Raw genomic sequence first — 139,528 nt, 5'->3', positions numbered from 1 at the left:
ATTTGTTTACTATTTGTAAAATTTGATTTGTTGTTAAGTGAAATACTAGTGGGATTATGTATGTTTTAGTTGTATTATTATCTTTTATTTTGAAAATATTTTATTCAAATTGTCAATTTGTACTTTTAGTTTAATAATATGAAAATTTGTAGCTGCAAATTTATATCATGATCACAAGTTCGATCCTCTAATTTGTAAAACATCCTCTATTTGAGAATTTTTTTTAAAAATATATATATATGAGAACCAACAACCATTATTTTTTTAATACGTTTTTGGTAAATTTTTAATCAAATCTAATAGTTTATAAATTAAGCTCGGAAAAATTAGTTACACTAGATGAATTATATGTGACTGACAAGATTCGAAGACTTCGGAAGTTTATGCATTTATTTTTTTTATTTTTTATAACGTGAGAATATACAATTGTTACTTGCCGAGTGCGTTGATCTGGGTAAATCTCCAGCCAAATTTAATACCTTGCAAACTAGATTTGATAAAATGAATCACACTAGGTGAATTATGCGTAGGAGATGGACCTTGAGGCTTCAGCTTATCGTTCAATACCTAATAATAATTTTAGAGTTAATTACATGATAAAATTACATTTTTATCTTCGTGTTTGAAAATCATGACAATTTTAATAAAATTTTCCTAAAGAACAAATCCTAAATTACATAAAATGACATGTTTATAATGCATGCCCAATGATGCTGTTTATTTATGTCTTGTCGCCCTAAGTATGAAATATGATATTTAATTTTTTTATTTAAAAAATGAAAGAAGACACTATAAACAAATTATTACGTAAAAAAAACACACACAAAAACATAAATTTCAAATTGCCGTAGTTCTATTTCTATTCTCAATTATTTTGAAGCCATAAAACGAAACAAACAGAAATTCGCAAAAATTTTAAATGCCCACGAAAAGAATTTAAAAAAAAAAACACGCGCACATAATTTTCCCAATAAATATATATACTATATATATAATACTAATATTTTTTATTATTATTTTTTTCCTTTCAAAAGAAAAAATATAATATAATATGTATATATAAAAAGTAGTTAATTAAATCTAAGAGAACCGTTGACAGATCCCACCGCCGGCAACACGGCGGCGGCCAAATTACCGGCGGCGGCGGCGCGTTCCAACGACTGAATTTGCCTCTTCAGAAACTTCAAGTAATGCACGGCCTCATCGAGCATCGACGCCGTGTCCAATTTCGTACCGCCGGGGACCATTCTCTGCAGGATCCTAATCCGGTGGCTTATCCGCTCCCGCCGGTGCCGCGCCGCCACGCTCTGCGGATCCTTCGAGATCCTCACATTCTTCCTCGCCGGCGGCTTCACCGTCTCCGGATCGATCTGGATCGGCTGCATCATCGCCATCCGGAAAATCGTCTCTCTCATCGCCTCCATCGAATCTCGCCGCTGCGGCGACAGAATCGCTCCGGCCGCCGGAAAATCGCCGAAATTAGTTTCTGCATTCTGCGCGAATAGATAGAACTTCGATTCCACCGGATAAGGCGCCGCCGGCGGAGCGGTTAGATTTCCGCACCGGAGCTCGAATTCCGACGATTCCGAACTTTCCGGATAGAATTCGTCGGAAAATTGATGGAACTTTTCGACGATCGTCTTCTCCGGTGCGAATTTGTGGCGGATGGAAGAATCGAGGAGATTGAAATCCATGATTTTGGGGAGATGATGGAGAAGAAGTGCGAAGAACGGCGCCGGAGAACGTAGAGGGAAAGGTGAAGAAGGAACTGGAGAGAACTGGAGGAATTAATAATCGTGTTTTGGGGATGTAGCGATTTTGATTTATTATTATTATTAAAAATTTTTAATATAAAGATATTATTTAATAATATAGATTCATGAATGTACAGTATGCTCCAATGCACATGAAACTTGTCAGAAGTAAAAATCAAAGACTGAGACTTCAAGTAATGCCCGGAAGAGCATTCCCTTTTTTCCAATTTGGTGCAATGTATTGTGTGCAATAAATATTAATTTAAATACACTGTTCATCCTATTTTGGTGCAATAGTCCTCATTTATTAATTTTACTTTCAAGACAATAATTCTATTATAATAAATAGCCACACTGGGTGTGTTTGTTTGAGAAATTGAATTTTAAATATATTATTTATCTTATTTTTATTTTATTTTTTTAAAAATATCAAATCAAATATTTATTTTTTATTTTTTTATATACTAAAAATCAATACATTCAAAATGTTACATCAACATTTATTTATATCACATCATACAACTATTCAAATTCAAAATGTTACATCAAGAGTATCATTTCCTATTTGCACGTATATTTTTAAATGGTAGTATTATATTAATTTGTAGTAAAAAAAAATGAAAATGTCTCTATTACTATGGAGTGTTATAAAAGTGATGATATTTGTGTAATATATTATAAGTTGTAAGAGTATTTATTATGTTAGGTAGGCAGTACAGTTACTAAATTAGTTAATGATACCCTTGTTTTGGGACGAACAAAAAAAAATGGTATCTTTCTTATTAGTCGGACGGAGTAGTAACTTAAATACTTCCTCAATCCAAATGGTCATTCGGTATTTTGTAATAAATTAAGAAATAATAATATTTTATTAATTAGTAGAAATGTGTAAGAAGTTTTGATATTTTTATCCTTTAATTTTATGTAAACAATAATTGTATGTGTAAGAATTACTTTTACTAAAAAAAAAAAAATACTTAAGAGTGAGACAGAACTAAAATTGTAAAAATAATATTTTAAATTGAAACGAAAATAGTATAATATTTTATGAAATAAATACTTCCTCCGTCCCATAACGAAGTATCCATTTTTCCATTTTAGTCATTGTACTATCTACCTAACATTACAAATACCTCTACAATTTACAATATATTACACAAATGTCATTACCTTTGTATTTTATATACTAGTAAGATTATTTTAGTCATTTTTATTTTATTCCTAAAATTACGTGAAAAAACAAATGAATATTTAATTATGGGACATAAATAGTATAAAATTTTAATTGGTACGATGCTAATAATACTTTAAACATTGACATATAATGGGTAAAACATAAATAAATAATATAAAATTTATATTAATATAATATAAATGTACAATTTTTTTTATTTTTCTTTTTATGAATAATTTGAAAAAAAGAAAAAAAAGAAAAGCCATTACAATGAGTCGACGACATCTAATAAGTAGTAATCTATGTATAATAGTAATATATTATTTCTAAAAAATTATTAATATATATTAAAAGTGTAGTAATAAAAAGGTGCTTGGTTGGAGGGGAGGAGGCATGTCCGAAAAAGAGTAGCAGTGCAGTGCGAGTGCGGCAATAATAATATAATTGGGAGACCCCAAAATAGTAATAATGAAAATGGGCAACCACTCCAAATCAAATCTAGGGGGGATTATTTATCAGATAATTAATTAATTAATACTTATGGGTTGTGTTATTCAATGCAATAAATAAACAAGATAATATATAAAAACAAACTGAGTCTACTTTATTTAATTAAACAATTACTAGCATTAAATAAATAAATAAGATAACAAACGGAGTGTACCTATCAAACTTTACTATTTAGACTCTGCATTTCCTAAAAAGATATATTCTTTTTTTTTCATAAGATATCTCATTAAATATTATTTTCATACCAAATTCAAATTAATTTTTTTCTAAATTCATCAAAAGAAACACACAATTTATATTTACTATATAATTTCATATATATAATATATATTTTTGAAAAAAAAAACACACCTCTTCAAATTAAAATACAAACAAACAAATCCTAGCTATCCTAAAATTGAGCTATATATATATATGTATATTTGTCATGTCAGACTAGTAATCAGTCGCTTTCACGTGTTCGCTGCATGCAATGCAATCAACACTTCTGCTTCCATTCCTCCCTCCTTTCATTACACTTTGGTGTGTTATTTTATTAAATTTTACAAAAATTTTACCACAAATTTGTATTTTGACGGACACGAGAATTAATAAAAATGAGTAATAATTATTACTTTTTTTATAATAAAAAAATTAAAAAAAAATTAATAATTTTTTTACCTAAAAAAGGAAACAATAATAGTTTTTTATGACAACAAAAAAAAAATATATAGATTTGAACAACGGAGGAAATACTATTTATTATTGTTATTATTATTATTTTGTAAATATTAAATTAAATATTTATTTTTCATATTTTGTAATATACTAAAAATTAATTTTTCATCTTGTAATATACTAAAAATTAATTTTATATTTAAAATTTTATATAAATATTTATTTACAATTATTTAAATTTAAATTTTTTATTATTCAACTTCAAATCCAAATCCAAAATCCTGCCCCAAACAAACACACTCTTTGTGTACTCGCTACAGAGGGAATGAACACATTTTGATAATGGAGGAAATTTTTTGAATAATTTAAATACTCTTTATATCAAAAAAATGTCATTTTTTATTTCTATATGCATCGAAATAAGTATGATGTTTTCTATTTAATAAATGCACTACTACTTAATATAATAAATATTTTTACAATTTATAATTTATTATATAAATATCATTTCTTTTATATTACTTCTTTCGTCCTAAAACTATAGTCTGGATTGTGTTTTGTATGAGATTTAAAGAATTGATATTATATTGGTAGTGGGTAAAAAGTACATGTAAAAGATTTTTTTGCACTTGTGAGTGTATTAATGTAATAAGGAGTGACAATTGTGTAATAATAATAAAAAAGTAATTGTAATTTTATAGTAATATGGTTATTTATGAAAATAAGACTATTGTTTTGAGACGGACAAAAATGGTAAACAAGACTATTATATTAGGATGGACGAAGTATAAAATACTAATATAAATATATCTATATATTTTTTTTATTGATTTGTACTATATATCAATATAATATTGATATTAAGATATCTACATTAAAAAAATAAAGTCATTCTTCAGACTATTAAAATTAACACATTTTGCTCGAGCATGAAGATTTAAAAAATATATATATTCTTATGAAAAAAGTGATAAAACTAAAAATAGATTTTGATGTATTATTTAAAATTTAATTAGTAATTCACATAAAATAAAATAAAATAAAATAAAATAAGAGAGAGAAAAAAAATGTAATAAAAGTAATAACATTGATGGTAAATATATGTTAAATTGATGATAATAGTTAAATGTTACTTTTTTATCATTATTTTTAAAAATTAACAATAAAATAAATTTAGCTGAAGTAAAAAAAATAAAATCAAATTTGACCAAATGAATACATTTTTACGGCAAATTGGACTCAAATAGCATTATTAATATATGTATATATATATTTAATGTATACATAAAAAAAATTATTCAAAACATTACATTAAATAAATATTTATAGTAAATTAAATATCATTTCAATTCAATTTTTTAACAATTCTTACACCTAAAATCCATGCTGCAATATCAAGAAAATGCGTTCTTCATATATATTTGTATTTTTATTCTTTTTTATATATTTTTAAAAGTATAATACTCCCTCCGTCCCAAAATTATAGTTTGTGTTGTATTTGACATGAGAATTAAGAAATATTAATATTATATTGGTAGTGGCTAAAAAATACGGGTAAAAAACTTTTTTATCACAACTGTATAATAATAATGAAAAAGTAAATATAATTTTATAGTGATATGATTATTTATAAAAATAAGACTATTATTTTTGGAACAGATAAAAATGATAAACAAGATTATATTAGGACGGAGGGAGTATTACTTTTAATTTTTTATTTTTTATCTAAATGAATATCTTTAATAAAAAATATTATCTTTTAAATATCAAATAATAATAGAAGAAGTAAACCGAGCATCTATTTTTAATATGAAGTAAATATATTACCTTGTATATAAAATTTTAATAATTTAATCACATCCATAATAAACACATTTAAGGATCCGTCTGTATTCTCAGTCCATCTTATATTTATATTAGCGTATGCATTTCAAAAAAAAATTATATTACTTGTGGGATTTTTAATTTAGGATATCTTAAACTTTTATGTAATTTTTATTATTATTTTAAAAATAATTTATAAAAGTACATCAAATAAATAGTACTAGTAAAAAATGTCAAAAATTTATCATAACCATATAATTATGTCTTCCAATAAAATGTAAAATTAAAATATTTTTAATTGGGTGCATTAATTAATTTCACTGCAACACTCTTTCAATTTTGTTCACAGTCCTTTAGTCAGGGTGTATTTACTATGGAGTAATAAAGTGAAAAATTAATAATTGAAGTACTTGATCCGCTCAATCCTGTCCGTTGATTTGTCCACCTGTCCGAAACAGGGCTTTTGTTAGATTGGCCCATGCATTAAACTGAGTTTCTCATATAGCCCAAATAAGTGCAACGCAGAGCCCAATAAGGGCCCATAATCTAATTCACTGTATTGCCGACGTTAAATCCCAGCCGTTGGATCGTATTATTGATCGGCACGGCGGTGGTAGAATATGGGCCCACAAAAAGTATTCAATACAATGATACAGACAGCTGTCATCCAATCACACACTGACACTGCATAATTTATTTTTTTATTTTTTATTTTGTAATTTCTCAAATTTAATGACCTTTTTTGCAAAAATGAAAAATAAAAAATTGTAAAATTAATCAGCTAAAGTTCATTTTGCATTTGCTCTCTTCTCCGACTCCATGGACTCTCCCAAAGTGGTCCTTCTCTTGTTGCTTTCTCTCCTCCATCTCGCCGTCGCTGTGGCCTCCGCCTCCGCCGCCGAAGCCGACGGATCTGCTGTTTCGATTGGTAAAGGTTTGTTTGATGAATGGGAAACAGGAGCGGCGTTCTATGAGGAGGAGGATGAGGAGCTAGGAGAAGGTTTCGGAGATGAAGAAATAATTGCTGATTTTACCGATTCTCCGCCGAATCGGCGATCGCTCTTCTGGAAGAGAGTTTTCCGCTATTACATTTCGTACGGCGCGCTTGCGGCGAACAGAATCCCCTGTCCGCCGCGCTCCGGCAGGTCGTACTACACGCACAACTGCTACCGAGCTAGAGGTCCTGTCCGCCCCTACTATCGAGGCTGCTCCGCCATCACTCGCTGCCGCCGATGAATGTACGGTTTTATTTTATTGAATTCGCCTTTTAAATTATTTTTCGGTGCTCGTTTTGCGTGTTCTTCGTTATTTGTGAATTTTGTGGCGGGAAAACGTCAGATCTGTCTGGCGATGGGGACGTTAGTGCTTTCATTTGACAATATTTCATTCCATTTTTCATGCGGTGTTGTTTGTCGGTGCTGAATCATTGTTGGTTAATTGAATAATCTGTTTTCCATTCTGTGATGAGTTTTTGAAGGCATGTGGCTAAATTGGGGATAAATTGGGGTTTAGAACATCAGTGTGTATGTAATGCAATGCACGTGAACATGATTAACTTATATCGGATCCATTGTTTATTACTGGATTTGCTTTTTGTGGTGAGATTATAATCTATCATAAGCAAGCTTGATTAAATTATTGATCATAGCCTTTTCTGCTTTAAATATTACCAGTAAGGATTCTTAATTTGTCATTATCATGAGTGAAGAAGAATTTGATCAATCATCAATTCCTCTTCCGATCATTCACTTCACAGCTGTTTTATATTAAAGCAACCACCTATCCTCCACCCACCACATGTATAATAATTATTATTTTATTTTATTTTATTTTCAAATTAGTTAAATTTGGGGTGTGTTCTTTTATGTTTTACTCTTTCATTTTGTAATTTTGCTTTCAATATTCTTTTAAACGAAATAATAATAATAATAATTTAATTTGATATTCTTTTTGTGCCAATTGAAAATATTATTTTTATTATTTTTTATATTGTTTTCTTATATTATAATAAAAATAATTATACATTAATACTAAAATATTATTAATTTGAAAAAATTACAAGTATACTTTTATAATTATATAAAGTACACAGGATAATACTTATATAAGTATATAAAAATTAACTAAGTATCATATTTAATAATTTTATACTCCACTTAACAACTAAAAAATCTAAAATATAAATATTAAACAAATACACATTCTATTAAGTATTTTTCTCTTATTTTAAAAATATTCGATTAAATAATTCATTAAAATTTTAATATTCATGAAGTATATATTTATAAGAAAAAACGTGAATATTTGGAAGCTAAAAGATATTTTTTATTTATAAGTTTAAATTTTAAAACATAAGTAAATGGTATAAATGAATGATATTGTGATTTGTGTGGGCTTAATATCATTAACAGTTTGGGCTTAATTAAAAATGCTAGAAATTGGGCCTAGTCACATTAGGCCCAACTAGCTTTATTACTCAAACAAAGGCAAAGATAGTTACATGTACCATTTTTTTTTATTATTATTATTTTGAATATTGTACTTTCAAAATTATCAAGTTAATCTTAAATTATCTACTAATACTCGGACTATTTTACAAATAGTAAATGATTTTTTATTTAACAAGTGTATATCTCACAATATTAATAAAATATCCAGTTATTTGTATAAAAATATTACTCCAAATACTCATTTTAATACACATTATTTATTAAATGTGGAATATTACTCCCTCCGTCATATATAATATGGGTGAATTACTGTAGACACGTGAATTTAGATAAAGTATAATTAATAAGTAATTAAAAAATGTATTAGTAAAAATAATTATTATTTAGTAAAAATAATTATAGATTAAGATTAAGATAAGTAAATAGTTTAATTAAAATTAAGAAAATTATAAAATTAAAAATTTAAAATGCGATTAAAGTGCATAATTATATTTCCAAAAATAGAAATGACAAGTTACGTGGGACTGGCGAAAATAGAAAATATGAACAAATTAGGTGGGACGGAGGGAATAAAACCTAAGGCTATTTGAGTCTTTACATACTTATATTTATATCTATCAAATATAAAATATTACTCTCTCCGTCCAACATAATTTGTCCATATTTTCTATTTTATATTTTCGTCCGTCCCACATAACTTGCATCTTAAATTTTAAATTTTATAATTTTCTTAATTTTAATTAAACTATTTACTTATCTTCATTTTAATCTATAATTATTTTTACTAAATAATAATTATTATTACTAATAAACTATTTAATTACTTACTAAATATACTTTATCTAAATTCTCGTGTTTACAAGAATATATACCCATATTACATGGGACGGAAGGAGTAGTATTATTTTTAAATGAACAAATACAGTAAATGTACTCATTCGTTGAAAATGTGTAATTTTTGAATATCACTAATTCAAATCTCCCAATTTTTTATTTTTTTTGGTAATGGAACTACTTTGCATTTTCGTCTAATAATATTTTGTTTGCTCCAATCCTTGCCCCAAATAATTCCATTATTGCAATTTAAACCAGACCCACCAAATTCATAGTTACAGACCGAAAAAGAAACAAACAAATAAATGGGCCGACAAAAAACAACAAACCAACCAATTTCTTACTTAAATAATAATAATAATAATAAATATATAAATAGAAAAAAAAGAAAAAGTTTATCCTCCAGTCCACTTTTAATCCATCAGCTATCTTTGCCCTAAATAAGCATGAATTTCCCTTTTTACCCTTGTCCCTCTTCCTCTATGTTTGGGTTAATTTTGGCACACTCCCATAATTATTTGCAGATAGCAATTTTTTATTTTTTATTTTTTAAAAAAAATTTGACAAGATTTCCTTGTATTTTAGAAATTGAAATTAAAATTTAAAAATTATATATATATATATTGTGTGTGTCTGTGTCTAGATTCAATCAATTAAATTGCATGACATGTTGGTTTATTGTAGATTTGATGTGAATTGTGTTCCCTTTGTAATTGGATTTGGGCCCTCATGTCATGTAACTTGTAACCTCATCCATATCCTTAACATATATATATATACACACTTGTGGATATACATACATATGTGTTTTATTTATTTATTTTAGTAATGTAATAATCGTGATTTTCTAATATAATAATTTATTTTTTTTCTTATAAATTATCACATTCAAGCAATTCTTCAAAATAAAAAATAAAATTTTGTTTGACGGTATTTTGGGATGTTTTTTTTTTTTGTGTTTTTTAAGACATTTAATATAATATTATTTGATGACAATTGCATAATATACAAAATAAAGACTTGGTGTGACTTTTTAGGGGAAAAAAAAAACTTAGACAAACAAGTAAAAATGAAAGAATAAAAATCAATCAATGTTTTTTTAAAAAAATTATTCAAATCATTGCTTTTAAGATTTATTTATATCATATTAAAATATATATTTATTTTAACTCAAATATTTATTATATATTATCACAACCCTCATACCTAAATCCAAACATAAAATATCAAACACTCCATAATTAAAATTCTTGGTCACAAATATTCACATATATATTTATATATATGCAAATTAATTAAACTTTTTAAATAAATTTACCAATGATTTCAATATTTTCCAAATCTTTTAGAGAGAGAGAGAGATTGGAACGCGGTCCTCGCGACAATAATAATAATAATTATTATTATTATTATAAGATATATACGGAACGTGCATGCATGTGAATGTCTCCAGTCCACAAACACAACACAACCCTAAATATATATATATATATATGTATAGAATATATATAAATGTATTTTTATCTATTCTAGCTATTATTTTTATTTTTATTTTTATAGAATAAATGTATTTTAATTTAGTCTCATATGTTCATATTTTATTATTTTGTTCATTTATATAAAGTTACTACACAAATAATAATTTTATATTTAATATATAGTCGCTGAAAAGATTCTATAGTAAACATCATGTGAATTAATTAGATATAAGATTATTTCTGTAGCAATTTCGGTTGGAGAATCAAAATAATAAATGGTGTTATGTTATGATTAAAAAAATAATAATTTATCCCTAATTTTATTTTTGTATTACTATATAATATATTATATATACCAATAAAATATTTTCAGCATGAAAAGCAAGTGTTGAAGAGATACATGTACGTATATATGTGCCAGAAACAACTATTTTTTTTTTATTTTTTATTTTAGAAAAAAGAATTTTATCACATATTATTCGACTCTTTGCCAAATATTATTATTTTTCATTTCATTTGTAATTATTTTTAATATTTCAACTTTATTTTTATTTTTTTGCATTGATCGAAATTAAGTAATTATTCATTGACTAAAAATTATACTCCTATATATATATATATATACACTATGTGAACTTATTTAATTAAATTTATTTATTTAATACGAACTTGCAAATCATTGCTTACCGATGAATATATCTAATCGAACCAATGAATAAATGTGTTTAATTCAATATTTAATAAATGTTTGTGTATATACACATACTTTTGAATACTATTCATTAATTGTAACTTTTTTTTTAAAAAAAAAAATAATAATAATAATCATATTCTTATTTATTTTTACTAAACATCACAAATACTTAATTTTTAAATTTTACTATTTTCAATTTCATTTTTTTAAACTTTAAAAATCACCTTCAATTGCATGGACTAGGTTATAGTTAAAATATAAAATTCTTTAATAGGAAATTATGTAACATTTTTTTTTTATTGCCCAATTAAAACTATTTTCAAATATTCATTTTTTAAACTTTATTATTATCATTATTATTATTCAGAATGGATTTATTATTGTTTATTTTTCATCACTTTCTACAATAAATTTACTCAAGTACTATTATTCATTATGGTAATTAAAAATTATTGCTATTATTATATACTACCATATAGTTATATTCCAAGAAACATATCATATGATTTGATTGCCACAGACATATATATATATATATTTATTTATTTATTTTTAACTATTGCCATAACCCTTCACTTGATTAATTTAAAATTTGTTCCAAGTTGTCAATTTGTTGGGTATCATAGAAAGACACCCTTTAAATTAATTAATTAATTAAACAATCTACCACCAACTTGCACTGCACAACCCCCCCCCCCCCCCCACCCCCCCCCCCCTCAAAATTTATTTACTGGATTTATATTATATTCATGATTCAGTAGGTATTTCCCATTTAATACATCAATAATAATCGATTCAATAGATTTAAGTGTTTATAGTTTTATTTTTATTTAAATTAAAGTTGCATTTAATTAATTTTAATTACTTGGTAGACACTTTTTTTTTTTTGTTTAATATTTTAATTTGGTATAATTGTATTGATGTAAGTAAATAGCTCTTAATTTTAAGTATAAGAATTTGTGAAAGTATTCTACATAATAATGTTTTTTTGTTAATTTTGTTGACGTTTATTATTATTATTATTATTATTATTATTATTATTATTATTATTATATTTTTGGGTAATAATTTTAGAAAATTATGTGCCATTAATACACTATTTTTGTAATTGAACAATCGAAAAATGATAAACATATATAATTAATAGTAGTATTAGTGTTTTTATTTAACTTGAATTACTAGTGTCTTAAGTAACTATAAATGGTAGGTTGGCCCTTCTTGCATACAAAAACTCATTACATCTACATCACCATGTCCATATGTTCCCTTCAAAATATTACATTATCAATTAAATAAAATAAACTAATAACTTGGTCATACCCTTTTTCTAAAAAAAATAAATAAATAACTTATTATTATTATTATTATTATTATTATTTTAAATAGCATATGCTAAATTTAGCATGTGAATTGTTTATTATTATTATTATTGCAAGTTGTTGCAAGATTTTTCATGGGACTGCTCTTATCGTAATGAAGATCATATCTTAATTATATATAAAAATATATTATTCTCTCCGTCTATTTTTTAATGTCTTATTTGATATTTACACGTATTTTTAGGCAATTAAAATTTTTGTTATAAAATGACAAATTTGCCTTTAATCTTGTGTATAGAAAATGAAAGAGTATATAAAGTAAAAGTAAAAAAAGTAAATTTTGTATATAAAAAATTAAAAAAAAATAATAATTATTGGACATTCCAAATAGAAAAATAGAAGAGAGTATTATTTAATTAATTAGTAGTATATAATTAGTAATGTACTAAGTTTGAGAAAAGTAACGAGTCCCCAAGTGAAGCTCTATCCCATGTGTGTGGGGCCCATTAAATAAATAAAATATTTAATTTAATTTAATTAATTAAGTTTGCTAAGCAATGTCTTCGATTTGGTTGTAATCTGTGTCACATTTTATTTATTTTTTAAAATAAATAAATTACATACTTTAATTATATTTTAATTATTTATATTAATTAAATTAATTAACTACATTATTTTGTCATACTATAACTATTTTTTACTAATATATTATAAGTTTGTTTAGTTGTAATTTAAAATCAATTAAATAAAATATTAATTTAAATTTGTGTTTAAACAGTAATTAAATATAATATTTTATAAGATAAAATAATATATTTTGAAGTAAAGTGTTGAATTAAAATGGTTAATTAATCATTTGATTCAACCTAGTTGTATTTTAGGCAATAAAATAAACAATTTTATTTTTACAATACTTTTCGGCATTATATTCAAATTTAGAGCCATAATAATAATACTACTTCCTCCATCATGCAAATGTGTTTTCATTTGACCGAATATGAATTTTAATAAAAGTGAATAATAATGGTTACTTTTTTCTTTTATAGTAAAAAAAAAATAAAAAAAATAATAATAATTTTTTACTTAAAAAAAACGAGAATATTTTTGAATGACAACCAAAAAAAGAAAAATGAATATAAATTTGAATGACAGAGTGGAGTAATAATAATAATAATAATAATAATAATAATAATAATAATTGCACTGCATGTTGTTGTTTTAATTTGTTGTGGTCCGATCCTCCACGATTTATGGGCTTTTGTCCCATTTAATCAATTGTTCTATGCAATCTTTGTTATAATTAATTCAATTTTAAATTTAAATATTAATTGACGTCACGAATCCTATTTAAAGGAATGAATCTATTCTATATTTGTATTAATAATGTCCCTAATCAATTAAAATCAAACAATGATTTGTATTTTATTTTATAATTTAAGGTATGGTCATTAAAAACTCAACAATTATATACCAGAGAGATTTAAGGGATTTTTTTACTTTGAGTGATTAGATTGAATCCTATTATTTTATTTACTATTGAGAAAATAGACTCAAGTTTCCATTTTAGAAAAAATATATATATATATATATTTATACAATGTTATGCATTAAAATTTCGTGTTTCTTTTGAATGAATTTGATTAAAAAAAATAAAATAAAATTAGAATTTGATATTAAAATAATTTATAATAAGATTTTTTTGTTAACTTAATTCTCATTAGCCACAATCTAAAGATGATTGATCATTATTACAACCATCTCGATAATATTTTATTTGTCTCACTTGAATGTTTTTTTATTTTTTTGGGTTTAGCAGTAAATTAAAAAGTAATACTCTCTCAGTCCTAAAAGTAAGTATCTATTTGTTTTTTACACGTAGTTTTAGAAATATTAATATTATATTGAGATATAGTATAAATAAAGTAAAAATGACTAAAATAACCTTATTAGTATGTGTGATATAAAGGTAATGACATTTGTGTAATATACTGTAAGTTGTAAATGTATTTATAATGTTAGGTAGATATTACAGTTACTAAAAAAAAGGAAATAGATACTTTGTTATGAGACGGACTAAAATGAAAAAATTAATATTTTGTTATTGGACGAAGGGAGTAATATTTTATTAGTTAGTGAAAATACGTAAGATGTTTTGACAGTTTGCCTTTTAACTTTATGTATAAAAATATTATTATATATATAATAATATGTTCCTAATGTAAATAAAAATTAAAAATATTATCGTATTAATGTATATTTATTTTTAGTAAAATAAAAAAATATATATTTTCAAGTGAGATAAACAAAAATAGCAAAAAATAATAATTTTGCATTTGGCCTTACCAGAAATTTGGCATTTAGACTCCAATTAACTTCGGAATCAATTCCAATGCTATACAATATACATATAATAAACATTAAATTAATTAATATTTTTTGCTTCGAAAATTCTAAGATTATTTAAAATAGTTTCGAATCTTTTCAAACTATATTAAATATATATTTTATAATATTGAACAGTTTTGAACCTATTTTACATAGTCTTGAAAATTCCGAATTTATTGTAATTAATTTCGGAAATTTCGAGATTTTTATTAGTCTCGGAAATACTGAAGCCTTTAGTTAGACTATAAAATTTCGAACATTGTTCCTAAAATTCCCAACATATTTTAATTAATTTAAAAAATTCCGAAACCTTTATTAGTTTTGAAAAATTTTAAACTTATTTTACATAGTCTTGAAAATTTATAATCCTTATTAATCTCAAATTTCGAAACTATTTTAATTTGTTTTGAAACTTTGGAAGGTATCAAATAATTAGTCAATATAAAATGACAGAATAAATTTGTAGACAATATATATAATCGTTTAATATTATTAAAAGATGAATTCGGAAAAACGCAGGCGTGAAGGTTGACCTCAAGTTGCAGTCGTCCCAAAGATGCCCACCCCATCAACTGCACCAAAACGTAACGGTCAACGTCTTCAACATGCACCAATAAATAAATAAAATTAATTAATTAAATAAGTGCACCCATTCACTATACCTCACACTTACTAGACTAGACCTCTCGTAACTGGTCCAATCAAAACTTGCCACGTCAACGTCCTTTCACACCCCAGTTGGGCTCCTTGGAATACAAACACATACAATGCACCAAAAATGACTCAAAGATTATCCAAATTTAATCATCTTTTTCAATACCCAACTAATTTAAATAATTATTTTTTTTTAAATATATATATATATATATATAAATTATTCATTGGTGTGAATCCAATCCAATCCGATTCACTTTCCACTATTTATTATATATTCATAATTTCACTAATTAATCATCCACTCTTACTACAGACGTTGACAAAACGTTATTTCTCTTGCTTTGACTTTCATTTTGGGGGTCAAAGTCTTAGTTTACTACAAGTTAATTGACACATGCTGTAATTAAGATAAAAATCTTTCTCGATCATTATTAATTAATTAAATCAAAATCCAATTAAGGTCAATCTTATTCCAAAGGCCAAAACCCTTGATTAATATCAACTTTTCATTTTCTACATAAATTATTTAATTAAAGGGACTTTAGAGTTATACAAATTGTAATTTACTATTGACTTTCAAAATTAAAAATATCTAAATGAAGCCTTAAATATATTTGATTAACTTAAATATACCATATTGATCAACAATAATACATCTTTAATAAATCTAAATTAATATTGTTTCTTTAAAATTTATATGTAGCTAGTGTGGACGTTCTAGATGATTTCTTAAAAATAATATGGAAACTTAGCATACTCTAGGGATTAATTAAGGAAATATTTCTTTATTTATTTTGACAATTAGGGCTGTCGAATTGAAACCCTAATTACAATTGTAATTTGTAACCATATAGCATTTGAATTCAATTAAAATAATAAAATAAAAAAAATAAAAAATTATTGCCATAATTATTACCCACGTTGCTTTAACTACGCCATACGCTATATTTCAGATTCCCGCGAAATATCCTTCCTTCCCACGTGCTATTTTATTTTTGGGAATTTAATCCCATCCGCACGTTTCACTCGATTTGCAATCAACGGCCAGGATTTCGCCCCCAAATCTTCCCTATATATAGCCACGCAGCCCAATCCCCAAAATCTCTCGTCAGTTGCACCAGACTTCTGCTCTCTGTTTTTCCTTTTTTTCTCTCTTCTTTCTCCGATTTGAGTTCTTCGACGAGATCGCTGTAATTTGGGGGTTTAATTTTACGGCGAATTGGATTTACAATGGATATGTGTTGGATTCGCGGTGAGAAATTAGGGCATGGAAGTTTTGCGACGGTGAATTTAGCGATTCGGACTGGCCGGAGTTGCTCTCCCCTTCCGCCATTAATGGCGGTGAAGTCGTGCGCAGCGTCGCAGTCGTGTTCGCTGATGAATGAGAAGGTAATTTTGGAGGATCTGAATGGTTGTCCTGAGATTATTAGGTGTTTTGGTGATAGCTTTTCGTTTGAGGGCGGGGAGAAGCTTTATAACGTGTTGTTGGAGCACGCTTCCGGCGGATCTATGGCGGATAGGCTTAAGAACTCCGGCGATCGGAGCTTGCCGGAATCGGAAGTCCGGCGATACACCAAGGCGTTGCTGAAAGGGCTTGATTACATCCACAAATTCGGATTCGTTCACTGCGATTTGAAGCTCCAGAACATTCTATTGGGGTCCAATGGCGGCGTGAAGATAGCCGATTTCGGCTTGGCTAAGCGCGCTGGGAGATGCGCCGCCGGCTCGGGGGGCGAGCTGAGGGGAACGCCGCTGTACATGTCGCCGGAGGTGGTTTGCGGCGGCGAGATTGGTTCTCCGGCGGATATATGGGCTTTGGGATGCGTGGTGGCGGAGTTAGTTAGTGGATCTCCGGCGTGGAGTTGCTCCGACGTGGCGGCGCTGCTGCTAAGAATCGGCGCCGGCGAGGAGATTCCGGCGATCCCCGCAGTCCTATCATCGGACGGCCGAGATTTTCTCGAAAAATGCTTTGTGAAGGATCCGCGGACGAGATGGACGGCTGAGATGCTTCTACGTCACCCATTCGTCTGCGGCGAGGGATCTGACGGCCGAGATATTGACACGTCGGATTGTTGCGCGGAATCAGAAACGTCCGCGTCTTCCCCACGGGGTCCTTTCGACTTCCCCGAGTGGTCATGTTCAATTGCATCTTTACCCTTACCGGAAATTTCCGTACCGTTCTCCGACGAGTCCGTCGTTGTAGAGGCGGCGGAGCGTCTGCAGCGATTGATCACAATCGAGGATCCTGATTGGTCCGTCACCGAAGGATGGGTCACCGTCAGGTGAAGCTAACAAGCGATGCAGTGACAGTCAATTTTGATCAGGAAGGCAGGCAGGCAGGCAGGCACAGATTAACATTTTTTTTTTATTTATTTAAAAAATATATATTTTTTTTCTACTTTATTAATTTTTGTAGCTTTATTAAGGCAGCAGTGAAGATAGGGTTTTCTTTTCTTATCTTTTTTACTGTCGAAAATTAAAGATTTGAGAGATGAGATTAGATTCATACATAAATACACAGAGCCGCAACGCCACTGTACAGAGATAATATTCTATTCTTTAAAGAAGCAATTTTTATTACTACAAGACTTGTCTGATTTCTTTAATTCAGTTTGTCAGACCCTTTTTTTTGTTACTTGAATTATGGTTGGAAGTGTTAGGCAACAGAGCAGATATTTTTGCCAGTTGGGTTTTCTTTAATTTTAATTTTTTGGGGTTTGAGATTGAATTGCAAGTTGGTTGTATAGCAGACAGGAATAAATGTAGTTGAAATTCATACATACATACATTAAATCAAGAAAATGTATATGAGGGTGTTATTTGTTGTTCAAATTTATGTGGTCAGAAATGAATAAAGGTGTTTTGCTGAGGCAGAGGCAGAGGCAGTGGTGTGCTGCTTTGCTTAGATCAGATTCCATCAAGAAATGGACTTTAATTTTCAGCACTCACTCAACACTGGATAAGTATTGAATTGAATTTGGATGTATTCTTGCAAACTAAGGATTTGTAAACCTTAATGGGTAAGATTTTGTAGCAAAAAAAGCATATGTTATTGTTTTGGTGAGAATAGATCATGGAGATGGAGGGAATGTTTGATTTGATTGTTCTTGTTCAAGATGTTCATCAACCCATTTGATTTCAATTCACTTTATAATAGCCCACTTAACACATGATACTATTGCACACTTTGATTGTCTTTTAACACATAGTTTGAATCCTCATAATATATATATATATGTTTATTGTTAACATATTTTTGTGATAAGATCAACTCTAATATGAGTTAATGTCACTAGACTATTATTGTGTACGTCTCACTTTTAATTTTAGTCCGTCTGTTTAAGTTTATTTCATTACTAATTTTGGCAAAGTCAACAAATCAACATTTAGTTATTACCCTTATTAAACACTTATTTACAATAAATACCACTAAAAGTTATTACATTTTCTTTCTTTATTTACTTACTTTCTAACTAGATTTCCAAAAATAACCACGACCATCTATTTTTTTAAAAAAATTTTCATTTCTCTTAATCCCCGTATCGGAGCCAAATGGACTAATTTTAATGAACAGAGGGAGTATGTCTTATATTTTATATCTTGTACGTGTTGTTTATTTTTGAATGTTTGTTAATATTTTTAATATCTTGACGACCCTTTCTTGTTCAATTTTATTGGTGTTGGTGAAAGAGGAAGAAGTGAGATAGGAGAGATTGGGAACACATACATCACCCTTTCTTATATTAAATTACATCTCATCAAGAGTAAATGAGAAATTTAGATTTGATTGGGCCTAAACTTATTTTTGGGCTTATTTTGGCTGGATTATATTAGAGGCAAGATTTAACTTTTGGGTTGTGGGCTGTGAGCCAAGTCCAATTGCTTAACAATCCAATTTTGACTTGGATAATTTTTATTTTTTATTTTTTCAATAAAAATCTCTCTTTTGAAAAGCTTCTAAAAAATTCTCTACTTCTTGAAAATGTCTATAATTTAATTGGGTTAGTGGAATCCGTTATTAATTCGTTCTATCATGGGAGACAATGGATGATGGGCCAAATTCGTTTTGAGAAAATTCGAATTTCAGTGTTATTTATAAAATCTCAGATTTTCCTCATTAGTTTCTAACAAATTTTATGTAAGATCGGCTTTATACTTTGTTTATAAAATAAACTTACAGGTTCATTATAATAGTAACAAATAATTAAGTGATTCTTCCAAAATAGGAAAGAGATTATATATCTTAAGCAACCAATTGTATAGGGCCAATTGTAATTGGATTGGAGTAATCAATGAATAAATCAATCTGAATCGCATTCTACTAATAATCTAACCCCAACAGAGAAAGAGAAAGGTATAGAGATCTGAGGCAAGAATCATCATCATCCTCTTTCTCTCTATACCTTTCTATCAAATCAAATAATTATTTTTAAATTTCTTCAGCAAAAATATCCAAAATGCAGGCATGCAATTTCACACCTTAATCTCAATCCTAAACATATACATACAAATATATATATATATATACATTCGATATCGTCGTGTTGTTTTATAGGGTTCCGATTGTCATCGTCGCCGTCCGCCGGCAAAGCTATCGATCTTGATCGTAGCCGCAGCTTTCTTCCTACCGCAAGCTACATCTCTAAAGGTACAATTTTTTTTCGAAAACCTCGAATTTTCTCGATGGACTATGACTCGTTGTCGTCGTTCGGGGAATTGAACAGATCGGGGAGACGTGCTCGGCGCAAAACCTGTGCGATAAAGGGCTGACGTGCGATGCCTGCCCGGCAAACAACAACACCCGGCCTCGTTGTGTTCGAACAAAACCCATAATCCCGACGACTAAGGTCACCGTTATAGGTTACAAATACTTTTTTTTTTGGATTTTTTTGTGCGCAATTAGGCGAAGAATTGATGCATGTGAACAGATCAAAGGGCTTCCCTTCAACAAATACTCGTGGCTTACGACGCACAACTCGTTCGCGATGCGACGGGAGACATCGGGCACCGGCTCCGTTCTTCTCACGTCGACGAATCAAGATGACTCGATTACAGATCAGCTAAACGTAAGCTCTCGAACGCCTTTGTGTGTGATTATTTATCGAGATTATTGCGAAATCTTACCCAGTAGTTATTGTTCGTATGCTCGCTCGCTCGATCAACGGTAGAATGGCGTTCGAGGGTTGATGCTAGACATGTACGACTTCTTCGACCACGACATTTGGCTGTGCCATTCGTTCCACGGAGCTTGTTTGAATGTCACTTCATTCGTAAGCTTCGTTTTGCTCGATTCAATTCGATTTGATTCACCCATTGCTCGTCGTAGATTTTGTTTGAACCATTCCGTTGTCGACTAGGAACCCGCCGTAACGGCATTGGGAGAAATCAAAGCGTTTCTCGACCGGAATCCGACGGAGATCGTGACGATCTTCATCGAGGACTACATCAAGTCCCCAAAAGGGTTGACGAGAGTGCTGAACGTGTCGGGGCTGAATCAATACCGACTCCCGTTGTCCGAAACGCCAAAAGACGGCGAAGACTGGCCTACCGTCGACGACATGGTTAAGAAGAATCACCGTCTCATCGTCTTCACGTCAGTTAAGTCGAAGGAGGCCTCGGAAAAGGTCGCGTACGAATGGAACTATGTGGTCGAGAATCAGTGTACGTCGTCAAACCACTCTACGATACTCCGAATTGGTCCATCGACGCTCTTGTCATACCGTTGTTCTTCCAATCTGCAGACGGGAACGACGGGATGAAGATCAATTCGTGTCCGCGACGATTGAAATCGAACAAAATGGACGACCGGTCGAGATCGCTCGTACTCATGAACTACTTTCGATCGAACGCGGACGCGTCGCAGGCTTGCGTCGATAACTCCGTGAACCTGATGAACATGACCGAGACGTGCTTCGCAGCGTCGGGAAATCGCTGGCCGAATTTCGTTGCCGTCGATTTCTACAAGGTAATGTACGTACCTTAATGATAAACGTTTTCCCTATGAGTCGATTGAAAACGTAAACGTTTGCAGAGGAGCGACGGGGGAGGAGCGGCGGCAGCCGTTGATAAAGCCAACGGACGAACGATCTGCGGCTGCGACAGCATCGACTATTGCAGAGTAAGCTTATAAAACGAAAGTATTAACCGATTGTCGCGAAAAAAATGCTTTCTAATAGAAATGTATTTCGCAAACCAGGCGGGTGCGGGATTCGGTGTTTGCGACGTGCCTGTGTTCGCGCCTCCACCGCCAGCTCAGCTTCCGGTGTTATCATCGCCGGCGCCGGCGCCTGTGGCTTCTCCGGTGGCTGTAGAATCGCTTCATGCCATGAACATCGGTTCTCCGATAAGCACGGCTCGTCGCTCTATCTTGCTTGCGTTGATTTTCTTACCTATGTTTCTCTTTTTATAATCGATGCGCCTCGTTGTATTGTATTCCTCCCGACACTGTTTTTTCCTTACATTCAACACGTCGACGACAAGTCAGCGATTCTTGAAACAAGGTGATTGAGAAATTAGCCTTGGCGTGCGATGTTTGCGTATGTAAATATAGACACAGACAGTAAAATTTTAATATACTATGGCAGAATTCGTCGTCACAGCGCACAAACAGATCGATGTTTTTTAAGAAATTACTCACATTCATCTGTGGTAAAAACATCGAGCTTTTCTGATGGAGGTAAATTAGTCTCTTTTGGGATTAATGGCCGGGTTCCGAATGGGGTGAAAGGTGTCGATTTACCTACAGGGACAAGAAAAAACACCTCAGTATAAATACACATTGAGTCGTATCCGAGACAGGTAAATCTGAGATCCTACCTGTCGACTGAGAGTGGCTATGGTCGGGTGGTTGGTGGGGAAGCAACTTCTCCTACAAGTATATATATCGATTTTCATCAAGAAACATTACATAACAGCTATGGAAATATTAAAACCACGACGAGCTTACCTCAGGGGGCACGCAGAATGGGAAGGGCCCGGGATGATCCTGCAGAGATGATTCTAAGTTCAATGTGGATTTAATTCCCATCATAGTTGAGAAATTAGGCACCGGCGTCTGCTTTACGCGGTCATCTTGCAAGCTGAGTATGGCATCTTCTGAAATTGTTCGATCCGTTGCAATGGCTTTGGTCATGTTCAAATTGAAAGCTTTTTCACCATCTGAAATGTCCATTGCCATCTGACAGATTTGGGTTGGCTGCATTATCCCCGGGAGGCAGATGGGATAAAGGCTCAATCCATTTCTCATAGTCAACATCTACAGAAAACCGGATCCAGATGAAGTTCGAAGAATCATTCAGATTCGAATATATATGCTATGTAACATATAAGAAATTCTGGAATTCAATCCCCTCGAGCAATTTGGAAAAGCGTATGAGAGTTTGCACGAAGAATTCAATTTCCGTGATTATTTCCAATATAAACTCATCATTGAAGTTGTGAATCAAAATCATAGCATTAAATGTTTGATATAATAATGAACACTAAACTGATGTTTCTAGTATGATCTTCATCGCTCTATTCATTGAACAAACAGAAATATATGGTGTATATTGTTGTGGATGGATTGTTAATGGTGGATTTGATTTCTCAGGAATTGGATGCTCATTTTTCGAATCGTTTTTTCTTCGAGTTCAGAATAATCTTCCATGAAATTATCAGTCGAATTACAGTTATACGAAAGCAAGATGTGAAGAATTTCAAAAGGTAAGCACTGATGAAAACTTACCTGCACTTGAAGTTGCAGCTGTTTGAGGTACTCAATGGCTTCGTCAAGCATCGAAGCCTTGTCAGTCTGCCAAGAACATAGAAAAGTTTCTTATGCCACCATAACAGAAGCAGACAGTAAGCAAGCACGGATTTAGGTTTCACCTTGTTTGAATTGGGGATTAGATTCTGCAGCGCCTTCATTTTCTCATTGATCCTGCTCCTCCTCCTCTGTAAATTAAATTAATTATTAACGATTTCGCGTTTACAGAGAAGAATTAAATCCTGAGGATAAACAGAGAACAACCTTCTCAGACAGATTATGCACTTCAGCTGCTCTACTCCTCTTAGATGAACTCCGCTGCATTGCTGGCTTAGGGATTGTCTCCTCCACAACCGCTTCAACAACTTCCTAAGCATAATCATCAACGAAAAAAATAATAAACAAAAAAAAAATTGATACACAGGTTGCAATTTGTAATCACTCTTCGTAGATGAATTCGAAATGCTCAACAAGTGCTTGCTGAAATGCCATAAGGACGATAAACAAGGTGAAGCAGTACTGTAGCAATACCTCACTTTCATAGTCATACTCATCCAGCTCATTCTCTAAATTCCTAAACGAAGACGACGAGACGACCGCAGCTTCTCTCGCAACGAGACTACAATCATACGAGGACGGTTTAAACCTGGACGACGGCTCCGGCGCGGAGATCCGGTCCGGAACCGGTACAGGAACCGTCACAGATTCTCGAATCTCCGGCGTAGAGGACTGCGTCTCCGGCGGGGTGAAAAATGTAGAAGACGACGAGGAAGAGCGGAGGAGTATTTGCTGGAGGAACAGAGAAATCTCGTCTGGCTCTCGTTGAGGCGAAGAAGACGACGAAGAACAGAATCGGTTGGCCGCGTTGTGCATATTCGCCATTGATGAAATGCAGCATCAGCAGATCGAATTCAGTTGAGTTCTGGCCTGAAATTCCTCTGCATTGCTTCCTCTTCGTCGCCGGACGGACGGACGGAACTGACTGACTGCAAATTTGGGACTGGCGGTGCTTTTTGAGCAGGCGGTGGAGCGTTTGTCGTTTGTAGCGAAGGGCATATAATAGGTAGGGGGTCCCTGGATCTGGACTCCCGGACAATCGGCGCCGTTGAATGTCAGGGCCCATGAAATGAATGGTCGGATATTTAAACCGTCGCTTATGGAGTAATTCATTTCTTTAGTATATCTATTTGTTATTTTGATATCAAAATAATATATATTTTTTTTAATTACAATTTTATTATTTATATTTTAATATATATATATTAATTAATTTATCGTTTTTTCTCGAATTATAGTATATCTATAAAATTATAATAACAATAATAAAAATTATCAAATTAAAAATTAGTCTAGCATAAAGTATTAGAAATGCTGTACGTATTATGGTCCAGGTTAGAGTGAGTCCAGTGAGGCGTGCAACACTTTTTACACTTTAAATTGTACACACAAATTCCAATTACATTAATTAATTCATACTGATATTTCATTATAATATTCACCACCAAGCCTAGGCGTGTTTTTTCATTTTTTTTTTCTAAAAAGATATTTGTTGATACTCCCTCTTCTGTCTATTTTTTTTAACGTCCTATTTAATATTTATACGTATTTTTAGGTAATTAAAATTTTTGTTATAAGATGATAAATATGTCTTTAATTTTGTGTTTAGAAAATAAAAGAGTAAATAAAGTAAAGGTAAAAGAGTAAATTTTATGTATAAAAATAAAAATATAACAATAATTGTTAAACATTCCAAATAAAAAAATAGAAAATTAGTTTGTGGACAGAGAGAGTAATATATATATATATATATTTGCATAAAAGATGAATTATAATTAGTGAAATATTTTGAGAGAAAAAAGTTACAAAAATAAATAAGTCACCCTATGGGTACGTCTTTTACTCAAATTTTTCAAATTTTACTATTTGAACTATTTATTTTTCGAAAAAAATATTTTTTTTCATAAAATATCTAATCAAATATTATTTTAATATCAAATTCAAACCAAAATTTTACTAAACTTATCAAAAGGAACAAACTCTATAATTTCAAATCATTATACTCCCTTCGTCCCACATATCATGTCCACGTTGCCGTTTCTGTTCGTCCCATATATCATGTCACTTTCCTTTTTTGGAAAATGATTACACACTTTAATCTCATTTAAAACTTTTTAATTTTATTTTTTTAAAAATTTTAATTAAACTAATTAGTTATCTTAATCTTAATTTATAATTATTTATATTATCGAATAATTATTTTCACTAATATATTCTTAATTATCTATCAATTATACCCATCCTAAAATACCGTGTCTACAGTGTAGCAGACACGGTACGTGAGACGGAGGGAGTAGTTCACTGTAATACACACGCCGCATTGAAGTCTGGGTTGGAAAACAGATTTATGAACCACTCTACGAATATCTTCTCCTTCTGCATAATTTAATTTTGATATTTTTTTTATTTGATTTTATGTATAAAATAATTTTATATGTAATGATAAGTTTGTAATTTAAATAAAAATTAAAATAGTATAATATTAGTGTATGATAATTTTTACTAAGAAAAGAAAAAAAAAACTTACCTTCAAGTGAAACACATAAAAATGATAAAATAATACTTTGAATTAGAATTTAGAAAGTATAATTTGATATTTCACAATATACTACTCACTTCGTTCTATACAATAGTCTTGTTTACTATTTTTGTTCGTCCCAAAATAATAGGCTTATTTCAATAAATAACTATATCACTATAAAACTACAATTACTTTTTCATTATTATTACACGATTGTCATTATCTTTTACACTAATACACTCACAAGGACAAAAATGTTTTTTACTTATACTTTTTACTCACTTTCAATATAATATCAATATTTTTAAATCTTAATTTCGGGACGGAGAGAGTAATATTTTATACTATATCAATATATATTTATCATATCAAATTTTCTGTATATCGATTTTAAAAAATACTCCATCCGTCCTATATAATATGAGTGTTACTGTAGACACGAAAATTCAGGTAAAATATAATTAGTAAGTAATTAAAAAATGTATTAGTAAAAATAATTATTATTTAGTAAAAATAATTATAGATTAAGATTAAGATAATTAAATAATTTAATTAAGATTTAAAAAATTTAAATTTTAAATTTTGAAATATGATTAAAGTGTATAATTTATTTTTTTTTAAAATAAATTATGTAGGACGGACGAAAATAGTAAAAATGGATAAATTATGTGAGAGGGTGGAAGTAAATAAATAAATGGCGAAATGGCGTGGCGTGATCGGCTTGCGAGACCCACAAGTAGGGCCTGGACCAGGATATGATCTAGTGCTGCGCGGGTGGGTGGGTAGAGGTCCCTACTCTACTCTACTAGCCTACTCTCCAGTACACGTCATCAGCCAGTCAGTCAGTCAGTCCAGTCAGGCAGGTGCCTTTAATTCCGAAACACGGCAGAGCAGTAGTAGAGTGTACGGTTGGGACCGTGGACCTCTGCACACACTAGCACGGCCCTTCCCTTCCTTTCCATCGAAATGCGTGCTCTGCTCTTCCTTCAGATGAGCCAGGACCAGGACCAGGACCACGGTATCTCTCCATCGGACGGCCACCCGCCCATCTGCTTTTCTATTTAACTTCATCTCCTTCGTCCATTCCCGCAACTCGTGGGGAATCAGCAAAATTTTCATTTCCAACGATGGATATGTATGGCACCCTCTGCTGAATTGTGAACCCTACCCCTACCCCTGCCCCTACCCCTAAGCCTACACTAATATGTACTCTTTTCGTCTCAAAAGTTTATACTCCATCCGTTTTCAATATTAGTTATTTATATGCTTTTTTTACTTTCATTGTTATTTCGTGATAGAGAAAAATATATATTTATTTATGATGTAATAAGATAAAAATATGGAGTAAAAATTAAATATATTTAATTATTTTTTATTTTAAGAATATTGCTGATTTTTTAGATTTATCAAAAAGAAAATATTGTATTGAGACAAAATACTACCTATGTTCCAAAAGTATTAATCTTGTTGTATTGGACACAAGATTTAAGAAGGAATAAGAAATATTGATAGTTAATAAAAAGTAAGGATAAATTACTTTTTTGACTTTGTAAGTATATTAATGTAAAAAGTAATAGCAGGATAATTTTACGGTGATATAATTATTTATGAAAATGAGACTATTGTTTTGAGACGGACAAAAATGGTAAACAAAACTATTATATTTGGACGGAGGGAGATTCCCATTGAAAGGTTGTCATTTTTCATTTTTGTCTGTCCCAAAACAGGGTTACCATTTTCTAATTTAATAGTTGTACTACATACCAAACATAATAAATATCTTTCCAACTTACACTATATTACACAATACTAATAGGAATATTTTCGTTTTTTTCATTAAAATTCATTATAAAACTAATATTCAAAAATTTATGTGCAAAAAATAAACAATAACCTGGTAACCTTGCACCCGAATAGAAGGAGTATTTATTTTTAACAAATAAATTTAAATATATTTAATATTTTATAGATATAATATTAGTAATAATTAAATTGCTCTTACTATTTTATAAAAATATAGTACTATAATAAAGTAAAAATAAAATAATAAATAAATATAAAAAGTATTACTAATATTTACTGATAGAATCTACGGTGGCTAAAAAAAAAAAAAAAAAAAACAGCTTGAATAAGGTGCTAAATTCTTAGGTTCAGCACCTAATCCTTAAGTTTAAATAACTCATTATAATTAATTAAATTTAAGTAATTCGTTATTATTAATTAATAACTAACTAAATATCATTACCTAGTGTCACATGTCAATTATGTTTTGACAAAATATTAATAAAGTAATAATAATAATAATTTCAATTATTTATTAAAATAAAAATAATAAAATTATGAATAAACAAAATATTTTACTAAACTATAACGCATGACAACAGTCTATATGCTAATTAGACTAATCAGTTGCTGATTAATCCCAATTAACATTGTAAACCCCTCCCCTTATTATAAATCGAAACCCAATCAGGCAACCCTAATATTTAACAATCTATCAAAAATTGAAATAATCTCTTTAGTCCCAAATGTAGTAATACTGTCTCACTTATCATTTAAAATTATTATACTAAATAGCTTTTTTGCATTTATAATCTATGTAATTCATATTCAATTACAAAATTATCTCCACTCCTACCTCTAATTACCAAAATATCACCACAGCAAAATTTCAAAGCTTTTGAACATGCGTGTGCGAACAAAAACAACCTTTTTTTTTTATTTGGCAGATTAACTCCCTAAGCAATATTCATATCCAAAATTACCTTCTCAAAAATGCTCAAATGAAACAAATTCCTCCTAAAAAGGGTTTAGATCAGATCAGTACCTTGGATCGCCAAGAGAATGCATCTGATACCTCGACTAGTTTCCGCGACTTTTCGATGTAATGATCCAAGGCGAAGACATGCTCATCGATGTTGTCCGTGGGGATTGCATCCTCAGCTAACTTCACCGAGGAAATTTGCGACAGTTGAAACTTCTCAGCTATACGCTGCAGCTTCCTCGCTGCTTCTTCCTCCCCGAGCATAACGAGAGAAATTAACAAGGACTTGAGCTCGCACTTTGAGCCTTCAGCAAGAGACATCCCTTTCAAATGCTCGACTAGAGCCATCTCCTCGTCAGGGCTGCACAACGCGCAAGAATATATTTAAAAGCTTTATATAAGATAGAATAATACAACAATGCGGGAAATCTGGTACCTCCCGGCCCTGATTTTTCCCCTGTTCCGTTGTCGACCTCTTCCCTTTGTGGATGTGCTGATGGTTGTAGAAGCACTCGACCCTTTCCTTGTTCTGCATATGAAAATGGAAGAAAATCTAAACAGTTCATATTGAACAGACAAAGAAATGTAGCAAGAATCGACATAGTAATAATACCCGGTGGTGTATGCACTCATTCCGCTAAAATTACTGCTAGCTTGTGAAGAAGCATCATCGTCTAAGTGCCCGATTGACCGTTCATCAGATTTAATTTTTGCAGCAAGTAATAATCTTCTCTGGCGGACAGCTAAGTATCGGGTCAAGTACTTGCCGACTTTCTCTATTCCATCGCTGTATTCGCCAATAAGTGTGCTTGCGCACTCCACAGCGGCATTCTTCACTACGACAATGAGATCATCCCTTCTGTGCAAGAGAGCAACGCGTAGAGCTTCTTCCCAAGTTCTTGCTTCGATCAACAAGTTAATTCCATTATCAATATCATTGCAATACTCTATAAGCACTTTTGCCGCATCCCCTGGTTTACCAAGTGCCTGAAGTTCATCGGAGAGCTCGCGTGCCAGCTGTAAAAGATCATCCCTTCCAAGCTTGAGTAGACCGGCAAGTGTTAGAACACCCATCCAGTTACCACAAGCACGATAAGCCTTTAATCCCTTTTCCAAATTGGAGCAACACAAATAAGTGGCAGCAGCATCCTCGAAGCATTTTGTAGCATGGAGGTGATCGCCCCATGCTTCAAGAACTTGCTTCCTCTTATGAGGGTCGCCAATCAACTGCAGGCCCAATGGATAAAGCAGTGGGACTTTCTCCATTAGATTCAGGCAATCTTCATAATAAGGATCCCCGGCAGAAACGATGTGCCTCAATGCACTCTCATACCTTTTTAATTTAAGGTCGACGTTGTACTGCATTAAAAGTTTCGGCATGGAGTCCAATTCTTGAAGAAGCGGCACAAACTCTTTCGGATCCCTCTGTGAATTTAATGCAACAATTGCAGCGAGATTCAAATCATAAAGACCTAAAGCAGCTTCAAAAACTGCCTCAGAATCCGAAAGCCATAACAAATGCTTCAAAGATTCTTCAGAAGAAGGATACAAAGCTTGCTCTGGATCAGGAACTCCAGAGAGCTCCTTCTCCCGGATAACCTTTACTCTCTTCAAAGCCTCCTCCAAAGCTGGGGGATTACTTTTAGCCAATGTTGTCAAAATGCAGAGCTCCCTAGCAGGTGTCGCCTCAATTTGCCCTTCAAGAGACTTTCGTATAGCCGTAAGGACAGCATTCACCTTGTTTTCAGCATTAGTCCTGTTTGAAGCTCCACATGTCGAACCTTCGGTGCCACTAATGCGAGTCAGGTAAGCATAGTTTTTGTACAGTGTCTCCATAATATTTTCTTGTTTAACCGCACAAACAAGTTCTGTTATATAGCTCAAATTGTTAACCTGTCTAACAAAGTCTGCAGCTGACTCGATAAAGGTTTGCCAACCATGATGATCAATAATGATGTTAAAATCAATTCTATGTCTGCGTACCATAAGTAAGGCGTCTTTAAAGCGCCTCTGACCCAAGGCATTAATAATTGAAGTAAGGACTAACTTCCTGGGATACACACACTCCAAATTTCCTCGGGTTGTCAGCAGTATGACGGCAGATTCATCCCCATGGACAACACCAACAATCTGGGCTCCCTTTTCCCATATATTTATAAATACATTCTCCTTTTCTTCCCTTCTTTTCATTGTTGGGACAGGATGGAAATTTTCGTACTGTTCCAGTTGTCCCTTCAGAATATCATCAATATCAACAATAAATAGATGATCCTGTTTGGTAGAAAGAACCAAATGTGTTATCATCCCATCGCCAGAATTTGAGTAATATGAAAAACTACTGCAATTGTTACAGATAACTTTTCCCTCTAGACAGAGTCTTCCATTGTCATCAAGGCCAAAAAGCAATGGTCTCTCTCGTGTATAGTCTCCAACAGGGGCGATGTTAATCCATGGGCAGGATGACAGGAAAGCCATGTCATCACATCTCTCAAGACCAAACCCTCTGTTCAAACCAAACTTTGACACATATTCAAACACTTTCCCGCCATCAAACTGAACAAATGCGGAGTACCTCTTAAGAGGATTTGATGCCATACTGATTACAACCCCATCAACATAAATCTGATGTAAGGATTCAGCATGCCATCCAGAGCATGTTACGGATCCAGGAATACGATCCTCAGAACATCTTATCTTAATTTCCTGAAGGTAATAACCTGGACGAGTATCTCCCTCACAGGAGGCCTGCTTGCTTGTGTTACCATGACCAGAACCAAGATGGCACACACCAAGTAGAATGTGTGAATCCAACCAAGAAAGGTGCTGCAATGATGTGTAGTCTTTACCAAGATGTAAAGCATCTATTTTGAATGTCTGGCCTTCCAGATCATCCCATTGATCAAGCACTGGAAGTTCCACAACACACAAACTTCCATCTGACAGAGAAGCTGCCAGATGATTTTGGGAAGTTCTGGAACAGAAAGCAAGATCCCGAACCACACTAGGAAATGCTAAGCCAAGAAAGTACATAGGAGGTGGAATCAAGCACAAACTAAATGGGGTTACTAGTACTTTTGATCCATCAATGACAAATGCTATTGAGTTGTCCATTACAGCTGAAAGCCAAACAAATTTGTAAGTTATAACTCGCCCATCAAGAGTCCAACAAGTCAACCTTAATGGTTTCATCAGATCCCACATAAACTTTATTCCATCTTCCTTTGGATATCTGATTTCGTGCTTTAAGTACCAGCGGTTATTGCTTAAGTGCCATATTTTGAGGGTGTCAAATGCTTCATCCCTGACAACAGCAGCAAGAAGATCTGAGGTACAATTGTACTTGAGAAATTCTAAGGTCACACCTATTCCCTCATTAATAGAGAATGAGCTTCTCTCCAAGCCATTTTTCTCAAATAAAACTATAGACGGACATTTAATTTCTTCCTTTTGATCGTAAGCAACAGCAATTTTAGCTCCACTTGGGGCCCAGTCCAAAACTGAACCCATGAATGACTTTGGTTCAGAGACAGACTGAAGGGCACCTGAGTCACGTTCCCAAACTTTAAGCTTTTTACAAGGAGAAAAGGTATCATTCACCTTGCTCAGTGATGCAAAAAATTTTCCATCACCTCTCCATGAAATAGAAGCCTCAAATGAACCATCAGCAGAAGACAATGAATCATCTGAAAAAAACAGTCAAATGAATCAATAAGTTATAATTAATTATCAAAATTTGTCAGGAGAAATGGGCATTGAAATGGAAGAAACTAACAAATCACAGACCACAGAGAAACCAAACATGAATTTGATACCGGTAATCATATATTCAGATTTATGGGACATGCCTATGGTAGCGTGCCAAGACAAAAAGCTCAAAGTCTATTTCTATTGAAACCAGGGTGAACCCCCAGAAGAATCTTCTTCTTATTGAGAATGAAGTTGAATTTGCCATATACAACATTTTATAGGCAACTAATACTTTCCAGACTTCATATACTAAAAAAGAAAAAGGTGAATGCTGATACAAGGATGCCAAACTTTGTTCAATCCCCAGTTCTTATTTATTGGAGCAACAGCATCCAAATTTGAAATTGCATGCACCACAATTTAATGCCAAACAATGAATATATAATTTTGGAATGCATGTGAAAAAAGATAAATAAATAAGTGTTCCTGTACTTGCGTTTACTTTCATTGTCATACTACTGCAAACTACTATAACATATTTTTTGCCCCTAAAAACCTCTCATCAAAAACACTATCCATTAAAACCCCAAACCTACTTTTTATTAAAAAAAATATCATACTCAATAACTACTTCTATCTCGAAACCAATAAAAGCAAAAACAGCAAAACACACACACACACATAATGATTCCATCTAGAAAATGCTAATAGGGAAAGTGTGGAGAAGATGCCCAAATAAAACATGAAAGACTGAAATATTCTAGGTTCAAATTATTTTTTAAAGTAAAGAATATGGCAGCAAGTCCTTACTTACGTCAAGGGCTTCATGTGAATCCTCAAGTGGCATCTCGTATAACACATCCCAGTCAAGATTCATCATAAGGATCTGTCCAAAACCAGTTACCACAGCAAGTAAATCTCCATCAGGACTAGGTGAAATGCACCCAACACCACCCTCCACCTGACCAACAACTTCAGTTGTATTATCATTGACAGAATGAAGCAAGAGAAACCCTTTCAAAGTTGCAATGAGCAAGGCTTCCTTTTCCATAAGATACTCCAAACAAGTTATAGCATCTCCACTTTCTAAATCAATCAGCTGAACAGAGGCAGGCGCCATGATGTTGTCCCTGGATCCTTCAACCTGCCTCAGAACAAAAATTATTGATCAAACCACGGAACGAAACGAAGTAGAATCCAGTGATAAAACATCAAACGAATCACTTCGCGCTGGCTCAATATGTACTAATTACTAAACCTACTAAATCACATTTCAAAGTTCACTAAAAATAAAAATCCATCCAAGAATAATCCGCATTAGACTACGGAAAACACAAGCAAACAGGAACTGAGAATCGGACAAGGAGAGGCATTCGTTTCTACCTGTGGTGAAGGAAGTTCCGTAGAGTAAATGAAATTGGCGGAGGAAGACAAGAAGAGGCGGTTGCGCTCCATGTCCACTGTGGACAGTCTGATGAACTCATCTCCCTTCTGACCTTGCAACCGCACCCCCGACCAAACCTCCCATGACAACTTCAGATTATTCATTGCTCGCAATCCAGACTATCGCAGAACCTTCTTGCACTCTGACTTACCCAAACACACAGTATAAAAAACGACGGCGAAACAACGGCGGAGTAACGACGCCGGAAGTGAGAGTTCTGCGTGCAGTTAGGGTTTGTATGCAACAATTAATTATACCTTAATTTTAAAAAAAAAGAAAAAAACTGAACCGTATCGACCCGTACCCGATCCTTTAATTAGGATCGGATTACTTGAACAAAAAATTACTCAACAATACCCGGCCAATTTTTAATGGGCTTGGGCCGTGAAAGCAACGCTACCAAGTGGGTTTGACTAGTTACTTGGGCAACTTGCATTAGCGAGTCCCGGAGTAGCTGCACCAGAAAATAAATTAAGCCCATGAGGAGTTGGGAGCCCGGGAGCTCCCAAAGAATCATTTGTTCATAGAAAAGTCGGCACATTAAACGAAACTACGACGTAAATAAATTCTTGTGACAATTTTGAAACGTCTGGAAATGGGAATCCCTGGGGGACCGACCTAAAATTCCATCCATGAAGATTGGAGAAGATTCTGTGTAGGATTTCAATAATTGTGCCAGAAGCACTTCACAGGATTCTGGTCGACGATCACAATTCACAACTGATACTGAATCTCCAGCTGCGAGATACTATTTTTTATCCATTTGAAGCTGCCCCCAGCTTCCTGCATCTTCGCTTCCAATTTCCCCAATTTTCGAAACCTAATTGATTCCGTGTTTCGAATGGGGCAAATAGAAGAAGAAGAAGCAGAAATTGATCGCTTGCCTATTGATCTCCTGGCGCACATATTCTCCCTCTTCGCTTCCTTCAAAGACATGGCTCAGTCAGTTCACAATTTTATTTTATTTTTTGTGAATTTAGGGTTTCGAGTTCGATAAGTTTGAGAAATGGTGGAATACTTACTTGCAGGTCGAGCAGTGTGTGCCGGAAATGGAGGCAGGGGGTGAAGGAGTCGTTGGCTCGGCGGGAGACTCTGAGCTTTTCCGGCTGGAAGATGGACGACGAGACCACCACGCGTCTCGTTGGTTTAGCTTATGGCCTGAAAGAGCTCGACATGTAGTTTATCTAATTCTGTAGCCCTGTGAATTTACATTCACAGTATTAGGTTACTCTGTATTTATAATGAAGTGAAATGAAATTGCAGATCAAGAAGCCGTTGGGGCTGCCAGATTACCGATCAAGGGCTGAAGCAGCTGTCGACGGCGAAATGCATCGGCAATCTGTCGACTGTCTCCATGTGGGGATCGACAGCGATTACTGACATTGGAGTTGTTCATCTGGTATGCCGGAATTGTTTACCTTCTTCTACATTGGAGCTTTTGTGTTCTTGACACCTCTGTTTTGATCCGGCAGATTTCGCAGGCTGGTTCGCTGCAACATTTGAACATTGGCGGCACGTTCATCACGGATGTTTCGCTGTTTGCCATTGCAGATAGCTGCCCTTATCTGAAGGTCAAAATTGAATCAAATATACATATATATAAGTGTGTTGTGTAGATTGCTCTGTGATCTGTGATGATTTGATTGTCATTCAGTCTGTGATCCTGTGGGGTTGTCGCCACGTCACTGCCGAAGGCCTTCGCGTTCTTGTAAGCAAATGCCTCGAGCTCAAGTCCATCAATGTGTGGGGAATGAGGATTCCGCGGGATTGCTTTGTTAGTCTGCGCACGGTCAGTCCGTCTCTTCAAATACACCCCAAAGGAATACTGTAAACTATCAAAGGTCCATTCACAGCGCTCTCCGAGCAAACTGTAAGCAGGTTGATCGCTTGTTCATCCTTCACTTTGTCGATAAACGCATTGTACATAAATTCAAGTAACCTCATTGATGTAATAATAAAGGGAGAGCTTATTTACCAACAGTACTATTGAGCAGTAACACAACAGATCCGGAGAAGCTTCCGGAAGGCAGGCAGGCGCATGGAATCCTTACCATAGCTCTGTCTCTGCAGCTGCAGCTATAGCCATGGTGAAGAGTAGAAACAATCACAAGAATCGACAGACAAGTCTTGGGACTCAAATTGAATGAATGCATTTCTTAGAAATTGTTCGAAGTCAAAGAGAGAAAAACGGTAGTTCAAGTCACTCGACTAAAGGAGTATAAGTTTGCTCTGGGGCGATGTTTCTTTCTGTCAGGAAAGGAAGACATAATCGAACTTCAGTTGTCCGGTTAAATGTGTTTCTTAGCACGACCTCTTGAAGGGGCGCTGGTGTCTTTCTTGGAGCTGCCGGATGCTTCCAGTTTTCTAGCCCAGTCTGGACATCTGTCCGGTTCATAGCGATAATCGTAAAACAGTTCTTCCCCTGCAGCAATTCGGTCCTTGGCGAATATCGCGACCCTGTGGTCTCCAGCCACCATGAACACCTGCCAAGAAATCCTGTCAGTAAAAGCCAAGACGGCAAATGGGGAAGCGCAACTGCTGGTATCATTTCATCGTTGATTAGTTTACCCTAGCATAGCAGTTTGGCTCTAGAGAATGGTTGGCGAACTTCAGTTTGTCGCCCCTTCGATGAGCATCGAGCACAAACTGATCACGGAGAAAAGAACAATTATTTATGAGAAATGGAGTTGCTGAAAATCGCTTTGGAGCTTAAACATGGAGGATAGATCATACCTGATTGTTGAGGTTGAAAAGATACGAACAATTTATGCGATCATAGATCTTTCCACGTTTGTCAGCTTCATGGTGTGAAACTACCTCTCCGGTGTACTCTCCAAGGAATTCGTGCTTGCTGACGCTATTCTGTAGTTTATACATGAATGAGTTCAATTCGAGCAAATACCGAAGTAGAAAAGACATGGTGTGATATTACCTTCAGAAAAGCCCCCCAACCCGAAATATCAGATCTTCCCAGCAAAATCTATAAAGGGGCTCGCAATTGTTATCACGGGAGTTCAATGTTCATTCATGACAAATCATCAGACAAACAAGAAGATTTTAATGAAAAGAAATATGCAAAATTGGGATTCATTGAAACACAACATTTTACAGAACATTGAAAGAAATGAAAATATGCAGATGTAATTACCCTTTGTTGTTGTTTTAGCAGAAGCTTCATATTCCGGCATTCATAGTTATCCCCTCTTTGAGAAGGCACCCCAAGGCTGCCATCGCCACAGCTGCCAAGCGAAATCAAACAGTATGACTAATTACAAAGATGAAAAACTACAGCCATCCAGAGAAACTACCGTTCGAAATTTTACAGAAATATAATACACGATGAATGGCATGCAATCAAGCCAGTGAAAAGTACTTTACTACTCCTATTAATGTATTTCTCGAGTTTCTACAATGATAAAGAAAACTAATACCGATGAATCTTCTTAAACGCTAAATAGCTTAGTGCACGTAATGTGATTTTTTCACATCAGCACCGTAACCGTGCCTCTTATTTTTAGTATATTTTCTTGCTATATAAATGGTGTCTTCTTACCTATGTCATGTTAAGATTGATCAAATCGAAGACCTTAGGATTTTCATATACACTACCTTAAGCCAAAAAGCAATTGGGTGTTGCTAAATGCATCTCAAGCTAGATGGCACTCATTCAAACCACATGCAAAATTAACCGAGTTCACTAGCAGTTTATCCATGCCCAAACATATGCTGTCCCTAGAAGGATAGTGAAAACCGAAAAGGAACACGTTTTCACTGAACCTTGATTTCTTTCAACAACGATGAGGGGATACTCTTTTACTAACTATCGTTATGGCTAATCTATTGAGAAGTTCATTGAGGTGAGTAAATGGATACCAAAGGAAGAGGCTTCCCTATAAGAAAAGCAAAGGCCGTTTGCACTTTTTATCATCATTTAAATAAATCTAGTCTGTCAAATTCAATGGCTCACCTTAACCAGCAATTGCGGCAGATATCTGGATCACACTCCCTATTAGCTGCAAAGCATGGGCATTGACGACTCCTACATTGACTCTTGGCACAATGGCAGCCTCTGAATCGATTCTTGCAATTTTTTGAACAACTGCCAGAGATAATATGATTATTCAGTGGGAAATTGTGCTTGTGAACTCCAAAACATTGCAAACAGGCATAAAAAAGAAAATGAGAGAAAAACCCAAATGAGTAACAGGGCTCACCCACAGTATTTTTCGCAGCAGGTACGATTAACATGACATGGGCATGTTTTACCACAAGCCGATTGGCATCTACACGGAGTGTAGTGCGGATAAGGCTGGTCCCTCTTTTCAGAAATTCGCTTCCTATACGACTGGTATCCTGCAGATTTCCATGTGTACTTCAGGCGGCGAGCTCTTCCCTTTCGCCGCCGTAGAAATTTGGATCTTCTTCTTGGACCACCAGCCTATTTTTTGTAAAAGACGAACACATAAAAATCTAATCTTTGTGATATAAATAAACCTGAAAGTTGAAGAATGAGGGCTTACCACAATTTCATTACCATCAGCCTTGGAACAGTCATTAGAAAGTGTCATTCCATCACCATCTAGAGACATCTTCTCAGATTGATGCATGTATTTGAACACTTCAGAACAGCTTTTCAACCCACTCAGAAGATTCCTTGCAATCAAACAGCTGGATGACAAAGAGTTCATACTCAGAGCATTGCATTGACGTTAGTGGAAATTAAGAAAAGCCAGATTATAAACTCAGAGTGTCATGCATTTGCAGGCTTGGTAAAGCTTAAATTTCTATTCTCTTGTTTTTCCACTGTCTACTGGGGATTTAAACCTAAAAGCGAGCAGACTCAACAAAAGAATATGAAACTTTAACATACACACAGGTTCTTCATGGAACCCTTAGATTCTGCACACATTACATGCACACGCGGCACTCCTTATAGGAAATGTTGTCAAGGCGTCAGCATGTAAACTGTAAGCATATCATCCACATCGTGTATAGTGAGATTTTCCCTATTTTCCCTCATGATTGATAAACAGAAATCTTTCTTCTCTCTTTTGTGGCTACTAAACATAATGCAAATATGGAGGTAACAATGGTAAAAATCAAGCAAAACAAAAAATGACTTTACCTATTGCGACCAAAAATCTGAATGCCCTTCTCGTACAGTGCTTTTTCAAGTGGTTTCCAACTCGTGTTGTCAACCACTTCCTGTTTCACCAAAGTTTCATCGGCAACCTCGTCTTTCTTTAAGGTGTCATTGCTGCTGGCAAGTGGTTGGTTCATTGCAGTCTCATTTAGCGCCACACTGGCACTCTCCACCTGCAAAGATTTATCAGAATCCAGAAGAGGAGCCTCCTTCCCTTGGGATTTTGTAGAACCTTTAGAAGTAGCATTCTGAGAACTCATATCAACATTTTGCAGAAGTGAACTACCCTGAGTGTACATATCTTTAGAACTGAGACCGCTACCGGCAACAGAATCAGAATCCGACATTGTACTTTTTTTCTGCATCTTATTCTTTCCAGCCAAAACATTCTCAGCTACTCTCTTGCTACTCCTTTTCTCACCACCGCTTTTCCCAACAGATGTATTTTTCTCCGATGAAGTGACATCATCAATCAGTCTGATCTCTGAGGAAGAAGCAATTTCACTTGGATTATGCCTGAAAGATACACCTACTAGCTCCCGCCTTTGCATTTGACCAGGTGCAGCTTTTTCTTCTAGATTTGTCTGTTGGGAGGTCATGGTAGCATTGCCACCTGACTCAAGGACCTGAAGCTGTTCAGATGTATATATTACAAGAGAATACCGATACAAGCAACCAAGATAACACAATGAATTAAGCGAGCGGAATAATCTGCTCGAGCATTTGGTAATCACAGCATGTTCCTACTTAGGTCCAATGGGATATATTATCTGCGCAATTATTATAAATTTAACAAAGCATTAGTAAACACAATCTACCATTCGATGACAATTTGGGCCGCATGGCTCCTTCTCCGCATCTGGACTGGACCATTCCAACTGTTTTTCAGCCTTAAAGAGGAATAAGCGTGTCATAAGAACGCATTAACTGCAGATAACAAATTCCATCTTATGCTACCTTAAATCAACTTACAGGGAAGATAAGGTCCTGGGAACACCCATGTAGTCTACAGTCAAAAACCTGCCTCGTAAAGGTGTTAAATTAGAATTAGAAATAATTATAAGGGATAGAATGATAGAATCAAATGGTTGGTTTCTGATGGGAAAACAAATGATAGCTCATGCTTACTAGACAACGGCGACAGAAGAGATTGTCAAATGAGTCCAGAGCAGCATCAAGATCTTTATCAAGATAAGGATTCTCGGATCCTTCTGCATTTCCAGTGTCCATGTGACAAATAGCATTGTCTTTCTTGATCAGATCTTCATATCTTGCCTGTATAAGATGTTCTACGGTGGTTTATCTCTGTATAGACAACAGACAATGGGAAATACGTGGACTAAATTCACATGGTGATCAGTTCTTTTTTCCCACCTTTTTCTTTCATATAATAACAAAGCATGCCTAAAAACAAATTACCAACACAGTATGCAATCAGTAATAAGAAGTTCGATTACATACCCTGATTTCAGAAGGGGATCTAGAGAAGCACTTGCTCAACAAACCCAGTGTCAGATCATAGAGACCCATTGCTTTTATGGTTGTCCTAATGAGTTATACAGACGCACAAAAAGAACCATATTAGTTCCACAATCTCAACATGCCTGAAATAAATAAATCAGTGAAACAAGAACTTGCTTCAGTCTTAAAACTGCGTAGAATAGCAACATATTAAACTACTATATGCCCAAGAATTCTAATTACTTTCATGTCTGGATGTATAGAAACTCAGCAGAGAAAATTAAACAAGACATGTATTAATGCAACTAAACATACAAAGCTCACTTCCTGAAACAATTCACTTTCATGCTAAAATAGAAATAGTCAAAACGCCAAATGAGATTACAAACTGTCAAATATACAAACCGCAGAATATAATCTTCCGTTTCTGCAAATTCTTTCTTCTCTTCTTCTTCTTCACCTGTCTCGTCCTCACTATCGCTGGAAATTAGAGTTTCACCCCCATCCTGGTCATAATAAATTTGCCTTCTGCCAAGCACTGACTGATCCTCTGTCATTCTCTGGTTTCTGTGAACACAAAAATATAATATCAACCCACCAAAAAATTAATTGATAACAGTGAGAAGGTTTAAACAACAAGTGAGCATGAACTCCAAGATGCAAAAAGCCACAAACAAAGAAAAAAGGAATCATGGAAAAAGAATTGTTAATCTATGAAAATCTGCATTGAAGCTGAAGTAGAATAACAGAGTTATTTTGGAGCAATCCACCAATGCTTACTAATAAATCTAAATGAAGTAAAGAACAAACGAGGAATTCCAAAATGAAGGTGGTAGGCAAAATTCAGGGATATCAATTTATTGAGCAGAAGACAGTGTAGATAGAATGCTGCAAGACTGAACAATATATCCCCATGTCCAATTTGCTTAGCAAATCCAACTTTCTACGCATTCAATCAGCACATATCAGCTTTAGTTTATGTATGCTTCCTCAGTTACTGCGCAAGCCCTTCAATACAGATTTAGTCTTCTAGAATTCCCCAAAGAACAGAAGCTCTGTGTTTCAAACTAAAAAAATAAAATTTATCTAACTAAAACTAATATGTATATGAAAGATAAAATCATATTATGACTGGAATGAAAAGAAAAACACAATCACCAAAAAGAACATGTGGACTAAGAATTAACCAAATTAGATATCAAGAATGTCTTAGAAAAATATGCAGACTAAAATACACCAGACTGCGTTGAATCAGCTCCCTGCCAAAGTATCTCAATTTGATTCAAATAACCAGATGAGAAGAAGGGATTAACCGAATTAGATAACAAGGCTTGAAATTATTTTGGTGCTTTCTTGAAGCTATTATTAAAATCCAGAAACTCTATGGAACCCAGTCTGACATTTCTATGGCTATTACCACTTAGGATAATTGTTGTCATAAAACAGAATTCCAATATAGCAGTTTATGCAACATTAAAGTCTGAAACCATCAGAATTTTTATTGTAAGTGAATAATTCGACTTTAAAAGAGTGTTATCTGTGTGGACTGCAAAATATGAATAACATGCACTTTTTCTGTAATGTGTGTTTAATATATTACTCACCTATCCAAAAAGATCCATGTAGTGTATGGTGGCAACCTTTTAACCTCTGGCAGCATAATCGGACAGACAGCATTCTTGACCGTAAGAGTCAATCCCAAAAGTACTGCTGAAGCGGGGTGTCCATCTTCATCCGAGCTACTGCTTTCATCATCACCATTGCTTGTCTCAAGATCATCATGCAAATCAAATGCATCATTTTGTCTCTTTGCAAGTAAATCCATGGTTCCATCATCACAATTAATTTTAAGATTTTTTCTCTCCATTGATAGCTTATAAAAATTTCTTGTAACATCAAGTACTTTCTCAGAATTTTCTTTCATCCGTCTCTGAAAGGCCAAATAAGAATAATAAAACATTGGAAATATAACTAATGCAAAATACATCATTTACTAAAGATTATGTATAGACAGAAAATGTACACTTATATGGTTCATGCGATCAGATTTAACTTGCTTCTTCAAAGATTTAACCAGGGCGGAAGCTTCCTCCACCGAAGGACCATCCCCATGGTTCAAAGCAACCTGATTACATTAGCAAAAATTCAACAAGGAGTTATAATGAACAAGGAAGTAATTATGAGTTAATCTAGCTTAGTTGGATTAAAAACCTGGAAAAAGGAAAAAGTTATTCTAACATATGCAATCAAGATAAGATTCAGATTCAAGCTTTTGTTGCTTATAGCTGGATAAACAACAACTACATAATGTAAAATAAGATGAAAACAAGTATATTACAAATTCAAACCATCCTTCCTCATAACTTCAACATTTGATATATCATTCAAGTAGCAAATGCCATATCTTAATCAGATAAAATTTCCCTAATAGTGCATCATTATCACAAAATACATCCTCAAAGACAAAAGCGAAAATTTACAAAGCCTCAATAGTAAGTAGAAACTTTTTAGGGTGTGGATTTGGTGTAATTGTTTCAATAATTTCATAATTACTAAAAATTCAAAATAAATAAATTAAATTGTATATACTTGTGGAATTTTGAAGAAAATAAGGCAATTGCCAAATTTTGAATATTTGTAAAACCACTTGTATGAAAATCACCGAAAAGCCAAACAAAACACCATCCATAAGCGCACATAAACATACAACCATTAACTACCAAGAATCCAATTCAAATTAATTTAACGAATAAATAAGGCAAGCTCAATCTGCACAACAGATCTGCATAGTGATAAGTTGTACGATGTAAGAGCGCAGCGGATCTGCGCGATGATAAGTTTCACTAAAGTAAAAACGCTGCAGATCTGCACCAAGGAGTTTAATGTAGAAACACAACAGATATGCGCAGAGATTAGCGTATCAGATCTGCCACGAGATAAGCTGCTGTAGAGTAAAAATGAAATAGATCGGCACATATATAAGTTCAAGTGAAGTGAAAACACATCACAACAGATCTGCATCGGCGCAATTACCATCACTACAAAGTAGCATACAGGCTGATTCAACAAAATAAACTCCATAGAGATTAACAAAGAAATTTATACACAAGACATTTAACTTTCCAACAATCACAATGAAGAAGTACCGTAGAAAAGTGGGGTACAAGACTCAGAACAAAAGGAGAAGTTCCAGACCCAGAGTGCTTGCTTGTCGACATTACCGATGACCTGATAAGGCAATATATTGCTAGATCCACAAATGGTGCTACAATAACAGATCCAAATCATGTAAAAGAGACCCCTATATCTGTTTTGGCGATTCGGACCTCAAAACCCTGGAAATGGATCAACAAGGCGGAGAATACGAGGGGGTAAGATAGAGTGCCTCTTAGCGGCAACCCCTCAAGTACTCACCTTTAAGCCCTAAAAAACACCAGCAATCTGAGCGAAGGCTACTCGCCTTATATACTAGTATAATACGTTTTTTTCCTTTTCTCATATGTGACAAGTGTATGGGGCGAGCGAGCTACTCATTCCACGTATACACTCATGCAAAACATGGGACCCACATCACAGAAAACACATAGATGCGGTCTTTCTTGCTTGGCCAATCATCCACCCACAACGCTAGCTGACTTGTCTCCAAATACCATATGCACTCTCTGGTAGCGCGACTGCGCACTGCAAGTGTAGCACCACTATATTGTAGACTAATTCAATACGATTTTAGTGGCCGCATCACCATAGCATCACAGATTCAAGTGGAATGTGGAGCACTGTGGCACAAATATTTTATGGAGCCACAGCGCACATAGTTCGCATACAACACTTGCTATATTGAAGCATGGCACCTACTTATGATATTAAAATATATATGCATATGCATATTTACATGTATATTATAATACTCTTAACAATTGCTCCAATCATCCTGCCATTTAAATCCAAAGGATGAAGAAGAACGATAGAACAATCATACTAGCAAAGTAACACAAGTCCACAAACTAGCAGATTTACTGCAATACTATTTGTACATTTAGATGATGTCAAGATTAAAGAATGAGAACCAGGCAAAAATTCTTAGGAAAATATTTTAGAGATCCTTCAAATCAAAATGTATATTTAGAAATAAATACTAATACGAAAATGAAAATAGAAGAGGCACACAAGGAGTTACCTCTGTGCCTCTGTAAGTGGTGCTGAGGCTGCCCCAGCCTACCCCTCGAGCCATTCACAACTATGCCTTGTATACAGTTTAAGCCAACCTATCTCCTAAACAAACGGTGTGGAGTCTTCGAAAAGCCACGTGTCTATGTAAATGAGTAGAAACTAAGTTTAGATAAACATAATAATTCAACAACGATTGAATTTTAAAGATTTCAGATTATTTTGTATATATTCACTATACAGAGGTAGAAAAACACCAAAACCACAATCCAGACACCATCTAACTACCAGAATTAAAAATTCACCTTTATTCAAATCACAGACACGACGACAAACTCAATCTCGGCAATGCAGAAAGCACAATGTACATTCTGATACAATTCTCATCACAAATACAACACGCAAATATCAATCGAGTACAGAAAACTCCATCCGCACTCAAACGAAAACGCCTATCCAACAGTTGCACGAAAACATACGACGATTGGAGCAATTACCGTAGGGTTGGATCCGGAGGCGGAGGTGGACGCTTTTGGCGGCGACATTGCCGGTGGTGGAGCGTGGCAGCGCTGAATCGGGCAATGGAGCTACGATTACAGATCCGAGTCATGCAAAGGGTACAAGGAGTGATTGTTTTGTTTGGCGGTTGGAATTTGAAAACCCTAAGAATGGATTGAGGATGTGGCGCGCGGGTATGGAGGGACCGGCCAAGTCAGGGACGCTTTTCAGCACTTTGCAATCGCTCCCTTCCTCCCTCCGTTTTATATGTACTGACGAAGAGTCAGAAGAACTTGCAATCGATTCTCGGACGTTACTACAGATTACGACAACTTCTTCCAGCCTCAGAAGACTAAAAACTCATATCTTCAGCCTTTACCGCGTCGATTAATTTATGGGAAATTATTATTATTATTATTATTATTATTATTATATACTAGTGAATTGATTGTTTTCTATTATTTTTGTGTCAAATTATTCTGCACAAAAAACTAATACTTGTAAATTGATTCTTTTCTATTTATATGGAGTAACCCTTAAATATTTTTTTATATTGAAATTTTTCAGAATCTACTAGTAGTTAAAAAATTCCGATAAATTTTATTTTGTGATTTAAAAATTGTGTGACATTTCTTATGTTTTTTATAATATTGCATCAAATTCCATTGTCTATTTTGCAAGCATTGTATAGATGAAGTATGTTAACTTTAAAATTTACATTATTGATATGTCGTGTGTGCACACGTGTTTCACTTTTTCTTATATATACTATTTGATGCTTCTTCAGTTTTACAACTGCGTTGGACACGAGATTTAGGGAATATTGATATTATATTTATAGTGAGTAAAAATATAGATAAAAGACGTTTTTGCCTTGTGAATATATTAGTATAAAAGGTAGTAACAATTATGTAATAATAACGAAAGAGTATTGTATTGGACGGATGGAATATTATATTTATTTACAAATATTTTTACCTCTATTTTTTTTTGACATATTCAATTTATAAAAATATTTTCTCACAATATTAGCTCACTTATATATTTTTTAAAATATTTTTATTCTATATTTATATATCATAATTGACAAATATAATATTATATTCATTAAAATTCGAGTTTGTTCAGATGACCACACAATTCATGAACGAATGAAGTATTTATTAGAATATAAATAATAAATTGCAAAAAAAAATAAATTATAAATAGATGTAATAATAATTTTTGATAAATTCAATAATTATTTTTTTTATCAATATTAATTGTATTCAAATTAAATATAATTATAGTATCTAATATGGACTCAACACCATCACAATATTCAAGACAATATGATCATATTGAATTATTAAGAAAAGTGACTAAAAGCAAATACAATTACATATTTTAAACCATATTCATCTAACTTTATCTAATCCGTATGTGTTCCATGTACATAAATAAATAATCGTCTAATATGATATAGTATTATAGATCTCGTATTCGTATCCGAGTCTCACTATCCTCGTTTATTGTCGTTTCTATACAAATTTCGTATTATATAATATATTCTTTTGCATGTGAGGAAGTTTGTTGACGAGAAGTATGTTAGTTAGCTTCGTTTATAGACTAAATATATAAATGTTATGCATTCCTAATGACTCAACAGAGACAGTCATTTACGTTGTCGTAACATTTTCATTGATAAAAACATTACTTCAACGATATGATTAATAAAATTAATTACTGTCTCGATTTATCTCTAAGGTCACATTTGTCTTTTGCATCATTGTATTAATATTAAAAATATTTTTATATTTATATATTTTTTTCGATTAACAAACAAAAAATAAATGAGATAATAAAAACGTAGTATAATATAATATAAATAACTATAGATTAAGAAAGTGTGACATGAAGAACATAATTTATTATATGTTTTTTTCCTTATTTGTGTATATTTGAAAGGTTAGAGGCCCAACCCTAACACTAATTCGGGCCGCAGGATATCGGCCCACAATCCAATCTCCTCCTCCCAATTCGCATCTGTGCCTCAATCCACAACTCGGATTTCGCAACGGATATGAGGGCGGGCGGTGGAGTGTTGTTCGGAGTTCCACGCGCCGCCGCGATTCCGTCGGGTCTAGTTGGTCGTCGTCGTCCTTCTCGATGCTACTCTGTGTCTTCTTCTTCAGGTATGTATTCGGCGCTTCTCGATTATGTATGCTATGGTATGCTCGTTTAAGCTGAAATAAGTGCGGTCGTGTGCTACAGACCATTCGTCGTTTATAAAGGATGTGGCTGCGACACCGCCGCCGGCGCATTTGAATCATCTTCTGAGAATTCTGCAGTTGAGAGGTATGAATGTGACGCTGTTGCGTAGGCTAGCTACCTGCTTTAGTGAATGATTATATCGTTAATTGCAATGGTTGGAGATGAAATCACGCTTTACTAGCAATGCACTTTGGTTGATTGGATTGAATAATTCTGAGGTATGATCAGTTTCTGTTAGAACGTGAAGAGATTGGTGATCATGTCTCTTCCTCTGTTGGCATTGTAAAATGTGGTTTTCAGAGATGAATTTTTCATCCATGTGGCGAAGAACAAATTTCTTAGGGTATGTTCTGTATATAGCAATGGGGATAGGTAAATGAAAATATCCTCATTTTTCATGTTCGTTTAGATAAGATAATTCAAATATGCTCAATCTATGTTTTCATTTCTCTTCCAAATGCAAAGAAATGGATTCCATGGACCTTCCATTTCACTATAAACTCTCTTTTACTCGATGAATCGTCTCTTTGTTTTTCAATGCATTATCTTCTTTCTGCATTCGCAATAAATTGTTTTCTCCGTATCGCTGCTTAATTCTATGTTATACTAAATATACGAATCAATTCTCATTATTGATGATTTTTTTTCTCTTCAATTTTATTCTCTAGTATTAATTTTCTTTTTCTGCAATTCCTGTACCAAATGCACCATTAATTCTTGCCATTGTAGCAGGTGAAGAACTCATTTCGCCCGGGGCGAAGAAAGGCTTGATTCCACTTGTTGTTCCTTTGTCCAAAACCAGTACAGGTTTGTTTGTTTTGTAGACGAGCCTAAGAGTTTGCAGTTGTAAGATAAATGGTGGGAGTGACTTTCTGTAATTCCGGCTTCTGTTTTCCATTCAATAGGTTCAATAACTGCATTGTTACGATGGCCAACTGCTCCAGCCGGGTAATCGAGCTTCTTAACAAGGAAATTGGATTGAAATTTACTGTCTTCTTATTTCCTCCTTTCACCATTGTACACAGGATGGAGATGCCAGTGGTGGAGGTTCGGAAATACGGCGTTTGGCTTTTGGCAAAGAATGTGAGTAATCGATACATCAAATACATACAAAGTTATCGTTATGTAATGTTCATCTTGCTATTCTGCCCCAAAACAGGTCGAGCAATTCATCAACCGAATTCTGGTGGAAGAAGATGTCAAGGGCTTTGAAGAAAGATATGACGAGCTGTTCGATACTTCAGCAGTTGCACGAAACAAATTTTACAAGAAGGGCGATTTTGCTGCATCCCATATTTCGAGCTTTGAGGCCTATGTTTTAAAGAAGGTAGCGCAAAGCTACACAGCCCTCTGTCGATTTTACCTCAATTAACAACTTATCAGTTGCCTTTCAGATAGGTCTGTTTCCAGACATACTCGAACGCAAAGTTAAGCAGCATTTTGACAAAGGCGATCACGTACGACACTTTTTCATATCATCATTTTTATAAGCAGCTTCTATTATCTTCCGGTGACATCTATGTGTTGGTATAAAGGTATCAGCGTTGGTGACCGGGGAATTCTACACTAAAAAGGAGCACTTTCCGGGATTCGGGCGCCCCTTTGTCTTCAATGCAGAAATTCTGCTGAAGTCTGTATCTCTGTTCCTTTTATTACAACATATTACATTCTTTCCATCCTTCAATTCACCCGATTTATTCATTCACATAGAGTTGGACGAATCTTAGAAGCTAAAGATGCTGCACGGGGGGCTCTGAAATCTCCGTGGTGGACGCTCGGCTGCGAATATCAGGTATCCATTGTTTAGCCGGCTATTGAAATAATCATTACGTTGTACATGTGCAGCTTGAATCTCTTTGTCATTTTAGTCTCGTAATTGGAGTATGACGCAAATTAGTTCTGTAAGTGAAATTTTTTTTTCAATTTTAGTCGTCCGGCGCCGGAGATATCTACATGTCACCAATGTGGCTCGCCGGAGGACACGCGTCTGCTAAGTAGCGATACTTGGTTGACACGTGAATTTTTATTTTTTAAAAAAATTTAATTCAAAATTTTTACAAAAAAAGACAATAAATAAATTAAAAAATTAAAAATCCACGCGTCTGTCCAGTGTCGTTGGTGAACACGTGTACTCGAACGAGCCTCGCCGGTGCCATATAGACATCTCCGGCCCCAGAGGATTAAAAGTGCGAAAAATTTTCACTTAAGGGATTAATTTGCGACATACTGAAGCTACAAGACTAGAATAATAAAGGCGTTTAATTGCGGAAAAAAAAAAAGAAAAAGTTTACCCTTGTTTTTTCGGCATTCCCATTAGGAAGTTGCGAAAATAGCTCAATGGGAGGACGAGCAAATCGAATACATAAAAGAGAAAGTAACCGACGAGGGCAAGCAACAAGATTTGAAAAAGGGGAAAGATCCAGCTCAGGTTTCGAGCCCCATTGCTTATACTGAATCACTATTCCCTCTTTCCACGCAATCGATATAACATTTAGGTCAACGTATACGTGCGTATGCTCGCAGGTTGCATTGGATGAAGCTGCCTTTCTGCTCGACTTAGCTTCAATTGACGGGACATGGGATGAACACATTCATAGAATCGCAGAATGTTACCGGGAGGCTGGCCTGCACGACATTGCCGCATTTATACTTTATAGTGACTAATCCGGCATTACTTATCCTGAATATTCGAATTCTCTTATGAGGTGCGCGACATATTTAACATAGCTTACGATTTCCCATTTTGACTCTCGTCTATCCTGTGCAGGCCCGAGAGGCTACGGAGATATGCTGCTTCACATTTTGGTACGGTAAGCGCCAACATTGTTATCAATCTTTTTTCTACACGATTATGGGAGACTTATGCATGCTCGACGTATCTCATTATGTTCTTTGGTATTGGTGTAATCGAGATTTTGAAATGTTTTAATTTTCAGCAGGATGTTGGGGCTCGGAGGATTACTCTGCAGCGCGAGCCGTGTTTCCTCTGTAAGTCCTCGTCTGCCTTTCGTTGTTGTGATGCTCCGTACATTCTGCCTGCATATTATTTGCTTGTCTGCGGCGACCGGCTGTCGCCGAGATCGTCGGATTTCGTCGTGTTTATTCTTTCGTTATGTTCCTAGTTGATATGCATTGATGAAATATGTGGTACAATACATGTTAATCAGATAAAAATCGACTGAATGTAATGTGAATTAAATTTGAAATTTCTCGGAAGAAATGTTCCGTAGGAGGAAATACATTGTTTGGGCTCTATTTATCCATCTTCTCATTTTGATAATTGTACTTTTCCCTCTCTATCTCACACTGTCCCCAAATATAATTATTCATTTTATTTCGCGTTTTAAAATTTATAATTTATAATTTTTTTATTTAATTAGCTGAACTTAATACTTTGCAAACGACTAGGTGAACCATGTGTGGCAGGTGACTTGAGGCGTCGCGGGTGAGTTTGAACCCATGACTTTACGGTCACAAGTTCTACTCCTACATCACCACGCGTCGGGAGTTTTTTTCTTTTCATTACATATATATTTATAATTTAAATAAAAATTAAAAAATATTTTGGTATCATGGTTTTTGTATATGTATTTATAATTTAAATAAAAATTAAAAAATATTTTGGTATTATGGTTTTTTTAAAAATAGTAAAAAAATATAGTTTGAATTAAGACGCATGAATTGAATATTTATTAAAGAATATTGAAATGGGAGTGGGAGAATAATTTACATATTAGGTGAATATCTGGTTACAAATAAACAGTAAAATAAAACTGACAACTGGAAAATCAGAACCAAAAAAAGGGTTGATAGATGAGATTGGACGTGTTTGGGGTACAGAGTCGACACTCGACAAAGATAAGATTGATTTGATATTTCCCCTAATTTTAGCAAATATTATCGGACTGCTTCTTCCTAATAATATTCCCCCAATAACTCAATAAATATTTGGACTACAAATTAATAATAATAATTATTATAAAATAAATTTTTTTTAGCGGTATCATGCTGATTGGATCTAACCACCATTCTAAAGATTTTAGTCCATAGAAATAACGGATAGCATATAGTCATAGCTAATACATAAGATATTGTGTTAAATAAAATTATATGATCAACTCGTATTTTATATGGTGTGTAAAGAGCTAGCAAGAAATAGATACAATTTGAAAATTGGATCTGAACCTGACACGAATAAATCATGATTGGACTTTCAAAAATTAATCTAAAATTTTGTTAGTCTGTGTCCGATTCAGTCCGATTTATTAAAATTAATATATTTGAAATTTTATATTTTCATATGTATATTAATTAATGAAATAATAATAAAAAATAAGACAAAGTTGATGTTCTATCTATTCTTGGTTAGAGCTGGCAAAAACTGACTTGATACGACAATTCGATACGAAATAATTGGGTTTGAGTCAAATATAGAATCGAGACTGGCACAATGACCAAGCACCATAGCAGAGGGGAAGAGTCTATCTATTTATTAAATGAAGAGACCAGAAGTGACCTTTCTATCTCAAAGGAATGGTGCTCGATGAAAGATTTCAACCCGATTATGTATATGGATTGAAACAAACCCGACACGATAGTAAACGGGTCGGGTTAGGGTTGAGGCTCTCAACTCGAACCCGACAAGACAACCTGGTTATAATATATTAATATTGATTAATATATGTATTATATATGTAAAATAATCTTAATTTAATAATTTTCTCATAAATTAAACTTAGTTCAATTTGAAATAATTCAACTAAATTTACTCTAAAAAAAAAAAACAAACATAACACGACAACATAACAAAAAATTATTTAATTTGAATCAAGAAATTCGACTTAATTATATATACGGGTTAACACGAGTCAACTTGAACCCGACACGATAATAAACGGGTCAACACGAGTTAACTCGACACGATAATAAATGGGTCAACACAAATACGACACGATCATAAACGAGTCGGGTTAGGGTTGAGTAATTTAATCCGTTTAAAATATTCAACCCGACTCGAACTCGACACAAATCGACCCATTGCCAGTTCTACTCTTGATTATGAGTTCGATTTCCTTCCAAGCTGCCGGGCCGGCCCGTGTTAAAGTTCAATGTTGTATGTGATGTATGAACTATTATTATATATTCCGGGTTCATATGTGTATTACATTAATCTATAGTTTATATTGTCAATTTATGATTTATAAATGTTTGCCAATTACTTGTAACTATAACTATAGCAACAGAGTAGTTTTTTTTTTTTTTTTTAATGGGGCATGAACTTTTGTTATATTGACTTTATTGAAATATATTATTAGATTACATTGATTATTTCATCCAAATAATTGTAAATATCATCATTAATCGAGAAGAATAAATTGTGTGTGGTGTCTGAATTTAGGCCCAAATGCTGGTTTCTGTTTATGCCCAAAGTTGAAAAGACATTAAAAAGAAATTATAAGTATGGATTAATTTTTAATTTTTATGCAATCAACCTTTTTTTAAGATTAAATGTTCTTTTATTTTTTATGGTTATGATGATGATAAGAAGGAAGGGTGTATGGATGGATGACACGTGTCCCGAATTGGAAAGTCGTAGTCAACTGTAGCTCCACATTACTTTCCTATTCAAGAGGTCCTCTCATAATCTTTCTTTGGAGCTATTATTAGAGTAAAAATAATTTTTGTCTAATTATATATCACAATTATCAACTTTAATTTTATTATTATTATTATTATTATTATTATTATTTTTTATCAATTTTGATTTTATTCAAATTAATATTTATTAATTTTAATCTCATGGTAACTGATTGGATTGACACGGCGGTGTTCGATGATTCAGAAATGTGACTGTGTTTATTACCCTACACTGAAAATAACTGTGGTGTTTTTGCCGTGTTGTCAACACAGTTATGTTTCTGCTCATATTTACAACCCTATTCTCAATACATGTTTACCATTATGATTAAAATCAGGTTTACAATTCTATTTTGAATATAGTTATATTTTTAGATTATATTCGTTATCATTTTAATTTTTTTTATTCAAATTATTTGATATATATTTATATTTTAATAAAAATATTAAAATAATATTTGAAAAAAAAATATAAAAATAATAAATTAATATATTTATAAGAGGCTTTTATTTTTCACTCTTCAATGATAAAATAAATTAATAAAAATTAAAAATGTTTTCATTTATTTGGAAGGCCTCAGATTCTCCAAGGTTCTGACTCTCTCATCATTAATCCTTTATTGCAACCTAAACAATTAGAGAAATTATTTATTACTAATTCCTGTCGCTTAATAATTTATTTATTTTTTTATTTTGGTCTATCATATAATAAAATATTTATTTTTGTTAGTAATTATGCTATCTACGTAACATTATAAATACCCTTCTAATTTACAATATATTATACAAATATCATTACCTTTATATTATACCATATTAATAAGATTAATTTAGTCTTTTTTATCTTTATTTCTACTTTATTTTAATATAATACTAATATTTTTAAAACTTCTATGTAAAAAACAAATGATTATATAGATATGAGACGGAAGGGCAAGAGAGTATTTAATTATATATACATATTATATGCATTTCAATTCGATTGAATGAAATCTGTTGTTAGATATATTAATGGTTTTCTGTATTTATTTATTTATTTTATTGCAGTCCTGTAAGAAAACAATTATTCAATATAATTGTTTGTTTGGGGATTTGGATTTTGAGTTGGGATTTAAATAATAAAAATTTTGAATTTGAATAGTTGTATGATGTGATATAAATAGGTATTGACGTGATGTTTTAAATGTAAAATTGATTTTTAGTATAATATAAAAAATAAAAAATAAGTATTTGATTTGATGTTTTTGGGAGAAAAAAAATAGGATAAATAATAGAAATCTAATCCAATCCTCCAAACAAACACACCCTATAAAGTGTATGTATATTGGCTATTTTCAGGTTAGTGCATTGGCAGTTGAAGATGTCACAAATCAAATACAAATAGAAATAAAAGCTAATATGGGAATTTTAACAAATATATATTGAAAAAAAATAAAAATAAAAAATAAAATAAAATAAAAAGTGCCAGACCTGAAAAAATAAATAAATAAATAAATAAATAAAGGTGTCAGAACTGGAAAAGAGTGTGTTTTCATATAATTTAAGCCAGCTTTTTTAAAAAAATAAAAAATAAAAAATCTCTAGATAATTAAATGTGGTAAATAAAGGAATGAAGACGGTGATGTTTTTCTAACCCTATTTATTGATTTTTCAATCATATACTAAAATGTGATTATTTGTTTTTTTTTTTTAATGTGAATATTAGTATATTAGTATTTTATAAATAATAATATTCTGTGCGTCTCTAAGGATCACATTTACTTTTTAAATAATTATATTTAATATTAAAAATATTTTTATATTTGTATAATTTTATTTTTTTTTACAAATGTCCTTCTATTAATAACACCAATGAAAGTTTTTTTGTAATTTTTTCTTAATTTGTACTATATTTTGATATAATAATTAATATTCAAATATCAACACGCAAAAAGTAAATTAGACCCTCAAAGCCAGAGGAAAATAGTATAATAGAATGATAAAAAAAATAAATTGTACTTAAATTTATATATTATTTATCGACATTGTGCATAATATTATGTAAAATATAGTTGTTTTTTTATTAAATAGATGGTATAATTACTAAAAACGAAAACATATATATTGAAGTTGGAGAAACTTAAATGACAAAATAATTATATTAGCAGCGGATAAAATAAGTATATTATATATATTGAAATTAAAAATAATTCATAGAAGAATTTTTTATGTGATTGTTTTTTAGAATTTTAAATAGTAATTTTATATATATATATATAAAGATCACATAATATATATTTCTTCCGTCCGCCTCTAAGGGTCATATTTACATTTTGCGTCATTGTATTTAACATTAAAAATATCTTATATTTGTATTTTTTTTTTTGTACAAATGTCCTTCTATTAGTATTATAAAATATTACTAAAAGTATTTTCGCAATTTTTTCTTAATTTGTACTACGTTTTGATATAATAATTAATATTTAAATATTAATACGTAAAATATAGATGAGATCCTTAGAGTCGGACGGAGGTAATAAGTATATTTTTTCGTAAAATATCACGTCAAATATCTAATTTTTTTATTTTAAAACTTTAATATAAACAAAGGTATATATTTTCTTTCCTTTCAACTCAATGTACCTTTTTTTAATACATTAATAAATAATACTTCCTCCACCCCCGGATATTTTGTCAACGTTACTGTAGATACGAGAATTTAGAAGGAATATAATTAGTAAATACTTTAAAATGTATTAGTGAAAATAATTATTATATAATAAAATAATTATAGATTAAGATTAAAATAATTTATTAGTATAACTAAAATTAAAAAAATTATAAATTAAATTTTTAAAAATAAGATTAAAGTATATAATTATTTTTTAAAAAAAAATGACAAAATAAGTTGGACAGACGGAAAATTGAAAGGTGGACATGAGAAGTGGGAAGAAAAAGTAGTATTGTATTATTAAGGAAAGTTGAAATGTACCTTTTTTTTTTTAGTACATTAATAAATAATAGTATTATATTAATTAAGAAAAATATGTAAAATAAATTTGATATATTTTGCTGATGCAAGTACAAAAAGTAATTTTATTTTTTAAAAAAATTATTTTGATATTTATATATAAATCATTTTTATTATAATAAGAATAAATATTTTTTGAATGTAACATACAAATAAGTATAAAAAGATACAATAAATTGAGACAGAAAAAATATTACTTTTTTTGTTTCATATAAAAAGCAACAATTAAATTTCGACATTAAAATTTATGTGGATAGAATAAAATGAAAATTAGGCAATGATGTAACGGAAAAAATATATATTTATTTTTTTTATTTAAGTGCTGTAATATAATTAAATATTAATATATTTTGAAAATATTAAAGAGTATGTAAAATCTAAAGAAAAAAAATATTCCAAAATATATAAAACAACTAAGTACGGTCGGTAAAGAAGTAAAATTCCATATTGGGAAAGAGCCAAAGCAAACATCTTTTAAGTCCTTTTTCCAAAAATAATGTAGCAGCTCTGATTTGATTGATTTTCCTCACAACATTTTATTACTGCCTAATTATTTTTGACATAATATTTTGTTTGGAAATAATTATATATTTCTTCTGTTCTAAATAACTGTATTTATATTAATTTTTGTTTGTTTTATTTAAAATTATTTATTTTTATTATAATAACTAATTATATATAAACATCAAAATAGTTTTATTTTTTATAAAAATATTGTTTTTTAAAAAGCTTTTGAAGATAAAAATGTCAAAATTATTTTATACAGTATAGTTTTCACTAACTATCAAAATATTATTATTTCTTTAATCTCTACACAAAAAATTAAATATATAATTCACTGTGACAAAAATAATATGTTGTGTTTACTTGTAAGATTACAGGGTGTGTTTACTTTGTAATTTGGTTTTATGTTTCACTATTTTAATTTTCAAAAATATCACATTAAATACATATTTTTATTTATTATATTACACTAATATTAAATTTTATGTTTAAAATATCACATCATTTCAAAGTGTCTCTTTTCTATTTTAAAAAAAAAAAATCATACAATAATACTCCATCCGTCATTCAAATCTATGTTCACTTTTCTTTTTGAGTTGTCATTGAAAAATATTTTCATTACCTTTTTAAGTAAAAAATAATTACATTTTTGTATTTTTTTTACTATAAAAGGAAAAAGTAACCATTATTACTCACTTTTATTAAAACTCGTGTCCGATCAAATAAATACACATTTGCACGACGGAGGGAATACTACTAAAATATCCTAAACTTTTACTTACATTACAAATATATTATTACACATACAATTATTTTATACATAAAATTAGAAAAAATAAAATATCAAAATTTCTTATACACTTAATTTAATTAATAAAATAATACTTCCTCCGTTCCTATACAATAGTCTTGTTTACCATTTTTGTCCGTTACAAAACAATAGTCTTATTTCTATGAATAACCATATCACCATAAAACTATCCATATTTTTTTTATTATTATTACATAAATGTCACTACTTTTTACACTAATACACTCACGAAGACAAAAAGGTCTTTTATCTATATTTTTTACCAACTATCAATATAATATTAATATTTCTTAAATCTTGTGTCCAACCCAATTAATACTATAGTTTTGAGACAGAATATTATTTTTTAATCTATTAAAAAATTATAAATGGCAAGGGAGCATAGGGAGCATTCAAGTTCTATGATAGTTGTATTTCTCACGATTGACTTTGATGTTAAAATAATACTCCATCTCTCTCAATATAATAGTTTTGTTTACCATATTTGTCTGTTCTAAAGCAATAGTCTTATTTCCATAAATAATTATATCACCGTAAAACTATCCTTATTTTTTCATTCTTATTACACAATTATCACTACTTTTTACACTAATATACTCACAATGGCAAAAAAGTCATTTATTCTTACTTTCTATCAACTACTAATATAATATCAATATTCCTAAAATCTCGTATCCAACCCAACGAAATTATTATTTTGGGATGGATGAAGTATTTGATTAGATGCTGTGAGAAATATATATATTTAAAAAAATAGAATTCAAATAATAAAATTTAGAAAAATTTGGTTAAAAAAACACTTGGGGCGTATTTGGGAAACAATTTTTTGAAGAACTTTTAACTTATTGAACAGCTTTTAACTGTTTGACCAGTTAAAAAGCTAATTTATAAAAAGTTCATCTACCCAGCGTTTTGAAAGAGTTTTTTCATTTTAATTTTGGTTATTCCTTATTTACCCTTAAAATTTAATTATTTATTTTATACATATAAATATTTTTATAGCTGTATTTATTAATTATTTTTAATATATTTAATTTATTAAATTATATTTTTATTTTTATAAATTTAAAATAATTACTATTATTAATTATTACATATAAATTATTTTATTTGTAAAATATATAAATTTTTAAAACAAAATCAAATAAAAAAAATTATTAATTTATTTTTATATATTAAAAAAACAATTAACATAATAAAAATATATATACGAAATATTTATTATTTTATATTTGACATAATTTCAATAAAAAAATATTATTTTTTAGTAAAATTAATTTTCTCAAATCTAAATAATAAAAATAAAAATAAATAAAAATATTTTATAATATTTTTATAATTTTCAATAATTAATAACATAAATTTTAAATCAAAATAAACAAAATTAAATATTTTAAGAAATAACATATTAATGTCCTTAATAGTCATTTTATGTATAAATAACTAATTTCAAACAGTTGTTTTACCAAATACTTTGATACAAATCGCTAATTGAATCAACTAGTCAAACCAGCTAATTGAATCAACTAACAGTTAATAACTAATTGAATTAACTAACAATTAAATGTTATCAACTAATTGCCAAATGCATTACTTAAAATTTTAAATTTGATTTTAACGAAAAGTTCACCAAAGTCTGATGTTGGCCAGTTGATGAGTCGTCCCTGTCACCTGAGTGACATGGCTATAGCTATTTCAATTCCTTTCATCCTGCGAGATCCCGGGATTCCCACACTCCCCAAATCCACACCATACCCGTTACCGGGTAACTGTCACGGTACGGTCTAACTATGGGGACCTCGGCTCCTGGGACTCCTCAACGTTCACCTCTTTTTCTCCACCATATGCATGTTGTATTTCAATAGATATGCTTGCATTAGCTGTAAATATATATATATATTATAAATATAAATGTTGCATTTTCAGTTTGAACAAATACTATTCTTTCGGTTTCATAATAAAGTATTTATTTTTTTTATTTTTGACTGTCTTATAACAAATTATTCATTTTATTTTTTTTAGTAACTGTACTATTTATCTAACATTACAAATACCCTTACAACTTATAATATATTACACAAATGTCATTACATTTATATCACACAATACTAATAAAATTATTTTAGTAATTTTTACTTTATTCTTACTATATCCCAATATACGGTGTAATACTAATATTTATAAAATTTCGTATAAAAAATAAACTGATACATAGATATGAGACGGTGTAATACTAATATTTATAAAATTTCGTATAAAAAATAAACTGATACATAGATATGAGACGGAGAGAGTATTAATTATTGTGTGTTAATTTCGTACCAGGAGGGTGGGGTTAATCTACTACACTATCATAGAAATATGTGGAATTTGTGGATTTGATTTTTCTAATACTAGAAATTTGAATTTGATAATTTGATTACATATATGTATATTTAATATTTTGAATATAAAATAAAAAAATATTATAAAAAAATTATTATTTAATTTAATATTTTTTTAAAAAAAACTTAATCGTAAAAATATTAAGAAAAATCCACGAATGAACAATAAATTTATCTAATTAAATTACCCTCTCCTCCCCTCGGTAATCGGTATGTATTCATTTAGTTATATGTTACACATAAATTTTAAAATATTAATATTATGCATATATATATATATATACTCTCATTCATTCCCATAACAAAGTATCAATTTTTTCATTTTAGTTTGTCCTATAACAAAATATTCATTTCATTTTTTTTTAGTAACTGTACTATCTACCTAACATTACAAATACCTTTACAACTTACAATATATTACACAAATGTCAGTACTTTATATCACACATACTAATAAAGTTATTTTTAGTCATTTCTACTTTATTCATACTATATTCCAATATAATACTAATATTTTTAAAATCACGTGCAAAAAGCAAATAGATATATAATTTCGGGACAGAGAAAATATATGTTTAGTATCATAGATGGATGAATGAATATTTATAATATATATATAATTTTTATAACGTGGAAACTCGCGATTCCTTAATACCTTGCAAATTAATCATTATTAAAAAAATTAAATAAATAGATTTATTCTGGACATATCAAAATGATAAATTAAATATATTGATTCCAGAAAGAAAATATCTTTAAAAAATTTAATTGTAGATTAAGAAAAAAAAAATTCTAAAATACTATTGAGTTTAGTCAAATCAAAAGTGAAATATGAGATGCTATTTGAATAAATAAATATAAAAATGAGAGGAAATTAATAATTAGCCGGAAACTATATAAACAATAAATAACAGTGTGTTTTTTTAAAGAAAAAAATAAAATAAAATAAAGGAATAATATAAAATTACACATATTTTTTCAAAAAATAATATAATACACATATTTATTATTTTTATATTATTTATACAATTCTAAATACTTTATGTAAAAAATATTTTTTCAAGTCTTTTCACAAAACAAACTTATTTGAAATAATCTTAAATGGTAAACCTGACTATTCAAGTTGGAGAAAGGGAGTAATTTTTAAGCCCACCCACTCCATTTACCTTTAACATTAAATAATTAACATTGTATTTAAATAATATTGTGTGAAAATAATGATAGTGATAATAAAGTATGAGTATTTGTGAAAAAAAATAGGTATTTTGAAATGATTAATTTGTAATTAGACAACTCAAATAAAAATATATATACCTCATGAGTGGACAAATGTAGTATTATTTATTTGTCTATCCAGTAAAATTATGTAAGTTTGGTTGGATACAAAAACAGTAAAGTAATACTCCTTCCCCGTTCTAATTCAATGGAGCCTATTGGGATTTGTAGTAGTTTAAGAAATGTATAAAAAATTTTGACATTTTTTTTTTTTATCTTCAGACTTCATATATAAAATAATTGTAAATGTAATAATATATTTATAATTTAAGTAAAAGTTAGGGGTATTTTAGTATTAGTGTATGATTAATTTTGTTAAAATAAAAAAGAAATACTTTGAATTGAGACAGACGAAAATAATAATAATAAAAACTTTAAATTGAGATAATTATTAAAATGAGATATTTAAAAAGTAAAATATGAAAATTATAAAAAAAAAATTATTAAAAAAATAATAAAGTAGAAAAAAACAATAACAAATTAATATTTATTTACATTAATTTCATCACATATAAGCTACTGATCAAAAAAAACAAAAAAAAATAAAATAAATTCACAAACTAATTAATCACATCATTGACTGTGTAAAAATAGTAAAATGAAATCATAAAAGAATAATAAGAGTGGGGTTTGTTTGAATGTGTGCGTCGGGATGACTTATTCCTGTTACTTCTCTTTATAAATATAAAGACATATATATCAGATTAAAATTTAATTAAAAGATGGCATTAAATACTTTTTAGGATCGTATCGAAATTTATTTTAATTTAAATTACTACAGAGTATTATCTGAAAAATAAAATAAAAAAGGCACGTAAAAGCTGATGGGGCTTGTGTCTATGTCAAACAAGAGCTACATATTTTTTATACAAATAATGACAATAATACATAAGTACTCTACGAAACAAACATTAAAAATGATACGAGATCACGAAGCCAACTTATAATAATAATAATATTATTACTATATAAAAGGAAAGGACTGGAAACAGCCACTGTACACATATTTTTAAATATATATATATTATTATACTATAATCGATGGTGATGTCACAGATGATGCAATTGTCAAATATTCCCATAATAATATTAATTAATAAGAATAATAATAATATTATTACTATGCACCCACCCCCAACTTGTGAAAATATCTCCGTTTCTATTAATACTTTAATCACATAGTTGGGGCATGGTAGCAACTTTCGACGAATTTAATAATGTAATTAAATAAAAAATAAAAATAATAATGAGGGAAGAATATCAACTTAAAGAAACGAAGAGCGAGCGAAGAAACTTGCTTGTGATGCTGGATATCCACAAACACGCCACATATTGACAGGGAGTCCCGGGAGTCGGAGTCCGGGGTGCAATAAACGGTGGGGATTGAAGAGGAGCGGAGGTCCCAGGAGCTGAGGAGGAGGAAAACAGGACATGCAAAAGAAGAAGTACAGGGACAAAAGAAGTGGGGTGGGATTCACTTTTTGGGGGGTGTGTGTTATTTATTTTATATTTTTGGTTCAGAGTACTGTGTTGAAGCTTTAGTAAGAGTTAGGTTAAGTCCTTCTCATAATAATAGCCATACGTCTGTCTGCTTGCTTTTTTGGTCATGAGAGAACTGATTCAAAGGACATTGACGATGGTGACAATTCATCTATGATCTATCTATCTATCTATTTCAATCTTTCCTCCCTCCCTCACACAAACAAGAAAAAAATAAATAAATTATACTACTAAAATAAAATTTTCAAATTGAGGGTTTTCGAGCAATTTTTTCTTGAGTAAATTAAAGCAGGAACTAATGAGGATATTTAAAACTTATTCTTATGTATATTAATTAAAATGGGGACTTACAGGCGGATCGGAGGATGGAGATCAATGGCAGAAAAGAGATGGACGGCTGGAATGAAGCGTGGATCATGAGGGTCTGATGGGTGGGTGGTGGATGTCGTTCTTGTGCATCCAGCTGAGTAATTGTGCTTGCGGGAATCCCGATGATGCTGCAGCTGCTGCTGTCGTCATTAATGGCGTTTGATGCTGCTGGGGATGAGGAGGAAGATGAAGAATCTGCCATGGATTTTGCTGATTGAAATTGATTGCAGCAAGAAATTGATGGATTAGAAGAAATTTGGTACCTGATGATGATGATGATGATAGCCTGGAGAGATTATCATCTGGGGTGGTTGGGTTTGGTTTAAGAGCTGTAAGGTTTCCTTTTCATGTCCATTTCTTGGAAGATGATTATTGTGATCAGAAGCAGCCATGTCCATTTGCTGGAAGTTCATCACCTGAATATAATTATATACATTGTTTTGTAATAATTCTTTGTTTAGAGCATCAAATAAGGTTGTAAGACTAACAACAAATACACAGACCTCAGGAGGCCTCATTGATCGTCTCCAATCGAATTCGAATTGCGCCGACGAAGAATGGGGGCCTCGAAGATCAGTGGTTTTGGATGCAGAGATGGAACCTAAGCTCAAATCCAGATTGTGATCTGATGATGAATTGTTGGAACTCTCTGCTACAGATCATATCCATAAACCAAAGTTGCAATAAAATCAATTACCCAAAATGCACACATTTTATGGACGTAATGAAGTTTTAATTAATTTCATTTCACCTGCTGCTTTGAGTTCTTCGTCATAAATGGTGGGATCGAAATTGGTAACAGCTTCCTTTCCATTGCATTTGATGGCGGCTTTGTCATAAGCCCTACAACATTATATTGTACAAAGGAAACGAATTTAATGAACAACCTCAGCCTGATTCAGCAGACCCAATTAAGATATAGATAGATAGAACGATATAGATACAGCAGCCATTGAAGCCTCAGCATTTAAATTCTTGACCTAATCAGTACTAGAACAGTATAATTTCGACAGACAGCCGACCTAATTTATTCACAAGAGAATGGAGACAATGTGGCCTTTAAAAACCCACCTGGCAGCTTCAATTTCGGTATCGAAAAGACCCAAATAAACATACCTGTTTCAATTATGCAACCATCACAAAAGCAAAACAGTTTCGGATCAGATGAGAATGCAAAAACAAATCTGAAATTGGGGATTTGATTAATCAATACTCGAAATATATCTTTTGGATATATACTTTTTCCCCAAAAATTGGCCCATTCGAGCCTCCCATCGCCCACATTTGTGCAAAGTTACGCCTCTATACTTGGAACTTCCCCTCGGGAATCCTGTGCTTTGGCGACGCAGGACGTGCACGAATTCCTCCTTCGTAAGATTCCTCATCTGAATGATTAATTGTAAATATTTGAGTTGATATTTGAAAAACAATCCCTAACCTAGCTCGATGCGTCTTCAATTTCTGATACTTACCTGTTTCATGTCTTCTTTGTAATCCTCGAGGCTGAAGTTTATGTCCGCTTCGACTCCGCGGAATTTAATGGCGGCTCTATCGTATGCACTGGAATTGATTCGGAGAAGAATTGGTTAGTATTTTTTTTTTTTTTTTTCACCATAAAATATTAGGGCAAATGTTCATCCGCTTACCGTGCGGCGGCGTGAGCTGTGTCGAATCCTCCTAAATACAGAAATGTTATCCATATATATAAATAAACACAGGATTTGAGCAATCAATCGGATTAAGGTATGGAGAAGCGCAAAGGAAGAAGATGAAATTTACAGACCTAAGTAGACTTGCTTTCCGCAGTCCCTGCGAGAATCGAGAAGCGAAAAAGGAAGAAGATGAATTGCATGTTTGAGGAAGAAAACAAAACAAACATAAAAACATAAAAAAATTAAGGAACGGAAACCAAACACGCCTTTAGGGGAATTACGATTAATTAATAATTAAAAGCGGGTTTTGCAGGAAGATATTTTTACCATATGTGCGATTCCCAACGGCCAGTCCGCCGGTAAAACGTGACTCCTCGGTACTGCGAGCTCCGGGACCTCGGTCCACGCCGGCTCTTTTTAAGCGGCTGCGCCACTTCGCCGCCGCCGCCCAGCGCCTTCACCAATCCACCAGTTCCGCCGCCGTCGGGATCGGAGTGGCGGAATTGGACTCCGAACCAGTGAGCTCTGGGGAAATTCGGAAGTCCGGCGGACATTTCCGAATCGTCCACCGGAAAAAACTGCCGCGTCACCGGAGCTAAGGAAGGACACGTGTCGCCATCAGTAGCTACCGAAACTCCAAAGGCATGTCCGGGGACGGCGGCGCCGCCGCCGCTCTTCCTTGCGGCTGTCCTTTCTCCGTCGTCGTCTTCCTCGGAAACATCCTCGAAAACCACGGCGGAAGAGCTGGAATTGGAGGCGGATCCGACGCGCTTGCCTTTGTCGTCGGAAAACTCCTCCGATTCATCCTCCATCATCCTCTCCTCCGGCGAATCATTCAGATCCCACATTCCGGCGCAACAACGAACAGTACAAATCCAACAGCACCACCCAAAAAAGGGGAATAAAGCAGGAAGCAGGAGCGATTGATTATAAAATATTTCTTCTCTCCCCAATTCTGATCAGTAGTCTCATCACCAAACAGGAAGGTAGATATAATTCATCCCCACTTTAATCGAACAGTTGGTGGGCAGCAGAAACAATTACACACACAAATATACATACAAATACATACATACATATATTTGTATATTCCTCTATAAAATAATGGTCAGTTGATCCCCCAAACTGTTTGCTGCCTATTGAAAGAGCATCAATAAGCTACTCCCCTAGCTTAGCACAAAAAAAGCCCTAATTTCGTGATTCCCAATTTCAAAATCTGGAAATGGAGAGACCTCTCGACTCTCTGCCGATCTAATTCAATTCAATCCAGAAATCCATCCCCACTCTAGCTAGCCTGCCCAATTCTGCATAGACGAGGCCAGTTTTTCTCCCGGCCTGCCCCAAAGTAGAATCAATCGATCTATGGCCTCTTCAAATCTATATATATATATTTTCTCACACACACACACACATACACAGACACAATTTGCTTATTGATTTCTTCTTCTTCTTCCTCTTCTGCTTGTTGGTGGAGTGAATGCTGCTGCTGCTGCAGATTGGAAGGAACAGAGAGAGAGGATTTGAAGAAGATAGGGATATGGGGCTTTTGAATGTTTGGTGGTGTTGCCCAATCAAGTGATATATAGTTGAGGGATTGGTTTTCTCAAACTCTTTCTATTTATACATATATATGTATATGTGTGTATATATCTTTTCTCTCTCTATCTCTGCGTCTTCTCCAATTTAACAATGGCCTTTTTCCTTATAAAAAACTCTCTTATGGCTTACTTTATTTCAGTCTATACGTATGTATGTATGTATTGTTGTATCTACCCTTTTTATTGAATTACTACAACCTTCCCTCTTGTCACGTACGTATTGGTAGTTGTTATTGTCACCCATGAGGTTTCAACGATTGTATGTAATTGTATGTATATGTATATATCTCTCTGTGTGTGTATGTGTATCTGTGGAGGGATATATTCTGCTGGGTTTGTCTTAAAAACGTGTTGGATATCGTGTGTATGTATATCTGTGTCTCAATGCCAGCAATAAAGCGGCTGAATTGGATTATAGATATATATATATATTTCCTCCACTCCTATATTTTTTAATATTTGTATTGTATTAGTTTACGGTAGAAAAAAAAAAAAAAATATTTAATATATTAAAAATTGTAAGGATATTAATTATATAAATAATAAACTACTAAATTAGAAAATATTTTTTTTTTTATGAACAAAAATAAAAAATATTATTCATCTTATGGGACGGAGGAAGTATATATAATTTTTAATTTTAAATAATTATGATAATTATTTCATATAAAAATTAGTATATAATTTTAAAAATATAATATAAAAATAATATATTTGTTTTTTTTTGTTTGATATAGATACTCGTTTATACATTTTTTAATGCTCTCTCTTTCAATACAATAATCATATTTATCATTTTTATTCATTCTAAAACAATAATATTATTTTCATAAATAATCATATCACTGTAAAACTATCATTACTTTTTCATTATTATTACACAATTGTCATTACATACACTTATAAGGGCAAAAAAATCTTTTATCCGTACTTTTACCCACTACCAATATAACATCAATATTTCTTAAATATCGTGTCAAACACAACTCAAACTATAGTTATGGGACGGAAGGAGTAATATTTACTTTTATGTATTACTCACCAGTTCCTTATTTATGTATTCGTTTGTTTTTTGTACAGAGTTTTATAAATATTAGTATTATATTATACTGTAATATGATATGAATAAAAGAGAAAACACTAAAATAATCTTAATGTGTAATATAAAAATAATAACATTTGTATAATATATTATTAATTGTAATATTTTCTCCGTCCCATTGAAAGGTTGTCAATTTTCATTTTTGTCCGTCCTAAAACGAAGTTACAATTTTCTAATTTAGTAATTGTACTACCTATCTAACATAATAAATATCCTTCCAACTTACACTATTACACAAATGACATTACTTTTATATTACACAATACGAATAGGGGTATTTTCGTCTTTTTTATTACAACTCATTATAATACTAATATTAAAAAATTTACGTTCAAAAAATAAACGGCAACCTTGCACCGGGACGGATGGAGTAATATTTTTAATGTTAGTAGAAAGTACAATTATAATAGATAAATTTACCAAAATAGAAAAATAAATCTATTGTTAAGTGACCGAGGAAATACATTTAATATAATATTATTAATATAAATAAATATAAATTTAAAAAGTATGAGTTTTTATTTATAAGAATAGATTATTTTATCAATCGCATTCGGATGATCCGCCTGTCTCAAATTTAAATTAATTTTTTATTTTAAATTAATTTTAAACAACAATCAAATCTATATAGGTTTTATTGAAAATATACATAAATATTTTTTGTTTAGAAAAAAAAAAAAAATATCGAAGTAGATATCTCTCAATTAGGATGAGGGAGTATTATCTTCGGTTATTGTCATTGTTTATGGGTATGTTTTTTCTAACATTATTTTTATAATTTAAAAAATATAAAATATAAAAAGTTAAAATACTCATTATAAAAAAATCAAATATTCAATCGAAATAAAATATTTTATACTTTTTATATAATTGTCGATGCCATACCACAAAAATTATTTCAATACTAGATATGTATTTGTTAACTAAAATAATTTGAAATTTACATCATAGATTACAAAATAAAATAATGATGTATATGCTGTTGATTTTAAGTAAAAATTACATTTTATAATTGTTGATGTATTTTTTCAACAATAAAAAAGTAAAAAATTCAAAAATAAGAAATTATCTTCGAATTTGATATAATTAGTGCTTGAGATTACTCTAAACACTGTACATTGTACGGTACAAAAATAAACTGGAAATTAAAAGACTGAAAATTAAAGGATGATCCCTGAATAACTGACTTTGCTGTCGTTTGAAGATGATTGAAGATACCTGTGAGTTGCAGATCTCAATCCTTGAATATTTTTCAGAAACGGTATTTGGAACCGTCGCACGAACGATTACAACGCCTCCTTTCAACCGTCTGCCAATTTCTCTTTTACTGACACGTGTTCTCAACCAACCAGGCTACTACTCTCACTTGCTCTCCGCAACATCCGACCTCCACAACAACCGACTTGTCAATCCGACCGTAAACCAACCGACTTGTTGGTCCGACCGCAGACCTTCCAACTTACCTATCCGAGCGCAGACCTTCCGACTTGTTGGTCCGACCACAGACCTTCCGACTTGTTGGTCCAACCGCAAACCTTCCAACTTGTTGGTCCGACCACAAACCAACCGACTTGTTTGCCGCCCGACTTGCGGACATTCCGACCTGCGGACCATCCGACTTGCGGACTATCTGACCTGCGGACCATCCGACCTGCGGACCATCCGACCTGGAGACTATCCGACCTGTGGACCATCCGACCTACGGACCATCCGACCTGCAGACTATCTGATCTGTGGACCATCCGACCCACCTATTTCCTTAGAAATACGTCTAGTTCACCCAATTATCTTGAAATACTCCTTAATTAGTCTAACAGACTCCATTATAGGCCTACATCTTCATCTAACTTGGATCCTTTAACCTAATTATAAATTTCAAACGTAATAATAATATATTGTTTTTAAAATTACATTTACTAAATTAAAATTTGTTTATTGCAAGTCTAAAATGATAAAAATTGATATATAAATTGTGGATTGGAGTGTATAAAACATAGAAGAAAACCAATTGGTATTTCCTAATGGTGTAAATACCTAATATTTGTTTGGAGTTTGTACGATTTTATATTTATCCTTTAATGGTAAACACAAGGTGTGTTCGTATTTTCACACTTCTTTTCATCGAATCACAAATTATACTCCTTTTGTCTGTTTACGGCCACTCGTTAAATACACATAATCTAACGAATATTGTATGTTAATAGTAATATGTGGTATTTTTTATTTTTTTTTTTTTTATTTGTAAGACTATTTTGCACCCAATATATAAATTAATATAAATAAATATACATTCGAGGGCATTTATGATTCAAATAATTCAAAATATTCAATTACATAATTATTTGATTATGGGCTTAAATTGATTTGACGTGTATAAGAGTCTGATTTGAATTTTTATTTAAATAATATTTTAATTTGATATATTATTTTTAAAAAATAAATAACACTTCATTTGTTTATAATGGAAGGAACTTTTTGAGATTTTATAATAAATTAATAAATAATATAGTATTTTGATATTTTTGACATTTGAATTTATATATAAAATAATTGTAATTGTAATAGTATATTTTTATTTAAATAAAAATTAAAAGTATTTTTTAAAATAAGTTTTGTGTGTAAATTTGTTTCTCGCACTAGATTTAGCTATTAATGGCAATAGACAGCAACTGGACTGGCTAGATGACTCCACACTCAATTGGCTTTTATTAGCTATATGGCTAATTTAAATTAAATTAATTACTATCTCATTTCATTTTCATTTATTTCTCAGTGGGGAATATAATAACATAATTACGAAATATTCATTTAGCAAAATATATGAGGAAATTAATCCAAGCTCACAATTATAATTAATATATATATTAAAGTCAACACAATTTACTCTGTTTATTCAATATTTTTTAATAGAACAATTTATCATTAATATTATTAAAAAACTATAAATAAATATACATATTAATATAATATATATTATCAGCTCATAAAAGTCAATAATTAATACAAAATAATAATAATATAATTATAAGTATATTGTGACACTAATAAAAAAAATAAATTCTTAGATCCGTCTTTGATATTAAATACGAGAAAGCGTATTGATAATATAAAAACTAATATTCTCTTTGTCCCGCTACAAATGATCAATATTTATTTTTTTATCTGTTCTACAAAAGATGATTCAGTTATATTTTTGATAAATTTATCAATTTTAGACAAACTTAACAAATATAAATAAATTTAATTATATTTTAAATCTACTTAACATTAACCCAAAATTTCTTTTTTTTTCTAATTTTCTTTTTAATTAACAAATATTTTTAACTATTTTTAAAAATTCATATTTTTTTTAATAAAACTAATTTATAGTAATAATAAATAAATAAATAAATATATTTTTTATTTGAATTATATAAGAAAATTAAATAATATATACATATTTTATTAAGATATATTGTTAATATTCAAACACACTAAAACTTTTTAATCATATATAATATATTTCTATACCCACAATAATTAAATAACTAGTCTTTATTGTTTAAATAATTAATATATATTACTTAAATTTTTGTGTTTAAATAAAAAATATCATCTTTATTATTATTATTATCATTATTATTTTTATGACTGGAAATCCACAATTACTATCGAAAAGTACGCACTGGGTAAACCCCCAATCGAACCTTCCGGGATTTGAACGCATGATCTCGTGACGAAAGTATTTTGTATTGATTTATTACTATTTTTTTGTAAACAATAAAATATATAATTTATTATATAATTTGTATTAGTATATATATTATATATTTTTTTAGTAATATTAATCGGAAAAATAAACATAAAAATTTTTTATTGGATGAAAAACATCACCGTCATGAAAAATGTTTTTTTCTTTTTGTCATTTTTTAAATAATTTTATTTTCCTTTTATTAAAATGTCATATATATATATTATTTTAATTTTGTATTATAAAAGTAAATAATAACAATTCCTCCCTCTATTTAATTTGTTCATATTTTTTATTTTCATCGGTTCTATATAATTTATTCTTTCTATTTTTAGAAATATAATCATGGACTTTAATCACATTTTAAATTTTATAATTTTTTTAATTTTAATTAAATTATTTAGTTACTTAAATTTACTCTATAATTATTTTTACTATATAATAATTATTTTTACTAATATACTTTTTAATTACCTATTAATTATATTTTTACTTAAATTTTAGTTTCGCCCAAAATATCTGAGAAGGAAGGAATATTATTTATACATATTAAAACATTTGCTCAAAACATACTAATATCTTGGCAAAGTGGCAAAGATGATTCAATTTGTAAAATAAAATAAAATAAAATAAAATTATTACCCAAATTGCTGCATTGGGAAGTGGCGAAGCTTTCTTAAATTACAGTAATTAATATTATACACGAAAATTGATAGTGTTTGGCCAAGTACAACGTTTTCTGTAATTAATGATGTTAGGGTATTCAAATGCTAATTTTTACTTAAATTAGGAATTTACTTTAAATTGGATTCCTTGTCCACAACACCCATTTTATTTATTTATTTATTTAATTAAATAATCAATCAGATAGGTCATAACAAATAACCCTTTTTCCAAAATTCTCTATTATTTTAAATTAATATGTATTTGCCAATATTGGATAAAAGTAAGAAAGATATTCCATCCTCGACCCTTTTTGTGTTCCCTCAACTATAATATATTTTATTTAGAATTTTTGGAGGAATATTTTAATTTTCTTTTATCTCAAATATATATTTATTTATGTCTTAATTTGATGTGTTGTCAATATTATAAAGTTTGCTATTAAATTAAGGCACCAAAATGACACGTCACAGACGAATTTCTTACCGCCGGACATTTCCTAATTGTAATAAATGCCTTGGGCTTTGGACAATTATATATTTCTATTTTATGGCTAAATAATTTAGGGTTGGATTATTATTCATCAAAGAAATTCCCAGTTCTTGCATGCAAAAGTCACGTGATTTTCATGTAAGAAAAGCAACTAGTTTACTTGTACATATGCATATATTCCAGGTTTTGTTTTACTTGGTGATTGTTTTTTAATTTTAGTTCTGATTTTTCGTTTAAATAGTAGATTGAATATAATATATTTTTATAGAAAAATATAAAAATTACATAATAAATAAACTGATTATAATAAGAACAAAAAAAGAAAAAAAAGAAAATTGCTATTTGACTTAGTGAAATAAATAAATAAATAAGAACAAGTTAATTGTACTTCTAACTATATATCTATATGTCTATATATATTGTATTTATATTTGCATAATACACATTTTTCTTAGGGGCGGTTTAGTTCATGGATTTTTTTTTTTTTTTTTTTTTTTTGTGGGATTGAGATTTCACGGCAGGATTTATATGCGATGAGATTTATTATATTTAGGATTTGGAATCCTATCATATGTTTGGTTGGTAAAATTATGTGGGATTTATATTTGTCACGTCTTGTTTGTTTTTTATATGAGTGGAAGGATTTTGATTTTTTACAGATAAATGACATAATTGTCCCCATATGAATTTTATTTATTTTGATAAATTAAACATCTAATTTATAATATATATGAATTGAAAATATATTAATAATTTTATAGGGATTATAATAGGTTATCGTAAACTCGAAACCCGACTCGAACCCGACCTATTTATTTGAAGTTGAGTCCAATTATTTGAGTATTAGATCTTGATCCGGGTCATATTATGGGTATTTTAATCAGGTCCGAATCGGGTCTAGGGTCTAAGGGGACCATACCCGCACCTAGACTCGATTTATAATATTAATAATATATCGACTATACATATGAAAAAATAATTTCTAACAATATAATTATAAAAGATATAAAAGTAAAATTTAAAATCCCATGGAATGGAATTTAAAAGTGATAGGGGTACCCCATTACTAATAAATCCCTTATTTGTAGGATTTTGGACCATGTTTTTAAATCCCATCATTTTAAATTTCATTATCTTTTTTTTTTAACCAAACATGGATTTCATGGAATTTTAAAATCCAAATCCCATAAAATCCTATCAAATCATTCAAACAAACAGCCCTTTAATTCAAGGGTTTGTTTCAACTTTCTATATTTTTTTTTTCTAAAAAAATGATTTTTCGAACCATATCTAAGATCGGGTGTCGTGTTTCAAAATATAAATTATTACATCATCTCATTTAAAATAAGAACACACACAAAATGACTCGTGTGTTGATCGTACTAATATATACATCATTCGTTATCCTTTATCAGATGCGCAAAATGACCGTCTCATATAAAGTTCAAACTATTAAGGAAGCATATTATTAATTTATTTATCCCCAACGGGAGTCCCCAATGCGTCCCCTAAGGTAAAAGGGGAAATATGCGAAACTTGCACATGCATATGTCAAAATGAGGACGGTGAGACTCGAACTCGAACTCGAGACTTAGAGCTTTGATATCATGTCGAATGCACATAATGACCGCCTCACCTTAGAGCTGTTAAACGAACCGAGCCCTTCGTGAACTTGGCTTGATTTGACTCGATTAAAGCTCGTTCGCGAGCGTTAACGAACCAAGCCGAACAACATACACAAGCCCGTTTGGTTAACGAACGAGTCCGAGCTTTGTTCGCGAACGTTCGTTAAAAATAATATATTTATTATAAATATTATATATACATATAAAATTATAGTTTATAAATAAATAAATATCAATTTAAAATAAATAAATAAAATAAATTTTATTTTTCTTTTTAATTTATATATAAATGTTAAAAAAGTGAGACAAATGAGCTCGAACGAGCTCAATCGAGTCTAAACAAGCCGAACACGAACACGATATCAAAAAAAAAAAATCTTAACGAGCCGAGCTCGAAAGCTTAACGAACGAACACGAGCCTTGTTTGCGAACGTTAATGAACGAAACAATTATTTAAAATTCGGCTTGACTCGGCTCGTTAACAGCTTTACCTCGCCTAAAACCTCAGGTCTCGAGTTCAAGTCCCACCGTTCCCATTTCAGTATATACATGTGCAAGTTTCATATATCTTCCCTTGTACTTGAAGGGGCGTCCCTAATAGCTTGACCTTACGATCCCTAACTTATATATGCATACATACATAGATGCGCCACATTTGTGCAAAGAAACACCTCCAAACTAGGAAAAAAAGTACCGCGCCAAATTCTCGACCACATGTAAAAATTAAAGGAAGAGATGCATGCATAAGTTTGTTCCCTTCGAATGAAACTCACGACATGTGTGATGCGTGCGTACATCGTTTGTCATCTCGGTTTTCACCTAGATTCTTAAGGTTAAATTTCATGAAAGACATCCAACAAGTGAAAAAAGTGCAAAACATTAAGGTAAAATGAAAAGTGAAAACCTTAAGAAGAATATATATATATATATATACATATGTGTGATATGATAAGTAGGATCCTCGATTATTTAGAAATTTATATGAAGCCTAATTTATTTTTTAATTTTAATTGTCACATAATTAAAATTACATGTGATCAGTGCATACGTTGCATTCGCCTGAAAATCAACAACATTAATTAATTGGTTGCAGATTCTCTGTTGATTCGGACAAGTCAGCACAGTGTTGATTTGACCGGATCAACATATGACGGTGACCAACATATGTTGTGTTATATAAGATAATATATACTGAGTTTTAATATAATATATGTTGTATTATAAATATACTGAGATATATATAGATATATAATGGTCAACTCTATAGCATATACTGATCCGGTCAAATCGGAACTGTACTGACTTGATCGAATTAGCCGTTGATCCATGTCCTTAATGAATTAGTTCGACCTTGAATGCTACATCAACATATGTTAGATTAAATTTTATTTTCTATCATTGGATGATTAAAGATCAACAATAATATAGATACAAGTCCTCTTTTAGTTCGATTTCAAATTCAAGAGTAATATAGTAATAAGTTAGACTTATGGGACCTTTTTATTTATTTTTTCCCAAACCGTGAAAATAATGAGTTGATGAATAATGGTATTAGATTATTTTAAATTTAAATTCGTATTATTAATTAAGAATTAAGCATGCTTGCTAGGTCATGGACCATTTACTTAATTAAATGGTCCCCAAATAAATTGAACAATTTATAGCTCTCTATAATTAATAATGATTCCAATTCTTCCATGCTTCACAGTTTCCTTCTATATATAGCTACCCAATTAATTCAATTTAATGTCCTATTATTATTATTATTGTCCACTTATAGTTTATTTACTCGAGTTTTTATTAGGGTTTTTGATATTTTCTGATTTTAATAATTTTGAAGTGAAGATGATGCCTAATTTTTTGAATGAAAATTGCATATTGAATTTAAATACGACATTTCTTTGAAAAAAAGATACAAAATGAAGTACTAAAGATTTAAATAAATATTACAGCACGCCCTACAACATGCAAGCCTTCCATTGGCTATCTTACACTTAGATTTTATTTGTCATATAAAAATTTGATTGACTAATGAAAGAATATTATATTTCCCTATAAGATATATATATATATATATATTTATAATAAATTTTTTTATACAATATAATTTTAATAATTTATATAAACCGTCACGAGTATAGTAAAATTTTAAGTATGTTTATCGAGAATATATGAATTCACAAGAACACACATACCAAATAAAGATATGCATTTGATCACATCAATCTTTTATGTAATATTTTGTCTAATATTGTGAATCTTGATGATAATATTTGTTTATTGATTAATTTATTTGGTTATATTCTTTTTAATGCTTTGATGATTGCGATGCGCCTGATTTGTTCAATATTTAATTTCATTATTAATAATTAATAGGGAGCTGAAGTTTTGCCACGTCTCTTTGGATTAAATATTCTCGAAAATTCCATGGCCATGCAAGTTGGTATATAAACGGGCTTGTAAATTTGGGCCTTAATGGGCCTTTTCTATTTTGGGCTTTTAATTGGGCCTTTAAATTTAACAGTCAGCGGAAATATCTAAAAATGGAAATTATTAATTTGGAAGCAAAGGATTTTTATTTATTTATTATTGATATCCGTTGTCTTATAGAAACTCAGGGCGAAGCTACAGCCAGGCTTCGAACGCTCCGCCGGAGCCACCGCCGTTCCTCCACCGCGTCGGAAAATTACGGAAATGAGCTCAGTTTGTGGATCGGAGCTTCTTCCGTTGTCTTTGGTTCATCGCACCTTTGCTGTCGGACGACAGTGTCAGATAATCGATCGGTTTTGTTTTCCCGGCCAGAAGGTTAATCCGATTTCCGATTCTCTCCACGTGTCTCCCAGGCGGAGGGCTGTTTTTTTCGCCGCTAGCTCTACCCTGATTCCCAACGCTGTTCCGGTAGCGCATGCTTATCTGCTTCGTTTTTGTTCTGTTTTTTTGGGTCGGTTGGAATTGGTTATGAATTTTACAGGTCTGCTGTGTTTTGATCAGGCGAGGAATGGAGTTTATACTGTTGGTGAATTTATGACCAGGAGAGAAGATCTGCATGTTGTCAAGACCACCACTACTGTGGATGAAGGTTTTTTAGTTTAGTTTGTGGATGGATTTGTGCTAGATTTTAGGGGGATAGTAGATCCTTTCTTGTTATTAGCTTCTGTGGCTGATTTTTGTTTCGTGGAACAGCTTTGGAAAAGCTTGTGGAGAACAGAATAACAGGTTTTCCTGTGATTGATGATGACTGGAAATTGGTAAGTTTTGAATTACTACATATAAACAGTCAGTTGTGGAAAACTTATTGGATTGGATTGAATTTAAATTCAAGTTTGGGTAATGGAAGTTGAGAACTCAGTCTAGTACTTAGGGACAGGGGCAATTCCCTACTCCGTGTTCTATGTTAACAATTTGGATATTTGTTAGTAATTGGTTTTGCATCACGATAGGAACCCCGGATGTTGATGCCATGGATATGAGAAGAAAAGAAACGCCTAATATTATTGTAATTGAGGAAATTCACAAGGATATCCATGGTTTTCTATCTCTCTGAGCTACATGATATGTCATATAGTGCTGTACAGAACATGTGTGCTAGAACTTGGTTAAGCTTATGGAATACAAAAATTATGGAAGGTGATCGACTGTGATGCTGTGTCGTTCAAGTGCATTATTGTCACTGAACATGGATTGTAACCTTTAGATATGCTGGCATGGTTGTCTATGGTCACCCCTGTCATGCCCCGACACTACTTCTGTACCCTAGACAGTGCTCTTTCTATGCAATGTCGCATTAGTTATACGAAGTGCGCCTCTGGAATGCACTGTAACCACCTGCTACCTTTTGTATAAATGTAATTGTTATTGTGTGCATATGTTGCATGAAGAGATCTTCCAATTTCTATGATTTGTTTTTGCACAATGAAAATTTATTAAGTTGAGGTATTTGCAGGTTGGTCTTGTGTCAGACTATGATTTATTAGCACTGGACTCCATTTCAGGTTTTTCGCTCTTTTAATTTCTGAAAATATCTATTATTTATATTTCATACCAATCACTTTCGATTGTGATTTCATTTTATCTTCCATTTGGGTTTTTATCTGCATTCATTTCAAAGGGGAGGTGTAACGCCGTATAAGAAGCATTATGTTATGGGCCTATGGCATACTTCCGACATTGTTTGAAAATTCAATAGAATTCATCTTCTTGTCCTCTGGCCTGTTTATGCTGATTTGAAGGACCATTCTCAATGAAACTGTTTGATTACTAACATGTGGCTCTTACTCTTGTAGTGTTTTTTTCATAATTTGATTATAAGTTGTAAAGATTGAATCTTATTGTTTGGAAATACTCTCTTGTTGCCAAAGGTACTGGAAGAGCCGATGCAGACATGTTTCCTGAAGTTGACAGCACTTGGAAAGTATGCCCTTATTATCTTCTACAATTTCAACATACTCTTCTTTGATGTTGATGTCATTACTGTTCTCTATCATTTATCGGTTATTTTCTCTTTCTGCAATATATAAATAGAAATATTTAGTCAGGTTTAGGATTTCAAGAAGTCAGTCATTCATTAGTAGCATAGTTTGGAGTTTCTATTCTGTTCTCTGGATGACTTGTTAGGATAACTGGCTTTTTGAAAAATGATTAAATATGAAACCTTTGGAAAGAAGTCATGCTAAGTTCAAAGAAACTGATCGATGAGGAACATTCGTATATCTAGAGATCCTGCTAAATGAACACCTTCACTAAATTTTTTATGCACGGGACATTGTGTAGTTTGCCTTTTTGTAGCTTGAGAACGCATGTCGTGAATTTTATTTGGTTTCAAATTTGAGATTTAGCAATTGTATAGCCTGAAGTTATAAACTTTCAGTGGCTTTGCCAGTTCATGTCTGATGCATGAATAGCTGTCGGCACAGCAATTTATGTTGAGATATTTCTGCCGTGCATTTGATTTTAAATAATACCTGCAGACATTCAATCAAGTGCAAAAGCTTCTGAGCAAAACTAACGGAAAAGTGGTTGGTGATTTGATGACACCAGCTCCAGTGGTCGTACAAGAATCAACCAATCTCGAGGATGCTGCAAGGTAATTGCTTTTCCTTGATTATCAAACATGGTCGATTTATTTCCCCCTCTCGTATGCAATAAAATCTCTGTCCATTAATAACAGACTGCTGCTTGAGACAAAATATCGGCGCCTTCCTGTTGTCGACAGCGATGGAAAGCTGGTGAGGACCTATAACATCATTTCTTCAGTAAATTATTTTTCTTTCCTTTATTTACCTGCTTGCTAAGTATTCTAGTTTTGTAGGTTGGAATAATCACAAGAGGTAATGTCGTAAGAGCTGCGCTGCAAATCAAACGAAGCATGGAAACGTCATGAGCTCTCGATTATATTAATCTACTGCAGCTCATCGACTGGAAATGATTAGGTAAGTTAGCTCTTCCGAATTGGATGTTAAAATTTACCACTCTTGTCCAACATTAACTTAAGCTGTTTTCATGTCTAAGTATATACACTCTTAAAGTCGGTATAAATTTTCACATACTTCGATTTATTTATTTATTTTAGTTTTAAGTAAATAATCTATTACATAATCATAGAACTATAAAATGCAATTTGGATCTTGTGTTAGGATAATATCCTTTTCTACTATTCAGGAAGTTCGACTAATTTAGTTAAAGATCATGAAAAATAGGACTAGACCTAACATCATCTGTATCTTACCATTACATCTGCCCTCCATAATTTTATAAAACAGTCCCCAATTTGTATTTTGTCCTGTGCGAAGAAATGCTTTTTTTTTTTTTTTTTTCTTTTATTTGGACTGCTATATGTTTACTCTGTTTTCTTGCATCTTCGAAGTTAGGTGACATCATATATAGCACAAGTCCTCTTGCAATGTCTGAATATATTTTGGGCCATCTTTTCGCCAAGGTAAGATTGAGCTAAGGTAATATCGGTGGAAATTTTATTATTGAGATGTAATGGAAAATGATATGTGTGGCCTTGTGGTGTCGATCCCCTTCAATATATTGGCTTTCTGATGAAATTGGTCGAATTTAATATTTTAAATGAAAATTAGATTTTTTAAAATTGACCGTGCGTCCGCTGAGTATTATAAGATACTCTTTTCTGGCGGGATATTTTGTTTTCTGTGAATATGTATAGTTTATGTCGTCGAGTAGATTATTGTCATATTTTGCCGTGGATACAATTATTTATAAAAATGATATTATTGTTTTGGAATATAATCTATTGAAATAATTTCGTTGATTATAGTACAATTCTTTAAAAGTAAATGCATTTTTATTTTATTAAGTGCTAGGATAATCTTCCATCTATCTTAAAGAGTTTGTTACACGTAAAATCAAGGCATCGTCCCATTTGGACGCTAAACAAAAACTGACCATGATGTTGGCGTGGAGTATGGATTGGGTTACGGTGCAAACTAATGCAATATTACGCATTATTTAGTATTATATAATATAAAATATATTTTTTTTAAAAAAACAATTTACGTAACAAAAATAAAATAATTAATTAAATATTGGATATGTTCATAGCAATAATACTCTTTATATCCATTTAAAAAGTAATTATATTTGTTATTTTCTCAGTTTTTTAATATATCTGAGTTCTATTATACATTATAAATATTTGCCAATTTGTAGTTATTTATATAGTATTATTATATTCCTTCTTCTCATATCTATCTATTCCTTTACTTTTTATACGGAGTTTTAGAAATATTAATATTATATTGAAATATAATAAAAATAAATGTAAAAAAATTAAATTATATATAGATAGAACAATTACTAAAAAAAAATAAATATTTTTTTATGAAATAAACCAAAATAGAAAAATAAATAAATTATTAAGAAATTTATGGAGTATTAAATTAAAATGCTTTAAAATACAATCAGAATGTTCATTTAGCATTTTACAATAAAACAATTCTTCATAAATATTATTAAAAAAAATTAAATACAAACATATTAATATAATATATATTATTTATTTATAAAAAATAACAATTCAACACAATATTATCTTTTATATTTATAATACAAACACAATAAATCAATTCAATCTAAAAATCTAAAAACAAAATAAAATAGACTCTATTGATTAGTTTTGCAAAAAAAAAAAAAAAAAAGGTCAACTATTACTTTGCCCTTGCACAGACAGCCTTTTGACATGAAAATAAATAAGACACTCCGTAGTCAAATGGCGGTGGAGTGCACTCTCTTTCTCTCTACGGCGGCTGCCGCCACCGCTTGTATCACTTCTACCCCACAGTAGCAATAATAATAATTCTAAACTATTTTTATTACTAGCATTATTTGACCAGATAACTAATTAATTAATTATATATATTTCCAGTGCTATTCAGCAGTGCCCAGAATGGGGCTATTCGGGCCCGGGCTCGGGCTTTTATTGAGATCGATCTTCCGGTCGGCGTTGGTGTGGAGAGCGTCGACTCTGGCGCCGACCTCGACCGCCTTCTGCCGTATAGCGGCGGCGGAGAGGTCCGACGCGCCGCCGCCCGCTGTGGCGGAGACGACTTGGTCGGGGAAATTGAGCTTTGCGGTGGGGCCGCGGAGGTAGAACACGGCCGTGTCGTAGGCCCGTGCCGCCGCCACGGGGGTGGAGTAGGAGCCGAGCCATATTCGCGACCGCTTATTCGGCTCCCTAATCTCGGCTACCCACTTGCCCCACTTTCGCATCCTTATGCCCCTGTACGGCTTCTCTCGCCGCCTCATCCTCCTCGTCGTCGCCGCCGCGCCGGAGGAATCTCCGCCGCCGCCGTCGGTCTCCATGTATTTATGCTGTAAATATTATTATTAGGGAATTAATCAGGACATCATGGCGGCGCAATGAATTTTTTGTTGGGCGGCGGCGCGGCTAATTAATAATAAGGCGGCTACTGTTACTGTTGCTGTTTGTTTGTCATATGATATGATAAAAAGGAAAGAAGCCACGCTACGTTATCTTTAGTTTTTTCCACTGAAAGCAAAGTTTCATGAGACCCAACAATAGACCACATTCTCCCTCTCTCTCTCTATGCATAATAATAATATATATATATAATATATGAATTTACACTTATGACCTCACCGACTCAATCAAAGCTATATTTTAGTTGCTTGTGTTTGAGGGAAATTAGTATACAAACCATAGAGTTAATATTGAATTATTAATATAAAAATCAATATTTTATATTTCTATAATTATACATATTATTTAAATTTTCTCGATAGGGTTTTTGTAAGGGAAGGGGCAGAAGATGATAAGATGAAATACTAATCCTAGTCTGATCGTTAACGATTGAAAGATATTTGTGTGCCTACTCTCACACACTAGTGGGTGTTGCTTCGAATATGTTACTGCTAGTGTTTTGAAAATTTTATAAACATAATAATAAACAATAAAATATTAAATACTTCATCTGTTCCGCAATAAGCGTTTGTTTTTTCACGTAAATTTTTAAATAATAATATTATATGAATTGTAGTGAAAAAGACAAAAATACTCCTATTAGCATAATGTAATATAAAAATAATGACATTTGTATAATATATTGTAAGTTGAAAGGTATTTATTCCGTTAAATAGGTAATACAATTATTAAATTAGGAAATTGTAACCTTGTTTTTGGAACGGACGAAAATGAAAAATGATAACCTTTCAATGGGACAGAGGAAGTATAATATTCAAATAAAAGATACTACCTCCATCTAATTTAAAAATTTATACTCCTCAGTTCATGTATAAATTTACTTTTGAAGCAAAATTTAAGAATATTTTAATTCTAACGGGGACGTAAAAGTAACGTAAAGACATTTTTATCCTTATTTTTTTTGTATAAAAGTAATAATGTGATGTAAAATAAAAATATTTATGAAAAAAAAAATAAAGTATTTAATGAAATGGTTACTTTCTAATTGTACGTTCCAAAATAAAAATATATATACTTTGTAGCGAACCGAGAAAGTATTTGTTTTAATGCAAAGTTTTAAAAATAATACTAATATTTTTATTATAGTGAACTATAAAAATTAATATAAAGACAATTTTGGCTTTATTTTTTTGGCATAAAAACAACCGATGTAATGCTAGAATAAGAATATTTATAGAAAAAAATAAAATATTTTTAAAATAAAAATTTAATCTGTATGTCAGTATGTTTGGCTACTGTGATATACATATACACAAACATAAACTTACAATTTCTTAATACCCACTTAAAGTGTAATTTCCAAATCATTCTTTCTAAGTAACTATTCAGCACAATTATGAATGTAATTAGGATTATAATCTTTTGACAGAATTTATTATTATTTTTTTTAATAATAATTTCAATGAGACATTTTTATAAAATATTATGTTTTTATAGAAAAACACAATAATTGTAAAATAGAAAAATTAAAAAACCAAACACCTAAAAAAATAGTGAAATTTATTGCAGAAGAGCGGGCTCAATACATCATCTAATCTAATCTAAGTATAATCTAATCTTCGTTGGTGTTCAGTGCACAAATTATATATATAAAAAAAAAGTGATGGTGATTTTCAACAAGCACATCAATCAAATATCTTCACCTTTACTTATGATTTCCAACTATTTATGAAAACTATCTCTAGAAAGTACAGTTATTTTATATTCAAAGCATAGCAATGGCATGATCAAATTCAACATCTATTTATGCCACATTAACACTTACTCTTTACTCTTAACATTTTACTATTCCCAAACTAACCAAAATCTCAAAAAGCGCTTCCAAAACATATCTAAACACGTTCGTTTTCAACGTGTATATTTGTCTGTGTATGTTTCTCTCATCATATTGAAGCAATGAATGAAACTTATGGCCTAATCTTTCGTGATATGAACATAAATGAACTTAAGCATGATTCATGGAATATTTTCAATCAGGCATCAAAATTTTGGAAAGAAAACAAAGCAGTCGAGGGAGTGGAGGAATCACTTATACCTCCATTTCCAGCAGAAGAAGCTCGAAGATGTATCCGTGTCACCTTGTAACTTCCGGGCTTTATCCAAAGAAAAGAAGGCTCGGCTACAGACAAGCTCGAATACCACGACACTCTGCAGAGTTTTCAACTAGGCAACTGTAGATATATATATGTGTATATGTCTAGTGTGTGTTATTGCACCAAGATTCATATATATATATATAGGTACGAACATTAATTTCTACACATAATAGATCTATAGATTAACAATTTATGAGAAGAATATTTTAAAATCAGATCATTGGAGATTTCTAAAATAGTAAAAACATAATCAAATGAGATCAAACTGATCTAAAGGCAAATATATCATGGAGAAAGTTAAAAAAACCGACGCGCAAGATGTACATATATCTAAGCTAAACAATTATAATGTAAAAATAGAGACTGAAGCTCGAATAAAGCTAACTGGCAGATGAGTTCATGATTGTGGGCTTCGGATTCATCCTCCAACTGACGGAGCTCTTTATTGAGCTGAGCACAGAACTTAATTTTATCTTGATTTCTTACTTCGCATTCCCATTCGTGACCTCGCATATCTGAAGCAGGTTAAGTGCCCACATAACCCATAACAACACAACCATGGAAAGGGTAATACAGAACAAAAGGCAAGGTATAAGTTTAAAAAGGATACTCAAGTCGCATCCCTTCACCGGATGTTGATGAATAGAGGATTGTACCTTGTAGTTGGCTCAGAGCCTCAGTTGAACAGGCAGTATCCTGTGTATTTAGATGACATCATTTTCAGGTCAAAACTAGAGATCAAAAGGCAAAGAAAAGAGAAACGTGGATAACAATGGTTTGAAGCATCGGTAAAGTACATTGAGATTATGAAGGATAGTGGTCGGTAAAAGATGATCGTAACATACCTGAAAATCAACAAAGGCAACAGGAGCTCCATATGTGCTCTGCATCTTCAATTTTAAAAATCCGCGACATCTATAGGTTAAAGAGTTAGAACAGCTGTCAAATGTGTAACCTTTTTGTTTGAAACAAGGTCAAATGAGTTTTTGAACCTTGAAAACACTTGTAGCAGCTCTTCCTCAGAGCAGGTAGGACCCAAATTAGCCACAAAGATTGTTGGACAAGGAAGATTGTTCTGCATGTGATAAGAGTGATTTTCAATAAGATGGCATGCAGATCCTCATTTAACATTCTCAGGTGTATAAGCGAATAAATGCAGAATGGAATTCTAGTTATAACTAAGAAAACAATTCACCAAGATTTAAAATTTGAGTAGGGCTCATTTATGTTTATGCAACAATATTCAGTTTGAAGCTTCATATATGTTTATCAGTCCTAACAAGTAACAAATTTAATATTGAAATCCCTCGTGCTATATGAACTGGACACAACCTTATACAATTAAGATATTCGAACAAGTTTGTTAACTTTCTTAAATCATTAGTTGATAGGTGCATTCTCTGGGGAATTTATAATGATTGAAAAGGGTGCCAACAGTTTCAAGTGACTTAAAATATATTTTGAGCCAATAGATGAAGAGCAGGATATACTCCAATGATCGGGCAATAGACTTTACCGACTTGGTAGCAGATTCATTCAGCAATACACCATCAGCAACACTGAAGCTGGAATAAAAAAAAATATAGGATCAGTTACACCAGTTAATTTATTGCAGGATAAAGTACTCGCTTCAGGTAATAGGGCTTATGGAGAGTGCTTTTGCCAGCCTCCTCCTCCTTTTTCAGATATAAATAATCAGTTTCCGGGAAGTACTATGAGTTATAAGTGACATGACAGATTAAAGTAACCACTCCCCAGTTATAGCATAGTGTGCATAAGCAGTGCAGATGACCTTTGTGTGGAAGGATAACCAATCGTGTTGTGAGCAGAATTACCCATTCCAGGCGTGTGAATGCTGCCAACACCTGCTAGTGCCCAAGTGTTCAAACACGTGTAATGTGAGTTCTTAGAAGAAGTGTCTTCCATGTGACTAGCTAGCTGGAGCCTCAAAAGAGGTCAATTAATACTATTCAATCATAACTTCAAATTAACAAGTAGGATATATATAGACTATAAGAATAGCCCACAGAGAAAGATATGACACAAAAATTCGAGGTAGAGTCGAGCTGCTAAAGGAGAAAGCCTGTGCGTAGTATGATAAAGCTATAAGAAGTATTTACCAAAATCATAGCTCCTTGAAAGAGCTGCAGATCCTTTTAGTCTCTTTTCTGAACCTTGATTCTCATCATCTGATTTTTTTGAAATGGTGATAAGTAAAATCATCTGCTATCCAACAAACTATGGAGAATACAGAAAACAAGAAAAAATATGGTCATTACTTCAATATTTATCTACCTGCTCTCAAGCGCTTCGACCTTGAATTAGATTTTGCAAGGTCAATAAACAATGTAGAACCTTTTTCAAGGTCAAACACCATACCCTGAAATTAACCATTGAAAAATACCTCACTGGTTATGGTCCTTAATAAGTTCAAATAATAGATATAGCGAAAGGTAACCTAGTTCGAAGCTGGCGTTTGAAACGTGATGAACTATAGAGGAAAGAAATAATCATTTTAATCCGTGTACGATTAAATGAAGCAACCAAAATCGGAAAGATGAAATATTTTTCTGAGGCATAAAATTTTGTAGTATTTAGATATTTTGATTACCATTCAAAGAAGGTAGAAGAATATGATGAACACTTTTTAACTCTATTAGCATTAGAAGTTCCATAAGGAAATATACAACAAATTTTCTCTGCTAAATTCATACAAATGCTAAATCCCGTGTGCATCCAACTTCCATATCAACGACCAATTAATTCTCAATTTTTCGTAAGAGTGATTCTAATACACTGCCATCAATCAAATATCAAGGATTTTACACATGTGCAACTAAAAACATCACAAGTAACTCATGCATAGGATATGATGATAAAGTAGGGAGGGGGGAATAAAAAAAATCAGATATTACAAGAATTACCAGAAGACAAGGAAAAGAAATCTTACATTCAGAGCATGCAAAGCCATGAGCGCTGACTGCTGATCCGAAAATGTTGCAAAAGCAAATGGCTGATATCCCACAAGTCACACATCAGGTTCCACTTTTATTAACATTAAAAAGTATGCAATAGCTGGAAGCAGAAACTATCAAAATGTGTACTTTAATTTAATCTAGTTTATTGTCTTAACGTCCGGTCCTAATTTAAACGCAAGAGATACATTAAACAAGCCCACCCAGATAGTCAGATGCAAGAAGGTTACCAAGACCATCGTTGTAAATGGTGCAGCACGGCACAAGGCCTGTGCCAGACCATGGAGCACAGTGTGTACTGTAAGTATTAATGTATTTTAATTACATAATATACATAAATATATGCAAAAAGAGGTAGAGATATTTAAAAAATAAAAAATAACAGAAGATAACTAAAAGACTGCCTGTATTCGTTTTCTTACTAGAAACAAGACCAACCCTCGGACACACTAATAATTAAAAATACACACAAATAAATCAAAGCCTTGCACCAGTGCAAAGGCACGTCAGGCACACCTTACTGCTCCAATTGCACCATTGGGCGATGGCGACATTTATAAAATTGACCATTACTACAAACTTAATGCAGGATATCTGACAGTTAAACATGAACCAACAATTAATGCAGCATGAAATGATCCAAATCCCCGTTGGCGAGGCACCATCAAGCTAAGTAGAAGAATTGCTTTATCGAATCACAGAAATTAGGTACTGTCACCAACTCTACACTTGTTTTTATTCACAACCCTCAAGATTTAAATATGTTCTATACACACGGGCAGGCCTAAGACTGCTGATACAGAATTTCAGGTAATTGAACTACATCATAGTTCTTGATTCATCTCTTATAGTCTTATTTAGGTACTTTAATTCAGTGACTGATCTACGAATTAAAATCACGACCTAATTATGAAAAAACAGCACGGTAATCAAAGGGTAACCAAACACTAATCAGCTAATTCTCAATGTTTTTTCTTCCAAGGCCACAACATCCAAAATATCAATTCAAGATAGCTCTTCAATTATAAAACACATATATCGTATCCCATACGTTTTACCTGACTGTTAGATGAAGTTGGAGGACGTAGATTTGAGGACTGGTATCCCGGGAATTCACGAAACAATTGGTAAATTTCTCGCGGCTTCACATCCTCCGGAAGCCCCGCTATAAAGAGCGTCCGCACCTGATCCTGGGACGACGGCGAGTAAATTGAGGAACCGTAGGTGACGAACTGCGGCTGAACGTGAATAGGCTGGGCCACCGCAGCCGGCTGCGCATTTGCCGTCCCTGGGGGCGGTGGAGGAGGAGGTGCCTGGTAAAACGAATTATGTATTGCAGAAGCGTAATAAGCAGCAAGGTCATCCATTAAAACGTGCGGTGGATCGACGTCACCGTCGCCGTCGCCGACGTGCCCTAGGCTGCCAGAAGCCCCTTTTCGCTGAGAGAGAAGATCGAAGCTGTTAATCGTGAGGTCTTAGAATTAGAAATTTGACCCAACAAGTGAAAAAAAATAAAAGAAAATTATGGTGTGATTTTCTATTTTTAAAATTAAAATATCTATTAAATATTCTTTTAGTACAGTTTAATTAAGGTAATTTTTTATTAAATTTATTTATTTTAAACCTATTTAAAAAATATAATTTTTTAACTTTTTTTTATTTATTTATTCAAAATTTCTTTATTATACTCTTATAAATAAACAAATATTTTTATATACATTTATAGGTATTTTTTTAAAATTTAAATTTTGCGTTTAGAATTTAAATAATAAATATTTTGAATTTAAATAGTTATATAATATAATATTTAATTTAATATTTTTAAAAATAAAATTGATGAATAATAAAATTATCATTAAAATCCCACGAAAAAGAACACACCATCTATTTTTCTATAAAATTATATATACTCCTCCAATTTACTGTTCTATTTTTCTCGTTCAATTTTTATTTCTCTTTATAAAATACAAATTTTACTGTTTTTTATTTATTTATTTATTATTTTTAATCTTTATTTTACTATAAATGGTAAATTTGTGGATTAATAACAAAAAATAATAGTTAAAAAATGACAAATATATTTTAGAACAGTAAAAATTGGACGGAATGAGTATTAATTTAAATTTTTATAATACAAAAATTATAACGTGTAGAACTCTCATATGCTATTCGACGAGTGCGTTCCGGCAAATCTCTGATTGAATTTAATATTTTGTAAATTACGTTCGACAAAATAAATCACATTAGACGAACCATTAGTGACAAGTTAATATTGTTATGAATTGTTATTTTGTAATACTTTTTAAATATGATAGTCCCTCTTATCAAATTATGATGTCTAAAATTATATATATATGTATATATATATATCAAAACATATCTTCAATTAATTGAAATCAATTTTATTCATTAATGGCTAGATAAAGCATTTTAATAAATTAATGATTATCACAGTTTAATAATTCAATTGCATTTATAGCACGTTTGGTAAAACTGTTTTTGGATCCATCCAGTTTTAATTAATTTATGGCAAACATTAAATGAATTATTTCATAAATACCCTCAAAATTAAAAACCCAATTGCTGGATACAACGAATTATTTAAATATAAATCATACTTAGAAACGTTATATAAATAAAAAAATATCAATATCAATAAATATGATACAACTAAATTAACTAGAATAGGGTCCAATTCATGCACGAGTAGTACAGTACAACGCACTTAGCGTAGTTCGGATTCCGGTCACTGTACAGCTTCCATCGCTATCGAAATATAGTCTTGGCGAGGTCCGGGACAATCCGAACCGTCCAATCGCTGTTCCCATACGTGGGGCCTGTAATCCAACGGTGTAGATCGGCTGGGACTGATGGGTACGGGACTGGCTTCCGTTTTTCCAGTGGTTCGTGCCCGAAGGATATGTCTGTGAAGACCAGGAGCAGAAAACCAGATAAATCTGGACCGTTATTATCATGGGGTCCACATAATGGACGGTGTAGATCGGAATTTTGGTGTGGACTTCATGTTTTAACAATAATTAGGAAACAAGCATGACCGCTTAACTTTTCTGATGATTGACAAATGACAATTAACCTAACAGCTGTTTGGTGATCAGATTATGATTGTGCAATACCGAAATTGCCCTCCACCACGCAATGTGTTCATTCGACAGGTGGTCTTTTTCCCCCAATTTTTGCCCTAGATCTTCTCCCAAATTTCCAACCCCAAATTCGGATTTCTGTTGTATATAATTTCGACCATTTTGCTGTTGGCGATTCCGATTTCGCTGGGCAGTTGATTCATGGTTGAAAACGAGCAATGATTTGTTGGAGTGGTAATGCAGGTTGAGCTTGAGCTGACAGTTGATTCGTGAGCTTGAAGAAATTCATCTACCTTGCTCAACTAATCCGTCCCCATTTCTTCGAAGTTACTCTGAATTCGTGTATTTTTTTATTTTTTCGGTGTTGGTTTAATCCGGAATTGGATTTTGGAGGTAGAGGCAGTTGAGAAATCTAGGATTAGGGGAGAAAAGCAAGATGAAGCAGATGGCGGCGTTGCAGCAGCAGGCTCGCCGGAGCAACAGCTTCCGGAGCGCGCCGTCGCCGCTGGACGCCACTGTGGATGGGGCAATTAAATCGCCGGCGACGATTTTTTGGTTAATCGTGCACGGACTCTGCTGTTTGATTAGCTTGGTCCTCGGGTTCCGATTTTCGCGGCTGGTGTTTTTCCTTCTGTTCTCTACTTCTCCCTACCCTTCGGCGAACACTATATACTCCGCGCTTCAAACAACATTGCCGTCGTCGGGGTCTGGAGCCACTTCGCCGCCTGAAAGGAATTTTTCAGGCGGCGGCGCCGGTGGGAGTAAAGTGGTGGTTGGGAGGCACGGGATACAGATACGGCCGTGGCCGCATCCGGATCCGGTGGAGGTTATGAAGGCGCACAGGATTATCGAGAGGGTTCAGACGGAGCAGAAGATTCAGTACGGGTTTAAGAACCCTAGGACGGTGATTGCCATAACGCCGACTTATGTACGGACTTTTCAGGCGCTGCACCTCACTGGTGTGATGCACACTTTGATGAATGTGCCATATGATCTTATTTGGATCGTGGTGGAAGCTGGAGGAGCAACCAATGAAACCGCCACTCTGATTGCAAAGTCGGGATTGAAAACCATCCACACCGGATTTGATGGAAGAATGCCCCTTTTGTGGGAGGATCGGCATAAATTTGAATCAAGAATGAGGATCCATGCTTTAAGGTAAATTGATGTTCTTCATCATTATGCCATTGTGTTTGTTAGAATTTGTTTGTTTAGGTAAATGTTTTGACAATAAGATTTTAGCAATTAGCTCTGCAGAATTCTCATGTTTCGAGCTGTTTGAAATGTGCAGAATAGTTAGAGAAAAGAGGTTAAATGGGATTGTGATGTTTGCGGATGATAGTAACATGCATAGTTTGGAGTTATTTGATGAGATTCAGAATGTAAGATGGGTAGGTGCAGTTTCGGTTGGAATTATTGCGTATTCGGGCGTTTCCGAAGAAGGAAGATTACCGATTGTTCAGAGAGATGAAGAAAATGACTCAAAGGTGTCGCAACTCCCCATCCAGGGTCCGGCTTGTAATTCTTCTAATCATTTAGTTGGGTGGCACACTTTCAGTACGTTGCCATATGCGGAGACAAGGGCAAGGTACATTGGTGATAGGGCTATTGTGCTGCCGAGGAAACTGGAGTGGGCTGCGTTTGTTTTGAATTCTAGGTTGGTGTGGGAGGACAATGTGGAAAAGCCGCATTGGGTTAAGGAGTGGGATGAGTTTGGGAGCGACGGACAGGATGTCGAAAGCCCATTGGCCTTGTTATCTGATACTTCAGCAGTTGAGCCTCTCGGTGGCTGTGGGCGCAAAGTTTTGCTATGGTGGCTGCGTGTTGAGGCTAGGGCAGACAGCAAATTCCCTGCAAGGTTAGTCCTTTGCTGCTTTCATTTAGAAACTTTGATGTTGTGGTTCTTAGTAAATACTTTCCCTCAATTTGTGATATCTGCCATATCTTATGCTTTCTAAAGGCTGAAATTAGTTGCTTTTTTGCGCCGAAGATTTTATACATGATGCATAAAGTAATTTGTTGAGGAAATGCTTTTTGATATCAAGTTGGGTTTACATTTGATTGTATGTTCAACGTCGTTTAGCATTGATTCCTATTTGATTCATGTCAGATGCCCGTTATTGGTTCTTAACCGAATGGAGGTTCTAGTTACACATTATAAATGTTAGTTTTGCGATCTAAGAACTTTGACCCCGTCTTAAACCCTTATTCATTCATTTCATGTTATTGTGTAGAAGTATCGTAGGCCTGCCATTTGAACTATTGCTAAAACCAATTTCAGAGTTAGTGATAAAGACTTATCTATACTGTTTAAAAATTTACCTACCAGCAACCATAACCTCTGTCTCTTGGAGTTTTTCGAGGGATTTCTCTCTTTGGACTATTCTTAAAGCCTATTTCAGAGTTGATCGACATTAGATCTTAATACACTTATAATTAGGGTGATTAAAAATCCTTTATGCAGTTCAAAATTTGCCTACCAGCAACCGTTAAATCAATTGAATAAATCGTTGTTCAGAACACAGTAAGATTGTAATAGAAGGTTGAAAATGTGAAATGCACATAAACCAGCTGCTGTAATTTCCTGAGATTGATAGGTACATTGTAAGCAAAAAGTTACAAGTCCAATTTAGGAGGAATACCTGCAAACACATAGATACGGTTTATTTGACATTTTAATTACATAGTCTGTTGTAATCATAGTGTGCAGCTCAAACCTTATTGCTAAACACGTATTCCTACAGCCAAGCCGACCATAACGACCCTAATTAGGGGATCTTCTTTCGTAGGAGATAGCTAGTTCTTTCATTTAGATCATATCCTCTGAGCTACATCTCACTAGTGACGCATTGTTGAAGTAGCATATGCTCACATATATATTCGTACTGTGATTCCTGCTATGTGAAGTATCATTTCTGGTTTGTACTTTGTAGAATCGACAAAAGATTCACTGCATCCCTGCAGATTACACTGGTTAAAGCTTGATATTAAATTTCCTTTTTGAACTTTACATCCATTGCATGAAAACATCATAGGATATGATATTAATCATTTATGGCAGCTTCCAAATCAATTTTCACTAAATCTAGTTGTTCAAAATTAACTCACAACTGCTATTGAGTTTCAGCACCTACACTACACCCTCGCTGCTTATGTTCGAACAAAAACTGTGTTTGCTGAGAATATTGTTGTTAGATGTTATTCGATGTCTTCCCAATTTTAAGCATGTTAGATGTTATCCTGATGTCTTCACATTATGCCTCAAAATTATCTGATGTAAGATTTTGATATCTGCTTATTGTTAATATGCAAAGATATTTTGAGCAATCATGGAGTGCCATTCTTGTTTATGCTTCATAACTCATAATAGACGAACACTCGTTAGATTCACTAGCTGTTAGTCTATGTATGCAATTAGTTGTAGTCTATTTACCGCGCAAAATCCTACTTCTTCCCGTCCCTAAAATAAACTCTTTATTTGGTTGAACAGATGGACAATCGATCCTCCCCTAGACATCACTGTCCCTGCAAAACGCACCCCATGGCCAGATGCTCCTCCCGAGCTCCCATCAACGACCGAAACAGCGACTGTTATCCCAAACACCACAGAAAAGCGTCCTTCGAAGACTGGATCCAGAAGAAAACGCTCGCGAAGCAAGAGGAAGCACAGCGCAAGAGCGCTGGACGATCGCGCCTCCACTCAAAGGCGTGCTGCAGATAACCGGAAGTGATGTCAACGATCTTTTCAGAAAATTATACCACTCTCTCTGTGCATTCTTGGTGACTAAATGTGGCAATGGCACAACAAAAGCCCTCTGAGAAAGATTAGGTGCAATGAAGAAGACAACAGCCCTCTGTCATTTCCCAAGAAGGTGTGTGTGTGTGTGTTACCATTACATATACAACAATCAATAGCCACAGTTGATATCATACATAATTGATTTTTGTCCCACCTAATTTCAGTGTTGTATTGTGAAATATTTTCCTTAATTGAAATGCCTTTTTGCCTTTTTCATTCCTGTACATACATATATGACACTAACCAAAAATATACAGTATAAAATTGAAGTCACACATACTCATACCAAATCAAAGAAACATACATGTATATGTCTATCTCTATCCTAACGCATTATCATTAATATTTTATTATGGTCCACCAAATTCAATAATATTGTTGTGAATTAAAACCTTAAAAAAATACCTGTTCACAAAAAAATAAATAAATAAAATAAATTCCCATGACTGAACCAATAGGAGCCAAGCCAGCCTGTCTCTGGGATTTCAATTCTAATAATTGACAAACTCAAATCCTCACCTTTACTATAAAGCAACAAACAATAATACAACTAATTAATTTCCCCAATTCATTCAGACAGATCTCACAAACACCAAATTAAATGGTTGCTGTCTTCAACAAAGAGCTCCTCAGTTGGTACCTCATCACTCTCAAACTCAATCAAACAGTCGAAGCCACTCCAAGAACCCTCGACTACCACCCACCCACCCCTCTTCGGCTCGATAAAACCGATCCCTCCGGCGACTCCGATCGCCCGCCAAACCCGATTCCGATACCCATCAAAGGCGATCGAACAAACCACACCGACTCCGACTGGGTGATCGCCATCAAAGAAAAGCTCGACCATGCCGAGCACGACGACGCCACCGGCGCATGGGCCAAACTCTCGATCTACCGCATCCCGCAATACCTCCGCGAAGGCGACGACAAGGCCTACATCCCGCAGACCGTCTCGTTGGGGCCTTACCACCACGGCAAGCGGCGATTACGCAACATGGAGCGGCACAAGTGGCGCGCGCTCCACCGCGCGCTCAAACGGTACGGCCAGCGCGTTGAGGAGTACCTCGACGCGGTCCGGGAGCTCGAGGACCGCGCCCGGGCCTGCTACGAAGGCCTGATCGCCCTGGGCAGCAACGAATTCGTCGAGATCATGGTCCTCGACTCGTGCTTCGTCCTCGAGCTCTTTCGAGGCGCTGCAGGGGGTTTCGCCCCCCTCGGATACTCCCGGAACGACCCGATTTTCGCAATGCGGGGGTCGATGCATTCGATCCAACGGGATATGATCATGTTGGAGAATCAGATTCCCCTATTTGTGCTGGACACATTGTTCGGAATCCAATCGGGATGTCTGGATCAGACAGGGACCGTCGCGCGGCTGGCGCTGAGGTTTTTCGATCCGTTGATGCCGACCGACGAACCGCTGACAAAAACCGATCGGAACAAGCTTGAATCGTCGATCGGAAACGCTCTGACATTCGATCCTTTGACGGAACAAGGAGGACTTCATTGTCTAGAAGTTTTCCGGCGCAGCCTTTTGACGGTCGGGACAGGGACGAACAAGGCGGCGCCGCCGGCGCCGCGTGTCTGGATAAAGCGGTGGTCGCACAACCACCGTGTCGCCGACAAGCGGCGGCAGCAGCTGATACACTGCGTGACGGAGCTGAAGGAGTCGGGAATCAAATTCAGGAAGAGGAAAACGGATCGATTTTGGGACATAAAGTTCGAAAACGGAATCCTCCAAATTCCTCGTCTCCTAATCCACGACGGCACGAAATCGCTGTTCCTAAACCTAATTGCGTTCGAACAGTGTCACCTAGACTGCACGAACGACATCACCTCGTACGTGATTTTCATGGACAACCTAATAAATTCTCCCGACGACGTCAGTTATCTGCACTACTGCGGAATAATCGAGAATTGGCTTGGGAGCGACGCCGAGGTGGCGGATCTGTTCAACCGACTGTGTCAGGAGGTGGTGTTCGACATCAACGACAGTTCGCTGTCGAGGTTGTCGGAACAGGTGAACAGGTATTACGAGCACAAGTGGAATGCGTGGAGGGCGAGCTTGAAGCACAGGTACTTCAACAATCCGTGGTCGATTATTTCGGTGTTCGCCGCCGTCGTGCTGCTGGCTTTGACCCTCGCGCAGACGTTTTACAGTGTGTACGGTTATTACATGCCCGGTCATTGATTCCGACATTTTTGTTCCTTCTGTTTGTTTTTTTTTTTTTTTCTTTTTTTTTTTTTTTTTTTTTGTGTTGGAGACGACGATGGTGGTGAGCGTCCGTGGGGGCGCTTGTTTTTCTTTTGAAGTGCTTGGAGTTTTGGAGTATTCGAATTATCACCCCAAAGGTTTTGGAAATTGCAATTCATGCATAATCGAGGAGATCTGGCATTGATTTGATTTGCTAAACTGAAAGTATGTATGTTTTGTGAAACGGTATAAATATATATGGTATGTTTTTTTGACAAATTTTTTCAAATTTTACTATTTATTAATGTATTTTTCGAAAAAAATATATATATTTTTTTACAAAATATCCCATCAAATATTATTTTAATATCAAATTCAAATAAAATTTTTGCAATTTCAAAGCAGAAGAAACGCACCCATAATTTTTTTTTTTTTTTATCTATCTGAAGTAAAAATAATTATATAAATAATATAAAAATAATATATATAATATGTTAATTTTTTTTATTATAAATTCAGATTTTGTTATGAAATGTTTAGATTGTATGGTTTTGTATTTTAAGTTTGGATTGAATAGTTATTTGACTGCTTTAGTTTTACAAAAAAATAATGAGAATTGTGTTGTAAAAACTTTGAAATAAAATTTTGAGTAAATACATTGATTGTGTTTAGTAATTTTCAAGATTTTTTTATTGATTGTGTTTAGTAATTTTCAAGATTTTTTTGTTGTTGGTCATTAAAATTGAAACTATTATTAAAATATTATATTTTATATTATGTAAAAATAAATAATATATTTGAAAATCGTGTAAGGGTGTGTTTGTTTGAGAGATTTGTTTGGATTTCTACTATTCATCATATTTTTTTCCCCCAAAAAATATCAAATCAAACACCTATTTTTCATTTTTTATATTATACTAAAAATCAATTTTACATTCAAAACATCACATCAACACCTATTTATCACATCATACAACTATTCAAATTCAAAATTTTTACTATTCAAATCCTAATCCAAAATCCAAATCCCTAAACAAACACACCCTAAATTGAAAGCAAACACACACCTATTGTGTATTAAAATAATTATAGACATCTACTATTTTTTCATATTTACAGGATATGTTATATAAAAACATGTTATATATATATTAAAATCAACTGTTTGTATATATATCGTGTCTCTTTTATTAGTACACAATTTTGTGTGTTCTCGTACTAAATTTTAAAATTTGACACAGTAATCTTGTGTACTTAAGAGTTTGTTTAGTATTTTTGTTTAAGGTACAAAAAATATATATAATATTAGAAAAAATAATACTTCCACCATCTAGGCCATCCGTATCTCTTTTATTATAGACACCAGAATTTAGGATGGGTATAATTAGGAAATAATTATGATATAATAAAAATAATTTTAGATTAAAATTAAGATAACTCGTTAGTCTAATTAAAATAAAAAAATTTATAAATTTTAAATGTAAAAATGAGATTAAAGTGTATAATTGAGTGAGCCATACCGAAATAAAAAGTGAATACGGTAAGTGAGATGGAGGAAGTATATAGTTTTAAATATATATTTTTTTTAAAAAAATAGAATATAAATTTTTTTTCATCGACTCACAAAGTATATATTTCTATTTTAAATTGTCTAATTACATAACAAATATTTCAAGAATATCACATTTTTTATAAATACTCATATTCTACCATCATATTATTAATTTTACTATAAAAAAAATAATAAAATTATCTTTATATTGCTTATAATTATTTATTGCAATTAAAATATTCTTATTTTTTAAAATTTTAAGTCAAAAATAAATATATATCTTCAAGTTAATCAAAGAAAGTATTATATACATTGTCAAGAAAATATTGATTGGGTAAACATATTAAGAATTGTATTGATTACAATTATATGAGTATGAAATACGTATCCGTGGCCACGTTTTAATTTATCGTAGTCACGTGACGAGAGTGCATTGCAAATAAAGTAGTCTAAATAACAACGTCATTATTTTGCCAGAACTGATCTGGACCGTTGATATGGTTGAGAGATCATCTGTGCGCCGTGGAGGCTTCCGTAGACAATAATGGCCTCGGCAATAAATGCTGCTGCGAATTCAATCGGATCGCATTTCATTTCAAGTGCAACACACAGCTCACAATTCCTCTGCAATTTCAATAAACATCACCGCGCAAATTTGGAAATTGGAATGCACAATTGCTGGCCGGGGATTGGTTGACTTGTTGATTCATTCGAAAGATCTGAATCGCCATTGGAACGAAAGAAAGAAAGATCTTCAAGCGGTTGGTTGAGGATACGAAGCGAAGCGAGGGCTTGCAGTTGTTCATTAGAGGTAGTCATTCACGTATTATTGATTAGTCCAAAGTAATTAGATCTGATTTTTGGTTGTTCTTACTATTGCTATTTCGCTTCTGGTCGTACGTATAATTGATTTCCATAGAGTTTTGTGTGCGCAGTCGCTAGTTTGAACGCAATGGCGTTGATGATTGTTTGAATCTAAGATTGATCTGAGCTCGTTTGCGTGGCCAATTATTATATTGATGGAAGTTCCGCTTGCCTTCATGAATGTTGAAGCATCTATTAAAATAGTCATTACCTGAATTTTGATAAGATTCCGTTTATGATTAAACTAAAATGTGAAAAAGAACACATTTGATTGTGGTTTGTTTGTAAAAGTTAACTGTTGTTTCTGTTGTAAAAGAAGATTGCCTACAGTAGATTTGTTATAATCGGTTTGCATGTATGTGTAATAGTATGGAATTCGAGGTTTTGAAAATAATATACAGTTATAATGGATAAAAATGTGGAAAATTTGGTTGCTATTTGATATATAATATGTAAAGTGTAAACACATGAGAAAATTGGTTCATTTCTGTCAATGAGATTGTAGAATGACGGAAATGAGGAATATAAGTTGAACGCCTGCTACAATTTATAAATACTCATCTATGTTGATCTTTAATTCAAATAATATCTGTTAAATACATGTTGGATGATGTTAGGTTCACCTTTATGTTGCTGTCTTACACGGGTGGGAATTTATACCTAACAGTTGTTTAAATTTTTGTGTATCAGGAAACCAAAATGGAGTCGGAAACTGTGAAGTCATCTCCATCTCAGCCTGATAAGGGTTCTGACGTTGGATCACCACCAACCAGTGATTTTGAGAGAGAGCATCCGGCACATGGTTCCTCATCTACACTGTCTACCACAGCCTTATCTTGGGCTAGAAGTTTAAAATTTTCACAAAAACAACAGGATTCACCATCTATAAATGATGAGAAGCTCACGTTTTCACGCCTTGCAAGTGGACTAGGACTGCAGTTTCCCAATAAAGCACCCAATGACAGCAACGACTCTGCCCCTGCACAATCAAGTGTTGTGGAATCATTGACAAAAGGAATAGTTGATACATCTTTAAATGCTGTAAAGGCTGTGCAAGTTAAGGCAAGGCACATTGTCTCACAAAATAAGCGGAGATACCAGGTACCCAAACTTTTATTCTGTGTAATGTCCAATTGATGTAGATCTCTGTTTATTTTCTAAGCTTCTGGTTGTTTCATTTTATTTGATATCTATATGTAGTCTTTTCTTTCTCTTTACATCTGTTAATTGCAGTGTCTGTCTGCAATTCCTGTGTTTTTGCTTCAATTTGATACACCTTTAGCTGTCTTTTGGCATTACAAATCTACACGCCTAAAACTTTTAATTTACGTGTTTCAATAGATAAGCAGAGATTGCTCTTGCTTAGTTATAGGCCATTGTATTGTTGATCAATATACTGATACTAGTCTTGATTAGCCTAACCATTACAAAAGACAGTGGACTGAGGACATGACAGCAAGACAAGAACTAACACTGTCTCTTCTTCCTTCTGTGCATTGATAAAAATGGTAACAGTTTAACTCAAATGTTGTACCTTTGAACCTCTGGTCCTGGATATTTTAATATGTCAACCACAACCATCACAATTTCAATCTTACCATTGGGTTTTGATTACATGAAATCATAAATTATAGCACTCAGAACTTACATAATGCTGTTGATCTCCTTCCAATTTATCAGGCCATTCATTATTTGTGTGAGCACTTAAGCAAGCAATAAGTTATTTCCATTTCAATTGATAATCATAATTTCTTAGTTCAGATATCCCTTTAACTGAAGGTGTTTCTATAATAACTCACCTGTGTTCAGGAGGGAGGATTTGATTTAGATATGACATATATCACTGAAAATATTATTGCCATGGGATTCCCTGCTGGTGACTTAAGTTCTGGACTATTTGGTTATTTTGAGGTAAGATGCTTTCACTAACTTCACATCCTCATTTTTTTTGTTCTCTCTCTCTCTCCCTCTTGAGAATCTCCTTCAAATTTAATGCAGGGATTGTATAGGAATCATATGGAGGAAGTGATCAAGTTTTTTGAGACTCATCACAAGGTAAATTTTCTTATTCTTTTTATATGTACAGCCAAAAAAACTAGTTTCTATATGACAACTCACCCTCCTTCACAACAACCTTTTGCCATTTAAACATGGGACTGGTATCAAGGTTCTCCTTTTTTCTGTTCTTCTCTGGTAAAGTCCTTTAAAATTACCCTGGGTGAGCCTATTATAGTTAACCATAGTTTCAGGTGTCGAATTTTCTGACAGAAATTAATACACCCCTTGATGCTCTCTCTCTCCGTAGCCATAAAAAGATGCATCTCCCTATGAACTTAAACTATATAGACTGGATGTTAGTTTAATGCAATACAAGAAGAGGTCGATCCATGTTTAGATCTGCATCACCCTCTTGCTAATTTGCATGTGAGCAGGTTGGTGTCAAAGTGAATGAATGTAAATTGGTGCAGTGCATCTTCCCCGGGTTAGAGTTTTAGGCAAAATGCTCCTTTTACAATTTTGACAACTGTCTTACTTTGGGAAAGGGGATTATCATTACTTCGGGACCTGATATGTTTTGGATCTCATAATTTTATGCTTTCACAGTAGAGCACATATGCTATGGACTTGATGATTCCAGATTCGTGTCAGTGTTTGCCTGAAACAGTTCTATTTGTGCAGGGAAAATACAAAGTGTACAACCTTTGTTCTGAGAGATTATATGATGCTTCACTATTTGAGGGGAAGGTATAGGTTGTTTAACAAACCTGTTCTTTTTTTTTTTATACTGAACCAGAAGTTTGTGGTTTCTTAGGTTCACTTTGGAGTTTTGACATGAAGCACTCCCTTTTTATATGTTAGTGCCATATGTGGTTTGATATTGTTCTCAAATGATGGCTTGCTAATGTTTAAGAATTTGGAACTTGATTATGTCATATATTGTGATGACAATTTAGTTTGTTGAGTGAGTAAATCTTCTACTATACCTTTTCACTTTCTTATAGCAAGTATACCCAACCCATTGATATATGAATATGATGTACCACCTTGCATTAGATCTTCCTTTTTGATGCAGTCAATAAATGACTTGTGATGATAAAATTTTATTTATTTATTCTTTTCAATGATCATGTAGTTTGGAAGGATAACAACCTTCCCCATTTGACTTTTGAGAACATTTTTTTCTGTTTGAAAAATGGTGATGAAAATTGATTGTGCTAGCATTGGCAAGAGTTTTTAGTGGATTTATTCTTCTTCCTTAAAATTGTTCTTTGTTTTGAAATTAAAACCTATTTGTAGTTTTGATTCTGGTATCTGTTTTAGCCATCTCCCAATTGGTACTACTTCCATGTGAAAATCTAAATTGATCTGCCAACCCATGACATGTTCAGGTTGCATCATTTCCATTCGATGATCACAACTGCCCTCCTATTCATCTCATAAAATTGTTTTGTCAAAGTGCTTACTCCTGGTTGAAGGAGGATATAGTAAATGTTGTAGTTGTACACTGTAAAGCTGGTAAAGCAAGGACAGGATTGATGATATGCAGTCTTCTTCTGTTCTTAAAGGTGAAAAAATGTCCCTAATAATATCATACTGCTGATTTTATTCAGTTGGCCAGATGACTTGCTCTGATTTGTTTTCCAACCATTGCTAGTTTGTTTCTACTTGCAGTTTTTCCCAACTGCTGAGGAGTGCATCGATTACTATAATCAGAAAAGATGCGTAGATGGGAAGGGTCTTATTCTTCCAAGCCAGATTGTTAGTCAAAATTTTCCAATTAAGCAATTCTATAAAAAAAAAAAGGGGGGGCTATTGCATATCCTGAGCAGTTAACTTATTTTACTTTTGTGATTTAATCAGAGATATGTGAAATATTTTGAACGAATCTTGACACAATTCAATGGCGAAACTCCCCCTGGACGTAGGTACTTCTCCAATGATTCATTTTTCCTGATACATCAAGTTGTTTACATTTAGTTACTGACCACAGCACATTGCAGGTGCATGCTAAGAGGATTTCGTCTTCATAATTGCCCATATTGGGTTAGGCCTGCCATTACAATTTCAAATCATAATGGTATAATGTTAGAATTTTCAATTTCATTTCTCCGATCTATGTCTCAGTTTTGAGCAGTATTAAATCCTACACGACTAGCTTTAAAATGCAATTCAAAATATATGCTCTCAACATGGGTGATAAGAAATTTCATATTGTTGTCCAACTTTTCTCCACCCCACATGAAATATCGTGGCCTTGTGATAGAAATTTTATTTTACAGGACTTTTGTTTTCAACAAAAAAGCATCCAAAAACCAAGAATCTCATGGTGAGTTTACTTTCTAATTAGTTGTATTTTCTGATTGATTCAGTGATTAAACTGCTGCTTATGAGAAAAAGCAAATTATTATCTCTAGCACTGACACATTTTATTGCGGAGCTATATGGAAAAATTGCATAAGTAGCTAAGAAAATGTGTTGAATGTTGAAGCCCGAAGATTTCTGGATCCGTGCCAACAAAAAGGGCATCGTAGTTTTTGCTCTACCAGGAGAACCTGGTCTGACTGAATTGATAGGGGACTTCAAAATTCATTTTCACGACGGCCACGGGGATTTTTATTGGTAACAACTTATTACTCCTTCCACTTGATAAACCCGTTTATATTTCATTGCCATTCTCATCTAAGTATCCTTTCATGATGGATGTTTGATTGTGACAATAACTTCATCACTGTGCATGGTTTGTTGATACTTTCGACATGACTTCAACACGTAAGCTAAAATATCAATGTTTGCTTGTATTCAGTTGGCTGAATACTACAATGATGGAAAATCGAGTGATTTTAGATGCTTCAGGACTTGATGGCTTCGACAATGTAAGCTTCTTATTTACAAATTGCTCACATGTCCCAATAGCGGTTAAGGTGTTGATTAAGGGTGTGTTTGTTTGAGGGATTTTGTGGAATTTTCACTATTCCTACAAAAATTTTCTTCCAAAACATCAAATCAAATATATATATTTTTTTTATATTATAATAAAAATCAATTTTATATTTAAAATATCACAATCATATAACTATTTAAGTTCAAAATTTTTACTATTCAAATTTCAATCCAAAATCCAAACAACAAACAAACACACCCCTAGGATAAATCAACACTGTGCTGATTAGCCCTCATTAGCAAATGGTAGTAGTACACATAATGCATATTGTGTGGATTATTACCATATGTTGTTGGTTCATAACATCGATATCAATTATGTCATGTCATGCAAATTATCATCATGTGCTATCAACGTTTGTTTTATACTAATATACTAATGTGCTCTAATCAATATCTTAACCGCTGTCTATACCATGAGTCTTGCAATAACATTATTTGGCGCGACAATGTAAGAATTACGCTCACAATCTCCCTTGTCGCAGAGAAAACTACCTTCACCCGGATTTCAAGTCGAAATTGTGATGATCGACTATGGTGGAACGATCCCGGCCAAGACCAAATCAGACAGCGACACTAAAGGCGCAGAAGGAAAGCCGGGAGATTCTTCTTCTAGCAGCCAAAGGAAGGCCGACTCTCAAGCAAACAAGGCCTCAAGCAAACCAGACAACGAAGATGACGTATTCTCCGACAGCGAAGGGGAAGAAACCGATCCATCAAGAAGCTCGACAAGCCACGCCATCTCTATTTCAGGACCCGCCCGACACTCAGAATCCAGCTCCAAAACCGACAGCGTCTCGACCATAACACATCAGACCGAACAGCCCGCAAATTCCCAGCAGCAGCCTATACATGGGCATGAAATGAAAATCGACGATGTTAAAAGTCCCCCGAATCTCCCGAGCTTTGATCCCACAGATATCAAGGCCATTGCAGCAGATGCCTCGGTTTTCAGTTTTGGAGACGACGAGGATTATGAAAGCGAATGACAGGAAGTTGGGATATGAGGTTCTCGGTCGACTCTGACGTTTCCGGCGCCGGAGGAATCTGTAAGTTCACTCTTGTTCATCTTTGCTTTTAGTTTCTTTCGTCCTTAACAATAAAAAGCCTAATTCTTAAATATCTGCATTACCTTTTTCTTATTATAGTTTGTCCTACTGCACAATCATGCAAATATTTCCCTTTTGTATTTTGGTAATTTCCAAATACTCTTTGTTTATTATGTTTTCAAATTCTGTCAAAAGTTATATATTGTTAAGATTGTATTTAATCTTAATTATTTTATTTAAAGTATCATATTAGAAGTTCTTTTTTAACACTGTATTTCCGTTGTTTAAAGCTATTTTGGTGATATTGAGTCTAACCATTCGTTGAATTATATGCTCGTGTTTGCTAAAAATGATCTAATTTTGCCTTGTTCAGTAATTTGTTTCTTTTTTTTTATTTAATTTTATTTAGGCAATCAATTAAAATGTTAAATCAATATGGACATAGATAATAATATTCATTCAAGTAAACTCATCTTAATGTGAGATTGTTGCTCACTACAACATAACAAAGGCCAAGAAGAATAACTAGAATTCATCACAAACAAGAAAACAAATACCTCACAAAATACATATCTAAAGACTCAGGATATTTGAGCATGATTAATTAATACCAAAACACAACATTTATAAGTAAAAAATGACTAATGAATATGTCGATAAAGAACCTGATTTCGTCGATCACCAAAAGTTTCTTTTTTTTCGCAGGCTTCTCATAAGATCAAAGCTCGCTGCGTAGCTAGCTGCACATTTCCATAAAAATGATGTTTTTCAAAACAAATCCGAGAGCTTCGATGGCTCAGAGCCCTTGTTTCCTAGTAAGTACAGCGACTATTTTATTTAAGCTCGAAATTTCCTCATCTCTTTTGTTTATTTCTGTCTGCAGTCTTTCAATCTCTTTCAAATACGCCTCGCACTGTTGGCAATCCTCGAGCTGTTTTAATATTTCATCTGTTTTCAACTTCTTCGATATGCCAAGAGTGTTTTCATCTTCAGCTGGCCTCTTCTTTGTCAGTTGGTCGGAGATCTCGTGAAAAATCTTACACACACATAAAGTGCCAGATATTCCTGAATCAAGCTCAAATTTCACAAGCTTTTGCAATCGCCCACATGAGTCCTAAAACATAATCAGATTTTCGAAGAAAGAATGAAAAAAGATGTCAAAAAAATGGATATCGCAGATGAAATTTTTGCCTAAAAAAATAAATACCTTTTCTAGAGAACCTTCAAGCTTATCGAATGCTTTAATTGCTTCTTGCTGATCTTTGAAGATTGCAAAGGCCGAATATGTATTTCTGACCTTTTTACCCATCTGTAGCAAGAGATTATCGAATGGTGAGGGACGAGCAAAAGAAATACGAAAGCGATGAAAATAGAATTACACGAACCTTGACTTCGATTGTGAATTCCCCGTGAAGAATGCTACTCAAATCTTTGCTAAGAACATTGTTGGGGATTCTGTGTACGAGCAGCTTTGCCACGTCGGATTCCCTCACCTAAAATTGCAAAGTGCAATGAAATATATACATGAGTTCCAAGTATAGGTAAGCGTAACAAATTTGTTGAATTACCTCCTCATCTATGACATCATTGATTCTTCCTTCTAACCTTGCAGTGACAAGCTTCATTGCAGTACATGCATCGTCTAGACAGTTATGAGGATTCCCCTGCTCCCGGAGTTCATAACCTAACAAAGCCTACCTTATAAGAAAGAACATAGAACATGTCACAATAGCTAGCTGGAAGCATCGAGAAGGTAATATTATGTCTATTATAGCAATTTCCATCTTCCGATATTTTTCTTGGATATAAAGCCTTTTGAAATTGGACTTAAGAAATTGATTTATTTATTCATTTTTTTGTTACCTTGTAACCGAAAAAGTGTTTTGAAAAATTAGTGAGATGAACACAGCTCACACCAAATGGACGGGTAAAAGGTTAACCTTACACAGCCAACTCAGAGATGGCTTCTTGTACATAAGTCCATTGGCATACTTGAAGACATAGGATGTATCGACCACTCTCGAGTAATCTAATTTCAGCGCTTCAGATGAGAAACAAAAATGAATAAAAATCAAATAATGCATGTGGCAGAGAATAGAGAAATAGGGATTAATAACAATTCCTGCTAGTCACGGCTTTATCAAAGACAGCCCTTAAACAGAATCATACAACTTTTCTATCCGCCAAATGAATACATGAGATTACGAAACCAAATTGCAGATGTGACAACATACCTTGAAGGTCATTACTAAGACTGTGCCCAACTAGAATGGCACCATGTGATAATATTTTCTTTAGAGATTTCTGTCACATTAATATACCAAAGAAAAATTAAATAAAAGTCAGAACAAGAATTTGTATGTATAAATAAATCACAATTAACAGAAACTATAAGCTCAAAAAAGTGTACCTGTACATCTTTCAACGTATGAGTTACTCCATCCAAATCTTTTGCAGAGATTCCAGTTATATCTGTCCGATAATCTGCAATTTCTTTTTTTGGATGTACAACTTTGTCTAGCTTAACCTAACATTGAACAAACCTTAAATTTAAATCAAACAAAACAAAATTAAGAGATCCTGGTTTGACCTCAATAAAATTCCTTCATCACTTGATACTGGCAAATTAAGAGTACAAGTGTATGACAGTGTGAGACACAGTACCTCTAAATTGCGGTCTACTGCGCAAACTTTAACCAGCGCTTCCGTGCCATCTTCACAGAGAACCATCTCACAATCAATGGCGATCATTTCATTAGACATAGGAGACTTGGACTTCTTTTTGTGTTTTATAACCATCCATTCCTATAGAAGCTCAAGAATTTAGAAGTAAAATATGGAAACAAACTGAATACATCCATATAGATAAGTATATATATATACACACCGTAACACAAAAAAGGGATAATAAATAAGCATGTCATGGTAAACCAACCTCCTCGTGAGAAGGAAAGGAATAATCGATTGGATACAGAGGATGCTCCAAAGTCAGGCGTACTAATCTCTGCATTTACAGAAACAACACACTCACTTCTACTAACATTTAGTTATACAACAAAAATCAAATAGTGAAATTCCTTTAGGCCCCATTTGGTTGGAAGGATTTGGATTAAATATTTTAACTAAGTCAATCAAATTCGCTAGTGTCATTTGGCAAGGAGACGGATTTCAAATATCTAAGTTTTTGCTAGAGATTTTAAATTCATTGCCTCTAATATTTCAAATAGTTCCTACAACCAAATGATACATTATAATTATTAAATATTTCAAATCTGAAGTAATGCAAATCTATTTATTTAAAATACCCCCTCAAATCCAAATCCATTAAACCAAACGGGGCCTTATTTCTAGACAAATCAATTGAGACCTGTTCAGCAGTTTCATCTTTAGGAGAAGTTTTCTTAAGCTGCTCCACCTCATCACGGTTTCTATGGCATTGCAATACTTTCTTGAAAAACTGAAAATACAACATATCATAGAAAGAAGATATTCATAATTTCAACAGCAAATTAGTATATACCCTTTTCCTTCTGCGGAGAGAATCGCTAAAATAAATCAGAAAATTCACCTTAAGATCATCCACTTGCTCAAAAGTTTTTAAAAAAGCAACCAAAGAATCAACAGGTCTCCTGGAAGGGTCACTCAAGCTTGCCCCAAATTTCTTGTCATAAACCTTCAAAAACTCCTTCCAGCCACCTTTACTCCCGACCATTCCTCTCTTTTGTGCCAATTTCACCATCTCAACCAAAGCCTAACAACATTAAATCAACAAATTAAAATCCAATCACAAAGGATAATTTTACACGAATTAAGGAAAGTTTGATACCTAAAACAGAACAAATTTTAAAAAGGATAGTTCTAAGCATTATTCTGAAACTATGAAGAATAAAACAAGCATCTTCACTCGTCGAAATTCTCCAAGGAAGCATAAGAACGCACGTTGGCATTAATGAAGTACACACAGTAAGCAAAAAACACAATCACGAGTTTGATTAGTTTGAAAACAAAAATCCGCGAAAACGCAAAAATCAAAGAACTTACCTCCTTCTTCGCAGAACCGATCAACTTATCCATTATTACCGGTTAGAAGAACACAAATTGATTGCGTGTGCGTCGCCACGCGGGAGGAACGAACGACAAGAGCAGATGCACCAGTCTTCCTACTGGAAAATCGAAATTAGGGTTTATGGGTCACTGTGTTAGGGAGTAGGGACTGAATGGGGAATCGTTAAATTCGGGCTAGGGTTTGTATGACCGTTGAAAATTAATGTTTTAATAAATATATTTATTTAAATAAAAAAATTTACCATCCTAAATCAAATTTATTTGAATTTGATAGTAAATTAAATAATAATATTTTATTAATTAATAAAAATATTAAAAAAAAACTATATTTTTATTTTTTAATATTATATTTATGTACAAAATAATTATATATATAATAATAATATGTTAAAATTTAAAAAAAAATATTTTAATATTAATATATAATTATTTTTTTAAAATAAAAATTAATACTTTAAAATGAAACAGAATTTAAATTAAAACGTGACAAAGTATTTATTTAATCGATAAAATATATTTTTTATTACATTATATTAAAATATAAATTTTTTCCTTATAGTAAATTTATTTATTTTAAATATATTTAATAAATATAAATTAATCTAATTAAATTTATAATATTTTACGCAAAACACACTTAAAATATTTTTATTTACATCTTTTCTCAGTGGATAAATATTTTACTATACTTTAAATTTCTTATTTTTCATAAAATTAATTTCAATTAACATAGACCATGTTAAATTTAACACGGCCTCCTTAGCTCCATATTCAAGCCGACATGATGTTAGTCTATATCAGCTATTATGGAATTAAAATAAATAAAATAATTTCAATCAAATTGATATTTGTAAATACACTAATATAAAAAGGTTACTTCCAAAATTTATAAAATACTCCTCCCTCTCAAACACCTTGCAACATTTCCTTTTCTGTTTGTTCTAAATTCACTGCAACATTTTATTTTTTGTTTGTCCCAAACTCACTGCAACATTTTTAAATTTAGAAATAATTAATAATATTTTTATACATATATTAATATACACTTCACTTTATCCCATCACATCACTCAAAAAAAAAAAAAAAAAAATCATTTCTTTCTCCAATCACATCACTTAATATCTAAATTATCTCAAATTACCATACTTAATACTCCCCACCTAAATTCTCGTGCCAAACACAAATGTTGCACGATATTTGGGACATGGAGTATTTTTTCACCCCAAATTTTAGTATTTGGGCTCTGTATTTTCCGAAAAAGATACATTTTTTTTTTCATAAAATATTCCATCAAACATTATTTTAATATCAAACTCAAACTAAAATTTTTCAAACTCAACCAAAAAAAAGAAACAAACCCTAGTAATTGTTAGTGTTTAGGAAATTTTAGAATTTTGATCGTTAAACTCTATCATGAGTACATCACACGCGACACCAATTTCTATTAATTTTTTCTCTATTACCAAATCAACCTAAAAAAATTCAACACACGTCTAAAAATAGTGGGATAATGAGAATAGATTACAATACTCCAATAAGAAAATAATAGAATGGATCAAGATTGATGAGTTGGAGGAGGATAATATAAAGACATCAAAATATTTCAAAGACTCCACTCTGTGGACCAATTCTAAGTCAATTATCAATGCCACAAAAATCATTTCTATTCAAACTTAGCTGCTGCCCTACAAGACTACCAAACAATACACATAATAATAATAATAATAATAATAATAATAATAATAATAATAATAATAATAATAATATATTGTAACAAGACAAATTGCCAACAACCAAACACAACATTAAAATAAAATAAAAATAAAATAAACACATAGAATTGTTGTAGTAAAAAGGGTTGTTCAAGTTTTGACAAGATGGTTAAATCAACAAAACATCAAAACAATGCAATAACAACAATGGGGTAGTTTAGAACAAACAATATCCCAACAATCATCAATCAAATCCATCCCCAAAAACTACCTAAAATTCGATCCGCCATTACCATTACCGTTGCCGTTGCCGCTGCTCGACAACCTCCTAAACGCGCAAGCGACGAGACTCCTCCCGGCGAAGATACTAAACCTCGACTTATTATTGGCCAGCCGCGTCCCATTGCTCGTCGAAGCAACGTCGCTCACATTCACCGTTCCGCTAACGATCGCCGGGAACTCGACGCGATCGTCGATCGCGCCGTCGCTCGTGCTCGCGTCCAACGCCTCCGGTTCGATCTCATCTGCGTCGAAATTCACCGACAGCGCCGCCCGCCTCGACCTAAGCCAATCGGCGATGTCCCCCGTCACGCCACGGCACTTCTTAACCTTAAGCTTCACCAAATTCGGACATCCAAACGCGAACCTCTCGATCCCCGAATCCGTCACCCGACAAGCCTTTATGCAAAGCTTCCGCAGCGCCGTGCATTTCGCGGCAATGCACGATATCTCAACGTCGCCGATCGTCTCGCTCCCGCAGAGCGCCAAACGTTCCAATTTCTGACAATTCGACGCCAATGCCATCAAACTTATCGAGCTCGGATTGACTCCGATTAGCACCAATTCGACGAGATTTGGCGTGTTCTTCGCAATGGCTATTATTCCCTCGTCGCCGATTCGATTCGTCCTCCATCCGTCGATGTGAACTTTCCTTAAAAGCCGACAGTTCTCGGCGATTGCAACGATGCCGTCATTAGAGCAATCCGGGGCTTTAACTAAATGTAATATCTCCAATTCAGGACATTTGGAGATCGACATTAGCCCTGAATCACTGACTTGGAGCCTCTCCAAGTGGATTTCGGACAGGCAATTCTTTCTTACCGCTATTGTTTCGAGCAATCGATCCCAATCGCCTAAACATCTCAAAATTTTCAATGTTTTTAGGTTTTTCGATCCGGCAATCAATGGCCCGAAGCACTGGCCGTTGTAGAGCTCCTTGAGCGTGATGGATTTCAGCGACGCCGCCGCCGCCGCGCCGGGGCCGATCGGCTCGGCGGCGAATCCGTCGTTGATTCCTCGGAGGCGTTTTACGGACAGCTCCTCCAACGAGGTGCAGTTGTCCAAAAGCGCGTTCATCCCCTTGGCGCCGAACATACACGATCCGCAGGAGAATTTGCGGAGAGATTTGCAGTTTGTGGCAAGGGAGAGCATCCCCTGATCGGTGATTTCGCGGCAGCCGCGGAGCTTCAGCCGCGTGAGGTTGCGACACCGCCGGGAAATTAGGGTCAAAGCGTCGTCGTTTAGGCTGACCGATTTCCGGTCGCAGCGGAGGGCGAGTTTGGTGACGGAGTCGAACCGGTTGAAGAGAACCGGGAGGTGAACCGCCACCTCGGCGGAGGCGTTGAGGGCGAGGCGCTGGCGGCTCTGCCCTTCGACGGCGAGCCATCGCCGGCTGACTAAGGAGCAGCGCTTCCGGTCGCCGGAGCTCACGGACTGGAAGATCAGCGCCAGGCATTCGTCGGGGATCTCGGATGTGTAATCCGGCGGCGGATCGGCGGGGAAAGTTTCCGATGCGGCGGAAACAGATCGGATCGGGTGAATCTCGAGGTTGGGATTGCAGAGGCGGGCGGAGCCGCCGGTGAGAGAAACGTGGGCGGGGGCGGACGCCGCCTGACCCATTTTAAGTGTGTGCACACGCGCCGCCGCGGGGCGGAGGAAACGGTGAGTGATAATGAGAAAGGGGGTAAAGTGTGGCAGGTGGGGTGGGGATGGAAATGGCGATTGCGTTGCGTATGCTTTAATACATAGAAATAGAGATAGAGATAGAGATGAGGCATATGGTAAGAATATTAAATTAGAAATTAAATAACATAATACTCCCTCGTTAGCCATATTTTTTATTTTCGTCCTCTTATTTATTTTTTATTTTCGTCTTTTTTATATATGATGTATTTTTTAAAACTTTAAATTTTAAATTAAAATTTAAATAATAAAAATTTTAAATTTAAATAATTATATAATATATTATAAATAGACATTAACATTATATTTTTAATATAAAATTAATTTTTAATATAAAATAAATAATATATTTTAAATTCAATTCTCTAAACAAATACATCCATAATTTATTATTTTATTTTTAAAAATATAATTATATATGTTAATTATATTTCAAATTTTTAAAAAAAATTAAAATTTTAATTAAATTATTTAATTATTTATATTTATATTTTTATTTATAATTATTTTTATTATATAATAACTAATTTTAATAATTACGTATGGTAAAATTTTTGTATGTAATAAGATACTCCCTCCGTCCAAACTAAAAGTATACTTTTATTTTTGGCGCAGAAATTAAGGAATAATAGTATTTTAATTATAGTATGTAAATAAAAGTAGTGAAATAATATTTTTGCCCTTACTCTTTTGATATAAAAGTAATAATATGATGTAAAATAGAGATATTTGTTAAAAAAAAAAAGTATTTAATAAAATAATTATATAATAAAAAATAAAAATATATATATTTTCTAGCCGCATAGAAGGAATATTATTTAAAAAAATATATATATATTTGACCCGTCAAAAGCGAGTGAATGGGAACTATGGGTGTAAAGGCTGCGCGTCAACTCCACGACCGCTTCTCTTCTTCATGGGAATGACTGGAATTGCAATGCCATGTCTAAATTGTCTATAGCTCTGTACGTGTACACCATTTCCCTATACCCTCTACACCTACCTGGCTACCTACTATACCCCTATCCTACGCTCCTTTAGAAGAAAAAAAAAAAATTGAAAAAATAAAATAAAATTGTTTAGTTTGTATTTTTGGTGATCCAACCATTTTTTGATCTCGATTATCATTTATGTATATATATTCAATCATACATTTTTGTTTTTGCCGGATGATTGGTTTTTCTTAAAAAAAAAATTATTTATTTTTATATTATCTAAATAGTGTTTTGTATTTTATGTTAAAAATATCAAAACACATAATAAACAGACTCGTCATATTTTAAAATAAACATTTATTTTTATGTAAAATTTAAGAAATAATAGTATTTTAATTATAGTCGTTAGTTAAAAATAATATAAAGATAATTTTGTACTTATTTTTTTAGGTAAAAGTAATAATATGATAGTAAAATATAGGTATTCGTAGAAAAATAAAAATAAGATATTTTTAAAATAATTATTTTATAATTAGATAAATCCAAAATAGAAGTGTGTATATTTTATGAGTTGAGAGAGTTAGAGTAAAATAAATTAAATACATATGGATATATGTACTTCACTCTTTATTTTATTCCAAGAAGACTGTTTGGATTTGTTTAATTTTGATTTGAAATTGGTTTTTTGTTTAAATATTAATTTGATATAATATTTTGTGAGATAAAATATTATATATTTTGTTAAATTTGTATACTACTCATTTCCCATAAAATTGGTAATATTTTTTTTTAATGTAAATTTTTTAATATAAATATTTTATTGGTTTACAGTGAAAATGATAAAAATGTTCTTGTTAGATTGTGTGATATAAAAACAATGACATTTGTATAATATATTAGAAGTTGTAAGAGTATTAATTATGTTAGGTAGTAGTATAATTACTAAATTAAAAATTGTGTCATTGTTCTGGAACAAACAAAAGATATCATTCTTATAAGACGGAGGAAGTATAACAAAAGAATAGGAGTAATTTTTATTTTAAATGCAAACTAAATGCGTCCTTAATAACATTTCACTTCATTTATATATTTTCTAGGCGATTTGCACTTTTTTTTGTTGGATATATTTTTGTAAATTATTTTTAAAGAGACAACAAAATAAAAAATGGTGTAAAAAAAAAAAATCAAATAAAAAATAACAACAAAGATTTTGTAAGTACTGTAAAATACTAATACTTCTAATAAATAAAAAATAAAAAATAATAATTATACTTTACTATTTTATATAAAAAAAAAATCTTTTCATCACACATTCTACCTTCACATTGTAATTTTAGTAATTTCCAAAATTCATATCATATCTTCTTTAGAAAAAAAATAAAATAAAAATTGACATACTTTAATTATATATATATTAAAATTTTTTATTTTAATTAAAGTAACTACGGAATATATACATGATTATTTACTAATCAAGGGTAAAATTAAAATGAAGAAAGTAATACTCCATTCGTCGCAGATACCATGTCCACATTGTCGTTTCTGTCCGTCCCACATACTGTCATTTTTTTTTTTTGGAAATAATTACACATTTTAATCTCATTTTAAATTTTTTAATTTTATTTTTTTATTTTAATTAAACTAATTAGTTATCTTAATTTTAATTTATAATTATTTATATATACAATAATTATTTTCACTGATATATTTTTAATTATCTACTAATTATACTCATCATAAAATGTATTGTATTGTATTGTGTATTGTACAGAATTTTCCTAATTTGCGGCCAGAGTCGGCCTTGAAACTTATAATATGAATCCATTAATTAATTAATTAATCAAAAATAATTTAAATTACGTAGCTGTAGCCTGTAGGCACTAGGCAGCCAGCTTTGCGTCTCGACTCGGTCTGGGTATTATTATTATCGATTAAATATTTTAAATTATTAATTTATGTATTTTTTTACTATATATATTTTTTTTGCGGTAGTTACCATAATATTGATAACATACACAACGCGTGTGTTTGTTTGAGGGTTTGGATTTTGAGTTGGAATTCGAATAGTAAAAATTTTAAATTTGAATAGTTGTATGATGTGATATAAGTAAGTGTTGATGTGATGTTTTGAATGTAAAATTGATTTTTAATATAATATAAAAAATAAAAAATATGTATTTAATTTAATGTTTTTGGGGGAAAAAAATAAGATGAACAGTGGAAATCCAAACAAATCCCTCAAACAAACACACCCAATATAAATCAATAATACGGTAAAGCATGTTATTCCTTTATAACACTGGATTATAATTATTATTTTAATAAATTATATAATCATATGATAAAGTAATATTAATAATATTTACTTTAATAGATTGTTCTATAATATTTATAGAATGCAATTTGTAAATACATATCTTATGTTCGCTTAGTATGTATTGTGCACAGGGTCGGCTCTAAGTTCGACGATAGTTCCGTCCAAAACCTAATACAAATAAATTTTGGATTTTTTTGTGCATTAATTAAGAAATTTCGGACAAAGTTAATATTAATAATATTGTTGATATTTTTGCTAATATTAGAAAAATATTTTCTTTAATTATTTATATTTTATTGTAGGTAAAGGAAAAAATATTTTTGGACCCTTTATGTTTATTTTTGCTTTGGTATCTATTTACTATTTGTGTCGTTGTATTTAATATTAAAAATATTTGAATATTTGTATAATTGTATGTACAAATGTCATTATATATTGATTCGTAATACGTTGTGATATAATAATTAATATTCAAACATCAATACGCAAAACGTAAATAAATACTTAGTTACGAGACGAAATGAATATTTTATATAGACATGGCGAAAAAAGGCTTTGTTCTTTCATCTCTTTTTTTCTTCCACATTTTTCCAAAAAAAATTAATACAATCTACATATTCATTATTTTTATATTATGTACACAATTCTCTATACCTGAGATTTTTTTTTTTCAACATTATCACAAAACAAAAATACCCAAATATAGTCTAGTAAGGGATGGCCTGGTGGTGTAGGGGTTGGACTTGTGACCTCGATTTGCCTGTCGGACTTATTTTGCAAAGTATTAGATTCGGTTGATGTTTACCCAGTAAGCATTTTTGGGTAGTGACTGCGAATTCTCATATCATAAAATAAAAAAATAAAAATAAAAATCCAAAAATACTGTTTGGACTTTACATAGCCCAACACACTAATAAATTGGCCATACCTGAGCCCACAATCGAATCATCTCTTGCCTTGCTTGATTTATTAAAATTAATGTTTAATTTTTATTATTGTTGTGTATATATATATTAACTAATAAATTTTGTAGTAAAAAATAAATAATACGTATTCTAACATATTAAACTTTTTAATGGTCACTTACATCTGACTCAAACTGTTTATATATATTTGAGATAACAATATATCATGCTCAAAATTTAAACATTTTTATCTAAAAATAACATAAGGAAGAATCTGGATAAAAATTATGATGAATTTTATTTTTATGTTGGATCTTTTATTTCTATTTTTTTTATTGTATATTAATAATTTGTATGTGGATTTTATTTATTTATTTATTTATGTATATTTTGTAGATATTTTGATATCATCCCTTTTCTATATTGATTTAATTTTGTGTGTTATATTGTGATACTTTTATATTTGACTATATTTTTAAAAAAATATTTTATTTGTAATTATTAATTCTTTCATATACTTCTATATAAGTATTTTGTAATTTTTAAACATATAATGATTTGATGAATTATTATAAATAGTTAAAATATTTATAATAAATTCTGTAACAATTTTTTTATAAATAAAAAATAATTTAACATTAAAATGCCAATGTATAGCACAGGTAATCACTATTTTTCAATATATAAAGATTATTTATTTATTTTTGCATACGCATGCCCAGTTGGATCACGTTAAAGGACCGGTGGGCTGAACCTATCAACCTACCCAATTGATATTTACAAATTTCAATACTTAAAAAATAAAATAAAATAAAAAAGTGTGTACTATTTCAATTTATTTTTTTGGAATTTAAATGTAATTTTAAATTATATTTTTATTTGATAATTATTATTTATTTACATGTTAGTCTGTAATTAAAAACTACAAATATAGCTGGATTGATTTAATTTTATTTGTTTAATTATTAGTATTTATTTATTTTCGTTTTATATTAAAATTGAAAATTATTAATTCTAAGTACTGATTTATTTATTTATTTTTTAATATTGTAACAAGACATATTGTATTTATTTTAGTCATTTATATTATGTAATTTAATTTTCAATTTTTTTAGAGTATACCATAAAATTATATGATTATTAAAAAACCATATTTGAATTCAATCATTTTCTTGGTTATAATATATTATGCTCTATATAACATTTATGAAAAATATTAAAGTAATATATAATTTAATATAGTGTTAATTATATAAATATATATATTGAAATAGTTTGTTAGATGCAATATTTTTTGTATAAATAAAACTGTGTATTATTAAAAAAAAAAATAATTGAGGAATAGTATTACAAAAATATTGAAAAAATAAAATAAAATAAAGAGAACACAATCTTAAAACTTGGATAATCAGATTGTGTATGACTATAAATAAAGGTTGCAATTTTGCAAAAGGATTATGATTTTTTAAAAAATAAAAAATAATAATAATAATAGCACCAGTTGAACCTAATAGTCTGCAAATTAGGAACCATGGTCACATATCTAACCCCTACACCAAAAGGTAATCAGTGACATTATTATTATTATTATTATTATTATTATGTAAATGAGCCTATATACATATACGTATATGTATGTATATATATGTCCAGTTTGTCTCTCTCGATCTGCATTGTAGTCTGCACTGATCTCTCACACACACAAACAGAGGTGTATACAATGTGAGAGTGATGGATAATGAGACCTATATATATATATATATACATATGTACATATTTAGCATACTTGAGCAAGACAAATAAAAATGATAAAAAAAAAAAAAATGTACATTAAATTGAAATAAAGAGAATATTTAATATGATTTTATTTTTTTTAAAAATGTGTATTTTATTTCTTCCATTCTACTTATTTTATTTAATTTAGTTTAGGCACAGAGTTTTTAGGTATTGTGTAATTAGTAAGTAATTTAAAAGTGTATTAGTAAAAATAATTATGATTTAATAAAAATAATTATATATTAAGACTAAAATGACTAAATAGTTTAATTAAAATAAAAATAATTATAAATTATAATTTTTAAAATGTGATTAAAGTGTATAATTATATTTTAAAAAATAAAATAATAAATTATGTAGGATGGACAAGAATAGAAAGAATAAACAAGTAGAACGAATAAAGTAATAAATTAAGAAATAATAATTAATATATATTTCATTGGTAAGTGAAGTATATAGAAATTTTGATGAATTTGTATTTGGTACCTTATGTATAAAATAATACTAATATGTATATAATGATATATTTGGAATTTACTTTTATTTATGAGTGTGAAATTTTTTTTTTTATTACACTATATGAAATATATTGAGTTTATTAGGATTTGTTCTTTTTTATTTTGTTTTTTATTTGTATTTGATCCCTATATAAAATAATTATTAAATATTGTAATCACATAAAAAAAAATATATAAAAACATCGGTTAAACTTTTGTTACCCGATATGAAATATATTGAGTTTATTAGGATTTGTTCTTTTCTATTTTGTTTTTATTACACGTTATGAAATATATTGGTTAAAATGGACGGATTGCGCATGACAAAATTGTACAAAATTTTTTCAGATTATGCATATTGTAAAATCGATCAATTTTAGGTCGGCATATGTTCATATTGACAGTCTTAAGATCGATTTTTCTCAAACTGTGCAACAGAATACTGCACAAATTATAAAAATGGACCAATCCAATTAGTTCAAATCAGACAAAGAAAAGCCAATTTGAAGGTTAAATATGTTTTAATACTATTTAAATATTTTGTTTGTCTATAACAAATAAATAAATATTGGATGTAATATTTTAAATAAAATATATAATATGATATTTAAAAAATATGAATAAATAATACCAAAGTAAAGTTTAATTTTCCTTTCTTCAACTCAATTATAAATGGCAATAATTCTTAATTATTTAATTTAAATTCATGCACTTTAATTTGCATTTCATGCTTTAATTTTCTTTTTCTTAATTTATTTTCCCAAAAATCAAGGCCCAAAATAAAAAGTAAATAAATAAATAAAAAAAAAGAAAGTCTCAAAAAAGGAGATTAGGTAAAAGTAGAAAATAAACCCCATTGATTGCAGAATATGATTCTGCTGCTGTCCACTTTTTCTGCGTCGCAAGTTTTCTGGCTTTTTCTTTTTCGTACCTACAGTTTATAATTGCCCAATTATTTTAATTTAAATTAAATTGCATGTTACCCAATTAATAGTATATTTAATAATTCGAATAATTAATTGTTACGTGCTTCCATTAGCTATAGTCTCGAAATAAATAAAAATAAAAATAAAAATAAAAATCATAACATCATTATTATTAATTGAAATTATTGCAATTTATTCAAATTGGTGGATTCATGCAATAGCCATTATTATTATTATTATTATTATTATTATTAAATAAATAAAATTGAAGAGTGGTCATGCTTATCATGTGCCCAGAATTCAGCCTTATGAGTTGTCACCTTTTAAAGCTACGCTGCAATCGAGACCGTGCGTATAAACAAATCTCCACCGTCCAACACACGCATCCTCTGCCTCAATGTGGATATTGTTTTATTTTGATTTCTATGCATTTTTTTTTAATTTAAATTAATATTATTATTTGAAAGCGTGCAAGTGCTGAATCGCTACGGCATTGACTAGTCGTAGCCCGTTGTCCGAAAACGCGACTCCTTAAAAACGCGACTTTTGTTTATTAATTTTACGCGAACTGTAGAGCACTGGAGGAATTGTACTGTAGACGAGGAAATAGCTCAAAACATTCGAATCCAATATTTTCATAGGCGCCAAATAAAAATAAAATAAAATAGTAAAAATAAATAAATAAATAAAGACAGGCGTGCAAAGTCTCCCCACATAAAAGCCCTCTCAGAGGTAACCCTTACTTCCCTACCCTTCCATTGTCGCTTCAAGAGTTTTCTTCAATCTCTCGTCAGGGAGAAATCAAATCGGAAGGAAGAGGCGAATTTGGCGTAAGGAGATATGGTTTTGGCGGAAGGATTCGGTGTTTGGAGGTTTTGGTTTTTGTTTGGAAGATAATGAGCAGATTCCTTTGTGTGTTGTTCTTCTTCGGAGAAGAAGATGGTTTCGCACATCCAAAACCATGAATCCTTCCTCCATAACTCGATTTTCGATGCTCTTTACTGCGACGAGGAGCATTTCGATGAAAATGTGGGTTGCGGTTCGGGATTGAAGGAGTCGGAGACTGAGACTGAGGTTATTCGCGAGATTCGCGATGAAAAGCTAGGGCAGGATCTTCTGTGGGAGGACGAAGAGGTTGTAGCGCTCCTGGATAAGGAGAAGCAGCAATCTGGTTCGATTTACGAAGAGATTGACTCCGATGCGGATTTGAAAGCGGTTAGGAGTGCGGCGATTTGGTGGATGATGAAGGTGATTGGTTACTACGGATTCAACGCTACGACTGCTGTTTTGGCTGCGAACTATTTCGATAGATTTGTTTCTAGCGCTTGTTATCGGAAGGATAAGCCATGGATGGGTCAATTGGCTGCCGTCGCCTGCCTTTCGATTGCTGCCAAAGTGGAGGAGACGAATGTGCCTCTCCTGCTGGACTTACAGGTAATGTTCTTCGAATCCTCTTCGTTGATTTCGTGCTGTTATGGAACTGCAGATAAATTGTTAGATACATTTGCTTATGTGGTTATGCAATTGGATTGTGACCTTAGGTGGAAGAATCAAAGTATTTCTTCGAATCAAAAACAATTCTAAGAATGGAGCTTTTGATCCTTTCAACTCTCAAGTGGAAAATGAATCCAGCCACACCTATCTCCTTCATCGACCATATCGCCCGGAGGTTCCAGTCCATGAGCAACCTGCCATTGGAGTTTTTAAGAAGATGTGAGAGCATAGCAGTTTCCATCATCGCAGGTATATACATTCATAGATCAGTTCATTAAATGCAGCATTTTGTTGATCTCAATTTATTTGAAACCAATCCAATATCGAAAATCTTAAACAGATTATCGCCTCTGTCGGTATCTTCCTTCTGTCATTGCTGCTGCGATAATAATTTATGTTGTTAAAGAGAGTTGCGATGCATCAGAGTATCAAAATCAGCTGACAACTGTCCTCAAAGCTAGCGTGGTTAGCTCATTAATTGCTCATTTAATTGCCCGTAATCTAATTCTCTGCCGCTAGCAAAGACTAACGCTTTTTCGATCATGATTGCAACAGGAAAACATCGACGAATGTGGAAGCCTCATCGCAGAGGCAATGGGAGGTGGCCTTACTTGCAAGCCTTGCCCTAAGCGCAAACACGAGTGCGCGCCGCCGAGCAGTCCGAGCGGCGTAATCGACACTTATTTCAGCTCCGACAGCTCCGTCGATTCATGGGCTGCTGGGTCGCAATTCTCCGATCCTTTATTCAAAAGAAGCCGAACTCAGGATCAGCAGCACCCCGTATTCGTCGATTATCCTCGCTGAGGTTCCGTTATTTGATATTTAGCTATGAATCCTACCGTATTTTCAAATCCGCGACATTTCTCCCGAATCGCATTCATTCAGTCTGTCCATCCGACCAATATCGTTGCAATCGATGGATTGAAATCGGGTACGGTTGGTGAGATCGGTGAGAAAGGTACTTTGAAAGTTTTTTCTCTGTGATCTATCTTTAAGGTCGATTCCCGGAGTTTGGATTCAAGACATCGTTTTTATTGTTATGCACATTCTATTGCATTTCTAGCATATTACAGCGCCTAAATTAGATTGCCACCGAGGTCGATGAAAGAACAGGGGCGTATTTGTTCGTCGACGAAATCTGGACAGGTTGGTGGTGAAACTATTTACTCCTTAACTTCGTTGGATCCTTACATATATGTATAACTTGTCTCGATGTGGGATATATAAATCAAATTGGTATTTCGAAATTTTCTTTCTTTCTTGCTTGCTTGTTTGTTTGTATGTATATGTGAACTTTTGATAAATGTTGTTTTGTGATGATTCTAACATCAAAGTCAAGGTGGGATTTGGACATGATCTTTAGGGTAGATTTTGGGACATCTTATAGAGGTTTTGGGTCAAAATCAAATCAGGTTTCGTGCCAATTTTGGTCTTGTTGATGTGAAGAGACTGTAATAATACTTTCAAGAAATATAGGTAAAATTTTACGTTTTAAGGTATAGAAAAAGTAGGAAAATGGATATTTTTTTACGAAAATAAATTTAGGTTTAGAGAGTGATGGAGACGGAGTAGTAACTCTGTTGGTACTGCCTTGATTTTTCTGGAATATATGGTGATCTTTTAGTCGTTTTATTGAGTATTTATAAATTGATTATGGAGAAACAAAAGAGGAAATACTAGAATTAAAAAATTGCTTAAATTAAAAATAATATAGTGGTAAATATTTTGGGATTAAGAATATTACTACTTACGTCGACTAACGGTATTTATATTTACTTTTGGTGCGAATACTAAAAATTATCAGAATTTTTGTATGTAATGATTTTTTTAGTGTGTTTTAATTTAATGTAGTGTAGTGATATTAAAATAAATTAGTATAAATTTGATAGTAATTAAATTTATTAATATGAAAAGTATAAATTTTGCATTTGGATAAAGGAAAATATATATATATATATATATATAAACTCATTGAGGAAAAGAAATAAGTATAACATTTGTGGATTTTGGAAATTTAAGGGTGTATTTGGTTAAGGGTTGGATTATTGAATTGGAAGTGATTAGAAGTAATTTATTTAATCAATATGTAATTTATTATATAATATATATATAGTATTAAAAATTGAAAATATGTATTAAGTTATTTTAATAAAATATAAAATTGGGAACATAGGCCAATGCTGTCCGAAAACCAACCAAACATAGCCTTACAATTTTTCATTTTTTTCAAAATATTTGCTATGGTGTTGGGTAAGCATCACAAGAAATAAATAGTTGACCGTAATATTTTAAAAATATTATTATAGATAAATAATTATAAAAACAATTTTTTTTAGTGCATATAAACAAAGCATAAAATTATAAGTATAGCTTTTGCACCAAAATTTCTAAATTTTTATCATTTGTATTTTACAATTTTTATAAAATATTTATATATATATATATTTTTTTAATAAAATATCCTAATAAACATATTTTAATATCAAATTCAAACTAATTTTTTTAAAATCAAATCAAAAGAAAGACTTATTTCTGCCTCAAGCCTAAAACTTAAATTTGTAATGTCCCGGAATTGGGACATTTATATATGTGTGAGACAATATAAATGCATGTTTAATATAATATTTTAACTAATAGATAAATTTTTTAATAGGTGTAATATTTTTAAAACATAAAAAAAAAAAAAAAAAAAAAAGGTTGATAGGGCAAAGTGCAAAAGAAGTAATAAATGAATAATGTATTGGGGCCATAGAGCAGAGATTTTGGTGAGAAAATTGGTACAATCATTTGTTAGAGGCACCAACTCCAAAACTCATTGGGACCTCCAAATTTTATGTGACCACATTAATTCTTGCAATAACCTTTTTTTTTTTTTTTGTTTTAGATATTTTAGAATATAGGGAAAAAAGATAAAAAATTGAACTATTTTTTTCGTTTTATGAGTGTTTACTATAAAATAAAAATTTTGATAAAAAAAACAAATATGAATATTATCAGGGAAAATATTAAAAATATATTTTAAATTTTTTTGGAATAATTCATTAAAAAGTTCTTTTTTTAATAAAATATCACGTGAAATATTATTATTTTTATATAAAAAAATCATATCAAAAGCCAAATATTTATTGTTTTTGAAATTTTCTAAAAATCTGGATTTTTTATTTGTTTAAATTCAGCCACATTTGCGTTTTTTTCTATCTAATTTTTGTTTTTTGTTTTTTTGTTTTACCAAGCTATTTTCGTAATTTTCAATAAATGTATTATTTGTCTCACCAAATATTATTTAAATAAAAATACATATAAACAACTCAAATTCAACTTTTATTTAATTGTGGTTTGAAATTGATTTAAAATGAAGTACAATATTAAATTTGAGTTTTTATTTAAGTATTATTTTTATGTAATATTTTATGAAAAATAATATTTTCTTATTGAAAACAGTTGAATAATATTGATTTTAATTTGAAAGTTTCGGTACCTTTAAAATAAATCTATTTGGTTGCAAGTTCAATTACAAGGTGAGTTCCCAACGATTTTTTACAAAATTTTTCAAGGTATTATTTACTTCTAATATTTATTTTTATAATTTTCGAAATAAATAAATAAATTTATATGGAGTTCAATTTAATATTTTTTATAAATTAATATTATTTATTTATTTATTTTTATTATATAAAATTTAAAAGTTTATTTGATTATAGTTTGAAATTAATTTAAAATAAATATTGATATAAATTTTTGTAAAAACTAATATGTTATATAAATAAATAATATTCTCTTCGTTTCCTATCAATGTACTCATTTAGGTTTTTGTAATAAATTAAAAATAAATTCGTCAATGAAAGAGTAAAATTTTTTGATATTTTCGCCGTCTTTATGTATAAAATAATGTATATGTTATGATATATTTGTAATTTAAATAAAAAAAAAATTTCAATATTAAACTTTGTATAAAACATATGAAAATACTAAAAAAGTTTTTGAACTGCAGTTGCAGTGAAGAAAATATATTTTTTGAACTGCAGTTGCAGTGAAGAAAATATATTTTTATTGACAAAAGTAAAAACAAATACATCCTTATTTTTTATAAAATGACATTTATATTAAAATATTTTTATTAAAAGTACGGCTTCATTTAGATAAATGTTTTTAAAGTTTTGAAAATAATAATTTTTTTTATATTTTATAAGATAAAATAAAGACTATTAAACTTACATTTTTTATTTTTTATTTTTTTAAATTTTTTTTCTAATAAATAGTTTCAAAATTTAAAAAAAGATGCATATAAATAGAACCTGAACCTATGTACTACTGTATTTGTTCATTATTGTAACAAGTTCTATTTATTTTATTTTATTTTATTTTTTAATGATGAAAAATATAAATGTGAACAATAAGGGATACTCCCTCGGATCCAATACAATAATTTTGTTTATTATTTTTGTCCGTTTCAAAACAATAGTCTCGTTTCTATAAATAACAACATCACCGTAAAACTATCTGTACTTTTTCATTATTATTACACAATTGCCACTACTTTTTACACTAATATACTCACAATGACAAAAAATTCATTTATTCTTATTTTTTACCAATTACCAATACAATATCAATATTTTTTAAATTACGTTTCCAACACAATAAGACTATGCTTTTAAAACAGAGGGATTATTGTTTTATTTTATATGTAAACAAGAATGGTACAGCTATAACTATAACTGGAATCCATCAATATTCATTTATTTATTTATTAATTAGTATTCTCTCCGTCCCACATAATTTGTTCCTATTTTCTATTTTTATCCGTCTCACATAACTTGTCATTTTTATTTTTGGAAATATAATTATGCACTTTAATCGCATTTTAAATTTTATAATTTTTTAAATTTTAATTAAACTATTTACTTATTTTAATTTTAATCTATAATTATTTTTATTAATATACTTCTTAATTACTTACTAATTATATTATACCTAAATTCACGTGTCTACGTTAATACACTCATATTACATGGGACAGAGGGAGTAATTAATATTGCTGGTTTTCAAAGCACAACAAATTCTATGAACTAACATAATAATGACTTAACTGGTCTTTCAATATTTGTGACAAAAAATTTCAGAGTTTGTTTGTTTATTTATCTGTAGTTGGTTGGAGTTAGATGATGTTTTATTGGTATATAGTAAAATTATGATTAAATAAAAAATAATATTTCAATAAAGATTTTTTATTAAGATATTATTTGATAAAATAAAAAAATACTCCTTATGTCATAAAAATTAATATGATGCCGATTTTTTCGTACCGATAATCCTAATTTGTCAAAATATATTTATACATTTCACATATTACTTTCTCCGTTCCGATATAAATAATAGTATTTTTTTTTGTCTGTTTCGTAACAAATGACCATTTTTATTTTTAATATTTTTTTTTATTTTAAATATACTTAATAAATTTAAATTTAATTAAATTCCTAAACTAGAACTCACTCAAAACTTCGCACTACAAGAAAATATTAGTTTCATAATAAAAAATTTTCGTTTATAAATCTATTTTTTTATTACTAATGACATTAAAGACCGAATTATAGATAAAATCATGTTAGCTGCGTGAACTTTAGGTTGAATTCCCTTATAAATATATACTATTTTTTTACTAATTCATTATTTATATCTCTTCTCAATAAATAAATATTGTTATATAAGATAAATTTTATTATTTACGAAATGATAATCCGTATTATATACACTATATTTTATTGAGATATAATTAAAAATATTTAAACATATATTCTAAATTTTGTTTTAATCACATGTATTAATTCATATTTTTTAAACTACCAATAACACTATTTGTATAAAAAATAATAAAATAATACAGTATCATAATTTATTAATTTTATGTTACCTAAACAATCGTGCCCGAAACAAACAAATAATATGTTTCGGAGTATTATTTTTTTATTAAACAAATATATACTTTTAATTAAAACAAAGAAAATAATTATTTTTTAAAAACTTTCAAATTGTTTCTAATATAAATAATCTTATGGTGCCGTTTAATTTTAAAAATAATAATAAGAATAAAAATGAGAGAGAGCAAATTAAGGGTGTGTTTGTTTGGAGGATTGGATTTCCAATCCACTATTCATCCAATTTTTTTCCAAAAAGAAAATCAAATCAAACACCTATTTTTCATTTTTTATATTATACTATCACCTATTTATATCACATCATACAACTATTTAAATTCAAAATTTTTACTATTTAAATCCCAACTCAAAATCCAAACTACCGAACAAACACACATAAATAGAACAAAAATTGATGTACATATGATAGCAATAATCCAAAGTAATTAACTCACTCTCCAACTAAGAAACCTTTTTCTCTCAATCTTTTGATGACTTTAGACCCTTCTTTAACTTTAAATCTCCACTTTTTAGTTAACCCTGCCAAGCAACAACAAATAAATATAAATAAAAATTATTCATTTAAACTTTAATCAACTTTTTAAAATTATTTTATTTATTTATTTATACATATAGTTTTTGGAAGGGTACCTTTGTTGAAATATTACTTGAAAGCCAATCTAACCCTTCGTACAGCCCCTGTCCTGAAGTTGCACATGTACCCTGTATATACCTACAAACATACATACACATATAATATAATAATTTAAATTTAAATAGTATTTAATAAAATATTTTGAAGTTTAAATTTAAAAAATAAGTATTTGATGTCATAATTTTTTAAAAAAATCGATGATTAGTACCATATCAAATTAGTCTTTAGAAAAATCAGACGGAATCGTCTATTCCGAACGAAATCCTGTCCTACTATCCTATACACGTGCGTATGGATAAAATAACCCTTTATACATACACATGTATATATATACACACTATGTATGTATGTGAGGATAGGGGATAGAGTGTTTTTGGGACAGGTGATCTCATGGGTAGATAAACAGACCTTTAATATTAATGTATTAATTCACGAAATTACTACAACAAGCACATATACGTGTATTAGTACGCATTCGATCGTTACCAACGACGATGGCGCAAAGAATGGAGGCCGAGTATATCGGTGATCTCCGGAACTTTCATCGCATTCGGAAGATCCATTTTGTTTGCAAACACGAGCAGCGTCGCATCGCGCAGCTCAGCCTGTCGTAAGAATAGTTTTGAACTTTCATTTATAGTTCAATCATATCATATCATATTATATCATATCGACAGAATCATTTACGTGTCAAACCTCGCTCAGCATTCTATGGAGCTCGTCCCGGGCTTCTGTAACCCTTTCCCTATCGTTGCTATCGACCACGAAGATTATCCCTTGCGTGTTCTGAAAGTAGTGTCGCCACAACGGCCGGATCTGCAGATCAACCGCCGGAACTTCCTCGCGCTTTTAGTACAAACAACCTTAAAAAAAAAAAAGATCGGTTATGGAACAAGCGCAAGAAACCTCGCTCTATTACCTTGTCTTGGCCTCCCACGTCCCACACCGTGAAGCTGACGTTCTTGTACTCGACTGTCTCGACGTTGAAGCCTGACGATCATCCGCGATTAGAGTCGAGAAAACAGAAAAGTCGATAATCGAGGGTTATATATATATACCGATGGTCGGAATGGTTGTTATTACATCCCCGAGCTTGAGTTTGTAAAGTATGGTGGTTTTTCCGGCAGCGTCGAGTCCCACCATTAGTATCCTCATCTCGCGCCGGGCGAAGAGAACTTTCACGAAACGGGAGAGCGCCGAGCCCATCGCTGCAACACGAGTCGACTTTTCTTGGCATCGAGGTTGCAGATCGGAGTAGTTAAGAATGTCTCGATTAAAGCTCGTATATTGTTGTCGAAGAATCAGATTCTTGATAGTAAAGGCGAAATATGCTTAAGTTGGAATAAAGTGTCGATCGATCGATTGATCTAGTTTATTCTGATTCTCCCGGTCGAGTTCCTACTCGATCTAACGGCTATAGATTGATCTTTTTTACGTGTCCATCAAATCTACGCTTATTTTTAACTGTATGTAATTGAACCTTTTGAAATATCCTCATGTCGAGCCATACAAGCATAATTTTTCAATAAGACTCCGATAAATTCATCGTAGGGCATTCGATGATCATTCACAAAAAGCTCAGGCAACGACAACTACAGATTTAGATTATCGCAAATTAGTTAACAAGTCTATTTCTCAGAAATGACATTCTTGGCGGATTCGAGGGTGGATGTGACGGAGGCAGCCGCACTTACCAAGATGCCGCCGCTCGTTTTAGGGGCAGCTGCCGGTGTCGGTGCTGGCTGAATCTTCTTCTCCGGCCCTGCCGCTGTACAATCTCCAGTCGTCTCCATTTTCTTGTCGCCACCAGCAGCAGCGGCGTTATTGCTTACCTGAAAATTAGATGACTGCATTTTTATGAACCTTCAATTGATCAACAACAATGGAGGAAGATAAATCGTATTCGTACGTACGTACCGTGTTTGCCGATGCACTCATGTCGTGTGTCTTCTTCCACGATACGACGTCACAAATTTATACAAATTCTAAGGTTTTGGACCCTAAGATTTTGGCAGAAGACTTGCTCTTTCAATGGGAGCCTTTGGTTTATTATAGGATATAACAATTAATTTAAACTCTAGTTTTCTAAAAATTAAAGAGCAAGATGGATTAATATTAAAAACACGATCTTTAATCGACAATCATCTGATAATTGCTACCGTTTTCGGGCCCGAAGGAACCTGGCGGGGCTGAATTGGGCGAGATCAACGATACCGGCGTGGCCATCAAGGACAAGCTCCGACACGGCTGCGCCGGTGGCGGGGCCATTCAAAATCCCCCAGCAGCTGTGGCCGGTGGCCACATAGCATCCATTAAGTCCCGGGACTACTCCGATGACCGGTATGCTGTCGTCTGTGCAGGGCAGGAAGCAAGCTTGCTTGGCCTTCAATGTCGCCTCACCCTCGGCCAAATGGCTCGACACATTCTTCGCCACGGTCTTGAGCACCTGAATTGACTCCGGCGCCGGCACCACCTGCGCCGGGTCGTCGGGGACGTCGGCTTCCGCCGACATCCCGCATATATACACCTCCCCTGCAAATTCAGTACATTGAGATGAACAAAACAGTAAATAAAAATGATCAATTCAGCATATTGAACTTAGCAAAACAGCAGATTGATATTAAACCGTGCTGAAGAAAAAAGATTCGGAAATGGAGGAACCTGTGGGACGGGGATAAACTTCGGGGTCTAATGGAGGCCGGCCCGGCGCAGGATAGTAGCTAAGGAACAAAGCATGGGGTGTAATCATGGCGTCGGGTTTGGGATCGAGAACGATGCTGTGAGCCTTTATGCCATAAACCCTAAATATGGAGCTCAGAAGGGGAAACTTCCCTGTCCATGGACCTAGGGCCAAAACGACGGCGTCTGCCTCAATTACTCCGCCGTCCTCCAGAACAACCGCCTTGGCCTCCCCATCCACCGCCTCCACCCTCTCCAATTTCCCGATCACAACCTTCAATCTGTAATCCTCCACTGCCTTCGCCAGAAGCGTCTGCGTGAACAATTGGGGGTGCACTTGCGCCGTTGTGGCTGTGGTTCCGATTTCCCTAGGGTTTTTCGCCGCCCCGTCGACCCAGGATGGGACGGTGGAGCCCGATTTGCGGTTCGATTGAGCTGAAGAAGAAGACGATGGAGACGACGCCGTTTCGGTTATCGAAAGGCTGAGAGTGTTGACAGTACGATAGCCGTACGATTCGGCGCCGTTGAGCTCCCTGGCCAGTGTGCGGTGGAGATTGAAGCTGGCGCGCGCGAGGGAGGAGACCGGTCCGTCGTCGCACCAGTCGAGGGCGAGGAAGCCGCCGGCCTTGCCGGAAGCGCCGCAGGCGATGGAAGATTTCTCGACGAGAGTGACGGCGGCGCCTCTCTTCGAGAGGAAGTAGGCGGTGCACACACCAATTATTCCTCCGCCGCACACCACCACTCTCTTGGAGGTTGTTCCAGCATCCATCGTCGCAGGCGGCGGCGCTGATGATGAACTGCAACAGCGAATCGAGGAGATTTCAATCGGGCCAAATTTGTTCCGCCGGAACCGTCGGGGCAGAGTGAAATTCGGAAACGACGTCGTAACCAGCACCGCCATCTACAAAAACGGATTCCCTATCTCGTGAGCTGACACGTGTCCGATTTGGGCATCCACTTGATAATATTTAGCTTTCTGTTTTTATTTTAAAATCTTTACTTACTATTTATAGAAACAAATAATTGTCTTCCATAAAAAATAGTCCGGCAATAATTTATATGAAGATAAATTCGTAATCCTAATATCATTAGCTCAAATTTTCGATGTCACACATAGTTTGTTTATTGTGATTGTAATTTGCTTAGTCTTGAAAACTATTCTTATTACTACGTTATATAAAAATATATATATTTCCAACTAAGGTTTGCTCGGAATTTCCACATCATATTAAAGAAAAAAAAAATCCCGCTAAATAATAAATCACCTAGCATATACACCCGAATTCGATCATAAAATAAAAATAATTTGAGTACATATTGGTGTGTTTGTTTGAAGGATTTTGGTGAATTTCAACTATTCATCCAATTTTTTCCCCCCAAAAATATCAAATCAAACACCTATTTTTCATTTTTTATATTATACTAAAAATCAATTTTACATTCAAAACATCACATCAAACCCTATTTATATCACATCATACAACTATTCAAATTCAAAATTTTTACTATTCAAATCCCAACTCAAAATCCAAACCCCCAAACAAACACACCCATAATGTATGTACTGTCTATCCATATTGAATGTGTTGTCATAAGGGCTGAATGTTTCATTGCAACGGCATCTTGGTAAAGCAACAATTTCCAATCAATTCAGCTCTGCATTTTTCTCAATAAATCATCTAATTTCATATCCACAGCTTGGATTCAATGAAATTCCAAGAACAAATCTCATAAGCTATAGTTTCATATATTCAAAGTTGAATATAAAAGGCAAGGGCCAAGGCGGGTAAACATTACATCAAAGGTGTGCAGCTTGGATGGTGCCGGGGCGATGGTCGCCGTGTTCCCCAGCGGGTATAATCAGGGACCGTAATTTTTCAATGTGTTGCAGAAGATCGTGCCTCCACGACCACGCCGGAGCATTCAGGGCGCGGACGGAATTCAGGCAGACGAGCAACGTCCCGCCTTCGTGAAGAAGCACCTGCAACATCAATGTATAACGATCAAACGCTAAACCGAATATAATGGGAGATGAATATCGACTTACGGTTAGCCAAAGGGGTAGGAACCCCAACACGGAAGTGAGCGAGGCCATTGCGATGCTGGACAATGCAAGCACAACGTTTTGCTTAACCTGAAATAAAAATGCATCAGTGTCGAAGAGGTTGGCGCAAAATTGGAGTTAAGAGAGCTACCAAGGAAGTAGTTTGCCGAGCTTTAGCTACGCAGAAGGGAACCCCGGAAATGTTGTCTTGCAGTAGCAGCACATCAGCAACGGCTATCGCGGTTGCACTGGCGCGCTCTGCCAGGACAATGCCGACAGTGGCGGCGGCCAAGGCTGGAGCGTCGTTAATGCCATCGCCTACCATTATAAGGCCGCCTCCTGCAGAAAAGCAAACCGTATATGCTCGAGGATGCAACCACAGGACAATTTAGTGTGGAGATTGTGTGGAGTAGTAGTACCCGAGTTTCGCGAAATGCTTGTAACATGATAGAGTTTGTCCTCTGGCTTGAGGCTGCAGTGGACTTCTTTGATGCCCACGGCGTTTGCTACTCTCCACGCGCTCGATTCATGGTCTCCAGTTAACATCATGACACGAAGATTTCCTTCTTCTTGCAATGACTTGACAACTTCCAGAGAACCGGCTCGAGGCTTATCTTCAAAATGGAAGAGCGTCACCTGTAATTAAGAGTAAGAAAAAGAATTAAGAGATGATTGCTATGCTATCAACTTTGTTGGATTGGGTTCACTGTTAAGAGTGAGGAAAAGAATTAAAAGTCCAGTTTTCGGTAATTCATTCACCTTTTTATTATTGACCGAAAGAGCAGCGCGAACAAAGTCTCTTCCATGAGAAGAAGTGCTGACGGCATCTTGGACTTTCTTCGATTCGTCATTTGATGCAAAAAGAGAGGTGATGTACTCGACAGAACCGATTGAAGCCTTTAATGGTTTACCGCCTCCAAATCCTGGCTATAGCAAACAAGAACAAGGGACTTAAATCCATGAATTGTTGTGATTCACAAGTGACATAAAAAAAATTCCTTTATAGTTCATTCGTGCAAAATGTACAACAGAATAGAGATGCCATGTTTAAAGATTATCAATGGACGGAGTCACGGAGGCAAGTTCCGATAACATTTAAGATGAATAAGGGTGAAACTCAAAGGCACTGCTTTTCAATATTTATGACAATCTAGACATACTAATGGTTTTTTCCCACAAAGTAAACACACCCTTAGTTCATGTTATGCAAAGTGATTTCATAAATTCACACCATATTAAATACTACTTGATAAAACTCTAGAAATTTATAAAAATTCAGTACCTCAATGCTAGATATTGTGGCCAAAAGTCCTCTACCAGGGAGGTTCTCAAAACTTTCAACCAGAACTGGAGGGAGATCTTTTCCAACGCTATGGTCTACAACAGCTCTGAGCCAAGAAAATATGATTTTGCATCAAAACCATGAAATGTCTGAACTAAATCAAAATCAATGACACAGTTCACTAAATATTAGTTGGCAAGATGTAGTTTTCGTAGAAAATTAAAAGGATAGTCTGGTCAAGGAACCATTACGTGCTTTATTTAAAAACTAATACGAGCTTAAGTAGGTTTCTACACTGCAGTATGATACCATTCTACAGTGAGGAATATCAAAGTTGGGGAGTTATGCTAAGGGAAGCATATAAGCTACAGATAAGCAACCTGCCAATAGGGTGGGTGGTTCCCTTTTCCATAGCAGCAGCAACAGCAAGTGCTTCTTTTTCGCAGGTGGGTACACAACAAGAAGCAATTTGTTTCTCATTGCTATCATGACCATGTATTGGTTCAATTGCTTTACAAATGAATTCCCCAGTTGTCAATGTGCCTGTTTTATCAAATGCAATGTGATGGCAAGAAGCTAGAGCATCTAGGACATGTCCTCCTTTAAGCAAAATTCCCTGTATGAAAAAGAAATGTTGCGACAATCAAGAAGCAAACAAGTAGGAGCACAAAGTTTCAAGGAAAACTCATCTGCTTTAATTAAGAATTTGGAAAAAAATTATTCTTGAAATTCAGGATTTTGTATCTGATTTTATACATATGCACTCGTTGATATTATAGGCAGAAATCATTTCTATAGGCATGTATGGGTGCCAGCAGTCAGATATCAACTGGCTTGAAACCAATCACATACATATATGACAATTGAGTTAATATAAGCTATGTAACACAGCTCAATTCTATTAAACACTTGTAATTTACAAATACCTTTCTTGCACAAGCACTAATTGCTGTTGCATACGCCAATGGTGCCACCGCCAGTGCACATGGGGATGCAGCTACCATCAGCCCTAATGCCCGGTAAATTGATCCTCTGCAAACTAGAGAATAAAAGAAAATTACTGATGCCCACAAATCCATTATATATCAACATCAATAGCCACCAGAAAATGCAAATTGTTTCACATATACATCTAGACAAGTTAGCATAAAATCCAGAGAAACAGCATAAACTTTTTCGAGAAGGGACTCCTCAACTTCAAGTCTGTTGATAACGACGCATGGTTCTTTGTCATCTTTTTCTACTGTCTACTAATCAGATTTTGTCTCTCCCAAAATTTATCAAGCTGTAGTATTTTTGTAGACACAAGTTCCAGATGAAATGGCATACACAACATTAGGATGACGATCAAGAAAATAATAAGATGCTCAGAAAAACGCCCCATGCCATACCTGGTGTACTGAAAAATGGCCACTTAAAGAGCACTGGCCCCAACAATGCAATGGATGCAGATAAAATAATAACTGCTTTGCTGTACTGTTCACCAAACTTATCCAGCCATCTTTGAAGCTTTGGTTTACTCTGTTGAGCTTCTTCAGTCAGTTGGACGATTCTGCTTAGCATCGACTCATTCCACGCCTTTTTGGCCTAAATTGATCCTTGGAACTTAGGAAAGAATGATTGAGAGCTTAACAAAACATATGTAAAATAATGCAAAAAAGATGGAATGTTGTTAGTAGGGCATAATTTTCATTTTATTATTTCTACAATAATCATGTAATCTGAAATGAAGTCCAATTAATCTGCATTATATCCAGAAACCACCAATACATCATCTCATAAATTACTCCAAAAGTCATGAAATTATTCAATATCTCTTGAATACTTTTATAACAATAACCCTCCCTTTGCATCATTTGGTGGCTGCTCTACCACTAGATTGAAGAAATTCATCCAAACTTATCAAATTTCGTTCTGCAGCAGTATTGTGTAAGAAAGCTTAGTTAACTGCTATTTTCGGGGTCAAAATGCATATTTCAAAAGGAGAAGATTCACTTGAAAGTCAATATTCATTATATATATATATATACACATAGACAATCTGTGTAGATCTGATGTTGAATGGGGGCAGGAAACACTGCTGAAACAAATACTCATTGTCACATCTAATCAATCATATTACTCAAGGGTAGTAGTTAAATAACTTAAAAAACTCAAATATAACAGCAATAGAAAACAAAGCTATTACACTCAAATAACTGAAACCCAAAAGATAATGATGTATTTTGAGTGGCAGAACAAATCAATAGGGTTTAGAAATTTTTGTACAAACATTTACTAATTGTTAGTGTATAATTTCTTTATTAGTACAATAAATCAAGAAAAAATAAATTCCGAAAATAGCTTGGTAAAAATAGCAAGCATACCTTGACAATCATCATACCATCTAGATTCCTAGCACCACCGGGAATACTGTCTCCAACTCCCCTCTCCACAGGCTTGACTTCCCCAGTCAGGTGCTCTATGGTGATAGTTGATCGACCTTGAAAGACTTCACAATCAACCGGCACAGACTGTACAAGATAAAGATTGCAGTAAACAGGTCACATATTTATACATAAGCTTATGTCCATGTGAAACGTAGTGAAGTCGTGCACTTCAAATCAACAAACTAGTAGTCATTCTGCAACAGAACACATTACATGCCTAACATCTCCACAACTTCACTAGTTCCAATTTATTAATTGGCCATTAATTCTTAAGACACATTTCATCTGATATAGCTTCTAGCAACACGCAAGAACACGATGAGCCTGTAACTTGAAATCGATAAAATGGATGCCCACAAAATATCATAAAACCAAGAATCTGAAAGGCATGGTTATCACATTCTAGTTATCGAGTCAAATTACAATAAACTGTAAGCTACAACTTCACATAATTTTCCAATGTTCAGGAAAGGAAATCACAACATAGATTGACACGACGTGGATCTAAAAGCACAGACCTCGCCAGCTCTGACCAATATGTAAGATCCAACTTCAAGATCATTTACAGGAACTTTGTGGTACTTCAAATCAGTAAAACTCAGTGAATTCCCATCCTCCACATCCAACACAAGTGCAAATTCAGGGTGATTCTCTTTCAATTCCTTGACATCAATTCTAGACCTGCTGGTAAAGTACTCTTCCGCAATATGAGCCAAATTAAACATGGCTAAAAGCAATCCACCTTCTAAGGCATTCCCCATAAATAGCGATGCAAAGGCAGCCAACGCCATTAGAACATGAATGTTTATTTTACCACCCAAAATTTCCATTGCAGCGTCAAACGACGCTGAAACCTGCACCAATGAACAATACAGAGAAATGAAGTTTCTCGTTAAGGAAAATCTCGTTAAGTAGTTCGTCTGATGCTAATTACCCCAACTAAAGGGAAGGCAATGACAATGAAAGCTTGCTGTAGAGGTTTGGCGGCGGGCTTGGGGAGAAAGTAGGGACAAGCTGCCGCGGCCAAAAAGAGAACCGCCGCAGTGCAGCAGAGCTCCAAATGCTCCCTCAGGAAGTTCGCCAGGTCAGTCCACTTCACAGCCTCGGAAAAACTAAGGAAAGCCTCCTGATACTTCGTCGAGGGGGAATTACTCCCGCCATGGCTGTGACCATGATGGTCGTGATGGTGGTGGCCATGGCCGTGGACATGAACATGGTCGTGGGAGACGCCGGAGCATTTAAAAGTGCGTAAACTGGACACAACACGAAGGGAGATCAACAGCGTGGGGCTTCTATGGCGTGCGAAACTTGGATTGATTGCGAATCTGAGTTTTCTCGTCTGAAGGTTCGATGGCAACCTCGGCAACGCCGGAAGATTGAGGGATTCCATGATTGAAAACAAAAAATTGAGGTTTCAAGCCATTGATTCGATGTCTGAAGAAGAAGCGAAGCGATCAGAGTCTTGGCCAGGGATTGAAGCAGAGCAGCGTGGGGACGGAGAAGGAGCGTGGAGGCGTGTGGCTACAATGGTGTCATGTCAGCACACCATGTGCTCATCTCAAGCTCAACAGTAACAGTACGCATCCTCGAGCGAAATCCCCAATTTGCCCCCACCGAAGTCGCTGAACATTAATTGGCGATTTTAGACAAGTGTCCAACAACGCTTTTTCACGTAATCCATCATTTTTAAAAAGACAGAGATTTTTAATCTACAATCATTCAGTATTGTATTACTCTATCTGGCTTACCATCTATCCATTCTTCTTTTTTTTTTAAATAACTGTAATATCTACGTGATCTTAAAAATATAATTTTAATTTATAATATATTAAACAAATATCATTATCTTTTATATCATACTATATAGTACATTACAATAATAATATTTTTAAAATTTTGGATAAAATGTAAATGGATAAATATGAGATGGAGAGAGAGTAATAAATTTTTTTGATGATTTTTATTTAATTAAAATTAAAATTAATTAATTAGAACGGCCATATTAGTTTTAACATAAACTTTACAGAATCAATATATTCATGTTGGGCTCATTGTCCAATTTGGTCGTGTTTCATATTCTAACCTAATTATGTTGATCCTCAGTATTCAAATTATTTAATTACTATATATATAAGTCAATAAAATTATTTAAATTTATTTTGAAATATAAAAATGATTAAATTTTGATGTTTTAGTATTGAATTGCAAAATAATATTCCCTCCGTTCTATATAATTTGTCCCTATTTCTATTTTCGTCCCTCCCACGTAACTTATTCTTTCTATTTTTAGAAATATAATTATGTACTTTAATCGCATTTTAAATTTTATAATTTTCTTAATTTTAATTAAACTATTTACTTATCTTAATTTTAATCTATAATTATTTTTACTAAATAATAATTATTTTTACTAATACACTTCTTAATTACTTACTAATTATACTTTACCTAAATTTCCGTGTCTACAGTAATAGACCCATATTACATGGGACGGAGGGAGTAATAATCAATTTAAATATCTTTTTAATAATTATAATGGTTGAGTAAGAAAAAAATCAATGTGAAGGGTTTTCGAGAATGACCTGATAATGGTAGCAGGGTCTTAAATGAAGTCGGGCAAAAGAGGATGAGACGGCCAATACGGAGGTCGGACAAGATGAAGTCGGGCAAAGGAGGATGACACGGATGATACGGAGGTCGGACAAAATAAAGTCGGGCGAAGAAGGATGAGACGGCCGATAAGGAGGTCGAGCAAGCGGACAAGATAAGGTCAGGCAAAGAAAGATAAGATGACAGACACGGAGGTCGGACAATAGGAAACGTCTGTTAATTGGTCGGGCGAAGAAATGTCTGTTAATTGGTCGCTTAATTAAGCGACCTGTTAATCGTCTAATCGATTGGCCGGTCATTTGGTCAGACAGTAGTTCAGTCGCTTAACTGGGCGACCAATGAATCGTCTGGACGAACGGTTGTTCAGCCGTTTGAAGGGACTGGATGGTGGTTGCTTGATTGGGCGACCGATGTGAGCCCGTCTCTGGGCCCATCGAGTGGCTAAGGGGTTTTTCGAGGCAGTCGATCGGCCTGCAGTCTGTCTAAAGTATGCTGGTCGGTTGAATAGTCGTTCGGGACCAGCCGTCCATTTAAGGAGGTAAGGTGCCCAGAGGCGGTCGGTTGAGCCAGTTGGGTTCTGTGACTGGTGGGAGCGGTTGGTAAAACAGTTAAAACACGTGTTAATGGAGGAGAAATTAGTGAGCGGTTGACGGCGGTTGCTGTAACCGAACAGATGACGGTTCCAAAACGTTTCTTTAGGGACTATTTAAATATCTGGATCTATTCTGGAAAGTCATCTTCAATCGACATCAAATTCAGTGGAATTTGTTTTGGGGATCACCATTTTACTTTTACAGTTTGTAGTATTTATTTTTTCTATTTTATTTATGTATCGTATGATGCTTAGGGATTCTTAATCTCAGGCATTTATTTTATCAAATTCGAAGATAATCTCTATTTTCGGATTTTACTTTTTATTGTTGAAAATTTGCATCAACAATTTGGCGAACACAATGGGAGA

The 139,528-nt window shown here is 32.7% G+C and overlaps 20 protein-coding genes, 1 long non-coding RNA gene and 1 pseudogene across 50 annotated transcripts; 10 read left to right on the top strand and 12 right to left on the bottom strand.

Annotated features, from left to right (window-relative positions):
- Positions 1-958: 958 nt before the first annotated feature.
- LOC127258061 (transcription factor HEC1-like) lies at positions 959-1,694 on the bottom strand (annotated as a pseudogene).
- A 4,982-nt stretch (positions 1,695-6,676) lies between these two features.
- Positions 6,677-7,500, top strand: LOC127258232 (protein RALF-like 34). The gene has a single exon (XM_051285008.1). The coding sequence runs from the start codon at positions 6,739-6,741 to the stop codon at positions 7,153-7,155; it is 417 nt and encodes a 138-aa protein (XP_051140965.1). The 5' UTR covers positions 6,677-6,738; the 3' UTR covers positions 7,156-7,500.
- A 9,167-nt stretch (positions 7,501-16,667) lies between these two features.
- Positions 16,668-22,162, top strand: LOC127258060 (PI-PLC X domain-containing protein At5g67130-like). The gene is made up of 10 exons (XM_051284700.1): positions 16,668-18,018; positions 18,594-18,624; positions 20,292-20,384; positions 20,461-20,583; positions 20,665-20,802; positions 20,905-21,006; positions 21,094-21,397; positions 21,478-21,701; positions 21,768-21,854; positions 21,933-22,162. Exons 1-10 carry the CDS (start codon positions 16,967-16,969, stop codon positions 22,143-22,145), a joined length of 2,367 nt encoding a protein of 788 aa, XP_051140657.1. The 5' UTR covers positions 16,668-16,966; the 3' UTR covers positions 22,146-22,162.
- Positions 22,075-24,629, bottom strand: LOC127258468 (transcription factor SPATULA). 2 transcript variants are annotated; one of them, XM_051285317.1, is made up of 8 exons: positions 24,015-24,629; positions 23,748-23,852; positions 23,606-23,671; positions 23,463-23,528; positions 22,683-22,991; positions 22,553-22,604; positions 22,374-22,475; positions 22,075-22,190 (listed from the first exon to the last, which is right to left on the bottom strand). In XM_051285317.1, coding segments are annotated over exons 1-8 (1,053 nt in total). In that variant the 5' UTR covers positions 24,366-24,629; the 3' UTR covers positions 22,075-22,188. The 2 variants fall into 2 exon arrangements, with proteins under 2 accessions (XP_051141274.1, XP_051141273.1); XM_051285316.1 differs by lacking the exon at positions 22,075-22,190 and having other exon boundaries at positions 22,212-22,475.
- A 3,935-nt stretch (positions 24,630-28,564) lies between these two features.
- LOC127257867 (elongator complex protein 1) lies at positions 28,565-34,683 on the bottom strand. Of its 3 annotated transcripts, XM_051284360.1 has the most exons (7): positions 34,575-34,683; positions 34,314-34,410; positions 33,896-34,173; positions 33,323-33,656; positions 29,439-32,508; positions 29,262-29,354; positions 28,565-29,186 (listed from the first exon to the last, which is right to left on the bottom strand). In XM_051284360.1, exons 3-7 carry the CDS (start codon positions 34,058-34,060, stop codon positions 28,877-28,879), a joined length of 3,972 nt encoding a protein of 1,323 aa, XP_051140317.1. In that variant the 5' UTR covers positions 34,061-34,173; positions 34,314-34,410; positions 34,575-34,683; the 3' UTR covers positions 28,565-28,876. The 3 variants fall into 3 exon arrangements, with proteins under 3 accessions (XP_051140317.1, XP_051140316.1, XP_051140318.1); XM_051284359.1 differs by lacking the exons at positions 34,314-34,410; positions 34,575-34,683 and having other exon boundaries at positions 28,566-29,186; positions 33,896-34,235; XM_051284361.1 differs by lacking the exons at positions 33,896-34,173; positions 34,314-34,410; positions 34,575-34,683 and having other exon boundaries at positions 28,566-29,186; positions 33,327-33,468.
- A 74-nt stretch (positions 34,684-34,757) lies between these two features.
- On the top strand, positions 34,758-36,963 carry LOC127257869 (F-box protein At5g67140-like). 4 transcript variants are annotated; one of them, XM_051284367.1, is made up of 6 exons: positions 34,758-34,898; positions 34,985-35,131; positions 35,220-35,355; positions 35,429-35,527; positions 35,611-35,834; positions 36,027-36,963. In XM_051284367.1, the coding sequence occupies exons 1-5, from the start codon at positions 34,798-34,800 to the stop codon at positions 35,785-35,787; spliced, it is 660 nt and encodes a 219-aa protein (XP_051140324.1). In that variant the 5' UTR covers positions 34,758-34,797; the 3' UTR covers positions 35,788-35,834; positions 36,027-36,963. The 4 variants fall into 4 exon arrangements, with proteins under 4 accessions (XP_051140324.1, XP_051140323.1, XP_051140322.1 ...); XM_051284366.1 differs by having other exon boundaries at positions 35,951-36,963; XM_051284365.1 differs by having other exon boundaries at positions 35,938-36,963.
- LOC127257868 (histone-lysine N-methyltransferase CLF-like) lies at positions 36,084-45,553 on the bottom strand. Of its 2 annotated transcripts, XM_051284363.1 has the most exons (18): positions 45,225-45,553; positions 44,738-44,870; positions 42,584-42,685; positions 42,165-42,490; positions 40,966-41,127; positions 40,561-40,645; positions 40,228-40,374; positions 40,072-40,119; positions 39,918-39,989; positions 39,082-39,731; positions 38,477-38,624; positions 38,171-38,394; positions 37,924-38,055; positions 37,105-37,195; positions 36,889-36,936; positions 36,690-36,818; positions 36,525-36,602; positions 36,084-36,439 (listed from the first exon to the last, which is right to left on the bottom strand). In XM_051284363.1, the coding sequence occupies exons 2-18, from the start codon at positions 44,789-44,791 to the stop codon at positions 36,245-36,247; spliced, it is 2,691 nt and encodes an 896-aa protein (XP_051140320.1). In that variant the 5' UTR covers positions 44,792-44,870; positions 45,225-45,553; the 3' UTR covers positions 36,084-36,244. The 2 variants fall into 2 exon arrangements, with proteins under 2 accessions (XP_051140320.1, XP_051140319.1); XM_051284362.1 differs by lacking the exons at positions 44,738-44,870; positions 45,225-45,553 and adding an exon at positions 43,707-44,016.
- Positions 45,554-47,231: 1,678 nt separating this feature from the next.
- Positions 47,232-50,733, top strand: LOC127258608 (protein IN CHLOROPLAST ATPASE BIOGENESIS, chloroplastic-like). Of its 10 annotated transcripts, none has more exons than XM_051285519.1 (13): positions 47,232-47,399; positions 47,479-47,562; positions 48,211-48,285; positions 48,384-48,426; positions 48,504-48,561; positions 48,638-48,805; positions 48,873-48,935; positions 49,014-49,108; positions 49,189-49,270; positions 49,796-49,906; positions 50,002-50,134; positions 50,246-50,288; positions 50,415-50,733. In XM_051285519.1, the coding sequence occupies exons 1-13, from the start codon at positions 47,288-47,290 to the stop codon at positions 50,602-50,604; spliced, it is 1,257 nt and encodes a 418-aa protein (XP_051141476.1). In that variant the 5' UTR covers positions 47,232-47,287; the 3' UTR covers positions 50,605-50,733. The 10 variants fall into 10 exon arrangements, with proteins under 10 accessions (XP_051141476.1, XP_051141479.1, XP_051141478.1 ...); XM_051285522.1 differs by having other exon boundaries at positions 48,208-48,285; positions 50,246-50,283; positions 50,418-50,733; XM_051285521.1 differs by having other exon boundaries at positions 48,208-48,285; positions 50,246-50,283.
- Positions 50,734-59,076: 8,343 nt separating this feature from the next.
- LOC127258179 (floral homeotic protein APETALA 2-like) lies at positions 59,077-66,404 on the bottom strand. 6 transcript variants are annotated; one of them, XR_007840231.1, is made up of 11 exons: positions 64,948-66,397; positions 64,752-64,777; positions 64,615-64,645; positions 64,441-64,528; positions 64,208-64,353; positions 64,040-64,084; positions 63,720-63,811; positions 63,472-63,620; positions 63,232-63,384; positions 62,951-63,163; positions 59,077-59,320 (listed from the first exon to the last, which is right to left on the bottom strand). XR_007840231.1 is itself a non-coding variant. In XM_051284911.1 (10 exons), exons 1-10 carry the CDS (start codon positions 65,466-65,468, stop codon positions 63,014-63,016), a joined length of 1,374 nt encoding a protein of 457 aa, XP_051140868.1. In that variant the 5' UTR covers positions 65,469-66,404; the 3' UTR covers positions 62,811-63,013. The 6 variants fall into 6 exon arrangements, 4 of the variants coding, with proteins under 4 accessions (XP_051140868.1, XP_051140869.1, XP_051140866.1 ...); XR_007840230.1 differs by lacking the exon at positions 59,077-59,320 and adding an exon at positions 62,005-62,714; XM_051284911.1 differs by lacking the exon at positions 59,077-59,320 and having other exon boundaries at positions 62,811-63,136; positions 64,948-66,404.
- On the top strand, positions 64,465-65,184 carry LOC127258181 (uncharacterized). The gene is made up of 2 exons (XR_007840232.1): positions 64,465-64,553; positions 64,687-65,184. It is a non-coding gene; the product is annotated as an uncharacterized LOC127258181 (long non-coding RNA).
- Positions 66,405-76,417: 10,013 nt separating the features above from the next.
- Positions 76,418-79,880, top strand: LOC127258415 (CBS domain-containing protein CBSX1, chloroplastic-like). 2 transcript variants are annotated; one of them, XM_051285251.1, is made up of 9 exons: positions 76,418-76,728; positions 76,822-76,909; positions 77,014-77,078; positions 77,774-77,822; positions 78,189-78,241; positions 78,798-78,913; positions 78,998-79,055; positions 79,139-79,259; positions 79,698-79,880. In XM_051285251.1, exons 1-8 carry the CDS (start codon positions 76,525-76,527, stop codon positions 79,208-79,210), a joined length of 705 nt encoding a protein of 234 aa, XP_051141208.1. In that variant the 5' UTR covers positions 76,418-76,524; the 3' UTR covers positions 79,211-79,259; positions 79,698-79,880. The 2 variants fall into 2 exon arrangements, with proteins under 2 accessions (XP_051141208.1, XP_051141207.1); XM_051285250.1 differs by having other exon boundaries at positions 76,419-76,728; positions 79,694-79,880.
- A 1,091-nt stretch (positions 79,881-80,971) lies between these two features.
- On the bottom strand, positions 80,972-84,015 carry LOC127258263 (ethylene-responsive transcription factor RAP2-10-like). Its single transcript, XM_051285053.1, has 2 exons — positions 83,829-84,015; positions 80,972-81,663 (listed from the first exon to the last, which is right to left on the bottom strand). The coding sequence occupies exons 1-2, from the start codon at positions 83,832-83,834 to the stop codon at positions 81,220-81,222; spliced, it is 450 nt and encodes a 149-aa protein (XP_051141010.1). The 5' UTR covers positions 83,835-84,015; the 3' UTR covers positions 80,972-81,219.
- A 136-nt stretch (positions 84,016-84,151) lies between these two features.
- On the bottom strand, positions 84,152-88,355 carry LOC127258262 (uncharacterized). Of its 2 annotated transcripts, none has more exons than XM_051285051.1 (10): positions 87,923-88,355; positions 86,840-86,902; positions 86,185-86,269; positions 86,010-86,078; positions 85,682-85,757; positions 85,406-85,454; positions 84,882-84,964; positions 84,735-84,804; positions 84,500-84,585; positions 84,152-84,404 (listed from the first exon to the last, which is right to left on the bottom strand). In XM_051285051.1, the coding sequence occupies exons 1-10, from the start codon at positions 88,229-88,231 to the stop codon at positions 84,359-84,361; spliced, it is 936 nt and encodes a 311-aa protein (XP_051141008.1). In that variant the 5' UTR covers positions 88,232-88,355; the 3' UTR covers positions 84,152-84,358. The 2 variants fall into 2 exon arrangements, with proteins under 2 accessions (XP_051141008.1, XP_051141009.1); XM_051285052.1 differs by having other exon boundaries at positions 85,682-85,754; positions 87,923-88,354.
- Positions 88,356-90,046: 1,691 nt separating this feature from the next.
- LOC127258460 (beta-1,4-xylosyltransferase IRX14-like) lies at positions 90,047-93,867 on the top strand. The gene is made up of 3 exons (XM_051285307.1): positions 90,047-91,123; positions 91,257-91,823; positions 93,456-93,867. The coding sequence occupies exons 1-3, from the start codon at positions 90,402-90,404 to the stop codon at positions 93,694-93,696; spliced, it is 1,530 nt and encodes a 509-aa protein (XP_051141264.1). The 5' UTR covers positions 90,047-90,401; the 3' UTR covers positions 93,697-93,867.
- A 480-nt stretch (positions 93,868-94,347) lies between these two features.
- Positions 94,348-96,240, top strand: LOC127257900 (UPF0481 protein At3g47200). Its single transcript, XM_051284433.1, has one exon. The coding sequence runs from the start codon at positions 94,366-94,368 to the stop codon at positions 95,953-95,955; it is 1,590 nt and encodes a 529-aa protein (XP_051140390.1). The 5' UTR covers positions 94,348-94,365; the 3' UTR covers positions 95,956-96,240.
- Positions 96,241-98,104: 1,864 nt separating this feature from the next.
- On the top strand, positions 98,105-106,284 carry LOC127257899 (phosphatidylinositol 3,4,5-trisphosphate 3-phosphatase and protein-tyrosine-phosphatase PTEN2A-like). 4 transcript variants are annotated; one of them, XR_007840181.1, is made up of 16 exons: positions 98,105-98,321; positions 99,065-99,475; positions 100,184-100,285; positions 100,373-100,429; positions 101,054-101,119; positions 101,764-101,940; positions 102,047-102,133; positions 102,236-102,300; positions 102,376-102,452; positions 102,655-102,701; positions 102,864-102,994; positions 103,179-103,248; positions 103,801-104,364; positions 105,070-105,179; positions 105,680-105,905; positions 105,995-106,284. XR_007840181.1 is itself a non-coding variant. In XM_051284432.1 (13 exons), the coding sequence occupies exons 2-13, from the start codon at positions 99,074-99,076 to the stop codon at positions 104,302-104,304; spliced, it is 1,785 nt and encodes a 594-aa protein (XP_051140389.1). In that variant the 5' UTR covers positions 98,105-98,321; positions 99,065-99,073; the 3' UTR covers positions 104,305-104,534. The 4 variants fall into 4 exon arrangements, 1 of the variants encoding a protein (XP_051140389.1); XR_007840180.1 differs by having other exon boundaries at positions 105,977-106,284; XR_007840182.1 differs by lacking the exons at positions 105,680-105,905; positions 105,995-106,284 and having other exon boundaries at positions 105,070-105,385.
- On the bottom strand, positions 104,801-108,596 carry LOC127257901 (small RNA degrading nuclease 1-like). Of its 2 annotated transcripts, none has more exons than XM_051284435.1 (12): positions 108,406-108,596; positions 107,933-108,115; positions 107,732-107,821; positions 107,300-107,368; positions 107,029-107,169; positions 106,775-106,891; positions 106,599-106,668; positions 106,310-106,405; positions 105,933-106,048; positions 105,750-105,857; positions 105,572-105,673; positions 104,801-105,478 (listed from the first exon to the last, which is right to left on the bottom strand). In XM_051284435.1, exons 1-12 carry the CDS (start codon positions 108,436-108,438, stop codon positions 105,161-105,163), a joined length of 1,443 nt encoding a protein of 480 aa, XP_051140392.1. In that variant the 5' UTR covers positions 108,439-108,596; the 3' UTR covers positions 104,801-105,160. The 2 variants fall into 2 exon arrangements, with proteins under 2 accessions (XP_051140392.1, XP_051140391.1); XM_051284434.1 differs by having other exon boundaries at positions 105,933-106,058; positions 106,305-106,405; positions 108,406-108,595.
- Positions 108,597-110,074: 1,478 nt separating this feature from the next.
- LOC127258378 (F-box protein SKIP2) lies at positions 110,075-112,154 on the bottom strand. The gene has a single exon (XM_051285192.1). The coding sequence runs from the start codon at positions 112,038-112,040 to the stop codon at positions 110,409-110,411; it is 1,632 nt and encodes a 543-aa protein (XP_051141149.1). The 5' UTR covers positions 112,041-112,154; the 3' UTR covers positions 110,075-110,408.
- Positions 112,155-120,144: 7,990 nt separating this feature from the next.
- On the top strand, positions 120,145-122,214 carry LOC127258523 (cyclin-D3-2-like). The gene is made up of 4 exons (XM_051285390.1): positions 120,145-120,893; positions 121,001-121,202; positions 121,294-121,418; positions 121,509-122,214. Exons 1-4 carry the CDS (start codon positions 120,399-120,401, stop codon positions 121,755-121,757), a joined length of 1,071 nt encoding a protein of 356 aa, XP_051141347.1. The 5' UTR covers positions 120,145-120,398; the 3' UTR covers positions 121,758-122,214.
- Positions 122,215-127,200: 4,986 nt separating this feature from the next.
- On the bottom strand, positions 127,201-129,144 carry LOC127258123 (ADP-ribosylation factor 1-like). 2 transcript variants are annotated; one of them, XM_051284803.1, is made up of 6 exons: positions 128,582-129,144; positions 128,443-128,513; positions 128,220-128,369; positions 128,010-128,128; positions 127,520-127,601; positions 127,201-127,408 (listed from the first exon to the last, which is right to left on the bottom strand). In XM_051284803.1, exons 1-6 carry the CDS (start codon positions 128,727-128,729, stop codon positions 127,403-127,405), a joined length of 576 nt encoding a protein of 191 aa, XP_051140760.1. In that variant the 5' UTR covers positions 128,730-129,144; the 3' UTR covers positions 127,201-127,402. The 2 variants fall into 2 exon arrangements, with proteins under 2 accessions (XP_051140760.1, XP_051140761.1); XM_051284804.1 differs by having other exon boundaries at positions 128,220-128,339.
- Positions 129,145-129,206: 62 nt separating this feature from the next.
- Positions 129,207-131,153, bottom strand: LOC127258122 (putative oxidoreductase TDA3). Of its 2 annotated transcripts, none has more exons than XM_051284801.1 (4): positions 130,185-131,153; positions 129,683-130,055; positions 129,441-129,523; positions 129,207-129,355 (listed from the first exon to the last, which is right to left on the bottom strand). In XM_051284801.1, exons 1-3 carry the CDS (start codon positions 131,101-131,103, stop codon positions 129,490-129,492), a joined length of 1,326 nt encoding a protein of 441 aa, XP_051140758.1. In that variant the 5' UTR covers positions 131,104-131,153; the 3' UTR covers positions 129,207-129,355; positions 129,441-129,489. The 2 variants fall into 2 exon arrangements, with proteins under 2 accessions (XP_051140758.1, XP_051140759.1); XM_051284802.1 differs by having other exon boundaries at positions 129,226-129,370.
- Positions 131,154-131,825: 672 nt separating this feature from the next.
- Positions 131,826-137,496, bottom strand: LOC127258218 (probable cadmium/zinc-transporting ATPase HMA1, chloroplastic). The gene is made up of 12 exons (XM_051284987.1): positions 136,892-137,496; positions 136,476-136,811; positions 135,895-136,041; positions 134,920-135,115; positions 134,455-134,567; positions 133,909-134,144; positions 133,529-133,634; positions 133,006-133,173; positions 132,666-132,882; positions 132,398-132,585; positions 132,250-132,336; positions 131,826-132,183 (listed from the first exon to the last, which is right to left on the bottom strand). Exons 1-12 carry the CDS (start codon positions 137,345-137,347, stop codon positions 132,001-132,003), a joined length of 2,433 nt encoding a protein of 810 aa, XP_051140944.1. The 5' UTR covers positions 137,348-137,496; the 3' UTR covers positions 131,826-132,000.
- Between the last annotated feature and the right edge of the window lie 2,032 nt (positions 137,497-139,528).

This window comes from Andrographis paniculata, unplaced genomic scaffold (assembly GCF_009805555.1).
Source record: "Andrographis paniculata isolate CXL003 unplaced genomic scaffold, ASM980555v1 Contig59END, whole genome shotgun sequence".
Lineage (NCBI taxonomy): Eukaryota > Viridiplantae > Streptophyta > Magnoliopsida > Lamiales > Acanthaceae > Andrographis > Andrographis paniculata.
The sequence above is the reverse complement of the archived record's forward strand: the minus strand, read 5'-3'. Positions and strand labels throughout refer to the sequence as shown.

Coding starts and splice junctions, on each gene's coding strand:
- LOC127258232 (XM_051285008.1), top strand. CDS start 6,739: ATGGACTCTCCCAAAGTGGTCCTTCTCTTGTTGCTTTCTCTCCTCCAT.
- LOC127258060 (XM_051284700.1), top strand. CDS start 16,967: ATGGATATGTGTTGGATTCGCGGTGAGAAATTAGGGCATGGAAGTTTT. Junction 20,803..20,904: donor CGATTACAGATCAGCTAAAC/GTAAGCTCTCGA, acceptor GATCAACGGTAG/AATGGCGTTCGAGGGTTGAT. Junction 21,398..21,477: donor CTATGTGGTCGAGAATCAGT/GTACGTCGTCAA, acceptor TCCAATCTGCAG/ACGGGAACGACGGGATGAAG.
- LOC127258468 (XM_051285316.1), bottom strand. CDS start 24,365: ATGGCGAATATGCACAACGCGGCCAACCGATTCTGTTCTTCGTCGTCT. Junction 23,853..24,014: donor AGTATGACTATGAAAGTGAG/GTATTGCTACAG, acceptor GATTATGCTTAG/GAAGTTGTTGAAGCGGTTGT. Junction 23,529..23,605: donor TAATCCCCAATTCAAACAAG/GTGAAACCTAAA, acceptor TGTTCTTGGCAG/ACTGACAAGGCTTCGATGCT.
- LOC127257867 (XM_051284360.1), bottom strand. CDS start 34,060: ATGAATAATCTGAAGTTGTCATGGGAGGTTTGGTCGGGGGTGCGGTTG. Junction 33,657..33,895: donor CGGAACTTCCTTCACCACAG/GTAGAAACGAAT, acceptor GTTCTGAGGCAG/GTTGAAGGATCCAGGGACAA. Junction 29,187..29,261: donor GGAAAAATCAGGGCCGGGAG/GTACCAGATTTC, acceptor CGCGTTGTGCAG/CCCTGACGAGGAGATGGCTC.
- LOC127257869 (XM_051284367.1), top strand. CDS start 34,798: ATGGGGCAAATAGAAGAAGAAGAAGCAGAAATTGATCGCTTGCCTATT. Junction 35,132..35,219: donor GGCCTGAAAGAGCTCGACAT/GTAGTTTATCTA, acceptor ATGAAATTGCAG/ATCAAGAAGCCGTTGGGGCT. Junction 35,356..35,428: donor ACATTGGAGTTGTTCATCTG/GTATGCCGGAAT, acceptor TTGATCCGGCAG/ATTTCGCAGGCTGGTTCGCT.
- LOC127257868 (XM_051284362.1), bottom strand. CDS start 43,778: ATGTCGACAAGCAAGCACTCTGGGTCTGGAACTTCTCCTTTTGTTCTG. Junction 36,937..37,104: donor TGCTAAAACAACAACAAAGG/GTAATTACATCT, acceptor GCCCCTTTATAG/ATTTTGCTGGGAAGATCTGA. Junction 36,440..36,524: donor AGCCAAACTGCTATGCTAGG/GTAAACTAATCA, acceptor ATTTCTTGGCAG/GTGTTCATGGTGGCTGGAGA.
- LOC127258608 (XM_051285518.1), top strand. CDS start 47,288: ATGAGGGCGGGCGGTGGAGTGTTGTTCGGAGTTCCACGCGCCGCCGCG. Junction 47,563..48,207: donor GAGAATTCTGCAGTTGAGAG/GTATGAATGTGA, acceptor TTGCCATTGTAG/CAGGTGAAGAACTCATTTCG. Junction 48,936..49,013: donor ATTTTGACAAAGGCGATCAC/GTACGACACTTT, acceptor GTTGGTATAAAG/GTATCAGCGTTGGTGACCGG.
- LOC127258179 (XM_051284909.1), bottom strand. CDS start 65,468: ATGTGGGATCTGAATGATTCGCCGGAGGAGAGGATGATGGAGGATGAA. Junction 64,354..64,440: donor ACAAAGAAGACATGAAACAG/GTAAGTATCAGA, acceptor TTAATCATTCAG/ATGAGGAATCTTACGAAGGA. Junction 63,812..64,039: donor ACCGAAATTGAAGCTGCCAG/GTGGGTTTTTAA, acceptor ATAATGTTGTAG/GGCTTATGACAAAGCCGCCA.
- LOC127258415 (XM_051285251.1), top strand. CDS start 76,525: ATGAGCTCAGTTTGTGGATCGGAGCTTCTTCCGTTGTCTTTGGTTCAT. Junction 76,910..77,013: donor CACCACTACTGTGGATGAAG/GTTTTTTAGTTT, acceptor TTCGTGGAACAG/CTTTGGAAAAGCTTGTGGAG. Junction 77,079..77,773: donor TTGATGATGACTGGAAATTG/GTAAGTTTTGAA, acceptor AGGTATTTGCAG/GTTGGTCTTGTGTCAGACTA.
- LOC127258262 (XM_051285051.1), bottom strand. CDS start 88,231: ATGGATGACCTTGCTGCTTATTACGCTTCTGCAATACATAATTCGTTT. Junction 85,455..85,681: donor GGTTATCCTTCCACACAAAG/GTCATCTGCACT, acceptor TTTTTATTCCAG/CTTCAGTGTTGCTGATGGTG. Junction 84,405..84,499: donor GGTGAAGGGATGCGACTTGA/GTATCCTTTTTA, acceptor AACCTGCTTCAG/ATATGCGAGGTCACGAATGG.
- LOC127258460 (XM_051285307.1), top strand. CDS start 90,402: ATGAAGCAGATGGCGGCGTTGCAGCAGCAGGCTCGCCGGAGCAACAGC. Junction 91,124..91,256: donor ATGAGGATCCATGCTTTAAG/GTAAATTGATGT, acceptor TGAAATGTGCAG/AATAGTTAGAGAAAAGAGGT. Junction 91,824..93,455: donor GACAGCAAATTCCCTGCAAG/GTTAGTCCTTTG, acceptor TTGGTTGAACAG/ATGGACAATCGATCCTCCCC.
- LOC127257900 (XM_051284433.1), top strand. CDS start 94,366: ATGGTTGCTGTCTTCAACAAAGAGCTCCTCAGTTGGTACCTCATCACT.
- LOC127257899 (XM_051284432.1), top strand. CDS start 99,074: ATGGAGTCGGAAACTGTGAAGTCATCTCCATCTCAGCCTGATAAGGGT. Junction 100,430..101,053: donor TTTTTGAGACTCATCACAAG/GTAAATTTTCTT, acceptor CTATTTGTGCAG/GGAAAATACAAAGTGTACAA. Junction 102,702..102,863: donor CAAAAACCAAGAATCTCATG/GTGAGTTTACTT, acceptor TGAATGTTGAAG/CCCGAAGATTTCTGGATCCG.
- LOC127257901 (XM_051284434.1), bottom strand. CDS start 108,438: ATGGATAAGTTGATCGGTTCTGCGAAGAAGGAG. Junction 106,669..106,774: donor ATACGTTGAAAGATGTACAG/GTACACTTTTTT, acceptor TTAATGTGACAG/AAATCTCTAAAGAAAATATT. Junction 106,059..106,304: donor CTCTGAGTTGGCTGTGTAAG/GTTAACCTTTTA, acceptor CTTATAAGGTAG/GCTTTGTTAGGTTATGAACT.
- LOC127258378 (XM_051285192.1), bottom strand. CDS start 112,040: ATGGGTCAGGCGGCGTCCGCCCCCGCCCACGTTTCTCTCACCGGCGGC.
- LOC127258523 (XM_051285390.1), top strand. CDS start 120,399: ATGGTTTCGCACATCCAAAACCATGAATCCTTCCTCCATAACTCGATT. Junction 120,894..121,000: donor CTCTCCTGCTGGACTTACAG/GTAATGTTCTTC, acceptor TTGTGACCTTAG/GTGGAAGAATCAAAGTATTT. Junction 121,419..121,508: donor CTGTCCTCAAAGCTAGCGTG/GTTAGCTCATTA, acceptor TGATTGCAACAG/GAAAACATCGACGAATGTGG.
- LOC127258123 (XM_051284803.1), bottom strand. CDS start 128,729: ATGGGCTCGGCGCTCTCCCGTTTCGTGAAAGTTCTCTTCGCCCGGCGC. Junction 128,514..128,581: donor AACAACCATTCCGACCATCG/GTATATATATAT, acceptor GATGATCGTCAG/GCTTCAACGTCGAGACAGTC. Junction 127,602..128,009: donor TCTTTGCGCCATCGTCGTTG/GTAACGATCGAA, acceptor GTATGTTTGTAG/GTATATACAGGGTACATGTG.
- LOC127258122 (XM_051284801.1), bottom strand. CDS start 131,103: ATGGCGGTGCTGGTTACGACGTCGTTTCCGAATTTCACTCTGCCCCGA. Junction 130,056..130,184: donor AGTTTATCCCCGTCCCACAG/GTTCCTCCATTT, acceptor CTGAATTTGCAG/GGGAGGTGTATATATGCGGG. Junction 129,524..129,682: donor TTCCTTCGGGCCCGAAAACG/GTAGCAATTATC, acceptor CCAAAATCTTAG/GGTCCAAAACCTTAGAATTT.
- LOC127258218 (XM_051284987.1), bottom strand. CDS start 137,347: ATGGAATCCCTCAATCTTCCGGCGTTGCCGAGGTTGCCATCGAACCTT. Junction 134,568..134,919: donor GCCATTTTTCAGTACACCAG/GTATGGCATGGG, acceptor TTTATTCTCTAG/TTTGCAGAGGATCAATTTAC. Junction 133,174..133,528: donor CCACAATATCTAGCATTGAG/GTACTGAATTTT, acceptor TGTTTGCTATAG/CCAGGATTTGGAGGCGGTAA.